Raw genomic sequence first — 121,896 nt, forward strand, 5'->3', positions numbered from 1 at the left:
TTAAAAAAGATTTCATTATAGATATTGTTTCGGCTTTACAGTAATGTTTTTTTTTCGTAAATATTTCTGTTCCGATGTAATGAAAAATAAAATTTCGTATCACATTTATTCCAACTCAAACTCTATATTTTATTTTGTCAATTTTATTTTTTACATTAAATACCATTTAATGAATTACCAAATTTTTTGACACATTATTAATTTGTTTTAAAAGTCACAAATTCAAAAAAATAAAATAAAAAAACATATCATCATAAAAAGCAGGTTACATTTTAAACACTTTCCATATTTAAAATTATTATTTACTCTACCAAAAATAAATTCATAAGTATTAAAATTGTATACGAATATAATACCAGCGGTGAATTTTTTCGAGATTGAATTTGAAATTACTGGGATAAGAGTTTATTTTGTATTTCATAAACTTTTCTTTATAAGTTCCTTCGCAGTAATAAACATTAATTTATTTGTATTATTTACTTATATTATTTGAGTTTTGTGAATTTGCCCTAGACATTAATAATTGTTTTTATAACATTCTAAGTTGAGGTCAATCTACGTTAGCTGGTAACACAAAATATCAATTTATTCCCAATTTCTAGTGAAGTAGATTAAACAATTTTTTGTCTATATTGTGGTTTTGGCTCATACATTACGTTGTAAAACGTTAAGTATAGTTTGTTTTAATTTAAATATTTAATATTTGTATCGTGGTATGTTGTGTAATACTGGTGGTAGAGCTTTGTGCAAGCTCGTCTGGGTATGTACCACCCACTCATCAGATATTCTACCGCAAAACGGCAGTACTTAATATTGTTGTGTTGCGGTTTGAAGGGTGAGTGAGTCAGTGTAATTACAGGTACAAGGGACATAAAATCTTAGTTCCCAAGGTTGGTGGCGCATTGGATATGTAAGCGATGGTTGACATTTCTTACAATGCCAATGTCTAAGAGCGTTGGTGACCACTTACCATCAGGTGGCCTATATGCTCGTCCGCCTTCCTATTCTATAAAAAAAAAAAAATCTATCAAATAGATCAATATACTAAAATTATTAAGCATGAACAAAAATATTTTTGTATAAAATAATTCATTTATTATACGTAAGGACGAAATGACTACAAAGAATTTTTTATTTTATCAAAAATCATTTAAACATTATCTTTAAAATGTAATTTCTTTTTTAGACTAATTTAATTGTATGCTCAGTTAGACATAGAACACTTTTATATAAAGTCTTATAAGCTATTCATTTCAATTTAACTATTGCATCAGCTGTGATAAGTCAGATAATGAAATACGCTAGCAATGGTAACATATATCAGCTTTTAACGATTTTCCTTAAAAAAACGATAAGCCAAACTAAAAGTTTTTAACTTATTCCCTATAAAATAAAATTTCGTCGTTGACAGGCGCCATAAGTTGATAGCGGTATGTAAAATTTATTGATTAAGTAACCGAGCACGAGCCTCATTAGATTAACAAAGGCATTAATCAGTTGCTTTCACGCGAGATTAACGTGAAACAAATTGTAGATCGGCACGTGGGCGGCCTACAAGACATGTTTACGACCCTGGAATCGTTCTATCGTCGAAACTTTGTTCTTCAATTAACAGTTGAAGCAGCCAGTATTCATCATGCGCGTGCGCAGCGTTGCATCCCACATGAGTCTCGTCACGAATCTCATTGATTTCGTTGAAGATTAAACGTTATCGTTTATTTATTCATATTACGTCAGCGAGCACGCTACGTTGTCTTATTTATTGTTTTGTCATCTTAAACTTAAAAGTAGTAAATTATCACCATCGTCATATTATGGAATCGATCACTCTTGCTGTTAAGTTATCGTTAATATACGACAGCGGCGTTTCGAATATGGAATGAAAAGATTACGACTTAGTTATATGTCATACATTATTAAGTTTTAAATTATAATTTTACGTTTCTTAAGTAAGCAAATAAACGTAACTTTATTTATTTTTATTAGTAATAATTTGTAAAATAATTTCGAAAATAATAATTAAAAAAAATTGTTGATGTTTAGAAATACATTAATTTACTTTCGTTATATTTCTTGCGTCGCTATAGTTTTATTTTTATGTTATAGGTTAGCGGACGGCCAAATGGTAGCCCATTTGGCCGTCCGCTAATGTTATGTGGTCACCACCACCCATATACATTGAAGATATAAGATATATTAACCATTAATTTACATCGCCAATCCGCTACCAACCTTGGGAATGAAGATATTATTACCCTTGTTGTAGTTACACTGGCTCATTCATCCTTCAAACCGGAACGCGTAGCGGAAGAATATTTGATGAGTGGGTGGTACCTACCCTGCACTAGGCGGTGGGCTTGCAGAAAGCCCTACTACCTAGTGTCCTGTCTTTTGATTTAGTATATAAGAAGTGATAATATGCGAATTAATATATTTTATGATGAATTATATTTGAGTATATCCTGGAGGCAACAGTATCTAGCAGCGTCCCAGTTCGTGCGGTGAATTTTAACGACAGAACGCGTCGTCCACACAACATAATTTATTAGTTATATCTGATCCAGTAGCAAAGATCATTGGACTTGTTTTCGACACTTTACAGCATTACTAATGATTTTGGATGTTCTATTTTAAGTTTTATATCTATGTAAATAATTTTTTGTCATACATATGTTTTCGTGTACATTTGTCTTAAAGGTTTAGTCAGATTCTATATGAAAATATTGAAAAAATATGTATTTGCTTGTTAAACCTGTTTTAAGACGAAAACGACTCAATTAATTGCAACGAATTTTGACCTAGTAATGACGTGTATTCTGGAATGAAGTAAAATGTATTACATTTTGTTTAAATAAGGAAAACTTATAAGAACGTAGCGATGATGACGTCAAATGAATGAAGTAACGCATGCAGCTTGTTGCTGATCTGAGAGTACTACACTTTTCTATGCCAAGAATGTTCAAAGCGTACTTTGAAATAACGAAAAATAAACTACGAGATATATATAAAAATATTAACAAACATAACAGAATAGGAACATAATTGTGACATTTTGTATTAAATCGTACTACTTTCCATTTTTGATGGATATAATTTATTGCAGTTTTCGTTTCAAATAAAATGACCTTTGTTAGTGCTTATCGTAGTTAATCAAGTTACAGAAATTATACATAAGTTGAAAGAAGTAGGAGAAATAGAGAAAGGGTTCATTCACAACGCGTTTGTTATTTATTTTGTGTCCTTTGAATCACTTAATTAAACACATGTATTAATGCTATAAATGGATTCATCTAAATAAATAATTTTCTAAGATGCCAGCGTAGAAGCGATTAAATTGATAGCGTATCAAGTTCGACCATTAAAAGATAATCTCTTAGATATGTTTTGATATTATAATGGAAATATTTTATATCTATGGAGTTTTAAAAATACTTTGTATGCAAGTCGTTTAACCTCACACTTGGGCGTAGGTGTCTATATGACGTAAATGATTCTCAGTCATTATAACTAATGGCTTGATAAGCGTGCAAGACAATAGATTGCATCTATCGTGGGTGGTAGGTACAAGTTAACGGTGACCTGTGTCATGAACGAATTTATCCTTTATTACAGTTATCTATTAAGAAAAAAAATGATTTGTTATTAAAATTAGAATATATAAAGATATTAGAAACTGAACCACTTTATAGTTGTATAGTAACTTATGAGAAGGTTCTAGATGTATGGGTTATTTTTATATATAATCTCTAAAATAATATAAAGTCTGTATTTATCTCGGGGCATACATTGTCGCACTACTTGACAGCAGCTTGAGGCCCTCCCGGGCGGCATCCTTCTCAAGGCCGCCAGTAGCAGGACAAGCGAGGCCACCACCTTAGGCGTCTATATTATATATAGACTAATATGAATTATTATTATTAATTACTATTTATGATCGAAGTATCTTTGAAGAATAATATCAGAAATGAAATAAGTAGAAAATGAATCGGAGTTGCAGAGCCTGCAAACTTAAGTGCCAGTGGATTGGAAATGTATGTCGAAGGCCTATGGATGTTGGAGTAGACGATTCCTAAAGTGGAACTACGGAACGGCAAACCTGAAGAAGGTAGCGGGACCTGACTGGAAGGTATAGAACTTTTTATATAATAGGTAGGCGGACAGTCGTGATCTTTAGTTTAAATTCACGTGTTTTTTCAACTGAGCCCTCTCGGCCGTTAGTCATTAAACTTAAGTAATTTGATTATATTACTTTAGTTTAGAGAATGTATCCCTCTAGCGCAGTGTTTATTTGCAAGTAAAACGCAATGTTTATTTTTGATTGTGCTATACTTGCAACTTTAATGATATTATACCAATTATAAAATAATTAAAAAAAAAGTTTTACTGGTACATAATTGACACAGAAGTGAAACTAGCGGTTGCCACATGTCCTTATTTTTTATCTATTTTTATTTATGGCAACACACAGCGTATGCAATAAACAAGAAGTTATGAATAATTAATATCTATTTTTTTTAATTAAATGAAGTATATAGTATTTAGGTTTTAAAATTAGTAGGAGAACCGTACGTAAAACTTGCTAGGGGGATTTAGGCCTAGGAACATTAAGTTGAATGGAAGAAGGGCAAGATGTTAATAAACGCTTCTTAAAGGATTGTAGATGTTAATTTACAGTCGCTGTTTTAATAGCTGTTGACATGTTATGTCTTATTAAATGTAGATTGAAATAAAAGAAACAGATTACCTTTTGAGAACATTTAAGTTTTTTTTTTATTGAATGCCTACCGATTCAATAAAAAAAAAACTTGGACGAGCATGTGGGCCACCTGATGGTAAGTGGGCACCAACGCCCATTGACATTAGCATTGTAATAAATGTTAACCATCGCTTACATCGCCAATGCGCCACCAACCTTGGGAATTAAGATGTTATGTCCCTTTTGCCTGTAATTACACTGGCTCACTCACCCTTCAAACCGTAACACAACAATACCAAGTACTACTGCTTTGCGGTAGAATATCTGATGAGTGAGTACCTGCCCAGACGAGCTTGCACAAAGCCCTACCACCGGTAAGTTTTTTTATATTCTAAATATTTTTCTTATAAATATTTGTTAATTTTTTTAGTTAGAAAACTACAAATATAATTTATTTAATAAATAACACGAGCGGTTTGTAAAATATTCGAGATGCACCAAAATTATAAGTAAAGATAAAAATATTTTACAAGAGCCACAGCCGTTTATAGTTTATACTTTAATAACAATCAATCATTCGAATCAAGAAATTATCGATTAAAATCACCATCGCTCTTGTACCGGTCGTTACAAATAATGACGTAGGTGTACATCGTCTTAAATATTGAATGTAGTTGATACCTTTGATAAGAAACCTTTTTAGATTACGAAATAAACATTTTCTTGCGATAGTTATCTCTGTTGTTAGAAGCATTTATGTTTTACCAAACATTGTAATGTTGATGTAGGCGTTAGCTTGTTTTTTGTTGAGATTTATGTAATGGCACTTAAATGGCGTAATATTGAGGCGATAAAACCTTAGGTCCTCATTATAAAACGTTTACTGATTTAATAATTATGTACAAAAGTGATTAAATGTTAAGAGTAACTAATTTGAATATTGTAATGTGGGTAATTACTGTAACAATGTGTGGGTGTGTTCGTTACTTCTATAGTGAAAGTATTGACGCCATAAAAGTAGTAGCAACCTGCTATTGTAATACTTCTTTGCTCAACTGACTGGACTGGACTTCTTTCTTGTTATTGTTTTGTTGTGTGATGTTTTTCTGCTTCGTTTAGTGCACATGATAAATAATTCATATAAAACAGACATTGAGTACCTACGTACCAAAATTGAAATGTTTTTTTTTTAAATTCAGATTTCTATTGGTACCAAAGTGAATTTAATAATTGCAGAAAACCCAAGTAGTTACTACTTGTTAAGAAAATAAGATTAGAAGATAAAAATTTGATAAGGTTACCAATAATACAATAACTACTCTCAATAAAAACATATTGGTATTACAACAAAAAAATATGTTTATAAACTACAATAAAAGCTACATCATTTTTTAAAAATATTTTAACATCAAAATAAAAATTAAAAAATATAATTAACCTGTAAATATTTCAAATGATATTTATGTACAAAAAATATTCTTACACATCGTACAACTTGAACATTTAAAACAGTCATTGTAATTTGAATCGAAATATTTATTATTCAATAAATTCATATTTAACACATACATATGTCATTGATAGTGATCTTCGAAACAAATGAATTTGCCCTTCTTACAGTATTACTGTACTAAGGTCTCATACACGGTGTAGTAAAATATTGAAATATTTTACATCTAATTTTCGTCCCCTTACAAATAACTATGATACTAAATAACATGAGCGATTTGTTAAATATTATTCGTATTGGTAATATTGGTAGCGCTTTGTGCAAGCTCGTCTGGGAAGGTACCACCCACTCATCAGATATTCTACCGCAAAGCAGCAGTACTTGGTATTTTTGTGTTTCGGTTTGAAGGATGAGTGAAGCACAAGGGACATAAAATCTAAGGTCCCAAGGTTGGTGGCGCATTGGCTATGTAAGCGATGGTTGACATTTCTTACAATAAAAATGTCTAAGGGCGTTGGTGACCACTTACCATCAGGTGGCCCATATGCTAGTCCGGCTTCTTATGCTGTAAAAAAAATTAGACCATAATACTGTTATTGAAAGAAATGTTAAATATTTCTTATATCGCCATTGCACCGCGTGTTGTGCCTATGCTTGCAGTAATTGTCGATGTATCTGGAAATGGCTTCATTTGACTCATTGATTACTTTTTTCTTGGTATTCGGTACTAGAAAAACTTAGTATATATATTAACGATAATACTATTGTATGGCGGCACTTATTGATGCGATTCAGCATTCCTAATTAGTATTTTTTTATAAGAATCAAAACAAAATTGATTCTACACAGTTAAAGTCACAAAACAAATAATTATTTATTTCACGTTGCTAATATAATCCATTCATCAATTTGATATATTAAAATTGTTTCTCGGCTGTCATTTAAATAAATTCACACTGTTTAATTTGAATCGTTGTTTGTTTAAATGTTTTTTTGCCAAAATGGTTGATAGAATTTCGATATAAAATATTATTTAAAACAATATAAATCACACTGTTTCAATTTGCTTTAGAGGGGTCGTATGTGGCAACACTTAATTAATTGGTTTCACGCTGATAAATCACTATTGTTATAAAATGTTCAACAGCGTATACATATGAAGTTTACAGATACATAACTTTTATCATAATAAGCTGTAGTATCTCCATTCGTTTTTTTTTATTCAACATATGAAAATAGTATACTTTATATATTAGCATAACAATAAAGCATATATGATCATGTAAGTTACTTAGTAAAGAATAAGGTTTTATACAAGTGTAAAAAATACTGGCACATTAAAACTTTTTGATGGAATGACCGATTCCCTTTTTGCGAGAGAAAAAAAACGAGAAACAGAAATCCGGGAAATATTTTTTTACTACAGATATAGTGACTATGTGAACTAGACTTTAGAAGCTACACGTGCTAGTAAAAGTAAATTAATTGTTTGGCTGTTAAATACTTTTGTTTTAAAAGGATCAATCATATATATAGATGTACAGTATCGTGTTACTAGGTACAATATTATACTCGTACACAATTATTTTGAACAGTTGTTATTGTTGATTCTCTGATTGTACAATAACAAGTCTCGTATTTAAAATAATTACTGTGATAATTGAAACTGTTTTGTTTTAATATCTGTGCTCAATATCTTCACTTTGTTATCTATATTTAAATATTGGTACAGACAAAACAGTTCAATACCTTTATGTCAATTAATTTTCTTTATTTATTTTATTGTTTCGTATTTGTTAACTTTGCTTTTATAAAAAAAAGAGTAGAAATATAATGTTCGAGACATGCAAATTCATGTTTTCCTTAACTTTTTAATCAGTATTTTGGTCGAATTTGTAGCATCGCACGAACATTACTTATTATTAAAACTTGAGAGTAATATTATAATTATAACATTATTAAAAATTTAGTTTGGAAACAAGACAAAGTTTTGCGTTGTTTACTTTGAACATTATACTGCAGAGCAGATTATAGCTTTGAGTTTTATGAGGAAAAGTTTCGAGCTATAAATTAATTTTCATGTAAAAAGGCATTTGTGAAACGTAATGCTTTTTAATTTAAAATAACGACTATTGCCGTTTGCGAGTTTACGAGTGCCCCTCGAGTTGTTAACCTTTAGAGTTATAAGGCGCTGCGATGAATATCCTTTCTTCCAACGCTAAACCGTCTAAGTGGTCGAATCCTTGCATAACTCTAAAGATTTACTAATACATTTATTTCTTTGTAGCTTTTAATGTTTACCTATAAATATCTAAATAATTATTTACAATAATCGTATTTATTTTAATTATATTTTTATAAATTTATTTAGTTAAGGAAAACGAATAATCCACTTTATTATTATAGTTACAGTAGCACTGTTAAAAATTTACTACTTCTTAAACCATTAATTCTTCACCAAAAATTGTATGTAGTCGCACGTGCCCGTCAATCATTAATACTAGTTCATTTACTTTTGAAACTGAAACACAGCAATACAAAGTACTTATTACTGTTGCGTGGTAGAATAATGGTGGCAACCACCCATCCAGACCCGTTCAAGCCCTTCCACCAGCATATGCATTTATCAAATAATATTACAAGTCTTTAGTATAAATTAAATAATAATACTCTTATATAATATAGTAGATGATATTTTTAATATCGTATAATGTCAACAGTTTATAAATTAAATTTTATATAAGCTTTCATGCCGCCGATTGTCTGTGGTTTAAATAAACGCCCTGCTATTTGAGATAATGATTTTGCATCAATTTCGTATTCAATTTTAGAGATAAACTGTTTAAATGTTAAACAATAAATATATTTCGATATTCGGATTTGTGATTTACACAATATTTCAGTGAATTATTCACTGTATTATTCAAATAGGTTAAATCAGAATTCATTAATTGAATTAAGAAACGTGAATTATTAAATGAAAAAGTTAAAATCTTTTATAAGCTATAAATTTTATTTTCGTTCGAAACGTCGTTTATAATAATAATAATGTTTGTTTTCGTTCGTACACCTTCACGCATCGCAAATTGAGTCGAAACTTATGATAGTTGTTTTTAGTACTTGTGTGGAGGCACTGGCATAATGCCAGTATGGCAAACTACAAAAGGTGGCGTGAGAGTAGTAAAGGATAATTGTTCGTGTTTTTTTACACAATATTTAAACAATATAACATGTAACATTAGTTATCAGGAACACGTAGAAAGGTGGTAAGAATGCGAGCAGTATTTCGCCGTTTCGATCTTATGAGCCTAAATTTACATATCCTCCTGTGACTCTCTCTTGTCATCAGAAGCCGGACGCCCGGTTTGACTGGCCGGTTGGCGTGGTTGGTGGATACTTGCCTTTCACGCCAAAGGTTGTGGGTTCGATTCCCACCCAGGACAGACATTTGTGTGCATGAACATGTCTGTTTGTCCTGAGTTTGGGCTTAATTATCTATATAAGTATGTATTTACAAAAGAAACGTAGTTTATGTAGCATATTAGTGTCTAGTTACCATAGTACAAGCTCTACCGTGTGTGAATAATGTCCCAGGATATTATTATTATTATTATTATCAGCGGAGGAAAAAAGATGAAATCTCATGTTTTTTTTTGTATCGGAGTAATCTTCCAGACCTAAGACTAAAACCTAAGAGTTTCAAGTGTAAACGAAATAATTTGGAAAATGAGACGGATATTTGTATCGTATAAGTATAATTATTATGCAAATAAATATGAGGCGTTATTCAAATAGATGCAAATAACGTACCTTACTTAATGCGACTAGCTTTTTCATGTTAATAGTCATAACTCATGGTTCGTATGCAATATTTAATGGGTTAAAAGTCATTTAATTGTAAACTAAAAGCTTTTTCTATCAAATTATTCAATTTTATTTGAAATGATAATTAAATATTTATGGCCCGTTTTCTAGTAATTTGTTGGTTAATAACTTATTTAAATATATTATTACCATTATGAAATAAAAAAAATCGTTACGCTTCCGTAAATTCTAAAGTATAAGTACTTTAAAGTGCATTGTTCCATTAACATAACAATTTAAAAAACTTAACGTGTCTCTGTAAGAACAAACTTGACACTCACGGCAAAAACACGATCGATCAATTTAAAAAAGTAATATGTGACATTGACTATAATAAAATGATGATGTCCTCTTGACCGATTTTAGGGCACGGCCAACTGCGCAGGATATATTATAGTACACAAATGTGTTCGCAAACACATGTGCACTCTCTATTTCCTCTCATAACCGATGGGGCAGCAATCCGACACGACCGGAAAGCAAAATTGGTTCTGCCATGCAGTGTTCCTTTCCGAAGAACGGGAGTACACAAAAAAATCCAAAAACTTTTTACTGGGCCAACTTAGGCTTTGAACCCAGGACCTCAGGATTTGAGCCCTTTTATCTAGCCACTAGGCCAACGAGTCAGTCAATAATAAAATTACACAATATTTAAAAAAAAAAACGATACGCGTAGCATCAAATAGCATGTCACGTAGCTGGGTTTTCAACAGGTCATGGGCGAGTTCTTACAGAATAGCACTGCACTGACGTTACTTTATGTTTTTCCAATTTTGTTGTTAAGATTTTTACCAACTGAAATAGTTTGTAAGCTGTGACGGATTTTCAAATAGGATAGCTGGACTGTAGTCAATGGCGGTGATGTTTCCGATGTCAGATTTTATCCACGGCCACTGATTTATAAATACATATATTACAGAAATATTTGTTGCATTTTTTGTAATTCTAATAAACATTAGTATGACTTTCGTATTCCTTTTTATTATGTAATATTTTGAGTTTTTTAATAACGCCTAATGGGGCTACATTTGTAAATGTACCTTTACTGTAAAGCGAATTATTTTATACATTTATATATTATATAAAACATTATAAATATTTGATTCTTCGATAATTACTAAAATTAACAAAGTGAAGTCTATTGAACGTCTTCTTATAAAATATTTTTGGACCAATATTCGTGAGTCGTAAAATATTTCTAACCCCAGGCATAAATTCTACCATCTGGAAGTTAGGAGAAACTTTATTGGCGATTCACCGAATTATCTCCTACTAGAAACTTACAATATTTAAGGAGTTATCGGTGAATTTATATACTGGCAAAATTGTAGTTTATATGCCTTATTTATAATTTAAAATCATTTTGTCGTGTTTATTTTACCTGATTCGTGAATCAAACTCCAATAATAGAATTAGAGAAAGATCGGATCAGTAATTAGTGATTACTCCGGTATAAACCGGACAGCTGATAGATATGAGCTGTGATGAGTAACGGAAAATTAAAATCATCGTGTAAAACGTAGTTGAAGAAGAAGAAATAAAGGCATATAAAACAAAAAGTTGATTACAAAACACTTACATAAATTTCATTATACGTGGAGGACTTATTATTTGAAACAATTTCATAACATACATAAAGTTCTCTGGGTCATATAAAGGAGTGAGAATAAGAGCGCAATATCGTACATTATAGTTAACACTACTTGCGGACGTTTAATATTTATATGTGATTTAAATAAGTATGGATATGCACATCAAAATTAAAAGCAGCTGTACTTTAAAGTGCATTGTAAGCTGTACAAGCTGTACAAACTGACCGAATGGATAAGTGCAAGAAAGTTATCAGAATTTTCTTGTTCAATCACAATTCCGATTCTTTCGACAAAAAATCAGCCAGCCCTTTCAACAATAGTGGAGAAAATAGGATTAAATTTAAAAGTAGTCACTACACAAATCGTGAAAGCGTGAAATGGCGACAAGAATACATTTCCTCGTTAAATCCCAACTTTAATTCTCTCTAATATAATGAACCAGCTCTTCTGTCACCTTTGGAAGCCATTAATTTTATTAATCTATACTAATATTATAAAGAAGTAAAGTTCGTGAGGTTGTAGGGGCTCTGGATCTACTGAACCGATTTTGAAAATTCTTTTACCGATAGAAAGCCACATTATTTGTGAGTGTCATAGGATTTGCAAAATAAGTCGTAAAAGTTGCATAGTTTAAGAGATAATATCAAATACGCGAGACTATTTTATTAATGTTCGGCCATCGCGACTTTTGACAGTCAGGAAATAAATCATAGCACTCAGTTCCAACCGAACCACACTCATAATTTCATCACAAGTAACAATGTTTACCGTCTAACGAAGTGGGCACGGGTCAGCTAGTCAAATATATTTTTATATCAACTAAAGTAGATAATGATTTGTATCCTGAAATAATTGAAACCAGATGTTGTATTTGCTAAACAATACTTATCATTAAGCCAAAACAACTGGTTACATTTACATTTTAAATTATAATACCTATTTAATTTCGCTCAGTTTCATAATGTTTTTGACTGATTTAGTAGGTGCAAATTGACGCTAATAAATAGAGACTTTGATTGTAAATCTATCTCGAAACCAGTTATGCGAGATAAGTAAGTGTCAGTTGGTCTATAATCATCATTAAGATTGTGTAACATTATTACAAGAATTGTTTTTTTTTTGTATTAAACGATAATTAAAAACTATCTACCTTTTGAAATGTCTTCTAATACAAAAAAGATCCTTATAAATGTCATATATATCAAATACGTTTTATCTTTACACAAACATGACTGGCCTTAGTGACATCTCAGCGTCAAGAATGGAATAATATATCGGTACTCGCTACTATTTTACATTCCTCAAGTAAAGACTTATTATGTTTAAAGCTCATATATTATTAGAGTTTATTAAATACAATAGATTTTGTTTAATATACATTCTTAACACATATTTTTCTAATAAATTATTGTCGATAGGACGTTTAATACATATTTTTATAAACCTTTATATTTTATTTGGGTTATTGTTTTATCGGTATTTTTTACTAAATTAGTATTTTACTCTCAAAGTTGTGACCTCAATGTGGTACCTATTTGTAATGACCATTATCATCATCATCGTTAATCTATTTTATTTAAAGCCTTTGAATCTTGGGTCTTTATAAATACTTTATGGAAAAAATATGTTTTGTTTCGTCTTGTTATTTACATTTGTATATTACTATCATTAGGCCAGGAATACAATTGACGGTATTTGTTGGTATAATAATCGTGTTTGCTGTTGGTTGGCAATAACGACAGTAGCAATCAGTTACTGATGGCTTTCTGTAGACCTGCTTTGGTAGGTCGCACCCACTCGCTAAATATTGTACAAGCAAATAAGTTCTTTCTTGTCGGTGATCGGTGACTTGTTGTTATTGATTTTACAATCATAAGTCTCTGGTGCAACACTCAAGATAATAATATAATTAAACTTGTTATCAAAGTAGATATGTTAAATATAAATACCTAAATACCTATAAACCTATATTAATGAGATTTATGGGTTGAAGATTCCGTCAGATCATGGTCATAAAGACTCATACATTTGTATGACTTCTTACTTTTTTTGAAAAATATAATATTGTTTGCGATTATCTGTGGATAATATGCCTGCCAGCATACGCCTCGTAGCTGTCACGTACTTCTTTTGTTTTTTATTATACTTTTACGCGCGTTGACCGTGGTTTTTGTAATCTGTCAGTGTAAGATATCGATATGATCTTTTAGTTATTTTTATCGCATAATTAGATAATTTGAATTGTTACTTTCGTGTCTTATAAAATGTCGTCAAATTCGTAATTTTTTGATTAATTACTTCTTTTTAATTTATATTTCACCTCTGTCCTAAGAATAAGAAACGCCAGTTTTTAATCAGTTTATACTAACTTAACTTTAATTATCTTAAATATATATCATACACTACTGTGTCTTCTTCTTTCGAATGTCAATTAAATTTTGACAGAAAGAGAGAAATCAGTGTTTAACTAAATTGTAACGTCATGCCACATAACGCCAAGCTACATATCGCCACGCCACATGCCGAGACGAGACGAGACAAGTCAAGCCATGCCAAGCCACGACAGTTAAAGCCGGAACTGTTCGCAAAGCCCGCCTGTAACCATTATTGGCGTCACATTCGAGTGACAACAGAACTTAATACTCGATCGGCTCATTTCGGAACGTTATTCGTTTTTCTACAAAAATGTTGCTATGGAAATCAAAATAACGGATGAGATGATGCGTTTATGACAACAAAAATAATAGTTGGGAAATTGGAAAAAGTATTAAGACATAGATATACATTCGATTATTCATATATTGTTATTATTATTACCTTCCTGTTTCAAAATAGTTGCTAAGCAACGTTTATAAGTAAGACAGCATATTACTAAATCCGTTAACTCGTAGTTTAACGTTTATTATTAACAAAGTTGTGCGCACCATTACTATACAATTTGAGCTGCGCTTGCAACATCGTTAGCGTGGTTTGTGGTAATGCAGATACAGTTTTTAACAGTCCTCAGGGATCCTGGAATAAGCAGCAACGACGATACTGATATTTTGTTCATTATTTTTGGTCATCTTTTAAGCCAGTGCTGGTTTTTATTTTAACTTGATACTACTAGCTAAGCACAATGGCAGGCATTGTAGTTTGTATGTATATGTATTTCTGTGTATGTAAATACGTTATATAATATAATCATCAATTTAATATAACTCAATATAGTTTTGTATAATAGTTACATGTTCATATATTTTGTTTGTTATTAAATTAAGTAAAGTTTTCAATAGGATAGGAATTTTTTTTAATATGATTTGATGTATTCAGCATTATCCTTTATGCTGTTTTGTTAGGATTACACTCAATGATTAAATATAAACAACATTATCATTATATACTGATATTATAAATGCAATAGTAACTCTGTTTATCTGTTAGGCTTTCGCGGCTAATCCACTAAACCGAATTTGATGAAATTTATTATGACACAAGCCTGAATCTCAAGAAAGGACATTGGCACATCCTATCTTACCAAATACTTGCCTCCTTCCTCTAACACGCGGACTAAGCCGCGGGCGAAAACTAGTTACTTATAAATCTTTTAAATTCTCGTCACAAGATACATTACATCTTAGTTGACAAGGATGGTAGCGCGTTGGCGATGTAATTAATGGTTAAAATTTATTTTGGCACCAATGCCTGTGGAAGCTCAGTTGTTGTCACCCTCAAAATTGTATAAAAAAATCCTAACCGAAATCGTATATGGTTTCTATTTTCAATGAAGTATCTATATAGCAACGTTAAGTTATAGAGATGTGTCTCATGGGACCTGGGATGTGATCAGGAGCATGTCCAACGCGTGATTTCTGAGGCACGGTAATGTATCACTGCCAACGTCTAAACTGTAGCTACTTCGGATATTGTTTTGACCGAAAAACTACATAACTTTTATTAACCCGACCCGCATTTCAAACCAACCAGCTAGGCCACTAGACCTAGAATAGAATAGAATGAGACAGTGAAATAATTATAATGTGAGGTAACATTCGAGGTGTGTCAAAATATTGTATGTATTTATTTCACTGTTGAACATATGTAAAGATTGGAGGATGTCATATGTCGATCTGTATCAAAAATCATGACATAAGAACGCGTATACATGATTCTGCAGAAGATAATTTTAACGTAGGTATATATAAAATGGATGATCGATCATTTCTGAATAAAATATATGTATTTTATTTTAGTATAAAATAAAATATTAGTTAGTTTTATTAGAGGTAAAACATGAGTATCTTACTTAAACTTTACTAACACTTTTTCATTAATTAAGATTGTTTCTTTTAATTATTGTTATAAGAGATTTCTTCTTATATTTGTTTGGACCACATTTTTTTATGCTAAATATTTTTGAGAACATTGGTGCTCGTGTTGGTTATTTAACATCTGTTAGAAGGTTGCGTGAAGTTATTTTTAAAAATTTATGATATAACATTTTTTTACATTTATTTATCTCTTTTTATTATAGGCACATATAATTAAATAATAATTTATATATTTAAACCTGAACCTTTAAATTTTATTAATGAGATGTTCGTAAGTTCGCATATTAGAAGTGATTTTTATACTTCGATTATCCCCTTTGATTTTTAACAAAAAATCATTTCATACACTTTAAATATATAAGCAGAGTCATCTTTTTCAAACATGTTTTTTTTGTTTGTAAATTATTATCCTATATGAATTTCGTTAAAATATTCCGAGAGCTTAAATGTGTACCAATTGTCAAGGCGATCGCTTGAACGTTATAGAAATTGATGCAATTCCGCGGCAAAATACAACAAAGTGAATAGCATAAAAAACCTTCTGCTTGAAAATATAAATAATAATAATGTCCTCCAGACCGATTTCGGCCACGGCGGCCAATCTCAAGAGAGATTAGTCAACTACGCAGGAGATATTATAGAGCACAAGTGTGTGCGCAAACACAGGTGCACTCTCTATTTCCTAACTCTCATAATCCGATGGGACGGCAATCCGACACGACCGGAAAGAGTTCAGGCGCAGGACCAACGGCTTTACGTGCTTTCCGAGGCACGAGAGTGTAACACACTTCCAACTTCCACACTCCAGGCTGCTACTGAGAATTTTCTGACAGAAAAACCCAATAACTTTTTATTGGCCCGACTTGGGAATGGAACCCAGGACCTCCGGGTCTGCGGCCTTATATCAAGCCACTAGACCAACGAGGCAGTTGCTTGAAAATATATTTATATATGAACCAACTTTTGTGGTAATGGATTCAAAGTGCTGAAGTTTGGTAATCTCGTACTGATATAACAACATCAATATTTCATGATCGATAAATTAAAAGAAACAAAAATTTTGTGATGGATATGAATCTACATATATTATTAAGCTTTTCAAATAAGAACTTGAGCAACAGATATGATCATATTTATCTACATTTAGATGTTTATTTTATAATTAGTTATCTATCTATTTTTATCATTTATGTCTGTATGTAGCCTACTTTCTGTGGAAAAAATTCGTAAGTCACGAAGGTGACACGACTCGACACGGCGACCCTACTACAAGAGAATCCAGTTCACATCCCGACTTATTGAATTGTAATAACAAAAGATACTTGTCATAATCACTAATTTAAAAGCAAGAATATTGCGAGAACTTACCTAACTTGGTTATATATGTCATTACGGCTTTAATTACATATTTTTGCAAAATTAACAATAATCGCCGATAATCCGACACCTCATTAATTACATCAATATTTATTGTATATTCAACGTTTAGAATGGTTTGTATAAATTAAATGCTAATTAATATAATCAACAAATTAGTTATCGATTAATGTATACATTGCTTACGCTATGTGGAAACAATCTTATAGTCACGAAAGCAACACGACTCGACACGGTGACCCTACTAGACTTTAATTTGTATAGAATAAACCTGATATATTGAAATCCAATGCAATAAACTACTAAATTGTTGATAAAAGTTATGCATTTAATTACAAACTTCGAAGCTAAGGTTAGTATTGTTTACGCGATGTTAATTTTTTTGTATATTATTCTACAACTGTTGTTCTAGTGGCTACATATAAGGCCGCAGATTCCGAGGTCTTGGATTCAAGCCCTAGGCCAGACCAATAAAAAGTTATTTGGTTTTTATGTCAAAAAATCTCAGTAGCAAGGCATAGTCTATGAGTAGGAGATGTATAAACTCCCGTGACTTGTAAAGCACGTAAAGCTCTTGGCCTTGCGTCAGAAATCTTTCCGGTAGTATCGGATTACCGGATCGGATTATGAGAGTGAGGGAATAGATAGTGCATCTGTGTTTGCGCACCCAATAGTGCACTATAATATGTCCAGGCCAGGCAGTTGGCGTTGTTAATTTTATTGATTTTAATCATTGCTTTTTATATTGTTCAAGTTTATTTGCAATAACTGACTGAATGACCCTGACTGAGTCTTAGCCATTGCAGCCAAACAAAAAATAGCCGTCTGTGCGGGAGTTATTATAGTGCATATCTTTATGTGTGCATAACGAATTTGCAACAGAAAAAGCTTTCCTTTCTTACTCAAAGTCCTATGTGTGTCAGCAAACTGATATGACCTGAGAGAGTTGACGCAGGACCAGAAATGCAGCGATTGCTATTACCTTCCTAAGGGGGCTGCTGAGAATACTTTGACAAATATATCATACAATAACTCATTATTTGTTCGACCTCGGATTCGATCTCAGAACCTCTGGCATCTGTAGCTTAGTAGCTTGTCGTTAAATCAAAGAAGCAGTTGGTCTTGCATATATTTTATTATTAGTAAAATTGTCATACGCGTAGTGTGTATTTGTAGAGGAATTTATTTTGTTTGTGAGATGGTACTATATTTTGATTAATAGATTTATTAATTGTGTTTAAGAGAATGCGACAAATAAACAAACTACTTTGTTACTTTAACAATAATTAGAGATACGAAAAGTCATTATCTCTACCTACATTTAGTTGTCCCTTGAGTTATAGTTAGTGCGGAGTTAAAGCACTCACAGTTGAAAATATCATTTATTTTAATAAAAGCAGTTATTCGAGTAGTTAGTTTGCAAACAAAAGTCATCAAGAAGTCCACTGTTATTTCGTCCAATGCCGATCGATTCAACTTCAGATATCAAAGTTTGCAAGCTGGAGAAACCTAAATAAATTATTTGCTTTCAAGTATATTTACAAGTTCAAGTGAAATAGCTTTAACCTTTTATAAATATCCAACGAGTCTCTTGACTTTACTTTTATTATATTAATATCGTTTTGAGCAGCATTATATATTTAAAACGTGTACATATATAAATATAAAAACGTTTTCTTAATATTAAAATTAAATTTCTTATTATCATAAAATTAATGATTTTACTACACAATGAAATACGGTTTCCAAAATGAGTATGAGCATTTTTTTAATTAATCGCTTTATTTCTATATTTTAGTTTACCCTGTTTCTGTATATATTTACGATATTTAAACTTCTCTCTTATTTAATTCAAGGGACGTACCCTAATAGTATTGACAGCGTTCGCAATACGCTTGGAGTGATATTGATCACCAATCATACTTATATTATGTACCGGCTGTATAATATATATTACATGTTTCATGAAGTATATATAATACAGCTAGTTTATAATATGTCAAATATATTAAATAAAGTTTTAAGCGTGTTGAAAAGAGTAAGATACTTTATTTTTTACGTTATTCATTCCAACAAAAGTAATTATATTTATTTTAATCTTGGCACCCGTAAGGCTTGTCAATTTGTTTAGGTGCTGAAATATAATCAATTGTAATAGTTCTGCTTGAACAATGTAAGAAATGTAAAAATTATACCGTAATTTTCATTAAAGGAATTTATCTTATTATCTAATTTTATTAACAAAGCATTAAGCAAAGTACGGTGGGATTCATGTAAGCAATTGTACAAATTGAAGCGATTGTGCCCAGACAAAGCCAATAGCGCGTGTAATGGACGCCTGATATGGTCCCGACTTACTTGTAGAGCACTCCTTAACTCGATTGCAGACCCATTCACAGTGAGAAGAAAAATTACAATAGAGAATTTAGGTTTTATTTATTATAATGACTTTTATTGCGTTGTCTTTTCCCCTTTAGTATTTTTTTATATTATGTAAAAAATTCTACATTTGGGTTTTTATAAATATAATTATTAAATTTCGTGATTAAGAAAAACTTCGTGAGGATACTTGCGTGTCGGATACAATTGCTCTATATATGTATTTATCCGACAGCACACAGTGAAGCGTGGTTAAATAAGCTCCAAACGGATTAGATATAATGAGATTATAAATATACATAATAAAAATGGTGACAGGATGCCTTGCGGAATACCAACGATCAAGTGGCACCAAGAGAAAACTTAGCATTCATGTGAATAAAATAAGAAAATCATGATGATAGTCAATCACCTGTATTAAAAGCTTTGGAATAATTCCACGATTGAGGAATCGCGTAGATTGGGAAACCTTAAGCGTAGTTGTTCGTGGCAAGTTTCATACCGGACTGACTTTACCTTAAAATTATAATTACTTGCGTGCAGTTGCTTAAACTTTTAGATTGAAGCATGAAAATTGGTCGAAAGAGATTAGGAAAAAGTAGGAACAATTTGAGCAAGAGGAATAATGCAAAATTTGCGCAATGCTATTGAAATAGTTTGAATAAGGAAGAAGTATTCTAAATAGCTTATGTATATATATAAACTTGCCTGCCAAAGAAATATACATACAAAAAGGAATACGTAATTATTTATCTTGTTCTTACTATTATTTGTTGGTAATTACGAGAATTTTTTGTTACTTACGTATAAGATGTCTCTGAGATGTCTTTAATTATTTTTACAGTTAACTACCAAGATAATATCATTGAGGATATAACGTCAAAAGTATAAATGGAATATAACTATCATTATAACAGATGTTATACGACTTCATTAACCCCCTGGAGGTTCAACGGTAAAACGTTGTTTGCTGATTAAAAATGCTTGCCACGCTTACATTTTTATAATAATATTGAGTATTATTTAAAATATTATAATCAAGATTTTGTAAGCAACGTTGATTTTGGTTAGTTAACGAAAATACTTAGTTTATATTTACTATTTATAAACGTTTCGAGTTAGTAAAATAAGTTATTAATGTTGTATATAGACTAGATGTAAATAAGTAAACAATGGTGTAACAAAACTGAGTAAAGTGTGACTGGCTGGAATGTTGTTGGATTGGCTGGTGTGACTGACTGGATTGACAGATGTTACATGACTTAAATAGATGTAGCGATAGCAACGAGTCCAACGCCAAGATAAGAATACGTGAGTCTTAACTAAAGATTGCGAGTTCAATTAGCTTCGCAAAAACCTCTGAATTTTCATTTGTTTATAATTCATCTCGTGTTTGATGGTGAAGAAGAAGTGCATGTGTCGGATGAAAATTTGCCACATATGTATCCATCAATCTGCAATCGAGCAGCGTGGTTGAATAAGCTTCAAACCTTCTCCTTAACAGATGAGAAGGTTAGCTCAGCAGTAGGAAATTTACATTCTTACTTTTTATAGTTACTACTGTAAACACTTAGTATTGTTGCGTTCCGGTTTGAAGGATGAGTGAGCTAGTGGAACTACAGGCACAAGGGGCATGATATCTTCATTCCCAAGGTTGGTGGCGCATGGGCCATGTAAGGGATGGTTAATATTTCTTAAACCGCCAATGTCTATGGGCGGGGTTGACCACTTAACATCAGATGGTCTATTTGCCCGTCCGCCTGAGGTGTAGAGTGAGAGATACACGTTTTGGTGGAGTGTGTCTGTAACGAATCCTTCCGCAATAATAGACGTTAAATATTCTTAAAATTATCAGCAAACTGTAATATTATATCAACCAATCCCCACTCAAATCTAAGCAGTCTACTGATCAAACATTAAATGTAAATTAATCGCGTAAAACGACGAATCAAAAGAACTCGTAAGAACCTACTTGAATAAAGTACCTATAATTCGAATTTGATTTCAATTACCTCTGATTAATCTAGTTAACATTTATTACGGTTTTATTTATGCGCTTGCTTTTATTTAAAAAATATTTGTAGATCTATAATTTACATGAATATAATATGTTACAATAAGTATATACGGTCTGATAAGTTGAACAACGCTGTGTCTTCTTCTTCTGAATGTCAAATCGAGTGTTAAGAGCGAAATCAGTGTTTAACTAAACAGCCACAAGCAACGTTTATGTGAGGCCGTGTATCTTACTTGAAATATATAAAAAAAATTCAAACTAAACCCTTAAATATAACCGATCTACAGTAGGATTCTACCGATTAATACACTAGGATTTTAATTCAAATATCTCTCTTAAATTATATGATCAAATGTATTCTATGATGATCAAATATGTTTAATTTATTTAATCGTCTACGTAAGTACCACATATTCATTCTAGCGCCAAATTGCAACTATTTGTATTGCTTAGTTCCGGTAAGAAGAGTGTGAGCCTGGATCCACGCTCACAGAGACCAGACTTACAAAGTCTTAGATCCTATTGTGCAGGTACAATGATGGTGCAGGTTATATTTTAAATAAACGACAGTATCTATGGACCAAGGCGATAATTTTAAGTTAAATAACCATATTGTAATACTAATGCTAAAATTCTAGAAACAACCGCAATAAAATAATATTTCTTAAAGTTTATTTCTTCAAAATGAATAACGTTGAATGTTAAAAAAAATGAAAGACATTCAATGTTTGAAAAGTTTATTTAGTTCAACATAATTTTGTAGAGTAAAACATTAACATAATATTTTTACATTAAAAGAAAAGAGAGTTCATTCAAATCGTATGAATAATATATCCTGAAAGGAGGTCGCGCACCTTTGTCATCTTTTTATAAAGCATATGATCCGAAACAAAAGGTAATGCAAAATATTTTCCCAAATGAATGTTAAAAAGAGTAAGAAAATTTGATTACTGGGTTTTTCTTTGACAATTAAATTATTTAAAAAAATGTGTTATATTCGTAATTAATGAATCTGCATATTGTAATAAACTGCGTTCACTTTTCTATTTGGAAAAATAAAAAAAAATAATGTTTGAAATAAAACCAATAATGTATGTATAGTACAGAGTTTATTTTCGTAATATAAATACACTATCTGACCAATATAATATTTACAAAAATCAGGGATCCATTTCGTGTTGACTTACCACGGGTAAAACTATTTGAATAAATATATATTTAAACGATAAAGCAATATATGTTCTAAATAGAGGAGATAAGGTGTTATTTTATTTGACTATAATTAATGTACAATTCATCAAGCGGTTTATTGGTAAGGGTAACATCGAAATGTAAACGATTCCTTGCATGGTCCTCACGCATCTTCAACAATTTTAAAATTTACAACGCATTCGAAATATATCTCTCAGATCACCATTAAATGACGATCTTAAAGCCCAATCAATATTATTAGGAATTTTATATTTTTTACGTATTTTTTATTGCAATAAGTCGACTTTTTTTTTTATTAAATAAAAAACCATTCTTGCGAAGTGGATACAAATTGATATAGAACTATAACAAAAAGTCATCACGTGATATGATTTCATAATTTTTTTAGTAACTGTACATGTAGTACACTTATTAAAAATGAATTTTACGAATATATCGGTTTTTTTTCTATGACTATTGTAGTGAATGAAAAATATAAATGTAAGCCTATTCTTTTCTATTTTAATTATGATACAAGTTTACACACGCAATGACTTTTATGTAATTATTATATATATATAACAAAGCAGTTACAATAGTATATAAAGTCGGACTTAACATGCTAATAATATGAATTACTTGAAGCTTGCAATTTAAAAAGTTACATCTAACAAACTAATTTAATATGCAACGTTCTATTGTTCGTAATTTAAAATATGAAAAATCAATTTTTTTTTCGAAGTAGGCCATTTTAATTTACCAAAAATCTACATCTACGTTATTTCCAGTTTCCGATTCACGTTTTTATAATTCAGTTTGCACATATTACTTCCGAAATTATATAAATAATGAAGTATATTTCGCATCAATTTAATTCTAATAAATCTTTATCACATAATATTACATTAATTTATGACTTAATAATAATTATAAATAATAATATACGTAACTTTAATATGGCAACAAAACATGTTACTAGCTAAGCGTCTAAACCAGTAGGGTTTATGTATTTACATGTCTGTACAATTGATTTTCTATATCTTTTTTATCACTCTTGTCTAATCGTTATAATTTTCTAATATATTTATTGCCAATCAGCTAGTTTTAACAATGGTTAGAGATTCTTTAATTATATTATAGTGTTTAATGTCACACATTATAATATAGTGCAAGAAAAAATAATTCGCGAAATATCAAAGCATATTCATTGTTAAGGACGTAATATTTATTTTTTTCTATTTTAAGGTTCATCGATTTTTCAAGGACATCAAAACATTTTGTTCCTAGTAGATATGTATAGTCATATTTTCTTACATCTATTATTATGACTTCTCTTATCTGTGAAATGAAATGTGAAGAATCTCATCAAATTTCTCTCATCGATGAAATTAAAAGTTATTATTACGTAGAAGAAAATCCCGTTATATGATTATAATATAATTTAAAATACACCGGAATATATTTACAAAACGAGTAAACATTTTGATATGCTCTGTACAATACATTTTAAAATGATATATTTTAAATGCGTATTATTTCAATAAACTCTTCAACGTAATACCTATACTATAATTTGTAGTTAATTTGGAAGCTTGCATTAACCACTAGTTTCAGACTAGCTACGCAGGACACTTACAATTATCTAAACAATAATTTATTTATTTTTCTTTAAATAATACCAATTATTCGTAATAATTAATTGTCTTTTCAAGTAAATATATAATACGCTATTCTTTTGTTGGAAAATCAAATGAACAGCTCATTAAAATAGCTACTATACAGTAGCACACCAGAGATTCGTCTCAGATAATGATTTGTAACACTAATTACATATATATGATATATGTGGCAATCAGGAAGAGTACGTTAAAATTGTAGTACGACGCTGTCAAGGCTCAATTACCTTTCATTTTCGCAATATCTCTGATTAGGGACATATTATCAACTAATAAATTAGTTAAATTCTTAATTTTCTACAAAAACCAGACTACTCTGATAGTCTAAATTAATAATGCTTATTCCTTAAGCATTACAGAAACAATATGAATTCCAGCAACTCAAACTACGAACATATCGCGTATGTCTCAATAACAGGTCCCTAATTGCAAAGGACAATAAAACTCTCTGTATAAGTATACCGTACTACGAATCATGTAATATCTACACTAATTTGTAGTTCGAGTCTACTCGCAGTCCGCACATATCACACATCACTGCACATAAATGATATGGGTACTCTTAGGTAGTTCATTCACTTGACTCTGTGGCCGTTTTTCTTGTTTTGGACTAGTTTAGGTGTAACGGCTACTGATGCTGATCACCGCAAGGCTGACAATGAAAGGTAGGAATGGTCTAAAAGCTGTAGCCGAAGCCGTTCTCGGCGGTGAAGAATATGTAGTCTCCTCATACGTTCTACTTCCTGTTAAAAAATGTTTAGGTATTAATGTGATTGTATAAAATAGAGTTTTAAAGAAGTGTTTTAAATAATAAGCCTTCATTATCTTACCTATGCCTTCAGCACCAGAACCTTCTTCACCAGAACCCTCAGCGTCATACGCTGCATCATCGTCAGTGTAACTTCTACCCGATCCTGACCCTTCATCGCCTGCCTCGTCTCCTTGCATGAAAGCCTCCGCTGCAGGAGCGGATCCGCCCCAAGAGTGGGATACTAGCAACTGTTAGAAAATAATTCAAGTGTAAATATAAATCTTAAACATAAACATGCTTAAATATAGCTTAAATATAAAGCTTAAAGATTTAGCTATGTAACTAAATGAACTTATGTCATAAACATAATCCTCTGATGTTTCTCTATTTTTAAATTAGCAGTATTATGTAATCACTAATACGTTTTATTATAGGTAGATCTCACTTTTTTGTATACGCTTATTGCTCGCTGTGTATAGAAAAAAGGGTAAATTTAATGGTAAAATCTAAATCTGGATAAGTCACTCACCTGTCTAGCTTGTCGCAACCTGTCGCCTAGAGCCGCTACTCTCGAGTCTTGAACAGAGGTCGCCGTTATCTCTGGATTATATTTTTGGTCACTTAACGACGCAGAAGCCACGAGAGCCTTTGTGTATCTACATGAAATTTGAATTGCATAATGAAATTTTCATTTACAATAAACGATTATATGATTTTTATATTCGATCATTTTACTAAGTCTTTTAGCTTTACAAATTTTTATTATTTAATGGGTAATTTTAATGAAGATGTATAGTTTTATTGTCAAAGAGTATTTATATCCAAATACTTACTCTCCAATCGTTTCTCCGTTCCAGCACTGTTCATTTCCTTCATTCGAGAAATCTGGTTCATCACATAGTCGGTCAGAGAGACCAGCGAATAGCTTCTTGCTAGCTGCGAGGGTTGCAGCGAATTGGAGCAGCTCTGTATCTGGTGGAGGAGCACGGAGAGCATCTCGTCTCGATGCGCCAGGAGTGGGCCGAGGTGAGGTCAGATTAGGAATGTCCAGTGTGGAAGGCGGACCACATTCTTGTCGTACCTAATAAATAAAATAAAAACCTGTTGTATTTATTTCATGTTTTTGATTTATATTATGCATTAAATTAATATTTGGTGTTTTAGATAAATCGAAACATGGCACTTCTTGTGCAGTAATATATGTAACTATGACATAGTTACATATATTACTTCGGTACTAAAATTCACTAAATATATTGGATATATTGCCGTCTCATCTTGTTTACTCTTTCTCTCATCCTGTTTCTATTATACTTATAGATAGTTAGCTTCAAAGAAAAAGAGATTGTAGTTACTTAAATAAGGATCATATATATATATAATTTAATAGTTATTATTTATCACACGCAATTATTTTACATAATTACATAATTGAAAGTTGTTTATTTTAAACTGTAGCAATTATTTTCTAAACAGTTTTATATCGTAAGAAGTAATATAATGTTTATTGTTAAGTTTTTACGGCTGAAATAATAAAATAGTTTGCAGTAAATTGGCACAAAAACAATGTTGTAGTACGCCTATAATTAAATGTACACACAAGAAATAATCTCGGAGTTTTTGTGTTAATTTTAGTTACAATGTACATTCGTTATTTGAGTTAAAAAATACGTGCCAGTGTTGTAAAAAGCTATTTATATCTAATTAAGAGCATCATAAATATATCTAATTACTTTTGCAAGGAGGTAAAGGCTTGCATTTCTAATTAAAGGGATCGAAATGACACCGACTGGGTTGTGAATTATGTTTTATATTTTCGAAATAATTAAGATGAACATTATGACGAAAATTTACTTAAATTTTGTTTGTGCGATTGTAATAAAATAGCAGTAGTTTCAAACGTCGCTTAAATTTGTGCGATGAAATTTGAAATTTTATTTTATGGTAGAATTTCTAATCGCTCCTTGTATTCGAATGTGTTTACTTAAGATATGATTCTACTACTTCTTGCAGTTTTTTTAAAAACCTTGGAGCATAATATCCTATAAAGTTTGTATCTTATGTAGCATTTTTAGTTGAACAAAATAGTTATATTTTCTTCAAAACTAGTTTTTTCCTTTGTATACTTACTCTTATCACGATCAATATACAAGAATATTTACGTACACACACAGTGTCGCAGCGCAGATGTGCTATTCTGAAAGAACTCATTTCGTTTCTCACGCAAGCAGACTTAAATTATATGCTATTTTGATGCATATAGGATACATATTAAATGTTATAATTATAATAGAAAAATGTCGCATACCGCTTTCTAACATTTGACGATCGTGTTCCGCGTTTAGTTTCGAGATTTGTCTAGCAATAGTTCTACTGTTCATATACAAATATTGTCATTCGTCATGAGCATAAAATTTTTAAACTAACGCAATAATTTACATGATCTCATTCAAATGAGCATAAAGACGAATTACTCGTATCGATATTCATATCATTTGTCAACTCTCAATGCGAATATCTCCGACGGCACTCGTGCGGAAATAGACATCGTGTGAACGCCCTTACCGACGCGCGACACACGCAAATAAACCACAACGCACCTCCGCACCGCAAATAGTAACATAGCTACTATAATTTGTTTATTGCAATCTTAAAACTGCACAAAATTATGCGTAATGAACCCGTATGCGGTTAAGAATGGCACGATTCTGCGGACTCCGAGTAGAGGATGACGATCGTATTCCGATGTCACGTTCTAAGTTGTATAATGTTGTGACCGACATCGCAAACACACATAAATACAATATGAATAGTAAAATACGTTTTAAATATAAACAAATATTCTTTTTTTATATATATAGATGTACGGAAATATATTTAAGTAATTAAATTCCGTCAACATTTATGTTACTAATGTAAAACTGGTCACAAAGTAATCTAAGTTCAGACTTTATTACTCTTAAAATATTTGAAAACATACTTTTATTCAAATATTTTATGTATAGTCGATAAACTTTATCTTTTTAAGCTAGTTGGTAGATATATTGATCGTTAAAACTTATCTATAATTTCGTATTATAAAGTAGTCCGCATTTCGAAATTGCTTAATTTATTTTAATTAAGTTACAGAGCGGAACACATTTATCTGCAAAAAAATACTAGTATTATTTGTAACAAATGAAGGTCGAAAAGTCTTGATCGAATTTTAATATTCATCGGAGCTTTTATTTTAGACGATAATACATTTGTAATAACAGTTTTTTTAACGCATAATTAAGTCTTTTTTAAATTCCATTGAAAAACAAGAAATCTTTTATTTTAATTTGTAATGTTTCCAGTAATATTTATTTAATTTTTCACATCCGTCGTTTGAGTGCCGGAATAACTATTTTAGTATTTTAATTTACTTGTTTTTGTAAGTCTCCTTTTTTACAAAAAAAATACTCTAAATATTGTAATTTATTTAATTATAATAACTATAGCTTATACATTATAACACGTGTGAGTTGTAGAAAACTTGCTTTTTAGAATACTTATTTATAAAGAGTAAATATAATAGATAGCATTATTATGAATAAAAACATGTTAATTGTTATTGAAGCAGGAACTGATTTAACTGGTTAAAGTTTTGGAGTTTATTCCAACACACTCCATTGCGGAATGTTACTATGAGTCTGAATGTCAGATGATGTTTGCAATTTCGCTGCGATGTTTTTCGTCGCCAGCGCTAGACGAATTATAAGCACGAATTAGGCACATAGGAACAGTTTTGCATGCCCCGATTTTAACACGCAATATTAGGATGAGATTCGCATGTTCTTTCACTGAGCTTTTTATGTCTCTATAGATCTATAGCTGACCGACTTGTATTATTTTATATTTTAAAGCAAATTGTCATACAATTTGTACCCATTACTGTACATAATTATTCCTTATCTCCTGCCTCGTTGGTCTAGTGACTAGATGTAAGGCTGCAAACTCGGCCCTGGTTTCAAATACCATTGCAAATAAAAAGTTATTGGGGTTTAATAGTAGCAACCGGAGTCTGGAAGTCGGAAGTGTGTACAGTGAGTACGTGTTTTCTGAGGCACCTCCCGTGCCTCAGAAAACACGTCAAGTCTTTCGTCCTGTACCTGAACTCTTTCCGGTTGTGTCATCGGATTATCATAGTTAGGAAATAGAGAGTGCACCTGTGTTTGCGCACACACTTGTGCAATATCAATCAATGTCTTTCATAGTTGGCTAATATCTCTTGAGATTGGCCGCCGTGGCCGAAAGTGGTTCGACGATTATTAAAAAAATAATTATTAATAATATTAAGTTAAAAAAAAAACAATAAAATACAAAAAAAAACAAATAAAGAAGAGTATTTGGTATATCCTCTAAAAATAATTTAGGTCGTCATGTGTCACGTCATACCAGTTTTCTAAACTCAGTGTTATAACCTCAGCTTTATGTTGCAGTAAATGTGTATTATACTGCAACGCTGATTTGAAGGTGGCGTCTGTTAATGTGGCAATGAGATGAACAGAATATGTCACAATCCGCAAGTCTCTTACGTAATCACGTCACAGATTTATCTGATCAAAAGTTTACCGGATGTTACCAGTCTGCTTGTATTTATTCTATTTTATATATTTACTTTTCTCTTGCCCATTTCGAACACGAAAATATTATCTTTGAATTATTATTCTGTAATATAGCGATGACGGAAAGATTAGTTGATTGCTCAACAAGACTACCTACTTGTTAACACGTAAGGATATTACATTTGTACAATAATCAGACGTAGAGTGTTATTGTATTGCCCTTGGCGTATAGTAAAGGTTAAATGGCAATTTCTGTGCGTAAAGTATATGATCTATCAATTTAAACTCCTATTTAAATAAAATTACTTGTAAGTAATTTCTTATTTAAAAGTGTCAAGTAACAAGCTATTTTGTTTGTAGATCTTATCGTATAATTTCGTCGGATTTAATTTTATATAATTACTAGTTTTCGCCCACAGCTTTGCCCGCTTGTTAGGAGGAGGACAGGAGTTAAGTTTAAAAATAGCCAATGTCCTTCCTTGGGTTGTATCTTGCTTCATACGAAATTTTAATAAAATTGGTTTGATGGTTTAGCTGTGAAAGCGTAACAGACAGATAGAGTTACTATCGAATTTATATATTGTATTGTATACACTCAATCCTTACTTACTAAACAATGTTATGTAACCACTAGTTTTTTACTCGCACCTTCGTTCCCGGGCTTTTTTAGTCTTTTTTTTTAATTTAATGTATATAAGCGATTAAACAAATAGGCACGAGATGGTTAAACATCACAATACTCCATAGACATTAACACCAGGGGACAACCATGGGAACTAACACAGTACCTGTGCCTTTGTGCCTGTAATTACACTGCTGAAAACCTTTTATATTTGGCGTTAGAATAAACGAGTAGTTGGTACTCAAGTTAGCACCAAATAAAAGTATGTCAGGTCCATAAAATGTCTCTATACAAAAAAACACAGCGATCGATAAATCCTTTGTTACATTAAAAAGGATAAATCAGTTTCACATTTTTTGTATTTATAATCTTAGTCAATATTTTGATTGTGACGAAGAAAAAATATCATAATCTAGAATATTCCATCTAATATTCGTTTTAAGCAATAGGCCAACAATTCATTCAATATTATGTATTCGAGTCCCGTTCGTTGCATTATGTTGCGTAATATTTAATTATTTTTATGCCTAAGATCCCTATTCGTAGTAATACCGATTCAATGAGATATTCTTTCAAAGTAATCGTGACTAACCTCATTGTTCCAATGTTTAATTATAATAATTGTAACACCAATCGTCTTTGTTCATCTCTGTACTGACTCATGCGTCCATTATTAAAACAATTCTTGAATGGAACGTGCCGAATCAATACAATTTGAAAAACTATTATTTAAAAATAAATATTGATATGCAAATAAGAATGTTGTTGATGGTAATGTCGTCCTCCTGACCAATTTCGGCTACTGCAGCCATTCTCAATTCCTACACTCTCTATTCCCTCACTCTCATAATCACATGAGAAGGCAAATCCAGCACAACCGGAAAGAGCGACATACGCAGGGTCATACTGCACGAGTTTTTCCAAACACAGGAGTGTTCGTGTTGAAACCACTATGGACTTCCAGATGCTATTGAGAATTTATCGACCGAAAAATCTAATAACTTTATTATAACCCGACCGTTTGAACTTAGGACCTCGGGTTGTGAGACCTTATAAACTAGCCACTAAATCAAGGACGCAGTCGTAAGGCGGTAATGTATACACTCCACTTAAAAAATTAGTAATATAAAGACTTGCAAAACAGCATACGTTGTGCTGTCCGTGTGTATACATATGTGTGTACCAATGTGTATACCAATTGTCATGACGATCGGTTGAACGATACAGAAGTTCATGATATACAGCGCCGTCTTGCTGTTAATTATACTCATACTACACAGCGGATAGTATAAATAAACGATCTACAGTAAAAAATTAATATATTTGCAAAGTTTCATGGTGATCAAGGTGTCGAACCCATTTTTATATATAACTACACATTATAAAATAATGCCTTCCCGCCGCTTCTGTCTGTCTGTTTATTTTCATTAATAGACGGAATGATTTATGAGGAAGGTTTAGGTATATAATACATTATGGTTTTGTGTAAATTCACTGAAATATGACGATCATTGTTGAATACGTCGGAAAAATATACCGAGGAGCTTTACTGGCGCCCGCCGCGTAATCCAATATACAGTAAACCAATAGTCTTGTACCTATGTCGCCAAAAAAGTATAAAACCTTGCTACCCGTGCAAAGCCGGGATGTATAGTTGGTAACATTAATAAGAGTTGGAAAGTTACGTGACCCGATCGATCGTTAATGTGATGGGATGATTTTTAAGTAGCTTATCGATATTTAAATTTTTTAATAGATATTACTCAGTAGCCGAAGGCAGGGCTTTTAAAAGGTAATGAGATGTCATATATTAATGGTCTAATTTTATTCATAATTTTATTGCTTAAGTGATAACAATGTCATATTCAGTTATTGCTAAAACTTTCTACATAGAAAATGTTTAGTTATCTTACATAAGATAAAATATAATCTGATATTTTTTTATTAGGGTGACTTTATTGAACCCTAGACACAACTTACGAATACAAAAAGGGGTTTATTTTTATTTATCTTTCGTCTAGCGTTGATAACTAGAAATAGATAAAGACTTTAAGTTATTTTTCTATATTTATTTTAAGTATTATATTTTGTTATATTTTAGACAGAATTACGAAATAATTGAACATCTATAAAATATCGTCAGTAGATTGCAGGAACGATTTCAAATAAATATTGGTGTGTGGGCGTTTGATGTATAATTAAAATATAAAAACTAGCGTCCGGCGTTGCGTCAGATCGATCGCTCCATGTGACAAAAAATTAAATCGAACTTATTAATCGAATCTCGGTTATTTCTTTTTTTATAGATGTCATGTTCTTTAATTTTATACTTTTTAATGATTACCTACATTGTTGCAAGTATTCTGTTTAGAAACCTTTTTATACTTATTTTAATATAGTTTATATTAGTTTTATGATTAAAATTATTTCGTTGAAAGATAATGTTGAAATCAGCTACGTTGAAATATGTACATCAACCTTTAGTTATTTATAGATATGGTTAGGTTTGGTTAGGTTGGAGTGCAGGTCAACCATCTCGTCGTGGTGCACCCTGGACATGGTCGGTAGGTACTCTACAGTGTTGTGTTGTACCTGGTACTTCTCTGAGTGGACAGTCCCTTGAGGATGTAGGTAGGTGAGACTGTCAAAGACTGGAAGAAGACGATACAGACGGGTGACTGCTCAGCTAAGACGTTTCCACGTCTCAAGTTCTTTGGAATTTAGACTGCGCTAAGGGGAGGTTGGGAATGAGGCGAACTCGGATTGAGTTACGCCGATAGCATTTTCATTCCGCATCCGCTTAGAGTGCAGTGGTTTAAGTTAATACGGATCCCGCAGAAGCAGTATTCACTCCAGGGATCAAGGCTACTTTCAAAAGTTGTATCCAGATTACAACCCCGTAGCCCGTGCGTAAAGGTTATTTTCTTTCATTTCAAACAATTAGCATATTCTGGGTAGTAATGATAAAATTTTACTACGTTTTAAGTTAATAAAATCGTCTAGCGGAACTATTCGACAATCTATTGGAAACGATAATTCCTAGACTGCGATGAAGGCTAGCATTAATGAGAGATATTTATATTTTATAATACTAAAGGCCAGAGCTTAAAAGTCGTTGCGTTTTTAAAATGTGAAGCATTTAAAAAACAGTTAAAAACGCAAAGTTAAAAATATATTAACTATAAATCGACTTAAATAAGCCAAGTTACTCTACGATTGGCGAATTCGCTTATAGAAAACACCAATATATCGAAATGACTTGTATGTTACGTGTCATTCGATCAAAAATGTACAAAAAAAGACGATGGGAATCGCTTCGTCTCGAAACAAATGCTTTTATCTAAGCCCGCTGCAATCTTGTCAACAAACATATTCGGTATGACATTCATATTTAAATAAAATCGATTTTGATTTTAAGTGTCGCAAATATGATAGATTTTTTTATTTTTAGGTCGAATGTCAGTACATTTAAGCCTTTGTGTGTAAATTGAAAGCATAAAATACTACCGCAATATATATTTATTAACTTATTGGTATGAACAGAATTCAAATAAAAAAGTAATAATGAATAACGAGCTGTGATGTCGGATGATCGGCTTATACGTTTTCTAGCACATTCAATTTATTACGGCTAATACCGCCAATAAACGCGCATCCGCTGTGAAACAGCAAATATATTAGTTTAAGCCAGATTCGTGAATCACAATATTATTGGTGGCATTATCAATTAGTCTATCGGCTGGTTATGTGTAAATTAAAATCAAATAATAATATCTCGATACAAATCGGAACGTTAATCGATATTTATGACTGAATTTTGAATTTATATTTAAAACTAGCTTATAGTCGCATCTCACAAATTCAATTTAAACAGCTGCAGTTTGTCTTGAAAATTAAAAACAAGTGACAACAAAACCAAAGTCATGTTTATTATTTGTAAATATATTTTTCAGCAACATATATACGGTTTTATTTTTTTCAATTTTAATTAAAAGACTAATCAGTCTATTTATCTGACATAGTTTATTTGAAAATGTCATATAACGTTATTTAATATATTAAAAATATCAACATGTTTAAAAAAATGATTTGATAATATTTCTAAAGGTCGAGAGTAACAATGCCCTAATTCAAATAACAAAGACAATGTCGTATTAGCGCCCGTGCAGACAAAACACAGACATCCGTTGACTCACGTCACAATCGTTATGTCATTCAATCACCAAGGACACTAATTCCGGGGCACCATTTTTTAGTCACACAGAGATCCACGAACGATACAAGTATGTTACAAATAATTTAAATTAGAAAACACATGCAATTTTACGTAAAGTTAAATCACTTGTGTGTTTTCTTTTAAGCTAAATACTATGGACAAAAAAAAATATTTTGGTCATATTTATTTATAAGATTAAGATTTTCTCCATTGGGCTATGAGAGTAAGGAAATAAGCAGGTGATCTGTGTATACGTTAGTTGATAATATCCGTAATTGGTTGACTTCGTTAGAAAAGACTGCGGTAACCAAGTTGCTCGAAAAATTCATATATATATATATATATATATATATATATCATTTATTTGGCGGAAAAAAGTAGAGAAATCGGAAAAGCAAGAAAACAGAGCCCGCACTTTTCCTAACATCCAATTTTTTAAGATATATTTGTGATTTGGGGATTAATTTCAATGGAAGAAATAGAAATTGAATCATAAGTTGACTTAGAGCAGCTCAATAACAGATTAGTCTCGTCCTGATTTTGTGTATGAAATGCAGATTTGAAATATTTATTAAATAAAGAACCGATTTCTTCCTAATTAGATGCCGATTTACTCCCGAGAAACATTGTATCAGGAAATTCATTGGATTATTTTTTGATTTCACAAAGGTCCAAAAACTTATATGGTGTAAAATTCTATTTTCAGAATCAAATATAAAGTGATCATAACACTGAAGATGAATTTTTTTCTGTCTATCTCTGCAAATACTAAATGTATTTATAATCATAAATCTACCATCGCCTTTTGACAGCCAGAATTATATTATCTAATAACTATTATTTGTTTTCACATTTATAGTTCGGGTAGGATTTTGTTTGAAGTATTCATTGAATAATTTTCAAAATACTTACAACTTTTATATGTTTGATAGAAATCAATCAATACAATAACGAACATCGACATCAGAACTGTAACTAAAATACCGTCTATTAGGATGAAACGGTGTTTCATTTCCATGTAATTAAATGGCTCTTAAATTTATAATAATAATCAATACTACGTGATTTAAACCAGAGTTGTATAAAAGAGGTTTATACCACAAAGCAGTTTTACGAGCTCGGAAAAGCTTTTATTATAAAAGGTTCGAAGTCGCTCGGTGAAATGTTGACTTTCAATTTTCATGGTAATAGCGTTGGTTCAGGTTCCACTCCCTGTGGATTCAGCTGTTTTCATTTTATATTTTATTTATTTTAAAGTTTTGATATATATTTTATAGTGTTTCTTTATATGAATTTACGAGCTTTTGTATGCTGCACTGCTCGTGTGGAATACAAATCAAAATACATACGTAGGCATCAACAAAGAACTTTTAAAATGTTATTTTTGTTCTATTTTACGTTAGTAATAGTTCGAATTTAAAATATATCGAAATGATATAAATTATTTGTCTTAACATATTTAACAATTAAGTTTAAATATTCTATATGAAGATTAATGTACTGTACGTGACACGCTTTTTATTTCGTTGAGCCTCATGAATAAGAGTTGATTTCGGTTTGTTAGTTTGTTTTTTAATTTTTTTTAATTGAGCAACAAATATTTGACAATAATTCAATCGAATGTGAATTAATAAAATAAAGAAAACATCTTAAAAATCAGAACAAACTATATTCTTAATATTTATAACACTACAATGTACATACTGCGAGTTTTTTTACGTATACGATGGCGTTGACGTTAACTGCGATTGTATGGGATGCCGATTATTTTCACTAGACGGCGCTATTTTCATTCCACAATTTATTGAATGACATACTGAATTCTACTATTATATAGCAATAATACAATCATACAAAGCAATTATCCAATGGTATGTTTCTTTAAAGGAAGAATCATAATAAAGCTTATGTCATCATAGACTATAATAACTTGCTAATTTATTATTAATAGAATATAATTACGTGTCCACCATTTTATCTGTATTTAATATATGTCGCTATGAATCATCCTTGTCAAGTCTCACTCATATGAAATGAAATGAATTCTAGCGTAACATCGATTTGAATTTGAAACCTTAACCACCGATTATCGCTTCTTGTTATAAAATTACTTACTTACTATTTTTTATAACTTGTGCAAATACAGTTGATTCTAATAACAATTTTTCAATGTCATGATTTTTTTAAGTTTTTTGTATATTATTTATTTAACTTTATAATTCGTAAAACAGATAATTAATATGAATATTCAAATGTCCATAATATTTAATGTATTGAAATTTGTTAATTGAAATTCATATTTCTCATTGCGATGAATATCTGTCTGTCTGTCCTTACTTTTTATTACGTAGATATTTAATCGTATTAATAAGTATGACAACGCAACTATATAAAGATTCAACATAACACAAATCTAATCTATATACATGTACGAATAGTATTTACTTGTGGTTAATATTTATCCCGTTTTATTAGCAATTTGGTATAGTCACCAATAAATAACCATCAAACAAAAATATTATTGTTACCTAATATGTTTAATTTGGTGGTAGATGCAAGCCCATCTGGGTAGGTACCATCCACAAGTCACATATTCTACAATTAATTAGCAATGCTCAGTATTATTGTGCTTCGGTTGGAAGGATGAGTGAGCCAGTGAAATTTCAGGCACATCCCTTGTGCATAACATTTTTGTTCTCAAGATTAGTGGCAGATTGGCGATGTAAATAATGGTTATTATTTTTAACGGTGCCAATGGGCGGAAGTGACCACTTACCATCAGGTGGTCTATTTTCCCGTAAGCCGTAACACAGGGAATATTATAAAAAAATGTCACTAATAATACATATGTTTTGTTAATAAAAATCGAACAGAGGTCATAAGGCAATAATATATGATAAATCTTTAAATCACATTAAAAAATAAACATATCAGATGATTATAGCGAGAAAATATGCTAAATTATGTAAAAATATATTAAAAAGTCGTTGACACGGGCGATGCGACTACACTAGTTAAAAGGCAATCTCTTCGGTCCGGCAAGGTGGCGTCAGGTGAGGTAGTAGCGCCACGGCCCGCCCACGCGCTCGCTTTCACGACTGAATACCGCAATCGAGAAATAAGCGATTATTTTATCGAAACAACCGTTTAAGTATTTAACTTAAGACATTTTACATAAAATATGTTATTCATATACCTAATCTGTCCATTTTTTTGCCTTTTTTAAGATTCTTATTTAATAAAATTTAAGTTGCAAATTAATTTTTTACAATATTTATAATTCAAATGTTTGGATGGTATTATATTTGACAAAGGTTGTAAGTAAGATTTAATGAATTATTAAAACGTTTGGTACGGTCGTTTTAACCTAAGATTTAGCTATCAAGTTCAAGTATCAATTTATTTACCTAAATCATGACTTTTTTCAAAATTATTTTGTAAAAGTTATTTTTAAACCTATAATATCAGATAATCGTGAGTTATTTGAAATTTTTATAGCAAAAAAGCTCGTAGCTTGGGTCATGACATGCGTAGGCGCCACTCTTTACGAAACCGACACGCAATTTATTGATGTACCGTCGGATCACACTCATTTATTGACCTTCAATAGTTTCTTTATGGCTATGATAAATTCGGCCCACTACTGAGTTTGAAATCGACCGGTTTTGATAGATAGCTCGGATCAAAGGTGAAAGTTAGCGGATGTCGGGAATTACATCGGTATGTTTAATACTTATCATAGCGATTACTAGATCCTTGAAATTATGTTAAGGAGAGAACAAGAATGTTTGGATTCAATTCATATCAAATAAATACAAGTCCTATCTATTATACTGTATGGTAAAATATTATAAATATAAATGGCGTAAGAACTAAACAGTAACGTTAGTAGCAAAATTAAATTAAAATTTTTATAATAACAAAATAAAATTATTATAATACTGAACAAAAAATTTTATGGTAACGCTATGATGAACCATCAAGTGGTATTTGGTTCTAGACCAATAAGAAAATAATTAATGTATTTTATAACTTTAATTATAATACATTTACAGCTTTACTTATCGTTGTTTAGTATGTGAGTTTAATTAAACAACGCTGTGTCTTCTTCTTTTGAATGTCAAATCAATAATGAGAGAAAGAGCGAAATAGTGTTTAAATAAACTGTCGCTTAGCAACGTTTATAAGTGAGGTCGTTAAAATTTTAATGTACTAAAGCCAATGATTGGTTTTACTTGCAATGCTTCTTTGAAAATTTTTGCTGTTATCGGATCAGACTGCCGTGCCACGTTTTGTAGAATGTTTCTGACATATTATTATATGCCAGAAACATTCTTGCATCATTAATAACCGTACTGTAGAAACTGTACTCTGGTACAAAGTTTCAACGCAGTTTGTTAAATTGTTTGATAACACAAATGCATAAACAGTTATTTCTATATAACACTATGTAATGCCTGATATATGTTGCAATGGTGCGTTTGTGAATTAATTATTATCCGTATAACAAACATCCAATCATACAAAACTTTAAATTTATAATATGTTTTTTTTTAATGAATCATCGATGTATTTAATCTTTTTTTATATATTTTTTGTTGATTTTCCGATATAATAAATATTAATGAAAGACTGTTGTGAATAGGTAATGTATTTTATCAATGATATGCTTGTATAAAGTATTTGTTGAGTTCTATGTAAGGCGACAGACTGGCTGTGTTATAACGATATGAATGAACGACTAAAGGAACAATGACTAAGAAACATTATCAGAGGTCGTTTGAGTTTGAGACAACATGTCGCTGGCGGTCCATTGCCTTTGTGGAGACGAAAGGATAACTATTATTTCCTTTTGAAGTAATTTATTGTTTTAGTTATATTTATATCATAACATTATTTTATGCGACTTTGCACGACGCTACATATTCTGTTCTGAGATAAGTAGTTATGATACTGATAAACTTAGTTACTTGTATAGTTGTAAATGCCGGTCCGAGCAAATATGTTGTTTAAAGTAAACAACAAAAATGGCGGTCTTATAAAAAGCAAAATTAAAGCTAAAATTTTATTTGTATTTAAATAACTAACTACTTAAATTAAATACAATTACGAAACTATTAAAATCGGGTCAAATTCGGTCGCCAAATTTTTGTTTGCATTCTTTGTTTTTTTTTTTCTATACAACAATAGGCCAAGGGGTCAGGATTAAAACCTGCGATTATTATATTATATGCTATTAAGTTTTTGAGATAAACGTGTTAATATTACATTAGATAAGAAATTTTTAAAACAAAAACTTTTGTTGGAACTAAGAATTTGAAGGTTTAATGTTAACGATAAAGCATTGACTTCTATTTTTAAATGTCAATCGATCGATAGTAGTTCGATCTGGTCTCAACAATAGGACAACGAATAATGTTGTTACTACGGGGATTATAACCTTCTTGTAGAATCTTTAAGTATTGCAGTATATGGGCTCGGTCGACCCGCGCCCACGTCTGACCTGCCTCGCCTACGACGGCTCATTCCACCATCTTTATGGTCTCATAACATCGCGTAAACTTAATCTAAAGAAAGATTCTAAGCTTTACGAGCGCACGATGAACTGTTCTGGCTTTTGAAATGGTATTTCTGTTCCAATGCGCTTTATTGTATAACAAAACAATTGATTACAATCGGGACAAAGACCGAAGGAATGTGACGAAAATGTTCGATTTATGTTTGGTTAAGTCGTAAAATGTTTTAGTAGTATGATAAAATTATTTCATAATCAATGTAATAGTATGTATCCGAAAGGTTTAAAGTCTTATAATTACGATTACGCATTGTGAATGGATTCCAAGTGATAACATTAAAATAATTGAAACGTTCCGTTCAACGGTATTCTCTCTCTACATGGCGTCCTGCCAAGCTTCGCGACGGCAACGGTGTGAAACGTTTGATAACTTTACTGCAGACATTACAGAGGCCGATGAAGCTACAATTTTGGAGAATGACTACTACGCGTTCGCGTAACAAGCTCTACAACTCATATCTCAGCAGTTATTGTAACAATTTCACGTTAAAATAGCGTGCAAAATATGACACTACTGTAAGAGTCCGGTGGAGCGGTAAATCAGGGGAAATTATATCGAGAATGATATTATGTAGAAAATTATCTAGTTCAACACGAACGAAAGATACATTGAAACATTTCTATAACGATTTCCGAAAGTTTGTTCTCATAGTTGCAACGTAATTAACAACCGCAAATTAATTTAGTTGAGAACTTAATTCGATAAGTTGATATTGGAGTTCGCTACGTTGCATACGGGTCATAAATTCAAGGAACGACGTTTAATTATTAGGTATTATCTGTTTTCATTTGCTTTTAATTAACTTTAATAACGAAAATAATGTATAACAAAGATCGATTACGTAATATACTTCTCCTCAAAAAAAAGGGAGAGGAGGCCTTAGCCCAGCAGTGGGACATTTAAAGGCTGTTACTGTTACTGTACTGTACTGTACTTTTATTTTATAAAATATTGATGAAACAAAACTTTCAAAAAACTCTAGAGAACAAGGCGTTAGTACAATTATATAAATGGCAACAAATGTTTTAATTACGAACAGAATTGATATAAAGATGTGAGTTATGTAACACTTGGCAACATGTCGAGCATTCGAAAATGTATGTGCAGAGTGGTGCATAAATTAAAACTTGGAAGTTGTTTCAAGATCCCAAGCTGACTCTGACTACACTCCAAACGTGTTTCGCGTCTCAACGAGACATTCTGGGAAAAGTTTTGACGACAATTAGCCACAGTTTCCAGAACAATCGTTTAACAAGTAATTGTCTTGAATTTCTACATAACATTGGTTTTTTAAAACAGATATTCAATGTCGGTATTTCGATTGTTAACAACAAACTTTTCGCGACATTGTAACGTTTTATTAATATTGCTATTGATTGAGTTACTTTCCTAGGATCATAAGATAAAAAAACACGTTCGAACTATTTTATACCAAAATTTAACTGAAATTTCTGAATTAATCTACTGACCTTCTTCTCCAATATCACGTGGTTCTCAAGCGCGTGCATGATCGCCTCTGAAACCTTTGATTCAAGGCCTCTTAATGCAGTGTCAGCATCAGCTCTAGCTAACCGTTCTACGCCTTCGACGTACCCAGCCCACGGAGCGTCCAGTTCAACCACCAATGAGCCTATACATCTATAAACAAAAATACACCCTTAGTAAGAACCACACGTAGAAAAATAGCAAAGTGACGTAACAGCCTGTAAATGTCCCACAGCTGGGCTAAAGGCTCTTCTCCTTTTAGAGGTTTATTGCTTACTCCACCGCACTGAACTAATGCGAGTTGAATTTTCACAAACCACATGCAGGTATACTCATGATGCTTTCCTTTAGCGCCGAATACGAGATAAATTATACACAAATTAAGCACATGTAAGTTTAGTGATACTTGACGGGTTTGAACTTGTAATCATAGGTTGAGAGTCTCGTCTTATAACCACTGAGCCATTATGGCTCTTAGTCAAATAGTAATAATAGAATTAAAAAAGTCAACTGAATACAAAACAATCTAAATATTATACAAGAAACTATATTGTGTGAGAAAATACTCGTAGACAGAAAAAAGTCTGTGTTCTCAAATAAATTTGCATTTTACAATTAAGAAACAGTTTTATTGCATGTATATATTTGTAAGCCAGACTACTATGTAATAAAACATATGCTATGTTATAAACACAGATATAAAAATAAAATACGTTACAGTATGAATATAGTTGAATAGTATAATTAATATAGCCTTTTTATCGCTAAGAAAGCAATCGCTTCCAGACAACATATTTTAATACAATGTGCATATTTTCCTTTAGAGCATATTAAACATAATAAGTAGTAACGATTTTATTGTTTTTATGATAAAAATGTTAATAAAGTATATATATTAAATTATTCCTTTAATTAATATAAATTTAAATAAACGGAATTTGAGAATCGTATTCATCTGTATTTTAAAATTATTTTATAAAACATAAATATAAAGAATATTGTAGATGTCGCTACTTTCTTGCGAAATAATGGAAATTTATTAAAATAAACTGTTCCAAAATTGAATTATACAATATTAATATTCTTAAAACGGACTTGTCCTCAGCTAACAAAAGTTTCAGAGTTTAATTATAAATAAGATTGGTAGATAAATTCTTAATGAAACTCGCTATCCGGACAAGATGTAGGTTCCCGGGGTTTAATTTTATTTGACCAACATTCAATAACACCTATGTAAATAATAAAAACCTATGTAAATGAAGATAACCTTTTATTGCTTCATTTAATTGAAAATCTGCCCGGTCCGGCTAAAAAGCCGTTTAAATCTGCGATCATGAATGTTATGAAACGTACATATATATATTTTTAAATTAATCTTAGAATAGATTATATATAGATTATATATAGAAGAGATAACTTGAATCTTTCTAAAATTTATCGTATAAATATATATTACTAATATTATAAGACCGAAATAATAATAATAATAATATTATTATTATTCTGGGACATTATTCACGCACGGCCATCTGATCCCAAATTAAGCAGAGCTTGTACTATGGAAACCAGATAACTGATATACTACATATACTACTTTTCTTTTTGTAAAAACATACATATATAGATAATTACACCCAGACTCAGGACAAACAGACATGTTCATGCACACAAATGTCTGTCCTGGGTGGGAATCGAACCCACAACCTTCGGCGTGAAAGGCAAGTATCTACCAACCACGCCAACGGCCCGTCAAATTAACTCTGTCTATCTGTTACGCTTTAACGGCTATATAACTGAATCAATTTAGATGAAATTTGGTATGAAGCAAGCAGGACTTTTACTGGTGGTAGGGCTTTGTGCAAGCCCGTCTGGGTAGGTACCACCCACTCATCAGATATTCTACCGCAAAACAGCAATACTTGATATTGTTGTGTTCCGGTTTGAAGGGTGAGTGAGCCAGTGTAATTACAGGCACAAGGGACATAAAATCTTAGTTCCCAAGGTTGGTGGCGCATTGGCTATAAGCGATGGTTGACATTTCTTACAATGCCAATGTCTAAGGGCGTTTGGTGACCACTTACCATCAGGTGGCCCATATGCTCGTCCACCTTCCTATTCTATAAAAAAAAAAAAGGAAAAAAAAAAAAAAGGAACCACAAAAAAGGACATACAATTTTTTACCTAATACGGCAAGTATTTGCTAAAATCCCTTCTAGGTAGTAAACTAGTAGATAAATAAAAATAAAGTTACGTTCATACTATTTATTTTATAATTTCGAAATATACACGATTTTCTTGAACTTACATTCAAATTACTTCGTTCAAAATTTCTTTGAGATCTCGCGAATAGTTCAGCGCATACATGTACTTACATTAATATATATATATATATATATATATATATGCGCTAAGAGCAATATTGGAAGTATCGAAGCGCATTTCTATCTCATTGGAAAATAAATACTACACGAGTATATTCTTGTTTATAAAAATCTACTAACATAGTGCAATTTAAGAAAATACATATATATGTTAAGTAAGCTTAATGGGATTTGATCATGTCCTCAATAAGCTATTAGAACTTTATGTCACCATTAATCTATGATTTCTGATTTTAATATATAAAATTATTATGCTTTGATAAGTAAACCTGGCAGACGTTTTCCTACCTGTGTACAAGAATACTTGCCCATAGTAATAGGAATCAGTTGAACAGAATAGAAGTTGATTTCCTGCAGCGCCATCTAGCGGTTTCTTACGGTAAAGTGAATAGTAAAAATCCTGCTCCATGAAATATACGTAATTCCTATTTATCCTGAATTTCATGGTGATCGGACAAACAGTGTCGATTAAAATAAAATGGATAGATTGATAAATAGATATATACATAGATACATCGTACATCAATTTTTTTATGTTAAAATCATAAATTCATTAAATGGTATCAACGAAATATTTTTAAGTTAATTACAAGACATAACTATTTGGTATTAAATAAAATCAACAAATTAGAAACTTCATAAGCATCTAAAAGCCTTTTCGAGTTTCTAGTTTACCATTCTGTTAACTAAGAAACAACACATATTTTACGTCAAAACTTAGTTTACTTGTTTTGGAAGTTAACGTCCAGTAATACAATAATATATTATACTTGTATTTTGTGTGGGCGAAATCTTTGAATTTAATTCAACCAATTACGACATAATTATAATCTACGTAACATTGCCAACATATTTTTTAAACGTAGATTTTTTTTTATCTATGTATAACGGTAGTTTATTTTTTCACCTTTTGCGATAACTAAAGAAACTAAAATATTTTGTTTATTAATAAATATATTAAAGATTAATTGGCAATGTTAAAAACATTTTAACGTTAAGTTTTTAATTAAAAAAAGGATAAGTTCTCTTATCATTAAAACTCTAAAATCTGAATTAATTAACGTTATGACACTGTAAAATATTCGGTAGATGGGCTTATATTCAAAAAAATGCTTATAAACCAAGTTATATTATATTATATCTTACGTCACGTAGTTTGATTTCATTTGTAAATTGAAGATCCATCCAACCACGCATAATATTCTCTAGTGAAATTGTAAGCCTGAATATATAGTAGGCTAACCCTTTTCAATAAAGTTTAATATATATTGTTACATTAAAACGTATATTAAAAAAGGACTACAGTCAAAAGCACACTTATTCGCTGGCTAAGAGCGCGCTACCCTTAAGAATTACAATACCATACTGCTTTGATCTAGAATTATTCACTTTACATAAAACTCCACTAGGATTTCTAATCTGTATTTTTATAATCTATTGTTAATTGTAGTATCAAGTATGAACTTACCCTCTAGCAACGTTTAGACAATAGTTCCTGCACGGGCTGACATCGTGTCCCTTGCAACGAGAACAGCCACCCATTCGTAGCAGTTTGGAGGTACACTCGTCGTTAGAATTTGAGAGCACTTGTTCGCTAGCAGCGAGCGCGCCGGCCCCCACTGCGAGCACTTGAAGCAGTGCACGTGCCGCTTCCAGTGACCGTGACAATGATGCTCCTAGCTGTTCGAATGAAAGGATGTTTTTATTAAATACTGCTACAAAAATATATTTTTATTTTAAATATAAAAACGAACTATAATTATTCTAGATAATGTTAAATGTTGAAGTCTTCAATCATTTTAATAATTAATAAATCTTACTTGTTGAGGAACTTCCCCGAAAGGCTGGACAGCGTCATAGGCGTCTTTTAAACAGGCTTCATATTCTGAAGTAAATTGCTTTGTATCTAATCGAAGCACGTTTTGGTAAGCTACAGGAAATACGTCACGAAAGAACTTCTTCGTGCCTGTTGCCATGTCTTTTGGGGGTATGGTGCTTAAATCTTCTCCGTCTATGTCATCTTCAATGCCTGGTTTTAGCAGAATTCTGATGTCATCATACAGAGCACCGAGAGGTGTATGAGTTCGCGAAGCATGATTCCGATATAATTGGGAAAATAAAACGGCTGTTTTGTTCTGAGACTGGTAAGACAGCGCCGTCAAATGTTCTGAGGACAAAAATGCACACTTTTATAAAACGAAAAATCAAATCACATATGTTTTATTATATTTGGATATTTAAGAAAATGCGCCCAAAACGACAAAAAATGAGTATAATCTTTAAAACAATAAAGGCTATTTAAACAATGTATTAAAATGTTAACAATTTAATGCTTCGAACTTGGTTCTAACAAACTTAAAGAGAATTCAAACTGAGCCTGTTTCTACAGAAATGTGGTGTTAAATAAACCTTATGTAAATAGTCGTTAGGGAATATCTCTTTGGTATTTGATTATACGACACCAGGTGTCCTAGCTTGATAATGTGTTATCTTTTTGGAATGTAGAAGCGGGACTGAGGGATCAACGCCTCTCCACATTCCTGCGTCGAGATATAAATTCATTTTAAACACTTAAAGGAACCTTATTCAGCCCACCGACGAATAGAAACCTACCTAATCAACTACATCGACTTGTTCTATTTAATTAAATAGCGTCATTTTATCTTTTGATATAATGCAAAACAAATTAAGATTGCGTGAGCGTAGAGGTATTTGAAAACATTTAGAGGGTTAAAACGCTTTGAAGCCTGTCTCTCCTGAGTCGTTTAAGAGGGTGCATTTACGGCCGCTTCAGAGTAAACTTCTGAAGGCGTAACATCAGACTTATAAAAAGTTATGATTCATGTCAATGAACGCCACGCCACGTCTTTGATAAAATAATTCATTACGATTACGATCATAATTATTTACGATTAATATTTTTTTTAATAATAATGATATAATTATTATTAAATATCAAATGATAAAACGCCTTCATTTTAGTTCGTATTTTTGTATAAAATAACTTTGTCACGCTCTTATAAGGCAGAACCTGAATAAAATTATTTGAAATACTGTATCTATTTATATTGTAACCGTGTTTCTTTTGCTTACTTTTTATAGAACACAGAATGTCCACGTATTTTCGCTGTTACAAGAATAAAACTTCAACATTTTGTTTTACGGCGGGCGGTTCGATAAATAACAAGTGTCATTCGTCTTTTCATGCGAGACCTCCAGACGCCCTTCGCCGAACGAATTTCGTATCTACGTAAGGGTTTGGTACTTCAAACGAATTTTTTAGATAATATATTGAATGAGATAATGTTTGGACTCTGAAAGTAATTACAGGAAAATATAATCTATCTATATTAATATTTGAGGACATTTATTTATATGCTTAACTGAACAAGCTATAAAACGACTAAACATAAAACCTATACCATATATATAGTAGATACAGCACGTTTCGGAGAAGATTTTAGTATACAATATAATTATATAAGTAATTGGGCTTCGTCACAGTGCCACCCGCTTTAACATGACTGTTGACTTGACAAGCGTGAATTTCATGTTCTTGTATTAAATAACGTTACAAATGAAACCGAGATGGCCCAGTGGTTAGAACGCGTGAATCTTAACCGGGTTCAAACTCGGGCCCGCACCACCGAATTTTCATTTAACTAATTTATGTTTCTAATTCATCTCGTTCTTGACGGTGAAGGAAAAAAATCGTGAGGAACCTGCATGTGTCTAATTACACTGAAATTCTGCTTAATGTGTATCCACCAACCCGCATTGGAGCAGCGTGATAGAATAAACTCCAAACCAAACCAGCCTGTGAATGTTAACTTTAGAGTTACTGCAAATATGTCAACATTACTACATATTTGACATTTTAATCGACTCTTTGAATTGAAACATGAAGTCGAACATTTTTCATATAAAATAAATGGTGTAAACAACACATAAACATATTATTAAAATGTACAATGTACTGCCAATAAATTCAGATATTTAGAACTTTTTTTTAATTAACATTAAACTCTAATAGTACTGCGGAAATCAATCTTTTTTTTTAAAATAATGCTTGTCTGTGTCTACACCCTAATTCACAAAACAGGCGTCATGTAACAAGAGCCGAGATTGCCCGGTAGACAGAACAACAATTTTAACCGAAGGTCGCAGGTTTAAAATCCGTCGACTAGGATGAATGTTTATGAGCTCAATTAGTGTTTACAATTTTATTTATCATCAGTGGTACCTTCATAGACACACTGCACTGAAATACTGTCATATGATATTCCGCCACATGTGCATTATATTTGCCCAGCTATTATTTCTGAACGCGTAATTAATAAAATAAACCACCAAGAACAACCAAGAAGCTACTTCTTCTTCTTCAATGCTATCTATGAGTCTTGTCTTTAATAAATAAATAATTTTACATAAAATCGTCTCCGCTTACATCACAATCATTTATGTCTTCTCATATCAGAATATTGAGGCTGGGTTAGATTATACTACAGAGAGCTTTTACGACGTATGGGACCACTTTTATGATCACGTTAAAATTATCAAAAGATTTTCTCAATATTAAACTTGTGTACTGTTTCTAAACAGAACAAAATAAAAAAGAACAATAATTGTGGATTATTCAAAAATATGTCAAAGATTATTTGGTATAATTATACCAATTTTTTTATTTGTTTGGGTAGCTTCTGAATAGTATATGTATACATAATGTATATAATGTTTTAATATATTTAACGATTTTGCTCAAATTTTGTATTCGGCTAGGTTTTGCTTTTTTAAGTTATATGTCTATATAGATATCTATTACGCAATATTTTACAAGAGTAACAATAAAACGCCGCGCGAAGCTCCGTCGTCGGTTTTTTCTTATTCTGTATTTTCCGGATCGTTCATTCGATTGAGTTGAAATTTTTTACTGTTGTTGTATCGTTTAATTAAATTTTTGCGAAAAAATCCATGACCGGGCGTTACTATTTAATATATAGATTAGTTTTTTTACTTATCATTCTTATATAATTTTATAAAACGAAGTACCGATACAAGTCGTTATTTTAATTTTACACTAATCGTAAAATTTTCCTATATTCAATTTTAATATATATTAATTATGATTCTTAAGACATTTTAATTGTCTGGTTTTATGAGTACGTGAAGTCTTTGATGAATAGTCGCATAAAGAGCTGTGTTTTACTATAACATGTCAACCGCAACACAAAGGTGAAATTACTCTTGTATCGTAATGAGGGACTGGTGGTGGGCTCGGCTCGTAACCCCGCTCACAATAGAATATCCCGCCATAACTTGTTCATTATTTTTATATTTCAACCAACATAATAAATCGATACGCTTATAATGTACTCATCTTATCTTCTCTTATTATATTAAATGAGCAATTCTTGTATATGTTTAAATTTATTTCCTGTTTCTGTATCGATTCGACTTAAATTTTGTATTTAGATAGGGTTTTTCTTTGTATCAATATAGGTGCTTTTCGTAAAAAAACTCATTTTATACCTTATTATTAGAACGAAAAATGAAAATGAAAATGAAAAAATAGTTTATTCTTTATCAAGTTGTACATAGCAAATAAAGGTTGGGACCCTCTAGTGAGTATAATATAATACTCGTGACAGAAGGACCCGCTCTTCCATAACATACAATTCTGTCCATGTTCTTAAAAAGAATAAACAATATCTTACTATATACTAAAACTCACAATCAGTAGGTAAACTAACATTATATCAAAATGAATTTTACTTGTGTGTTTGTGTGTGTGTGTGAGTGTGTGTGTGTGTGTGTGTGTGTGTGTGTGTGTGTGTGTTTGTGTGTGTGTGTGTGTGTGTAGGTGGGTGTATGTGTAGATTACAGTAGATTAGATTATGTTTTATGAAACAGAATTAATTCGGTGTCATCGTATGTTTTTGTTTTTAACCATTCAAATAATTCAAAAAAAGTAACATATAAAATGTTTTTTTATAACTAATTAATTATATTATTATAGCTGAGTGAAGCTCGTTCGCCCAGGTACTGCTATTAATACGAAAACATTATACACAAATATTATTATTATTTTGTAAATTATATTTAGTTTTGTTTAATTTTCCAAATTCAGTAGATTAATTTTGAACAATATAATATGAAAGGCACCGTCGTCCTTAGAAAATAGAAAAAGATAATAAAATTAGAAGAATTATTAAATTAATCTTTAATCTCTATAAATGCTTCTTGATATTTATAATACACTTATCTGCCTACGAACTCTTAACAAGTTTGAATTAATAACTCGAAAAAATAACTCGTAATTAAAAACACATATTTACCTTATGTCTTAACGTTTTTAAAATAACGTGCACATGTGTGAATCGTAAACAATCAAACCTCTACAATTAAAAAGCGTAAACAATAGTAGAAGCGTTTTATCTACAACTTGAACACTATCGAGCTGATTTATCGGTTAGCGCGAAACAGCGCAAGTGGTGTGTGGGTTTGAAAGGGCTCACCACTTATTTCCTTACTCTAACCGAGGGTGAGCACGTATTGTTCCATACCTGCTCATTACAGAGGTCGTTGCACTCGCTATGTATAGCTGAATATATAGGCGATGTTCGGTTGAAAATTCATCTACTTTTTAATTTAATTAAAAAAAATAATTAAATTAATTATTAATTAACGGTTCAAAAAAATGTAAAAATATTTTGTTTATATAATTTAAATGATTCTTTGTTTTTACTTTAAAAAAAACGTAGAAACATTGTATTCTCTTTTGAGGTACACTAACTATTTTATATTATATAATATATTTCTACGTAAGTAAAAAATACAATAAATATTTTCAAAAATATGTTTTGTATTTTAAAACTATAAAAACGATATTCTATGTAGTTCAGTTTTATTTTACCCAATTAATATTAAAATTAACCAAATCATAAATTGCTACTTAATTATTATTTTGTAAAATTTTACAATGGTATTAATATTTTATGGTGTTCTTAATCATATCGTTGTATTCAATAACAAATTTATCCGTACCAATAAAAGTCTTTGTAAAACACTAGAACAAACGACGAGAGAGGCGCTTGATAGCTTAACGACACTGAACTAAGTCGTTGGGGAGTTAATAGCTTTGGTCATTAAATTTTATGGTATGTATAAAGATACGTAAATAAAACTGATTTGTTGTGGGCGGTGAAGTTTCTTCTGCTACAATATTCAATAAGATGGCAATAAATTTCATTTATGCGAAATCGTTTACGTTTTTCCGCATTGTGCCAAGTGTTATAACTTACATGTAAGGGAATATAAATTGAACATATATAAAACCTTATGTATGCGACTTCACTTTTACATATTAACTTTAAAGAGACGAAACAATATTGAAAATAAATCCTTTTTGCTTATACTGAAATGTGACCTGGATATTTTTATTCAAATTGCACCCAAATAAGTTTCTCCCACCGTTAACCAATTATAATTATATTAATTTTAAAATACACACTTTGAAGACAATATGACTATATACATATGCTAATATATTTTTGTAATGACTGACTGATAAAACTACTTAACCAATATACATAAGAATTAGTACTGATGATACATGAATATGCAGAGCAATTTGGAATAAATTTTAGTGTATAATATTTTTATATTTTTTATTCGCAGTTAGAGTCGCACCCGTTATAAATTTAGACAATTGATTTAGAGTGAATTTCATGTTTTTGTTTAAAATAAATTAATAACCTATTAAATGTATTTGTTACATTTCATTTGTATCATAAAAACCTTGGGTAGTATAAACTTATATAGATATATTATATATCGTATTATTCATTATAATTTAAATCACAAAATTACAACTTTTATTCTTATATTAATTTAATCACAAAACGATTGGCATGATTCTTTCATAATCACACACACACTCATTTACACGTGCGCACTCACGTACTCACTCATAAGCATGGATATCATATTTGTTCCGTTTTATATTTTTTATTATTTCTTACTTCTCACTTTATACATTTATTTTTCTTTTTTGTTCATATAAACGGGAGTGGAGGCCTGGTGTCTTTTAGAACAGTTTATCTATTGCAAGCACCAGTCTTCACATTATTTAGCTGATATTTAAATGTTATATGTTAATTTGTAAGCTTTTTGTGAAGAAATAAATAAAATATTATTATTATTAATTTTATTACCTGCCTAAATTTTATTTTGTAATGGACATAATTTTGTAAAGGACGTAATTGGCTTCACAACTACTTTGTATGTATTGATATAAAATAAAGTAAAACAAATTATCAATTTTGAAAATATTAAGCTCCAGTATTGAATAAAAATCATGATAGGAAACAACTACAGAAAAATAGAATGGAATTCTTATCTTATAATATTTAATTAGCAATTCTTGTATTTATATACATACATATATCTTGTGTATATCGGAAAATACTCTAACGATTTGATTGCATTTGATTTGAAATTTATCTGTATATGTAATTTTACTAAAAAAAAAACACAATTTTTAACTAAATAATTATTAGAACCAATTGTTTAATTTCAAACAATTTATGTAGATTAAAAAATTAACATGATATTGTTCTATATGGTTTTATTGTTTTATATGATATCAAGTCGGTATTACACACGTGTAAAGTCAATCACTTAGTTAGCTAAGTTATAAGCTGTTAAGTTGTAAGTTATTCGTCGAACATAATACTATCGACTATTAATGTTAAATCACTAACAGTTTTAACATTAACGAGCGTATTTAATGCTGTTTGTGTGTTTAATAAACAAATCGCATAATATATTTTCACCAATAGATGTCTGTGTAAAGGCGAGCAGAATAATTATAGCATGTACGTTGGCTCCCGTAGTCTAATATTTACAATGGTAGGACTGTGTCACTGCGCACACAGCGCCCAATTTGCCGTCGTTCCAAGTGTTTGGTAAACAAGTATCGTAACGTCCACCCCGACCCGAGTATTTATTGTTCTTTCGTTTCTCATAACTCCGTGAAATTGTACACGGAAAAACAGCCACTATTACGTACATGGAAGCCTTATACTGGCATTAATATGTTTTGTCATCATTTATCTACGTCACGGAGTACGTATAGCGTATTGCGGTAGGGTTGGTTTGATCCGGAACATTTGGTTATTGTTTGTTGCTGCGATCGCTTGTTACTAAAAAACAAACAGTCTGCGGCTTAATTGAAAAATATCGTATCTCAAAAAGTTGTATTTATTTTTATATCATTATCAGCCCACGTGCTTAAGTTGTCTGTCAACGCGTTTTGAAGTAATTTAAAAAAGGAAAATACCGGTTTTAATATCTTAGACGATATTCTATACATACATATAATTTCATGATTGAAGTCAAAATATAATTATATTTTATTCAAATTGGCTTTTAATTTTGAATCGACGCTTTACAAGATTATATTAAATGTAAAGTTACCACCAGTTTGTAACGTAGATTCTGCCGCGAAGTACTTCAATAATTCAGTAAGTACTCTCTTATGTAATAAGAGTAATATAAATTTATATATAATATAAAAACAAATACTTTAAACGCGTTTTCAGTATCTAAATACATTTTCATAATAGTCTCGTTTCTTACAGAATTTTAGTTGATATTGTATTAATTATTGCGTCGCGACAGGATTTAAACCTGGTATTTAAATTAATTGACAACCATGCTGTCGTATTTAAAATGCTTGAATAGCGTTTTATTAAATACAAATTCACAATAATTAATAAAATAAACGTAACTAATACTAACTGAACTACAAATTGATCGCAATATTTATTTATTTATTTATTTATTAAGGATATCCATCACAGGAGATTACTTACGAGTACATTACATCGTGGAATAATGTTTAAAAATATGTGTGCTCCTTCAATTAAAGGAGACCACGACTAAACAGAAAATAAAAAAATATAAAAAGATTTTTTTTTGCCTAGAGAAGCAAAAAGGCCAGTGGGCAGACCACCCGCCCGATGGTTAAACTATTTTAGAAAAATGGCGGGTGCTCAATAGATGCGATTGGCACAGGACCGGGAGAAATGGCGCGCCTGTGAGGAGGCCTATGTCCAGCAGTGGATTAATGTGGACTGAATATGATGATGATGATGAAAAAGAAATTTTACAGTGGTACTCAATAAATAATCACAGGAACTATAAAAAAAAAAGATTAAGCTAAGACTAAGTTGTGCAAATAAAACAAATATAATAAAATATAAACTGTAATTAAAAAGTAATAAAAAAAAAACTTTAAAAAAACAAAACGTTATATATCTTTAAGGTTTCCAAGTTTAAAATGATTATACAGTGAAATAATAACGTGCGATCTTTCAAATTATAAGATTTTATCATAAGAATAACTAAATTTTCATATATTTTTTTACGTAATTCCTTTTTCATACATCAAAAACGGCTATTGTAAAAATATTTGCTTCACCCGAATTTCATTAAACTGCTAAGCTTGCGCTACGGCTATATTTTAACAATTTATTTCGATATTCTGAAATGTTAGCATATCATATTAAAATGAAGGATGACCTATTTTTATACAAATAAAAATATTTAAAGAAAATACGTGAAATTGTAATCATCAACGCATTACAGTTGAAACTTTCATTTTAGAGAACAAACATTTTCCGAAAAATAAGCAAATATATTCATTTATAAACTGGATAAATTAGATAAAAGTGGGAATAAAAGTAACAATTTTTTAATAATAAACAAAATAAAATAAACAATATTTCTTAATACTTCTCAGAATCTAAGTATTTCCATTCCCTAGACTTTTAAAGTCAATATGCTTCTATTATAAATGTACATTATAAATAATTTACATTTATACAATCAAGTCAAGGGAAATAAATAATAATAAAGTATTCAGTGTATATAAAGTACTAGCTGACCCGTGCCCACTTCGTTGGGCGGTAAACATTTTTACTTGTGATGAAATTATGATTGTGGTTCGGTTAGTACTGAGTGCTATGATTTATTTTTGGCTGAAAATTGTGTCGCGTACTTGATATTTCGTGAGAAACCTGCATGTGTCTAATTTCACTGAAATTCAACCACATATGTATTCCACCAACCCGAATTGGAACAGCGTGGTGAAATAAGCTCCAAAATCTTCTCCTCAAAAAGGGAGAGGAGGCCTAAGCCCAGCAGTGGGACATTCACAGGCTGTTACTGGAAAAGGGTTTTGTTTCAAAACCCTTGAGACGATAAGAGACCAATATACACGACCTACCGATTTAATTATTTTTTTTTCATAAAAAATAAAATTCGACTACCACAAAAAAATCTTTTAATTTTTCGGGTTAATATATAGCTTATGACACTCACAAATGATGTGGTTTTCTATTGGTAAAAGAATTTTCAAAATCGGTTCAATAGACCCAAAGATTACCTACAACCTCACAAACTTTACCTCTATATAATATTAGTATAGATTCAATATTTGTGTTGCAAGAGTACTTGTTAACAGGTGAATTAAAATACGAGTCTGTAAGGAAACATTTAACCGAATTCAGAACTTTCTTTTGAATAGTCGGTTAAAAGAGTTGAAAAAAAAAAATTAACCGAATTATGTCAATTCTAGATACGTACACAAATACAAACTTAGTTTTTGTTTCAATGCTATCTATGAAGTATATACATACATACTAAATTTACATAGGAGTCCCATGATACGTAGAGCTTAAAAATTTTTCAAAGATAATGTTCTCAGTAATGGCTACTGTCATAATATCGTACGACAGAAAATACCTAAGTTTGTATAAGAAAAGTTATGATTAAATTCTGATCCCTCTGTACAGAACGTCCTCTTTCCCAACCATATTGATCTTTATAATTTGTGGGACGAACAAAGTTTGGACATTTCTCCACATCCTTACTACTTTATTACAACTCATAAAACAAGTACAATGTTATATATTATATAGTAGAAGTATCAAGTTAATTTAATTCTCGTTTTTCAGTTATATTTTATGACAAGATATTTATAAAAAAGTGTATTTGTATTTTTAAATCTAAATACTCCTAAGTTGTTAGTGACACTACCAACAGATTGAAACGAAAACAAAATGTCAACGGCTTTCATTCGTGTATGATTGTTTTTGACGCTGTGTATCAAACGCTTCCGTGGTTCATGCTAACATTTAGCAACTATTAATATTAAAATTTATTTTTAAAACAAATTAATGCATTGTTCATTTATTCTAAAGTTTATGACAACTCAAAAGTGTAAGACACAATAGATTGAACTAATAATATGCATCTATAAACCATCTTTTACCTTACTAATATTATTCCTGTTAAGAATATTATAAAAAAAGAAAGTTACCTTGAAGCGTCCTCTTTGTAGCTAACAGCAACTCTGTGATAGGCCTCGTTGTGCTGGCCACGCGCTGCACTGCAGTTTGTCGAAGAACTTGATGCATATTTGTTTCTCGACCCCTTCCACAGCATTGCCCACCACAAACTGAACCTAGAAAGAAAAATATTTATTAGTGAATATATTGAAAAAACCGTTACAAGAAAGTTCGTAGAATTCTTATAGTAACAAAAGAACCACTATGAATTTCAAAAATAAATTAGATAAATTTGAATGGTCTGCACACATTCTACTTCTAAGGCAATTTATAGATTCGAGTAAAAGAACATAAGTCTGAGATATTAATGACTCGAAGTCTAATTCCAGCGTGATCTACTCTATATTTATCGTTGAGTTTTTGTAAATTCTCCAAAATTTATAGAAGCAGTTCCACACCTAACCCAAAATTTGGTCGTAAGGTCCCAAGTCCTGATTGCTTCATCTAAGAAAGCTATAAAAGATTAGAAATGAGGGTTACTTTAATAAGTATAATAACAGTAAGAGTGAGCGTGAATACAGCCAAAGTGGGTCGTATAGGTTCGGTGACAGGTGCTGCTGACGAGGGTCAACGAGGACCTTCAAGAAAACTGCCCTTAATCACTTTTACACTTGATTTTAGATGATACTGCGATTGAATTTAAACACATTGACATATTTTATGTAACGATATATCCTAACACACAGATTTTAAAATATAAAATAAACTAAGATTATGTTACAATAGTAACATTTTCTTATTCAACTATATGTTCAATGTTTCATTTATCAAGGATTCCGTAATTCCGTAATTTATAGCATTTTTATGTTTTTTTTCTGTATCTATTTTCATGAATCATAAACGAAAAGACATTTTGTAATGCCATTGTATAAAAACGTTGAATTTCACAAATACACTACGAAGTATGAGGTGGCCGAGCATTATTTATTTGAAAGTTTTGGATTCCGGCCAAGTGTAATCAGTGTTGAAAGACAAGTGATTTTTATCCGAACAAGCCACAAACTTGGAAACAACGGTTGTCGGGCAAAGCAATCAGTAAGCGATAAAATTATTTTAAGATAACTATAATCATGCATCAAATTTTATATCTAAGCATACATTATAGGACCGGGAGCTTTGACGCACCTTGACCACCTATGTTCAGCAGTGGACTACAAATGGCTATTGATTGAAGCATACATTTTAAACATTATTTAAAAAAAGGGTAGTCATAGGGACTGCCGATAGAAGTGAAAACTTGAAACTGTTAAATACATTTGGCCAATTTCTACATCTATTGGCACTCCAAGTAATAATTCTATCCCTTTTTATTATCTTAACTTTTTATTCATCAAAATACACAGTATGTCGCATACTCGGTAAAAATTTTAAATACAGCGTAATTTAAACAAATAATAGTTAAAATATACTTATATGTATATCCTGTCATTATTTACATAAATTTCAATCATTATTATACTCATTAATTTTCACAATACTTAAATTATTTGAACTTTCAACGATTTCATTATATTAGCATGTCGCTGATGCGAAGCCACGACTCTATCTCCTACGATAAACCAGCGCAACGCGCCTAAAGAAGTTTTCACTTTAAAAAATTACTCATCGTTAAGTATTTCATATAAAAAGTATTTTATTTTATAATTAAAATTCGTTCGTTAGAATATCGACGTAAAATAATTAGCTTAAATCGCTTCCGATGTTAGTCACATCAAATTAAGGTAATAAAATATATTACACGAAATATCAATAAAAACGAAACGTACATTTATATCGATATAATAATATTACTAATATACACTTGAATGTTTTGTAATTTGGCACATTGTCACCGCTGTGAATGCCCGGCCTGGTTCAAGGCTGTGTGTTTGTTATATAAATCACATCAATTACATTATTTTTATTTCAATTCTCAACTTTAAGGCTTTGAAATAAAGACCAAACCGACCTCCTTAAATCAACTTGATGTGTATCTTTAGACTTTAGTCTGCAGTATACAGCTTTGAGTTCATACAAAAAAATCTAAATGTATTATTTCGAGTCAATTAACATTCCGTATAATGAAGTGTTCGGAACGAGAAATATTATTCCCATTGGCAAAAGGTATTTCGGACATATTTTTTTCAACCATATAATGTCGTATTCGATTAAACTTTTTTATTTTTTAGAAACCATGAACTTACGACATTTCATGGTAAGTTGACGCCCATAGACGCTGGCAATACAAGAATTCAATTACTTCTTACTGTGATCTGGAGTATGACTAAGATATTATGTTTTTTAAGCCTATATTGACACTGTAATTACACTCAGTCGCTCACCATTTGAGTGAAACACAAAATCAAAATATGTGATACCCACCTAGACGGGCGCGCACAAAATGCTACCACCGGTAGAAAGTTTGTTCTCTCTATATGAACTACATATGCTTCATTATCTCGATACATAACATACTCGGAAAGCACGTAAAGCAGTTGGTCCTGCGCCTGAACTCTTTCCGGTCGTGTTGGATTGCTGTCCCGTCGGATTATGAGAGAGTACAGAGAGTGCACCTGTGTTTGCGCGCACGTTTGTGCACTCTAATATGTCCTGAGATTGGCCGCCGTGGCCGAAATCGGTCTGGAGGACCTTATTATTATTACATAACATAAACATTGTTTTAGCATAGACATAGTTACATATTTTTATATGTATGATATTATTTATTATATGATATATTTAGATATTATTATACATTAAACATGTATGATAATGTTTATTTCCATTCAATTATTTTACCGTTGCCAGTTATAACTGATTCTGATAATTGAATGCCATGCTGTTAAATTTAAAGGAAGAATAGTTGGGTTTCATTTATAAAATTATTTATTTCTGAACGTTCATAGCCACACAACTTTGTACATATAAACGCTTGGTATAAACTTTGGTACTCAAACTAACTATAAGAAAAAGGCAGCTTCTATTTAACTTTGTGTATCCACCCTTTTTCATTTATCGTACGTAGCCTTAGAACGTTTTATAAACATCTATAGCGTAATAGGTGTTGTCTGTGTCGGCAACCGGCGCCAAGGTCATGATCGCAGACTGATCGGTGCCCGTTCGATACTTGAATTGTCTATATAAAGCAGGAAATACAAAGAAATTTCTTGTAAAGACCCCATTCATCCAGGCTTTCTTTAAGAAAACTTACGAGTACTTTATTAGTGGACACGCTTTATGCAACCTCTTATCGGTAGGTGTCACTCACTCATCATAATTCTAACAGTTTATATTGATATATTTTGTTTGGGAGGTTTAAGTATTTTTTAGTTTTCAAGGCTTATGGGTGCCAAAAAATAAAAATAAATGTTAATACTTTTGTTGGAATGAGTAAAATAAAATAAAATAAATAAATAAATATTGAACCAATTATAGGCACAATGGATTTAATATATTATTAAATTAATATATTATTAATATATTATTTAATATATTATTTATAGTTCTTAACGTTGACGGTAACCGTATTTAGCCGTTAGTATTTCTTAGCTCGTTTGCTTTCCCATAATACATTTATATAGAATAGCGAAGTATTCGTTATAATGAGAAAATCTAAAAGAATCGTGACAAGATCCTCAGTGGGAGAATCTACTTAGACCACAAATCCAACTCGTTGAAATTAGTTTTTTCAATGGAGTTTTTGCTTGAAGATTTGTAATTTGAATACTTTCTTGTTGAATATTTTAACAGCTTTATTTATAAAGAAAAATATTTCAAAAAGTTGCGAAGTGCTTTTACCGTTATATAAAATTCTTAAGCTGGAATAATTAATGAGTTAAATGCCCAAGTACTGAAAAGCTAACGTTCATTTTGCGGTTTACGATTCCAACCAAATTCAATCCGAAATCTTCTAAGCACGTCTACGTAGAAATGAATTTTTAAAGTATGACCAGTATATGCAGTTAAATAAAATAAATTTGGTAAAACTTAATTTAAAAAATTCGATTTTTATACAGCTTTCAGGTTGTCTTATGTAATCGATCTTAAGATAATAAATCTTGGCACAAGCTTGCGTCAGATAGATCGACAGTAAAGTACTTTAACTTCTATATACGTTGGCGGTCCGTGAAACTGAGTCTAAATTGAGACTAACGCTTTCCATTGGTGTAGGAATTTTGTTATTTTAGAGAAAAAAATATGAATTTTAACAAAATTGTAAAAATAAAGTCTGTTATACTTAACACGGTAATAATAGAAACAGTTTAGTATAAATATAACAAACACGTCATCCACACATAGACTCAACTCACAAATAACTTAAACATCTTAAAATATTTGCTTATTCACAAAACCACTATCGCAGGACTGCGATCTCACTGAGCGGAACAACTATGCTCGGTCAACGCAAACATTCCTCATTGGACTCCTTTGAGGTGTAACCAAAATCTACCATGTGGACTTACATACATACAACATAGCTAGGCGGACGGGCAAAAGATCCTCCTGACGGTAAGTGGTCACCACCCCCCATAGACATTGGTGCCGTATGATATGTGGACCATTCGTTACATCGACAATCTTGGGAACCACTAACCTTGGGAACTAGGATATTTCGTTCCTTGTGGCTGCAGTTTCATTGGGTCACTCATCCAACCAGAACATCACAATACTGAGTATTGCTATTTGGAGTAGAATATTATGATATATGTCTGGATGATACTGGTACCAACCCAGAAGGGTTAGCACAAAGCCCTATCACCAAGTACACACTAATCTTTTTATGTTATATAATATAGTTGTCCAAAAGAAAGAAATATAATCAAATCGTTAAGAAACAGATAATGCAAATACCCGAACTGGCTACGTCAAATGAAGGGCCGTAGTAAAAATAGATTGAACAATATATTTAGTATCATTTAAAAGACTCAAAATTCAGTTGAGTTCATAGTAATAAAGTTTTATTCAGAAATGTGATTTATTTCAAATGTCATCAAGACAAATGCTCGAGCTTGCTTATTTACGCCAACGCGGTGATTAAAATAATTTACTGTGTTCAGAAAGCGCGATCTCCGATTCGAACCGGTAAAGTGGGAGTCTCACTAGGACTGTTCCTTACGTTGTTTATCTATAATTGTCCCTTCATGTTGATAAATTGAATCGTTACAGAGAAAATACGCCATTACTGTCGACTAAGCCGCAATGAAAATTTCACGTTTGAATATTTATAACTCTTGGGAAAATTATGAATATTTAAGGTCTAAGTAATATATCATTTACCTTGTAATTTTGCATATTATTTTTATTGCTGCTTGCCTGTTAATCGTAATAGACATTATATGCAAAATAAATTTTAAATATTTTTTTTTAACTAAGTAAATTCTTCAGTGAACTCTAATTTTTGTGTTGAGTGTAGGTAGTTTGTAATTTTTGAATATTTTAGCGATTATCTTACAACAGCAATAAGATCGAAATGGACTATCAACAGAGCACTAATAGCTTTACGATTATTAAACGACGAAAACAGCGCGTGGCGCGCGCTATTTCATTCATTTATGTGAAAGTTTCTATAAAACTGTGGTTATCGTGTACATTTTATTGTTTTAATATATTACTACTTAAAGCATTAAAAACTCATTATAAAAACTTTAAACTTTGTTCATATTTTAATTTTATTTTGATTTTATATATAAAATAACAATTTCATATCTATAACTGTTTTAAAGTATTTTATTTTATAAAAAGTGATCGTACACAAGAGCCAAAAAAATCAACTCAAAAATTTATGGTTTTGAATTGAAATTCACCTTCCAAAACCTAACAGATGTCATTAAATGTGATCAATAAAATGCAAAGTAAACTAATATCGGTTGATCAAATTGGTGAATAACCAATAGGCAATATTCTAGCTGCCTATTTTTAACAGATTCGAAATACAAACTCGTTAACTGACGGCCAATATATAAGTGTTATTTTGATAGTTTATTTATACAAGATACAAAAATGTTTTTAAATATTCTAATGTACTTGCTATGTTCAAAACTATCTTGGAAATGCAAATACTCTTCTAAGATTGCACCTTTTTTATTCGACACAAGTGCACTTAAGCACTTAGGACCTATTAAAAGGTCATTAAAAGTTTTCTCGATAAAAGCTATGCCGCGGTATTTCTAACTTGTTTATTTAAGAAATAGGATAATTACGACTATTTTTTATACTCGATTAAGGCAATGACGACGATACTGCATTAATCCTATTCCACATTTTAACATTTAAACAAAATGTATCATTAGATTTTTAATGCTGAAGGCGTCTCCTCAAATATTGCGTGCCATTTTGTTGGATTCAATACTTGTCAATTTTTTTTAATTTAGATTTCATTACTTTATATATACCATATTGACTAAATGATAAATATTTATATGTTTTTCTTATTTCCACGCGATCTTAGTAGCGCACCAGAAGTATCATTATTAGATTTTTTTATATTTTGTTTATTAGTCCCCATAACAAAATGATAATAAAAAAATGCAATATTACAATTGATTTTGGCAAACTTGCATCTAACCACAACAACGAAGAACTAAGTTTACTAAATATTTTAAAAGTTATATAATGTAAATTTAAATAAAGTATTTTTTTATTTTTTCGTAATAGCAACAGAGCTTATAGTAAAAATATCATATTGGAAACGTATACTATTATACGAACACATACGGTATAAAAGCGAGTATAGAAATAGTAAGCAGGTTGGATTATATCGAATAACTGTGCGTTTATAAGCGCAGTGCATGTTTAGTCTCTGCTACATTTAGTTGTAAACTACGAATGAACCTTAACACTTTATTTGCCTGTTACTGCATTTTATTTAATTCACTATTCAACTGTTTACTGTAACTGTACTATTTAGTCTGCGATTTAAATAGTCTGATTACTTCGCATGTAAATTAAACATTTTGTTTCATTACTTTTTTTTACAAGTTTCTTTATAACTTCTCCTGTTAAGTTGTGTAGTTAAAATTTGACAATTGAATTTTAAACTAATTTCACTAAATACAAATTTTTTTAATCATAGTAAGACAAAAAGATCAAGTCTGACAAAAATATCAACTATTTATGGGTTAATGCAATTTTTTTTGTATAATAATAAATAAATAAAACATTTACGGTTTTCGCGATAACTCTTTCTTGTTGAATTTAGATGTTTACTGAATTTTGGTAGCGTATACGTAGTGTAATTTCTAAAAGCAATTAAACCCATGGAAGCGCGAATCCTACACGATTAGCAATACCAAATAATTATCGCGCAGGTTTAAATCATTGGCACGAATGCGGAATGCGAATATGTGTGAAATATCAATGCGGATTTCCACACCGACCCCAATTTCACTTCAACGGCTATCTGCAGCCATTCTGCATAGAAATATTTCGCTTTCATGTTTTATCTCTAGCAGCGTTGTGTAAAGGTACAATAAAACCACTTTTGGCTCAGAAACTAGCGTCATACATACGTAAGCGTGCTCGGTACATATACTTATCTTTATAGGAAAATTGCTAAACAATTATTATCAATTTAAACGTTCACAATATATATGCATTTTATTTGAATCTTTTGACCGAACATTCTGAAGTTTAATCTACCATGGACACGAATTGACTAAACCTAGGCAAGTATAATAGTTATTATCTTATTTAAAAAATATTATTCATAGTTTTAATATTTCATATCACATACAATTTTCTTATTTTATTATCTCTACATATCTTGTGCGAAGTTTTCAAATATTATTTTTTTAAATAATAACAAGGCTATGGACACCGATGAGATAAATCGTTACATAGTGTTCTCGGAGAAGGAAGTCGTTAATATGAATATATATGTAAATCATTAATTTATGACAAGTACATGACACTTAATTATGTACAAGATATATCTACTGTCAAAGTAGCCCCGAGACATATCGTAGTGAAACTATTTAGCAGAATATTTTCCGGTAAACCAGCGTAGACACACGTCTAAAGATAAAGAAAAAAAATTGAAGATGTCTTTTTTATTATAAATGGGTAAATGTGTTTGTTTGTTTCGTTTTCACGTCTTAACTACTTATGATCATTAAATTTTACATACATGTTGTCAGGACGCGCTTCACACGCGGACGGAGCCGTGGTTGGAAACTAGTAATTTATAAATATAATAAAAGAGATTATTACAAAGCAACAAGAAAAGGTACAGTTTAATTTAGTTAATTTGTTAAGTAAAATAAGTCCATAAAAAACCGTCATTTTTACATTATTCGCAGATAAAAAAAACCTCTTTGAAGATTATAATTTAGACAAGTCGTTTGAGATATTATAAAATATATTTGTAAATCGGCTTAAGTAAAATGGCGCTCGACACGGTGGCATGAAGTTGACAGATGATAGCTTCTAGGTGATTGATAACAACTATATTTTGAATAATTATTTCATTAAAATATATATCGGGGTCCTCCTTAAAATTGTGTAAATACTGCTATTATCGATATAACTGGGTAGCCAACTATAACCACAAGAGGAGAAAAGACAAAGAAACAACAACGCAATATTTTGAAATTGGTCGAGATTTTGAAAACGTCATCCAAGGGGCGCTGAAATACAATCTTGCTCTACCCAGGGTCCAGGGTCGGCGCTGACATTTTCTGACCCTGATCGTTGGGATCTGCAGCTTTATAAGTTAGCTACTGAACTGAATAAGAAAAAAAAATCATTTTAAAGAAAAAAACACTATTGATTAACACATCTCTTTTATAAAAATAAAAAAAAAATCTTTAAACATTACACAAAATTGCTTTTTACGTTTATTCTTCGTAACGTCGACCTTTTTTCAATCAGAGCCCGTTTTTGTTACCTTAATAGTACTCGTAAATATTTTGCCGCTATATGTATTTACAACATATAAAATGTCGAGCGTCGGACGAGGGTAAATAGCACAGTACGAGTATATCTGAGCACGTCTCCGTCTGATTACGGATCTAGAGACCCACTCGACTCGTTGAATAAGATGAGACCTGGATAAACTCGAATGAAATCATATTTCTATTATGTATTATTTACAACAATTTATAAGACATATTAACTATGAGAAATCTTTAGTTAATACGGATTTTAAAAATATATGTACTGTGCAGCTTTAAATAATTTTATTTTTAACAAAAATATAGTGTACCATGTTTTTATTTTTATTTTCTCGCATTTTCATAAGCCGAGATGGCCCATCGTAAGAAAGCGAAAGAAAAATCTAAACCGATGATCGTGGGTTCAAACCCGAGCAAGCACCACTGAATTTTCATGTGCTTAATTTGTGGTTATAATTCATCTCCTGCTTGACGGTGAAGGAAAATATCGTGAGGAAACCTGCATGTGTCTAATTTCACTGAAATTCTGCCACATGTGTATTCCACCAACCCGCATTGGAGCAGCGTGGTGGAATAAGCTCCAAACCTTCTCCTCAAAAAGGGAGTGGAGATCTTAGCCCAGCAATGGGACATTCACAGGCTGTTACTGTTACTGTATTTTCATTTAATCCTGAGTGCTATTCAAATTTTAAAGTCAAACTCTTAGTAAAAACCAAGCAACCACTATCACAGATATTGACATAAGATAAATAAATTAAACAAACTATCAGTATAATATTACTTACATTAATATAATTTTCATTATTCTATTTTTTATTAATTGAAAGTTACGTTAAAGTTTTAATTCCTTACGTATCATCTTGTTAAGTAATCGTTTAAGGTAAACATTTCAAAATGTTGTAGAGTGCAGGCGGAGCGATGCGCTCACGTTGCGCTTGTGTTGACACGGTGATAATGTATTTATTGTTAAGTGTTAGCTGCTAGTTACTGCACCGCGCAAATTGCACCTTCATTTGCTTAACTACTATTGTCATCTATACTATATGATAATAGTATAGTTATCATCTACCCTTACTCAATGCAGAATTAAATACTAAGGTATTTTCTTCGACTTATTTTCTTAAAATAAGTGTATGAACACATTCGAAAAAAAGATCCATTTAAAAGTACAAACCAACCCACACATAAATATAGGTAATTATACCCATGTTTTTTTTTATATTGATAAATATAAGAATATTTAAATTAAAATATAAATGCAAAAATATCTTTTAAGATATTTAAAACTATTATCAATTCCAAATTTAAATGTAAATACGGCTTCTTTAATTACAGACAATTTTCTTCTTTTTAATGTCATTAACGAAGTACATAAGTATAAATTTGAATGTATGATGCAGAATGCGACTGCTGTGACACATATCATTCATTAATTACCTTGTCCTAGTATTAATTACAACAACATATGCAAACTTCCAGTTAATAATTGTAGCGCATGATAGGTATATAATTATACAATTAAACGTAATAGATAGTATACGTAAGCTTAAATATAGGTTTCGTTTATAAATTGATCCAGTGACGGACGGGTTTATTATATAATACGAGGATTCCTTCGTTCTTGGAGGTTTTATATAATTTCTTGATAAATAAGTATCGTTTATTGTTTGTTGTACTATTCTGTAATATGTGATATTTGTTGAATTTCCATTACCATGTATTGTATAATTATATGAAAATGGTAATTGCCATTAAATTAAAAAAAATAAGGTTACATAAAATAAATACAGCTTTAAAATATATTTTGTTTATTTACATCATTCTTATTAGGATATATTTCTATCAGTTGAATTAAACTAAAGCTATAACTGTCGCGAAAAAGATATTGTTGGAATAAGTTTGACTGTAAGTCAACCTCCTATGAGGTAAATGTTTTTTGTGTAAATAAACTTTAATTTCATAATTTTATTAAATTATGCAACGAGAGCTTGATAAGTCTATAATCTAACATGTTTTTATATTAGTTTGGATATATGTATTTGCAGATAAACGGCTAAACACACAAGGCAAGGTCGAGGCCTCGGCTGTGCATTCCGTCCTTGAGACCCAAAGTTCAAATGTCAGTCGTGCCTACATCACTGCTAAGCGCTGCTGAGGGACTGTTACAATAGGCCGATGAATAAAGTGGACGCTTCTATCTATAAAATAATCATTGTTCAGCAATATATTCCCTTAGCTGTTTAAATATTGGTAATATTTTGTCGACTAAATAAATATTTGCGTCACTCTCTCCTTCTTTCCATAGGAATTCCGTAGTTGCTCGGAAAATACAACCAAAATCAACACGAGCCATATCATCTTTACCCTGAAATGAGCGAATTGAATCATATCTGTGTTAATTTAGTAGTATGTATGTAGTATGTGTACTACGCTAGCCATAAATAACTTAATGATCAGTCTATGTACAGCCTTACTTAAAAACGTTTAGTGGGTGATTTGTTAATGCTGCGTCTTCTTCTATCGAATGTCAAACTAATGATAGCAGAAAGAACGAAATCAGCGTTTAACTAAGTAAGGCCGTATTTGGCATTCACAATGTTGATTTCAATACTCAGACCCTTTAAATTATTCAGAATTGTTTGAATCAATACACTCCTTGTATAGTAGATTTGAGCCCACCATGGGTTCAAGCCCGGTCAGGATGGACAGCCTTATAAACTCGCCACGAAAACAACGAGACAGTTTATAAAGGTACATGATTAACAAGAACAAGCGAATAATTTATTTCTGTAAATGATAATTGCATAAAAAATATATCCGTGTATAAATTATGCGTACAAATTATATATATTTAATTATAGTAGATATGAAACTTGTATTTCCTTTCAAGAAATAAAATGTTCCATAATTACGAATGACGTCACGAGAATTCCTCGTTAAAATAAAGCAAATGATTTAGTTATTGTGTGCTTCAAAAAATATTACGAAATATATATTAAATAATTATTATCATTTCATAGAATCAATACTTTCAAAATGACTGCGTACGATGTATTTATAAATCATAAACTAGTAATTAAATGATTATGATATACAAACACCAAAGTTACAATAACTTTAAACTATAGTGCAATAGTATTAGCTCGAAAGGAGAGGAGATCAGCCCATTATTGGGAGTGCATTTGATATATGTCATATCTTTTGTTAAAAAAAAAGCTTTTTTTTGCATGAAAAAGAATGAAAATGCAATGAAAAAAATTTTTTTTTATTTTTATTAAGTAATAAAGTTTTACGATGAACGCTTCGTTATCGCATGACCTACGTCGTTTAAAGAGCTCGTGTGCGAAATTAATTAGTACTTTGAACTATACTTTAGGCATCTAATCACTTAATTTTTACTGAGCGAGTACTCGTGCGAGCATACCGTTAAATTCGTAGAACAAATACTGTTATGAAAATTTTTAGATATTTTTTTAATATAGAATTTTATACAGATAAAATGACATTTTAACGGTGGTCAGTAGTTTTTATTTGATTCGTCAGTCGTGAATAAATATGACAATACATCTAAAAAGATAGCACGTTTTAATACGATATTCCAGCGCACCGATACAAATTACAGAGGAAGCTTAAAATACTGCCTAACAAACACGCTCTTCACGCCTCTACAGTATTTAGGTTCACGTACTCGTATATGTACTTTGTAACCCAGCGCCTAAAATAGGCACAAATTACAGCCGGCTTGTACAAGTACGTCGCAACCGTACATTACACCGTTGCCAATAGGGCGAGGAAAACGCAACCTTCACACATAAGAAGAATTTAAATACGTCTGTTTATTCTTATCTTGAATTCAGAGATTCATTTTTGTAATAACTCTTACAACTTATAATGCGGATTTGAACTTATTTTTTTATATCTTTGTCTGTCTTCGTGAACAATAAAAAAAAAAAATATTAGAATATTAATATAAAACGATTATATTATATTGTATGAGTATAAATATTTTTCTGAGCTCAAAATGACTGAAGCTCAACGACAAAAACTTATAGGTAATCTGAAAAAACAAAACAATGAGATTACGAATTGGAACATGGGATATTATTTCACAAACAAACGCCTTAACAATCGTTTAAAAATATGCACGTATGCTCATATCGCAATAACTAAGGCGTTGTTAATAAGGTTAAGTAAATATTTAAGCTTACTTACATAACAAAATATACATTACTCACACATTTGTGCTATATATAGTCTATAATAGTGGGTAACTCAACACAAATTCACTAAGTTAATTAGAAAATTAAAACAATTACACATGGCTTAGGATCTTCTAATAAAAAATGTTAAAAATCTTATAATAAATTAGTTATTCGTTTATTGATAATACACATACAGAAATAATACATAGTTATTTTTTAATTTCTTTGACAACGCTAAAGCGTGACTAACTTTTTAAATTATACTGCTTAATTGTTTATGACCATAATTTGCAGATTATGTTTATATATTTATATTTATCAAAATACATTATATGGAAATGCTATTGAAATATGTAACTTAGTCGATATAAAAAGTCTAACAGTTTCATTAGGAAATATATAATATACTAGCTACCCATACCGGTTTCGCACGGGTATAATAAAGGTTCATAAAATGTCTACATATACACGCCAGTAAAGCTCCCAGTCGGCATTATTTTTTCCGACATCTTCAACAATCATTGTCAAATTTCAGCAAATTTACTCAAAACCTTTATGCATACTAATATGCAACTACTATATATATAAACCTTCCTACCGAACTCTCCGTCCATTGGAGAAAGCCGTATGAAAATCCGTTTTGTACTTTTGCGTTCTAACAAAGAGACAAACGCGGCGGCGAGACTTTGTTTTCGTTTCAAATAAATTAAATATATAATAGAATATTTTGTGTAAAGTACTATACGGTAATTAAATGTAATCACAGCTTAATATTCCGTTGTTAGTAGCTATGCTTCATTCAAAGTCATTGTCCATAAACAGAGTGTCCACATACCAGCAGTGGTGGTCTGCCTACCATTAAGTACCTACCATAATAATATATATAAAATAATGTAATATTGGTAGCCCTAAGAAATTTTACGAAGTAGCACCTAACTAAATGTATGCTAAACGCGTCATTTGGAGGCAACATTAACGCTTAGTTCGGGATAAAGGCTCGTTCTAGCCTCGTAACCATTCATTAGCAACGCAAATGTTATTCTGTGGCTTAAAAACAAATTTTAGAATAAAAAACAACAAAGCGACCGCGGTGATCTATTACATTTACACAATTTAATATATTTTACGCTGATAATAAAACGTTAACTGTTATTTTATTAAGTTTTCGTACATATAACATAGGATTTTAGCAAAACCTAACATAGAAGAATGAATAACATTTCGATATTAATCTCCAAATAGTTAAAATCGATAATACAGCATATGGTCTCAAATTCTACGACTGCGTAAATTTAAAATATGTAGGCAGATTGGCAAATGGGCCACCTGATGGTAAGTAGTAACCCAAATACATTGGCACTGTAAGAAATATTATCCATCATATTATATCATTTCATATCTCAGATCGCCTATGCGCCACAAACTTGGAACTAAGATGTTATGTCCCTTGTGCCTGTAGTGGCTTTCTCTACCTTCAATCCGGATAACAGCAATATAGCGTTTGGGGGTGGAACATATGATCAGAAGATGGTACCTATCCAGGCTTGCACAAGGCCTTACCACCAAGTAAGTAAATGTTACTTTTAATATTTCTTTATTATACGAAAACTCATTTATTTTTAAATGATCCGACACAAACTTCGCATAATTCACATTAAAATAATAATTAAAACTTCATAACGTTAGGCATAAGCTTAATCCATGCGGGCGATATAAATAATGCGGAGATATTCATATCAAGGATAATGAAGCCCTCAGCGGCGACGGGTTAAAAAGAGTTATTATGGAAGTATCGTATGATCCTTTGACGACGCATTATGTGTGTACGTAACCGGAGCTGCGTCCTCGGGGCGTTGCATGTCAAAGTACGACTAAAATGCAAGTCAATGCAAATATTTCGTGAGCGCGAACGCGAGCGTGCGGGTATTTTATGTCACTATGTATTTAATTAACACATGCAATTTATTTCCAAACTTCTTTATAAAGCGTTGTTTATTCTTTTAGTATCTATTTGATTTTTTTGAGTTCCATGCATAATAAAATGAAACACATATGGGATCACTCGTGTCTGTCTGCCCATTTCATAGCCTATTTCCTCCGTATCTAGAGAAAACATTATGGTGCTCATGCATAGTCGGGTAACAACAACACGTCAAGCTAGTGTTGAAGGTTCATCTTGGGGGTAAAGAATATTTTATAATTAAGGAATTCAAATAACCTTCTTTAAGAGAAACATAAACATAGATTTTTATAATATATATGAGTAATTTAAGAAAAGGTTTTAATATCACTGGAACTGGCTGTTTAAGATTTTCATTTTAATTGATGTAGTTTACAGATTCATTTGCACTTCAATTACTGATCAAATCAAGAATAAAAAACTATAACTTATCCTTATTAAATTCATAAATAACAATTGAGGTTTTAAATACAAAATATATTTTGTTTCTGATTCTCTCTTTAAATAAGTAAATATGACCGTAATTTAATTAAGACAAAACCTACCTATTGACTTTTTAGTTAGTGCAATAAATATTATGTATGTGGCGGTATTGACATAAAATAAAGTTAAGTATTCATTTAGAGTCAAGTAGACCCGGATAAAAATGAAACAAGATACATATATAAGATAGTTTGCAGTATCGAGTAAGAATTATTGAATATTTAGTACAAAATTTGAGTTTGCGGTTGTCTCATGCATAGCAGAAGTTTTTGTCCAACATTGGAACATTTAATTTACATCATATGCATGTAAAATGACACTGTTTTATAAATAAAACCTAAGTGGGCAGTTTAAAACATTATTATAGACTGTCACATGATATTCGAATGACTAGTTCATGTTTTTTTGCAACACGAGCTTAATTTCAGGGCAATGAACGAACAAATGCAAGTAAGCGTTATTTAAATCATGCACTATGTTTTTGTTCTTTGAAAATACAATTTGTATAAATGTATTGATCAATTTACTTGTACTTTAAATGGAAACAATATTTGCGTCTTGTTTTTATAATATTATAATTTAGCCTCAAATCACAGTAATATTCCATATACGATTTTGATATTCTTAATAAACATCTTTATGTATATATGAAAATTGTCTTTTTGTTTGAGCATTACACAAAAACTACTGGACCGCATTAAAATGATGTTTTTCGCATTTAAAAGCTTATTATTAAACTTGAACTGACATAATTGTATTTTACTCCATTGTACCGAAAAATTAATAATACCAAAAAAATCCCAAAAATCCAGGACCTCATATGTAGACCCTAGCTAAGGTCTAAATTTATAACAAATACATGTTAACATATTATTATCATTATAACTGACGTATACGTTATAACGTATACGTTACTATTACCAATCGAAGTTTTGTGAATTCAAACAAGTAACATACATAAAACCTATCGTCATAAGAAGCAATTACATTAATTAGTAGATTAGTAACTCATAAATATCGATATTTTGTGTATATATTTACATAGTTTACTTGGTGTGGCTTTGTTTAAGCCCATCTGGATACCCACTCATCAGATATTCTACCGCTAAACAGCAATACTTAAATGCTCAAGGAACATATCATCTTAGCTTCCAAGGTTGGTAACGTATTGGCGATGTAAGGATGGTTATATTTCTTACATGCGATCCATTTGTTCATAAAAAAGAAGTATTTCCTCGAACATTTGATGCCTTGTCCCTCTAATAAATATAAAGTAGGGTTTGTCACCACCCTACCCAAAAAGCAGGGTGAATCATCGTATTTCTGAAACAGTCACTCTCGTTCATCAATAATATTACCTGTGTCGAATATCGACAAGCTGTCACCTCATCAAGGCCATTATTTTGTAAGCCGATAGAACATTAACTGGATTTGAAATGTTTTACATACGATGAAATCTTACTTTTTTATTAAATTTTAAATACATTGCTAAATTAAATACATTCTTTATAAATTAGTTACTCGTTTAAAAATAGATCCTGTTAAAATAATTCTCATATTATAACACATTTACACCCTGAATGATATCCGATTATGGTAGTTACTGCATTTTCCACGCCATTAGTTCCAATTTGAAGGCTTGGGAAATTTTAAGGAAAAAGTCATTTATGTAACAATAGTAATCAACTTGGATTTAAGATAGCAGTAGAGTTCTAAATTACGATATATTTTATTTAAAAAATGACTAATTAAATCATAAACCAGATAGATATAGTAAGTATTTACATAAATGGGTGGATGTATGTTTGTTTGTGCGTTTGGAGTATTTCAAAAGTGACATAATATTAGTATATTTTTTATATTAAATTAATTTCCATTTAATAATCAAATATTTCATAAATACGTTATGGCTATGTTAAGTAATGAATACTATAAAAAGTAATAGGGATATTTAAAATAATTTAATATCGCTGTAACAAAATGAAGTCATTACACGGACATTTTTAATCAAGCCCGCTTGACACGGTATACATTAAAACTACGGGATCGAAACATGATATAATTACAATTTATTCAAATTATAATTTGATAGTAAATATTATAACGTATAAATTATAACGGAGAATACAGGAACTGCGATAAAATAAATAACGAAATTTTTATTGCTATTAACATGTCACAGCGGTTTGTCCGCCCACACCGAGATCTAAGCGTTCAATCGTATCCAATTCATACATTATCTATAGATTTTAATTGATGCCTTGACTTAAGGTTCAAAATTAAATATTAAAAAAAAATAACATACATAAATAAAGCGACAAACAATAGAAATATCTTAACGGTTTTTAAAATTTTAATGTCTCATCGGTTTTATTTATAATTTAGTATAACAGTTGACGAAATATGTTTTTTTATTTAAGGGTTCATCGACACCGATTATGAAACATAACAAATGATACTGCAATAGTAAAAAATAGCCGCTTTAACAGTTATTGATATTTTAGAACAAAAGTAATTAAAAAAAATATATGTCTCTTATGCCTGAAGTTATACTGGCTAACTCACCCTTCAAACCGAATGCACTATACTAAGTATTGCTGTAGGTAGTACCCGCCCAGACGGGCCTGCACAAAGCCCCACCACCAGGTAAAAAGACTTAATTTGAAAAATTAATAGCTTTAAACCACCACGTATCCGTTGAAAATTTGGAACATATGTTTCCACATTGGAGCAACATGGTGGAGCAAAATCCTTAAACATAATAAAAGAGAATTTAATCCAGCAGCGTGATATTTACAATTTTTTTTATCGAATCTGATTACATGTTTCACGTGTATTTTCTTTATCTACCTATTTTTCCCGATTATTCAAAATGTCTTGAGCGAATTGGATGATTCAAACTTCATTCTATTGATACCTCTTTATTGTTACACCCCCCCCCCAGGTTCACATGTTTTTCGACCGTAAAAAATAGATTAACAATAAGCCTGTTTTAAGAAAGATTTTTTCAATAAAATGAATTTATTTCAACCTTTTTTTTTAATGAGTCCGAAGCGACACTATAAAACATTTTATTTTTTATTACTTTAATAGAATTTTGTTAGTTCGTTTTATCTTAATTGGCGAGTTAATGAGGTTAGTGAACGATAACCCTTTAATATTAAATAAAATATAATAGCGAAATATTCGTCTGTGATTTCAAATAAATTTTATTATTTACAAATAATAATACATTTTAATATTCCCCGTATAATGCACCATATAATCGTAACTGTTCTAAATTTATTATGTTAAATGTTCTTATAATAATTCCGAAGTTAAAACTTTCTGCTTTAAAGTATTTATTGAATTATTTCGTTCATATAATTACTCTTGAACGTGAACCGAAACTCCTCACAATTTTCGCAGAAGTCAACGAAACCCTCACGCAACAATGATCAAGCTATCATTACGGTTTAACGCCGAACAAACAAACAATTTCAAAAAACAGATAAATTGTTTACGTTCTTATAATGATTTAAATATTATATTATATTATACTTGCACTTCGAAATAATTTATAAAACTTTATGATTTTTTTATACCTTATTGTTATTAATTTGTTGAACGTTATTTTGATCACGCTGAGGCTGTAACTTTGTCTCGCAGCTGCGGTTCAAGCATACAGGATATCAGGTTAGGTCATCTTTTATATACATGTACAACACCCTTCAATTAAGTGTAAAGTTTGTGTTACGAGTGAAGACGACGAAATTAGGAACGAACCTGCAACTTTTACATCGACAGGTCCCGTCAATCATTGCGCTATTGGCTTTAACAATAATAATAATAGTCCTCCAGACCAATTTCTTTTAAATTAACCAAAGAGGTTAGGAAGGTTTTTGTAAAAAATGTACCAAATTGTTTTAACAATAATTCTTTATATACCAATACACATCTCTGTATATATCTCTAAATCTTCTCCTCAATAGGAGAGGAGACTTTTGTGCAGCAGTTGGATATTAAAAGCCTTTTACCGACATATATAAATAATTTGTTAAATAATTTACAGTAAGTAAATAGTAAGTTAGATGCATCAATACAATACATTCAAAGTAGGTTTACATCTAATATATACAGCATTGCAAATAGATCTCACTAAAGTTAAATTGCGATAGAATTTCTCAAATGAGAATTAATGTTAAACTGTTTTGTAGAGGCGGAATCGATCGGGCAGCGCCACGGGCGCTTCCAACCCATTATTCATACAAGCCCGGGGTAAGGGAACAGCCACGCTGCCTTTATACAGTAATAAATCATTTCAGCTTTTAACACGACCTCCTTTATCCATTTAGATTTTGAGCATTCTTTAATCGTCCAAGAAATTTTGGACTATGAATCATATATACTGCAGGCCGGACATGGCAACATCTGATGGAAGTAGTCTTCTACAGGACAATATACTACTATAAATGTATGTACTGATATAAATGTATATGTATATATATATATATATATATATATATATATATATATATATATAAGATAAGATGTCATGTATATTGTGCCAGTGACACTGGCTTAATTGTGACCCGTTGTCTGGAGGTAAAATGGCTTATGAGTAAATGATACCTTATCCGACAAACAACCACACAAACTTAAAAAAATATATATTTTCTGATATGTTATATTAATAATTACACCTATTACGTATATATATTTCCAACTAAAGAATTTTAGATATTTTTTGATTTGAAATCATAAATTGTTAACATACAATGTATTTACGCAGTATGTATGAATATATATTGAAGGGTCGAATGAAGTACCGCTAGAATATTTATGCCATTGCGACTTCAGTACATCTATAATAAATATGTAACGAGCTTATTTCTATGTTTTTTATAGCGTTTGGTCGATAAGAGTAATTTTATTTTAAAATGCATCGTTTGTATATGTAATACATGAATAAAATGTTTCTGATGCAATACTTTTCATTCCACTTGCGCGTATAGATTTAAACGTACTTTTTTATATACAATAGGAAGGCAGACGAGCATATGGGCCACTTGATGGTAAGTCGTCACCAAGAGCCCTTAGACATTGGCATTGTAAGAAATGTCAACCATCGCTTACATAGCCAATGCGCCATCAACCTTGGGACCTAAGATTTTATGTTCCTTGTGCCTGTAATTACACTGGTTAACCCCTTAAAGCCACCCTTTAAGCCGGATCACAACACTCTCAAGTACTGCTGTTTTGCGGTAGAATATCTGATGAATAGGTGGTACCTACCCAGATGAGCTTGCACAAAGCCCTACCTAAAATAATAAGTAAATTTACATTTTTTATTACATTTTGAAAAAAGAATGTATATGTTGTAGATTCGAATCATGCACATACATATATGTTTTCCTTAAATTTTCAATGATGATTATTGTCGAATTTCGACCACTGAGCGAAATAAAGTATTTTTAAATGAGCAATTAATGATCACTTCACAACATTCGCTTCACTATTTCAATGTAAGATTACAACCAGCTTGAAATACTCATTAAACAGCGATAAAAGTTTTTATTTATCTGTAATGCTAATTAAACGTATATCGAGTTGGTAATTATTTAAAACAAGTGCGAAAAACTCAGCAGGTGCTGTACTAAAACGGCACTTACCATGTACAGCACACAGAATGACAGCTACACGAAAGACCCCCACAGAGAGGAGCACATTTTTGCAATACAAATGTGACTTTATTACATCTTACTTGACTTTACTTAGCTTAAAGCAAATATAAAAAGTGCTTTAAAATAAGTACAGACAGCTTTAAAAATATTTGTATTTACTTTGATTCCTACGACGTTAAGTTAATACGAATTAAATATACTTTGTCAGCCGATATGGCTCTGCGACTAGAACGCATGAATACTAATTGAAAATAACTTCAAACTCAGATAAGCTCACTGAACTTTCATGTGCTTAATTTAACTCGTGCTCGGAATCATGAAGGAAAACATCGTGATGAAACCTGCATGTGTTTGATGAAAATCTGCCTCGTGTGTTCACTAACATGAATTTTATCATCGTGGTGGAATAAGCTCCAAACCCTTTCACCGAGAAGGAAAGCAGGCCTTATCCTATCAATGGGACATTTGAAATCTTTAATTTTTTATTTAAAGTTGTTTGTTAAGTAGACGGTATTTCGGCTATTAGTCTATACGTTTTTGTGGGGCTGACTGTAGTATCGTACATTGTATGGATCGCATGATGACAAAAACGACTATCATTGTTATTACAATTTAAAATTTTCAAAAAAGGAAACATAATGACGCTAAATATATGATCAATATTTTATAAGAAATATTATATTATTTTACTATTTTTCTTTACAATTTTTTTTTATTCCGATTTATTATCACGTGTAAGATATATTCACGTTTTTAAATTCTTAAATAAAAATGATTACATTAAATGACTTACAATAAGTTAAAGAGGAGAGGTGTATCAGACGCAGTTATATTCATAAAAAAAAATACTTAGCATATAATCAAAAAAATTAGTTTCAAGTAATTTGCTTGAAACTTATAACGTGACAAACTACGAGTATATGGACTTTTTAGATCTTACCTTATAAAAAACAAGTAACGAAGTTTTTCATGTAAATCGCCTTTTTTATTATTTTAATACCTGAAATCAAAAGGATTTACACATTTTTATTACTTGTAATAAATTTATATGTTTATAATTATATGAAAAATAAAACTGTAATAACATAATCGAATTAATATTATAGATAATAAATATGCAAGTCCTACACCACCAGAAACCCGGTTAACGGATTCTTTTTTAAAATCACTTTTCCGATTGGGTTGTCTGAGAGAAATGGCTAATTAGCCATAAGACCGTCTCTTGTACTACGTATTAATTAGTTCTAAGCATTTTCTATACTATTTTCTCCTGGTATACAATAAAGAATGAATAAATAATATAAAGAGAGCCTCGAGATAATCGAGTTAGACAGGTTACTCCAAATTGAATAGTTTTCACAAGTGGTTTTCACAAGATTACTAGTGGGAGTTCTTTCTGCAAGCTCGTCTGGGTAGGTACCACCCACTCATCAGATATTCTACCGCAAAACAGCAGTACTTGGTATTCTTGTGTTCCTGTTTGAAAGATGAGTAAGCCAGTATAATTAGAAGGACAAGGGACATAACGTCTTGGTTCCCAAGGTTCTTGGCGCATTGGCGATGTAAGCGATGGTTAACATATCTTACAATGCCTATGTCTATGCTCGCCCACCTACCTATACTATAAAAAAAGTGTATCTCGACCGCCATATAACTAATTATAATACAATCTATACATTTGTTTATATACCTGACAAATATGCCTTATGGTAAGTAGTCACACCGCCCATTGGCGATAACTTTGGCGATGTAAGAAATATTATCCAATACAACCGTACATCGCCAATGCGCCACCAATCTTCGGAACTAAAAAGTTATATTCTTTTGCTCGTTCACACTTCAAAGCGGAACACAATAATAGAAAATATTGCTATTTGGCGGTAGAATACTACCTACCTACCACCTAGTGTAGATTAATATTCGTAACAAGAAGTAAAAAAACCAATCTCAATTACAATGTACGTCTTAGTCGTTAAAGAATATTAGTCTTTTGCAATTTTTACAAAGAAACATTACTAGATAACTATTGGACAAAATTAAAAATAATAAAAAACAAATCACGACCGCGTGGAATTGTGAGAAGAATGCTGACAACATGTATGTATTTAAATGTCAACGCCGCAACACGTGGAACGATCATTTATTACTTGAAAATATCTGCATCACAGATATATATCTGCATAATATATATATGTAGAATTATGAGTCACAGGCATACAGTTGAGACTGCGTGTCGAACGCGGGCCATAAGGCCATCCATTCATCCAATGCATAGCTCACCACATGCCGTTCAGGCATTTCAGTATTGCTATTTATTTTCCATCCCGCTCGCACATCCGCTTAACATCGTTAAAATGAAAAAGACAGCATTAAGCGCGGCAACGTGTGAAAAAGAGATGTATAAAAAATCATTCGTTACGTGTACAGTAGACCATCAGTCTAATTCTAATTCTGTCTCCTGGGCGCGCACATTCGCAACACCCTCGTGTCGTTACCCCGCGACTTATTTCGAGAACATTACACTTGTATGTAACACCGCAAAAAATGACTTACTACAGAGTTTTCGGAAAAAATAATTTCGCTAAATATTTGCAATCATAATAGTCAATATAATGAAAAAAAAATTAATGATTATATAAATAGATTTGTCGTTGCTTGTTTCAAAAATAAGGTTTTTTTCTAAATGTACTTTATTTATATACCTTATCCTATCCTATCATATCGTTATACATCATCGGAGTAGACTGTTCTACAAAGAATATTTATTTTAAAAGTAGATATTTTGTACACAATTATTTTTCTATTTAGAGTAATGAATAATTAAAAGCTTAACATATTTAAGAGACAACCATTGTCTATAAAATCTACATATGTACTCGGTGGTAGGGCTTTAAGCCCGTCTGGGTTGGTACCATCCACTCATCAGATATTCTACCGCTAAACAGCAATACTTAATATTGTTGCTTCCGGTTTGAAGGATGAACCATTGTAACTACAGGCATAAGGGACATAACATCTTCCTTACCAAGGTTGGTGGCACATGGGCAGTGGTGACCACATAACATCAGTGGAGTAATAGTGCCAAAAACTATAAAAGTTATAACAACCCGACTTATTGCTTTCGCTGGTGATAGGACTGGTTCAATTATCGCCAAGAGGATCGGAATTGCGATTCAAAGCGAAAACGTATTTTATATACTTTTAAATCCTCAATTTATAATAATGCTTATGTGAATAAATATATCGTGCCAATGAATAAATTGTGCTTGTATTAAAATAATAATTAATATTTTTTGATAACCCGATGTTATATAATATTACTAATTTCCGATTATTTAAATACTTCGGCATATTTTTAAATGTCATAATTTATCACATCAATAAATTCATCATAATTTGATCATCTCCTTCAGTTATATCAAAGACAACATGTAGACCAAATAAGCTCAATGCAACAATAGAAATCGCTATTTATTACAGATTGATTTGCATATAACATGAACTTAATACAAATGCATCTAGAGATTTATATCGTTCTTTAATTTTGTAATTCTAAAACCAACGTAGATTTTATTTACAGCTGTTGTTTGAGATTTGCAATTTTTATGTATAAAGTTTTAGTTTATTTTCACAATTAAAACGAAAATGATATTATGTTCAATTGTATATCATATGAAAGTTATATTCCAATTAGATTACAATCTCTGCCACGACTTTATTGAAAAAAATAATAATTATAAATTATTTAGTTAAATATAATAATTAGATAATCAAGTACAGAAACTAACAAGTGAATAGAATTATTGCTACGATACATCCGTTACTTATTTATCAACGTTAAAAAGACAAAAGGATTTCAATTCTCTTTTTATGAATTACCGAACAACCGGACCGAGACTGGACACCGGCACCGACTCATTCGATACAAGTCGGCGGCCTCTTTCGATGATCGAACTTTGTGCAAAAAGTCCGTGAAGCGACACAAAGGCATTAGCAAAGGAACAATAAAAGAGCGGACGAGCAGCCAGGGAACGGGTTCCGTGCGTGAGAATGCACGTTAATGTATGCGCCATAAGACAATGCATCTACCGCCGCGCCCGCAGCGCCACCGCCTCTAGTGACTTATGAGTCTTTACACAAGTCACATCGCGATTTATAAGCTCATATACTTTGCTATTCCTATTCAACTTCGCAATCATTCAAATATCGAACACTTTAATAATATGTCTACACAAGTAAAACAATAGACCACTTAAAATTGAACGACAGCTGCGCGTTGAGTCGTGTGTAACGAGACCTCGCTTCGTTAGAGTTGCAGATTTAAAATAAAACTCTTCGCAGTGAAAACAAAAAAAGAAACCCTTCTACGGTACAGAGTACGCTTGACCTGCAAATTGAAAGGCCATGACTGCAATATGCAACTTCGCCAAAATGCGCGCTCTGTCGCAGCTGGAGGTATCCATTTAGCATACGACGGGACTCTATTTTGCATCTTTTCCTCCTCTCAGCTGCACTAATGTTTTATTTCAATTGTCTCTGCGGGTGGATTGCCCTATTTCGAGAGCACACTTGCGAATAATATTTACACAATCGAATCCACAGCATAATATGATATATATTTTAAATTTACGCGTTATGAACATACAGTACGAAATAAATAACTTTTAATTAAAACATTTAAACTTATCAATTGTATAAAGTATGCTACGTATATGTACGACGTAAATTCACTTAACCATCAAAGAAGTCGTCACCGTCGGAATTGAATTGAATATTCTATGGTTATTTTAGTTCCTATCTTTATATAAAACTTATATTCTAGTATTATATATAGAATAAATTCTTGCTTGTTTTCTATGTGCTTCAGTTTTTGTTGGCAGTTGTTTTCTGAAATAGTTAGAAACATTTTATAATAGGCAGCGCGTGTGTCGGATCGTATACTTTTTTACAAAGATGTTTAAAAAGATATTCCAACGAAAGTCGGACATTAGTAAGTAATGCACTTTCTCAAGCAAGCATTACTTGGTTCCTATCATGTCCATTGATCAAAGTCACTGGTTATTACAACTTAAGATTAGCAGTATACAATGTTCACAATTTCATTTTGACTGAGCTCTGCATCGTATTTCCATTTACAATATTTTAGCGAACGTAATGAATGACAATCGTACAAGCACGGACGGTCGTTGATTGTATGAAATAAGTTTTATTATGTATCAAGTTTCTCGGAGGCTTGCGATTGATGTCCATTGCTGTTGGGCAAAACAGCTGAAAGAATAATCATTTTACAAGCTTTTATTTATGTTGGGCCCATGACTCAATCATTGCAATTTTTAAAACATCATTTTTTTTAAGCAGAATAAAACTATATAAAAGACAGGTATTGTTTCTATGGGCGTTAAATGAGAAGTGATCAGAGAAGTGTACAGATCAAATCGCGAATTGAACCTTTTCATCAATAAGAATTTATCATTAATATTATCATATGTGGTGAAATACCCCTTTGGGCCCCTGTAGGCGCAGTACTCTGCAAAGGATAATAGCTTAATTTCCCACATTTGAAAAAAAAATAATAAAATAATGTCATTAATGTATTTATGACATATATATTTATTTTTTTAAATATAATACTTTTTACTGCATGCCTGTTTTAAATTAATAACTAATATTTCCGTTATCCCATCCAGTTTAATGTATTTTAGGAGTGGAGGACAATAGCTCAAGATCAGAATCGAATTTGAGACTTTCACTTGGCTAGGCTGCGCGTTATCGCTGAGTGATTCGACCTTCAACTATTAGTCCTACAAGAGGCAGAATTAAGAAGATATTTATAATATCAACATCTCTAGCCAAAAGCCATTTAAACTTGAATAGAGACCCTTATAAAATTATACAAATAACTTCAAATCAGTACATTTAAATGAGCTCACGCCCGAGCGAATTGTTTCCACAAAGCAGTGTAATTAAAAACAAACAGCTCAAAATGAACGACGAATTTATTTCAGTACTTAATTAGCTATGCTAATAGCTTATCGACAGGTTCCATGGCTTTTATATTTTATTTAAATAAGGCTATTGAGCATTATCTATAAATAAGTTGAAGTTGAGTGCTTTGCGATATAAGATAATGCAACAAAAATTAATCCACGAATTAATTACATTGAAGTTTTTTATTTACGATTACGATTATACGTTATCTGTATTAATAAAATCATATTCGTATTCTCATCACATAAATTACTAGAATTAAGATTAAAAAAAATTTGGTGAATTTTAATAAAACAATCTAACTAATCTAACTGCACTGTGAGCAATGGAAGGTAATGGAAGTTTACCTTAATAAACAGTAAATATGTTTCATTCTCGGAAGTGTTAGGCAGACATTGTCGTTTATTAGCTTTTAGTGTATTTCTTTTACACAATAAACTTTAAAAGAATATGCAAATAATGTTACCTTTAATAATGGATACAATATTACATTTATAGTTTACTTGAGATCATTAAAGTTTCACTTGTAAAATTCTTTCAATTTATTTCTGTTGCAAGCTCAAAACAAAAATGCAAATTGTTTGCATAGCACCGTTAACGAACCGCTTATTTCAACTTGAATAATACGAATGCCTTTCATGTCTCGGGATATCAAACCCCAGGACTTGCATGCAATATTGTTCTTAGTGCCTCAAGTTTAAGGATCAAAATAGCTTACACGTGATGAATTTATTGAAAGACATTCGATTCTTGAATAGAACCTGAACTAATCATGCAATGACTTCAAGCAAGAGATCGTTCGGTCGCACCCAGACACATATTTGCAGTCAGTCGTTATTATGTACTAAATTATAAGGACTCGCTTGCGAGGAATGTGTATAACTCGTTTTATAAAAAAAGTAACTTACATCCGTCTCTATATCTCAAACTGTCTGTACACTAAATATCTCGACTCACTTTCACATTTATTACTTCGGTGTTTATTTAGTAAAAGGACGCTTTATAGCGCCAAAATATGTATGTATGTAATATATACTACTTATAAAATATGACATATTTCTTCATTTATAAATTTATAAATCGCATGAAAAACTAAGGCACTAGAATTATGCGTGGTCTTCTGACATAAGTATTAATAATAACAGCCTATAAATGTTCCACAACAGCAAACACTTCCTATACTTTTGAGGAAAGATTTAGAGCTTATGCCGCCACGCTGCTCCATTGCGGATGATACACATGGGACACATGTAGGCTTACTCACAATGTTCACCGTCCAGCAAGAAATAAATTTAAATATTAATTAAGCACATGAAATATTGATTTTTACACGGATTTGAACCCGCAGTCTTGGGCCCGCTTGGGTCAATTCAGCTTGCATATTAAAATATTACAACAAATATATATAATTTCTGGTATATAAGAAAAAGTTACCTCATAAAGTGAAGGTTTTATGCGCTCGGAAGACAGCAGATGGTAGCCATCGATTTGTAATTAGGGACAGCCTTACATCCATTATTTCACTTTTCATTAAAAAATTCACATTTTTCTTTTGTTAAAAATATTATCTTTCTATTTATATTATTTATTTGAGGTGATTAAGAATTTAATGGTAACTAAATCTTACTTTAATCAGTAACAGTTGTAAGCGCGTTCAGTAACTTTAAAAGTACACTAAAAGATATTCACATTTATAAGCACACTAGCCACGTGTTTTTAAAACTGAACACGAACAATTATAATAACAAATAAGGCACATGAAAATTAAAAATGTTTTAACGGGGTTTGAACCCCGAATCTTCGGTTAACATTCACGTGTTCTAACTAGTAACAGCCTGTTAATGTCCCACTGCTGAGCTAAGGCCTCCTCGCCCTTTAAAGAAGAAGGTTTGGAGCTTATTCCACCACGCTGCTATAATGCGGGTTGGTAGAATACACATGTGGCATAATTTCAATGAAATTAGACACAAGCAGGTTTCCTCACGATGTTTTCCTTCACCGTCAAGCACGAGATGAATTATAATCACAAATTAAGCACATGAAAATACCACTGTATTTTCATGTGCTTAATTTTCAAACACCACTGTGTTTGCCCGGGTTTGAACCCACTATCGTTGGTTAAGATTCATGCGTTCTAACCACTATGCACATCTTGGATAACCTAGCCTAACTAGTAGGTCATTTCACAATGCATATGTATAATAATAATATAAGTAATAGTTTAAATGTTAACGTTATTTTTATAATTTTATTTGACATAGATATGTACTATATCGTCATATTATAAAACACGTGGAAGTTACAAATACATGACATCTAGTCGCGGCTTTCTTAATTTTACCGTAACTTCTTCGGAGCTTCTAGGTTATTTGAAATGTCTAGGTGGTTGTCGTAAAGGTATATTAAATCTTTACGACTGCTAGCATAATGCCGTTGCCGCAGAGCAATAACATCGCCGTTATGGCATTAGCAGTATTACTGCTGGTGAGATTACTTACCAATTCATAGACTCTAATAAGAAAGATTCCGTAAAATCTGTTTTATATTTATATAAATTATATATATATATATATATATATATATATATATATAAGTTAATTGCGAATTCGCTATTCTTGAGAATCGTATCTCGTATCTTGAATATCGTGTTACCTACCTATATAATAAGTATAACGATTAACGCTTGTTTTTGTTTAATTAATCATTCGTCCGATTTAGTTGAAAATTTGTAGTATAAGTTAATATTGACACGTGCGTAAATGTGTGTTGGCTTTTCGTAATTGACCTAAACCAATCTCTGCCTAATATAGACCTTAAGCCTGTGACCTGAATTTAAAGTTTTACGTTGTACAGTAGTTGTCTTATCAGTATGTGTCGATTATCAGCTGTGAACTTTGTTATTCTATATCTTCGTTAATAATCGCCATACCAGTGCAGGTCTCCGGTGACAAAATGAGCTTACGAGCAAAGTTTTCTGACTTAAAACCATTCATTTACGCTTTTATAGATAACGCTTAGTCACCATCTATAAAAGCGTTCAAGCCAAAACATTAGTCCAATATTTGAAGGAAAAAAGTAGTTGTCTGTCTGTTTGTTACTCCATCATGGCTAACGAAATAACCGAGATGGCCTAGTGGCTAGAACGCGTGAATCTTAACCGATGATCGTGGGTTCAAACCCGGTCAAGCACCACTGAATATTCATGTGCTTAATTTATGTTTATAATTCATCTCGTGCTTGGCGGTGAAGGAAAACATCGTGATTAAACCTGCATGTGCTGCTGCTGGGCAGTGGGACATTAACAGGCTGTTACTGTATGGCTAACGATAAGCCACTTAGCCGATCATAATGAAATGGAACTTAAATGTAGTACCCAAACTCCTAGATGTACATAAGACGAAGGAGCAACAACATAATGATATATAAGAATTGCCTGTAGTGTCCTTGTCACTCCCATTATTTTATTATTGCCTTTTACGTAACTATTATAAATACGTTCTACAGGTAATATGGAATACTGATTTTGCTCCACGTTAAAATGAGGCGAGTAACATTCATCGCGTATGAATTATTTATCACCATTTGCGAAAACGGCGTCTGCTTAAACGTGTAATTTCGAAGGCTAGATTATTCGTAAATAGATTTATGGTATACCTTTTATATTGTGTTTATATTCACTTTCTTAGTAACTTCTTCTTATATGAAATAATTTTCATATTTTGTAAGTTATATACATATATATATATACATATATAAGTTGTGATTATATCATATATCACTGCCTCGAAGATCTAGTATAGCTAACTTATAAGGCTAGAGGTCCTAGGTCCTAGGTTTAGGCTCCAGATCGTGCCAATAAAAAAAAATGATTTTTTATGACAAGAGCAAAATAGTAGCAGTCCGAAATTTGGAAACTGACAGTGTTTACTCGTGCCTCGCAAAACAAGTAAAGCCGTTGGTTCTGCACCTCAACTCTTTCGGGTAGTGTTGGTTTACCGTCCCATCGGACTACGAGAGTGAGGGTAATAGTAAAGTGCAGTTGAGCACTATAATGCCTCATGCTCAAATAGCGAATACCTCCTGAACCGATATCGGCTTGAAGAACATCAATGTTCGTACGTAGTATATTCTTAAGCATCTTGAAGTAAGATCGCAGTATCTGATACGTTTACACTACAAATGATTACAAGTAGCGATGACCACAAACGTAATATCATCTGATATAATACCACAGAAGTAAACATTTAATTCCTAACCACCATCAACCGTTCCTAAGTTTAGTGTTTCTTAAATAACACGATAAATAACACAAACGTACAACGCAAAACTTAAAGAAACATGAGCAATATTTTTGCTTAAAGCGGTATTTAATTTTACTACTCGACTCTCGAGTCGAAAATTTATTTACGTCAGCTCCAGACAATGGCACATTACGTAAAATGCATTTGGATATTATTTATGTTAGGAAATACGTTAATTTTTTCGAAAGTTTCACCGGAAAGTTGACGTCAATTTTATTTTTGTTTAAATTACCTAACACTAGAAAATATATATAGTTCGATACTTCATAACTTAGTTAAATATTTTATACGATAAATGTTCAATATACTATGTGACACTAAAAGAAATATAAGCTAATAAAGAATCGGTTCTTTAACAGACTCGATAATGTATGCTTTTCTGATTTGATCCCGCCACGTTTGGTAGGGTTAAAAACAGCACTATTTCGATTATAACGTTTCGACTATCTTTCTGTCATTATTGATTTGGCATACGAAAAATAAGATACAGCATTGTTTAACTAATCGACCGATAATACCCGTTTGTAAGTTATTATATGTTTAATATATGGTACAATATTTAAAATATGTATGATTTAAACTTTATCTCATTATTATAGTGTAGGCAGCGACTCATTAGAATGCGGCGCGTATATTCAACTATGCGATGCAGCGATCAGTACTTTGTGCCAAGGAAATTGTGCATGAAGTGGCATTTCAAAAGATCGCAATCAACGATAAATTGTATGCACGATGCGGAGAAACAAGGCGAGTGTATGTATTTATGTCAAATATTTATATAAAATGTACAAATATATAGTTTTAATTTTAAACGAGTATTGTAAGCACGTACGACTTATTACAACGATAACTAACAGGTTCATAGAATATTTTTTTGTCCTTCGCCTTTGATATAGTGATTTAATACTCAAATATAACAATTCTGTCGGTAAACGCATCACATAAAAACAACGTAAATCACGTAGTAAAAGATTGCCTAAATAGAGAACAAAAAAAAACCGCGTAGTTGTTGTTCTTAATTACAAATTAAATTTATATTTATATTTGACGTAACGTTAAAAATGTAAGGGAGATCTTTAAAATCATTCATATTTAAATATTTACGAAACGAATTTAAAATTGTCTTGCATTAAAGGTAAAGAAATTTTATGTTTTATATATTAAATGTGAATATACTAGGATATCTCAGTCAGTCAAAATGATAACATAAATCATTTTAAAATCATTAATTCTCTTTCACAGTATGCAGAATCTAATTTTTATTATCTGCCGGCAGCTAATTAAGTAAGACCAATTTACTGTAGCCAATTTTATAACAATTACTTGAGAAGAAGCGAGAACACACAAACTCACTTTAACATAATTATTATTAATTTAATTTAATTACATTTTCAAAACAATGTGTTTCCACGTATCCGAATGATCGATCAAATTAGAATTTTGGCGCCCATCAAATATTGCCGCCCTAGGCCTCACAGATGTTTTACGCCATTGGCTGCGATTTACGATTTTTACGATACCGTACATACAAATATACTCACTAGTATATTACGACGAAATCATACAATCTATTATATAAAATTATTTATTTTAATTTTTTTTTATAGTATAGGAAGGCGGACGAGCATATGGGCCACCTGATGATAAGTGGTCACCAAACGCCCTTAGACATTGGCATTGTAAGAAATGTCAACCATCGCTTACATAGCCAATGCGCCACCAACCTTGGGAACTAAGATTTTATGTCCCTTGTGCCTGTAATTACACTGGCTCACTCACCCTTCAAACCGGAACACAACAATATCAAGTATTGCTGTTTTGCGGTAGAATATCTAATGAGTGGGTGGTACCTACCAAGACGAGCTTGCACAAAGCCCTACCACCAGTGAAATTAAGTTCAATCCACGTAACAGAAGTGAAATCATTTACATCGGAAATGATACATATCAACCGTTTCACATAAATTCAATCTTGTAATTGATCTCTCATTGCTCTCAAAAAAAAAATCATTCTATTCAAAAATAGTGAAAGTTATGACACGTAAGAGGAGTTTCGTGAATAACTGAATTATCACGTGCGTCCATTCATAATAATCTTTGAACGTCCGACCCGCCCACAGATATCTATTTCAAACAATGCTCATTACATCAGTCGCATTTTTACTTTGATTTTTTTAATACCCCAAACTCACCGACCAAAAAACGATCAGAAAATAAACAAAATAATTTAAAATTTTACTACACTTTTAAAACCCTAAGTAATTAAAAACCAACGACTAATAAAATAGTATAAAAATACAACATAGTAAAAATGGTCAAAAAAAAATAAAGCTATAATGACCATCATCAGTAATATAAGCTTCCTTAACTCTGAAAGTTAGAAAATTGGTTTTTGTAAGTAACATATTCATAAAAACAAATTTTTATTGCTACATAGCACAGTACAATACTTCTAGCACAATATTTCCTTTTGTATGCACCTACAGCGGAGAACAAATTAAACTCCTCTTGTTTAACAATATAAAACACCACCCTCTCGCGTTATAAGCTCTTCAGCCATATACTTAGCTAATTTCGTCCTTAAGCCTGCTACCCTCAACCCATACTACCCTCAAAAAACAGTCAACACTCGGAACATGAAGTAATTACATTTTTAAGTTTTATAAAAAAATGTTTTTACGACTAAGAAAGAATATGAATAAGAATTAAAAATTGAAATCAAGCCTATTTAACTTTGTATTGAAATAAATAAAAAATATTAACCCAGTTTATATAGTAACCAAACTGTTAAGAGGAAGTGATTTAAGAGTTCGTTTAAATATTTGGCCGACACACTCTAACAGGTGACGCAAAATGACGCAAAAACAAATATTCTCATGTCATATTTCTCGTCCAGTAGCTGCGAACGCTTTGTTCATATTTCACGTTTTTCCAAAAGATCATCACATACCATATACCATTGACCTGTGTCTGGGACATAAATATGAAGGTGACAATGATGATGACACATAATAAAAACATACATCTTATAACTAACGTCAATTGAAGATACACTTTGCTATCAGTACACAAAGCTATCTCCTCAGTCCGGAGTTTCTAAACCAAAACACTTAGTCCTAGAACCCTCGTTACGAAGTTACAAGCAAAATGTGTCAAGGGCCAAGCTCAAAGGGTTCATGAAATCGCTCTCACATTCAGAAGTGAAGTCGCGCCATTCAGCTTTGTGAGAGCCATCAAAGAATTGAGCACTGTATAATGAAGGAGGAGTTATAAGGTACATCTTAAATTTAATCTACAATCTACATCTAAAATACAAATTTGTCATTAAATGAATTTTTACTTACAAATATTACAAAGGCCTCCCCTCCTCTTAAGGAGAAAGCTTAGAATTTATTCCACCAAACTGCTCAAATGCGAATTAGTGGAAAACACTTATGGCAGATTTTTATCCGTAACTTTACTGACAATGTTTTGCTTTACTGCCGAGCAAGAAATAACTAAGAAACACCAGAAGTGCTTGCTTGGACCCGTAATCTTCGGTTAACATTCGCATGTTTTAACCACTAGATCCCTTCGGCTCTACTACATCATTCATTAATTTTAATGTTAAAGCTGTTGAAATAAGTCAACATTGAATTTATATTCACGAATACTTTATAATTAAATCGGTATCACAACGGAACACAATGATACTAACTTTAACCAAACAAATGATTCTGAGCTGGTTGTTAGGCAATGCCAAGTAATAATTGAATATTAATTGAACACTCAACTATATAATTGATACGTTGTCGTGACAGATGAATGATCGCATCCTGTGTCACTTACATAGAGCTGCTTAAGTTAAAGTTTTAAACTATTTTTGATGTATTGTCTGAATATTCATTACAATAAATGTATAATTATTCAGATTTATCGATGTATAAACATGCACGGGCTGTTGGGCCTGCGCTTATTGATACTATATTTATTATTCATTTTATAATCGATGTCTTAATTTTTATAAAATTTTGTTATATGTGTTTTGTAAAATGTTTGTTTTTTAGTAAATAATTTACCCATTCGATTCATTTTCTGGCTCTAATTCTGGCTAACACCACGTAGCTATGAATGAGGTTTCGAGCTTATTAAATTATGTGCTTTAGCATCTTGTGACCCAAAAAAAAGCACTGTGAGAATAAAGGAGAACAAGCGTTTGTTTGCGTTAAGAAAGAGTTACATAAGTATGTAACTCTTTCTACTCACTATACAATAACTCACTCGATTTTAAATCTGTCTTTTAATAAAGAAAAGTATGAAAGTAATAATTAATGTCAAATTTATAAATAAGATATGTAAATAACTGTACACAATTTTATAAAACTGATAAAACGCGTTAAATATAATAATATTATTCTAACATTATTGGTTTGCATTTTCATTTTGAATTAAATGTATATAATATTTTAAATAATTAACGATACGCATTAGTAAACGTAGTATTCTCGTTGGTTGTTCTATATATGTTTGTTCGATATGATCTACATTCAGATGCCGCTAATTGCATTTCATTTGTAAACTGTCTAATTGAATAAATTGTATTTTGATTTTTATTTAAGATCCATGTGAAAAAAACTTGTTATTTGTAATTGAATACATCAAATACGATACGTAAAACAAAATACCACTCGCTTTTATATAAAAAGTATGAATGACTCATACTTTTTAAAATTGTATACGTTTTCACACTTAAATATAACAGGTTCTCGCGTTACCATCTTTATATATAAAAGTGTAAGAAATAAGGGAAGGCCGCCGTGTCCGCATACACTTATTATTTTCTTCAAAGAGAGAAATGCTCACGGTTTGCTCACGACACTTGACATGCAGCGAAAAGCTGAAAACGCCTCTTAGAAAAGGACCCAGGAAAGTCTGTCTCACAATAAAATAATAAAAAGCAATCCTTTGCGCACTGGGCACGTTCTTTCTAAAGTAAAATGTTCTTTCTGTTGTAAGTAATAAGTAATAGTATCCCACGGCTGGGCAAAGTGTAAACCCACAACACTTATCTACTGTTACTACTGTAATGCAATCTTCATGATTTTTATTCACTCCATAATATGAATATTTGTTTTAACACTATATTACTAAAATGTTTGTCCAAATTAAACCAACAGCCATTTTTCCCAAAAAGCACCTGTTAAACTATCATTATATTGTCTATAGCCTGCGTTGTATTAATTATTAGTAAGAACTTTTTTCAAATACTTTAGCACAATTAATTTTAACTAAAAATCAATTCAAGGTATATTTAAAAAGAAATTGATATTAAATTTTAGAAGTAAATTATGTATTTACCGTTCTAAAGTAACTATTATTGTACATAATTAAATTTAAAAAAAAACAAGAAAAGTTTCCATCGCACCCGCCCTAATTGGCAATCAAGGACTCTCGGGTTAGAATAACAAGGAGTAATTAATTACACTTCTAGACGAGACCTATCTTTACCCTCCACCATTTTAATGGCCATCGAGTAAAGCAGTACAATGTACATTAATATTAATCGAAATTAGTCAAATATAAGGTACATATCCAGATGTTCTCAAGTTGGTATATTAATATACATTGCAACGTAGTGTGATAGCCGGCGCAGGCGCATCGACTGCGCCAACGACGGCCTTAGCATAAATTCTCTCGTCAGTTATACGTCTGTCATTCATCGCATTGCATATTAAATAGTTTCTTTGAAACATCTCTCGTTCTCGCAACCTTCTTCTAGAGACCATGAGGCGACTGAGACATACGATGTGCTTCCCGTGTAAAACGTATTTGGATTTTTAAAAAGGCTCTTCTTGTAATTTTTGTTCTTTGTTTCTCTGTGAATGTCAGATTTTATTTTTGCAAATAAACGAATAAAATTTTGATATTAAATATATAGTAATTCATATATTTTTTTATATTTTTATTATTCTTAATAACTTTTTATATAAAATAAAATAAAAAGTTATTAAGAATAATAAAATCTCGTGCTTGAAAGTAAAGAAAAACATCGTGAGGAAATCCGCATGTGTCTAATTTCACTGAAATTATATTCTGTGAACATATACACTGAAATGTGTATTCCACCAACTCAACATCATCTAACAAAAACCAAAACCTTTAATAATTCGTCATCTCTATTCTCTATGGTCTATATATTATGGCCGTATTCCATGACGTCACTGTGATAATTAAGAATTCTGCGAAACGAGATCGCCATCTCTGTTATGATCGCCAGTTTTTCCTGTCACGCTCTGCATAGACTACATAGACTGCATAGCCTCTCGTGTGAATAACTACCCAAGTGTGTCCCCTAATGATAAATGAGAATATTGATATCCGGAACAAAAAAGTAAAACGAATAACTCATTTAGAAATATTCACACAAGTATTTATTACATCAACCGAATATAAAATAAAAAAAATATATATAAACGTCCAGATTGAAATAAAATTGAATTAAAAAAAAACAACGGTGGCAATTGATTTATTAAAACCTTATTTTCCCACTAAGCGTGTTTAAATCTCATCACTAAAAAAACATCCTTAATATCGTATCTTGTTTTAATTAATTAAGAGAACGATTGATAACATTTTACCATACCTAATCTCTAAATCACATGTAATTTTAGGCGCCAGAGTCGCACCCTCACGAAATCCGCTGCCATTAGTTGCACTTACTCACTCGGGACTGTGAGGAATGCCAAACAATACAGAAAAAGGGCCATAAAAAAGCCAATTTACATAAAATTCCTCGAGCAACGTCGTTAGAAGGCAAGGTATATGCGATTCTGCAAGCGTCGGCGGCGGGAGATATCAGATTATACTGGTGCATTATATGAGGTATGCTCAGATGACGAGGGTCCTTTTATTTAATTCAAAGGCTAAGCCGCCGAGAATAAGAAAATAAATCGTTCGCAGATAATGACGAGTGATAATTCACGCCCGAACCGGACCGGAGCGGATCGGAGCGGATCGGCGCGCTCACCGAACATGTCTCACCTTATAAAGTAATCATTATTACGCCGGGGGCATCGAGACTGTTATGTACATGTTTTCTCAATATTAAAATTAATAACACATGCGATAACAGATAACTGAGCTTAATGTAATAATTCTATTAGAATTATAATTCAGAGGAAACTTTTGAGCCAATTTAGACCAATTTATTTTTTCATAATTATTACTCGTGCAAACGTTATAATGGCATATAATCTTTTTTGACCTAAAAACAAAAAGACGCGAAAAAATTCGAAAAGTAGACTATTTTATGGTATGGATTTTAACAGCGTATTTATGGTTATTATGGTTTAGGTTTTCATGGAGTATAAATTGAATTTGATTAAGTTCAGTTTTAGTTATTGTCATACCCACTTCTTAACCCTTGATTGAAGCAAAATAGGAATACTTGAAATAGTTTCGTTGCTAACATTTTATTTAAATGTTTATTTAAAGGTAAATCTAAACATTCGTTTCCTTATGGAAACGACAATTACAATTTCACAATTTAAAAAAAGACTTCCATCACAATGTCCGATTTCAGTCACGAGTGAGATGTCGATGGAGACTAAACAACTGCACAGAATATATTATAAGTACACAACTGTATGTGCTAAAGACTCCCTACTCCTTACTCCCTCAGTCTGATAGTCAAAGTCTTATAAGAAAGACACCAGACCAACAAGGTCTACGTCTATGATTTTCACTATTTCAGTCTATCTCCATTTGATCCTAACAAGTTCAAATTATGTCTCGACTAAGAACTAGAACTAGTTGCAAAACCAACTATCTCAACTAAATAAGCAAAGCCGACAGTGCAGTGTGGTTATAAACATCGCCACAGATTAAAAAGGTTAATTAGGGTTTCGGCTGATGAAGCCCGAGTCCCTGCGATGATTAAGTCGATAATGTCAGTGGGGTCGTTGCACTCGTGTGGGCGGAACTAAGCCACTATCTAATGATGGGCTACCTAATGAAGGTATAAAGGTAAGTTATGAAGTTTTACTTGACCTATTTAAAAATATATAAGCGGTTTATTTGTCTGCGTGTGGGCTCTTTGGACAAAGGGTATTGTCTGGCGACTGGCACACGCTTTAGAGTTCTGCAAAGTTGCTCCTCTAATAACGCTTGTATTGTCGTTAAGCTAAATAACACAACATTCTATGGTGTGCCACATAAAACATACGTAAAATAGTTTATATTTATACTTTGTGTGCAATTTATTTTAATATTATTTTAATAGTTGTGGTACCGCCTTCATATGTTTCTGATTAGCCTAAAGGTTGACTAGTAGAGAATGCCTTCAGGCATTAAGTCCGCCTTTTGTACTAACAACAATAATTGAATAAATAATAATTTTCAATAAATATAATTCAATTACATGTCACTTACAAAAGTAATGATACTATACTTATAATATATCTTTCATGAAAACATCTAGAAAATAAACTGCTGAGAGCATCGTTAGAATGAATTTTATATGAGCTCATGTACCCGCTAAACCACAGTCGTGCCATGTGGCTACGCAGAAACCTATTACTTCTTGTTATAAGTGAAAAGACTGTAAGCACCCGTTTTATGCCTTAAGTATTACCTCAACTTTTCTAGAAAACTGTTGATTTATGTTTATTATAATTGAACTCTTTTTAACAGTTTCTAATGGAATAAATATTTTTATATAACTGCAATCAATAAATGCCGATCAAAGTCACTTATGTGAAACAAATATTTACAGTTTGAGTTTAAAAAAAAATCTTATATATATAGAAGAATTAATCAGATATATCAAAATTACTTATGTTATAAAATTGTAAATGTGTATTCATTATCATTTTATAATTTAATTTAAAAAATTATACAAAATTAAAAAAAAAACACTAATCAAAAATCACTTTTTGAATAGGCATTTTGCAAGATTAAATCGAATTTTAGTAAAGTTACTAATGGTTCAGAATGTAAAATCTACTGAGACGAATCGGCTAAAAACTGGGTAATGATCACTCTTTTTCAGCACTTCAATTAGGTACATACATATTTTAATAGAATACAATTAAATTATTATTTATCCTGTATGAAAATCAAAAAATGCTTTACTCTACAACTTTTTATAATCTTTATGAACTTTAATTGAGTTATAAATTAAGCTTATTTATAAATGTTTTTATAACATGATATTTAGACTTAATTGGCAAAAATAAAAGTACTCGTGGAATTTTATTGCAGGCGTGAACACGGATGAATTGACATTGCGGAGACGGAAACTTTGCTTTACAAGTTTTTCTTGCCGTGTTTTTACAATTTTTGTGACTTTTTCTATTATAACACCGAATTTGATCAATCAAAAAGCGTTATAACTAAAATGAATCATTACTATTGGTCCACAATTGTGATATAACAAAATTTGAGGTATTATTCTTTGCATCCTGTTTTATATACATTTGTACTTAGTATTATAACACAAAGTGTAGGGACCTGCCACCTACGTCATGTCTAAACTAGGTCTAGTTATTGCAGTAAATAGGACGTGATCACTAACACGAGACCATTCATTGAAGTAATGCTAGACAACGATGTGATCAAACAGATGAATATCTTGTTTCATCGATATAACGATGTATGCTATCTTACAACTAAATGTATAATTTGCTTATTTAATTATAAAGAAACAATCGCATAGCTGAAAACTTCTGTGACTCAGAGTTATACAGAGTTGGCTTTCTTTGCTACACATTATATGTTTAAATTGTCGTTGTTTATTTACTTCTTAGTGTCTGGCAATGAAAAGAGGTTCTATCTTAAAGGTTATTTTACATAACATCTGACTTTTATTTTATAAAATAGGTAGAAGGACGGATACAAGCCAACCGAAAGTTACTGGTCACCGCCGCTCATAGACTAAGGCGCCTTAAAAAAAATTAACCATTCCATATATCGCTACGTCTTGCCCTTCACAGACACATGTGTTTTCTTATTTTCCTCTTTACTGGGGTCGGGCTGTCTCATAGTCGACGGCAATTCAGAATGACTTCTGTAAGAGATCAATCGGGTAGAGAACTAAACAATAATTGTTACCAACAATATTGTTCTATTGCAGGCCCATAAAAAGTAACAAAAATGTTATCTTATGCAAGTACTTATTACTTTTATTTTTTATTAGGTATAAACCTACAGCCTATTTAACCTATCCATTGCCTCCAAGCACCACACACTGTACGAGGGACTTCTGAATACCGAGGCTTATGCCTCACTTGCTTTTCGAGACATTTTTAGAAGACCAACAAATCCTTCATACAATTTTCTTTGGAGTGAAAGTGCCAAAACTTTAATAAAAATATATCGCCGTCTTATTCGCCAGTCGCTTCAACTGAAGGGCTGGTTTATTTTTCGCCCAGTACATCGGAATTGCAATTCAAATCTTGATGTCCATAGTATATCTATAGCACAGTTTTGTATGTGATATTTCGTCATAAATTAATATATGCGTATATTTTATAATTTTTTCATCATTCTCATTTAGAATGTAGGTATATGGATTATTGCGTCATAATGAGTTAGAAGGAAATGATGTTTCAGTCAGAAATATATTTTATTTACATATAATATTTATACAATACGAATACACTGGTATTAAAATAATAAATTAGTATTTTTTATTTTTTCTTGATATTAAAATTTATATATAAATAATAATTATGACTAAGATCGCATAATAAAATAGTCCTTGCCAATACTTTTGTTAAAAAAAATTTTAGGACAAATGTTTAATGAAAGTCAAATTTCAGTTTGCATTTACAAAAACATTTTATTTTTCTGTAAAAAGTTTGCAAGACTGCAATATAGAAGACCTTTACTCTCTATAGTTTATAATAGCCTACTATTTAGTAATAGGTTTATAAAATTCAAAACAGGTGAAGTGTTCAATATGCCTTCTCAACAAGACATAATATGTCTATACAAAATATAATGATTTTATTTATATTTAGAGAACATGTGTATTTGTATTGTTTATCATAACCAAAATATTTAAACTAGATTTAAGATACAATTAGTCAGATAGTTTTTTTTTATATAATTAATTTAAAAAAGTAATGACAGTTTGAATTTAAATTGTAGGCTAAAAAGTAGTCTTTATATTTTCCACCTTTTTAAGATTTTTATTTAAAGCTAGCGCTCTTGTAAGACTTGAATGCCTGCGGCTAACAAAAAAAAGCAGAGCCATACCCGAGTACTTAACTACGTACCATGAAGAGATATAAACATAGAATCCATTTCAAAGCAAGTGAATATGTAGCAGCATAAAAATGTCATTTTAATGTGACAATATTTTTTTTTAGATTTACGACAAACTGTAAATTATTAGAAATTAAAATAAAATAATGCTTTATTATATGGACCTTCAACTCTTCGTTAACTAAGTACTTATTATATAAATTTTATATTTATTAAGTATCATAAGATAGTCAAAACTCCACGGTTGTTTCTTGAAAGTCTTTGTTCGAATATTCCAGTAGGCATCTATGGAATAGGCGACGCACTAACCTAAATTCAGTTTTCAAACAGATGCTTTTATGTCAGGCCATGCGGATAAACGAACATTATTATAGTTTCCGTGATAAACGTGAATTATTACTAGTTATTACGGCTACAGCTCGATCTCAACACAAAAGCGCGGAGCTATTATGTATAGCGCGTTTTTGTCGCTGCAGAAAAAAATCTGATGTTTTATTAGCCTAAAATGTTTATTCAGAAAATGAATCGCGAATGAATTTAAGACGGTTTTTATAACAATTTTGGCATCGATTATAAACTTGTATAATAAATTATATATTTTTATTTTACAATATAACAAATAGTTTTAGCAGTGTGATGGACAGGACTATGAGCCATCTTTTTCGTATACTACCCTCTAATCACTTATTCGACCACAAAACGTCAAAACTTTTGATTTCCGTTTGGAAAAATAAGTGAGTCAGTCGCAAGGACTAAAATATTATTAATTCCCGGTTGGTAGCGCATTGATGAAATAAGGAACGGTTAATATTTGTAATACGCCGTGAAGTGGAGTAAGGAACATGAAGTAAATTATTAACATAAATAAAACGCGTGAAAACATCAGCTTGTTTAAGTTGAATCCGGAACCTTCAGTTAAAATTCTCGTTGTCTAAAGCACTGGACCACTTCGGCACCTCGCAAATTATGATGTTATAAGTTAATTCTATGACACGTTACAATATCACGCTAGATACGTTATCAATGCAAATTAATACGTAGAATCAATGTATGTCCCAGCATAATGAGCGCGATGTTCAAACGAAAACAGATTACAATATAATGTTAACGCATTGTGAACGCCATTGTTCTACGGCTTATGTTTGCTAACGAACTCGATGAATATTAACATTTATGTAAGTCGACCTTATATTATAATTTAAATAGAGCTAAATGCATGTCGTTTCAGAGCGACCGAACAATCAAAAATGTATAGACTATATACCTAATACCCGGTGGTAGTTTGGTCTGGGTGGGTACCACCCGCTTATCATATTCTACCTTTAAATAGCAATACTTAGTATTATTGTGATCCAGATTAAGAGCCAGTGTAACGAAAGGCACAAGGGACAATCACCTTAATTCCCAAAGTTGGTGATATTGCAAGATAAGGTTAAAATTTCTTACAGTGTCAATGTCTATGGGCAGTGATGTCTGGCTGGCTACTTTATGTACTAAAAAAACAAATTAAGTTTAATTGTGTTCATTTTCCTCCTTCTTTGCTTCTAATATTTTTGTATTGCTAGAAACTATTTCCTGATAAATATATTAACTGTAAGAAAATGCTCTGTAACTCTAGCAAAATCTAAGTTAAACTATCCGCCCGTGTATTTTCATTCTAAATGTTCCATTGCTAGGATGCCAGTGGTGGATACAATTGGCCAGGTTCCATAATTACGAGCAATTCTAACGAAAGGTCAGCGTCTCGTGTCAATAGTTAATACGAGTAGGTTGAGGAGATAGGGAACTGTGACATGCATAATAATATGTTTTATACATTTCTTTTACCAAAAGTAATACATAGATTATATTTTTATGATATATAAAATAAGACAAAATGTGATTTAGTAACTTTGTACAAATGGTAAGCATTTAAAAATATTTAATCGGCATACTGTTTGAATGATTTCGGGTAAGATTTGAAAACTCCTTAACATTCGTAGACAAACAAAGTGGTCACAGGAAAACGCATTTTAAGTACGAAACCCTAAAAGCTATTATTCTTTGTCGCATATTAGATCCCTATACTATAATCATGTTTACTTATGTCACTTCAAATGACATGCCCTAATTGAAAAAAAAAGTTCTCACAGCAACTTGTTTGCTCGACAACGAAATCGAGGTCGAACTAAGTAATCTATCCATATAAAGGCAAGGTGCGTAGGCGCATGAGCGATGTGGGAGCTCGAATTGCAGCAATTCCGTATAACCCCCTGACAATCATGAAATTAATAAATATTATACATGTGAAGTAAAAACTTTACGTATATAAATTTTATTCAAATGTAATCTAAATCGAAGATTGATTATACAATTGTATTTTTAATAGAAACATTTAAAAGTTTAGTTATGAGTCATGCAATTTTCGACTCAATCTCAATCAAGCGATAAAGAACTAGTTATACCAGATCATAAATCGTATTGCAAAAAAATATGTATAAGAAATTGAATAGTCTAATTTAATATTATAATACAATAATATTTGCAAATGTAATAGTAACGCTGTCTGTCTCTTTGGCTTCATTTGGCTTTCTTAGCCACTTAAACGAATTTGATGAAATTTTTGATTTGGTGTAAAGCAAGACTGAACCCAAAAAAGGACATACTCTACCTTTTTTATATTTAGCATCTGGAATTGGAAATAAAGGCAAAAATTATTTAATACATGAATATTCATATATGATTACCTCAAACTTTTAATAAAAAATTGTCGTTAAATTTCGACTACTGGGCGAACAGTAGTCTTACTAATACCTCCTACGCGTTTAGAGGTAATATTTGCTCGTTAATTGAAGCAAATCTATTAATAAAACTACACGTTGAATTACAAACTCAACACTCGCTATCAAGTTCGAACTGAAAGCAATCTCGATTGTAACATCAAAATACTGCAATGGCAATCAACCTTTAACTAAGTATCTATCATAATAAATTTTGTTTGTTATTGCATTTATATGTGGAAATTAGCCTACCGGAGTGAAACTAGTGTAAAATTTATGTTTAAGAGTATATGGTACAGCCTACTGACAACAGACCTGGCTTATCAAAGTTTTAATGACAAAGTTTCTCAACACGAACTTCGATTGTTAAAACTTGAAGACTGCTGTTTGAACTTTCGTGAAGACGTGAAGATCCATAATGCACTCTTGATTAAGTTTCTAATTGACGTATTTTTAAAATATTTAATATGTCATTTAAAATTACAAAAAAAATATATTTTGTTTTAATAGCTTAATAAAGTCAAATAGTATGTAAGTGTCCCACTGGTCACAAATGTTGGGTTTAAGCATACTGTTTGAGGATAAGGTTTTTTTGGAGCATACTCCACCATGGTACTCCGACCTGCATTGGAATTGCATGGTGGAATACAGTTGTGATGAATACAAATGTGGCAGACTTTATTCGACACATACAAATTTCACGATGCTTTCCTTCACCGAGCACGAGATGAATTATAAAAATAAATTAAGCACTTGAAAATTCACCAATGCTTGCCCAGATTTCAACCTACAATCTTCGGTAAGATTTATGCTTTCTAAACACTGTGTCATCACGGATTATTACTTACTAAAGCTTTATAATCAACAAGATTATTATTATTATATTAGATACAGTTAATCAAACAATTCGATAAATCGATGAGAGAGAATATTCTAAAGTACACATCCGCAATGAGTAACTAAGAACATTATACGTATTTAAGGATGAGGTCACCAACATTGAATGGCAGTAATCTACCAATCAAATGTAACAGTTGCTATCTACAGTCTCATCTGGTGGACATTCAACCGCGAAGATCAGTTTTTTGTGCCCCACAAAAATATTTATTACTTTTAATCTTTATACAAACGAACTTGTTAAAAAAAAACAACAGGAACAAATATATTTTAACTTTATATAAGACTTTATAAGGACCCTCAAGTTACTGATAGTTTCATTAGATGCGGTTTTTTTAATGTTTTTTATCGTTACTTAGACTAATGATATAATGATGTTTGTCTGATCGATTTCAGTCTCCAACAGTGGCTAACTGCTCAGGACATATTATGCACTATAATATGTCCTGAGCAGTTAGCAATGCCAATATGTACAGAAATACATATATCTTTAATAGTTCGATTAGACATGATCGGAAAACCTAATCATCAATGATCCTAATCATAAATCTATCATGAAATTCAGCCGTACAAGTCAGCCAGTGGACCAATGGGGCAAATTATATTTGAACAATGGCCAAAAATACAACTGCTTCATATACCAATTGATATTAAAAGTATTTTTAGTGTTATATATAAGCATATAAGCGTCAAGACAATTCCATCATTCCAGAATGCGCTGTCATTTCATATTTGACACATTGATTAACTTTTTCCTTGAAGGGTTATAATATAATAATTAACACCCTAACTAATCTTCAATAAACATATTATGAGTAACAAACGAATAACAATAATAACTTCTATTTAATCAATTTATTTAAAAAAAATACCTTTGAACTTGTTTGAATTACAAATTACATGCAATTATTATTTACAATATATTACTACAATACAGTTATTATAATGAAAGTTATTTTAAATAAAAAATAGTTTAGTAATATGACACAAGCCAAAAAATATGTATCAGTGTAAGATGTAGCGTGTGTGGGTGTGCCGTGTGAGTATATTTGTTATATACGCGTTAATTTACTTCCATTTCCATTAAAGAAATAATTATTAAATTATTTGAAATTGTTTAAGTCATAAGGAATATGTACTAACAAACAACTGAAAACCACACATATTTTTTTTACCGCAACCTCCAAGTATTTTTTACATATATGTCAAACGAGACGTTAAAAAGAAATCTTGACATATGAAATTTCCACACTGTAGCCTGAGGCAGACGACCGATCACACACGTCTAGAATTTGAATATATGAGCGTTTTCACATACTGTTCATACAAATAAGAATTTATTATGTCATAAAGACTGCTATGTATTTATGTATATATCAGACGTGGTAGGAATGTTATCACAAATTACAAGAGCAAATAGTTGGATGTGTAGATGTTTATTTATTATACAGTAAATTTTGAAACGTTGAGTAAGATCTGATACAGAGATAGGTCTGCTCTCCATTAACACGTTACACTTGACAATGAACTATATCGAGCAATTATTTTTATACCAATATAGTTCATATCTCAAAAAAAATAATATAAAAACAACTGGTTTTGATCATATCTCCTGGGAGGACCATGTCTTCATTTACGTCTAAGTTTCAACAGCCGTGCTACAATTGTTAGTCTCGTATAAATATATATAAATAATAATTTAATGGCTAAAATTAGTAATAAAATATATTGTTAAGTTTAAAAGTCAAGAAGTTCTATATTCGCATTTTTCTTTTACACATATAATTATCCCATCATAGGAACGATACTAAATGAATTTAAGGAATAAACAGAAGGCACAAAATTGCCGCTGCCGCTAGCCAGTATTATAGTCCCAGACTGCACCCGAGACGTGTCAGGAATGCGATAGCTATGTCGCAATATATACCCAGGGCTGGATCGCCCACGCTAACTAACATGAACTAAAATACAAAATTCGATTCATTTGCATAACTAAAATTAAAAAAAAAACTAGAAGTGCTCAAATACGCATACGTTATAAAGACAATTATTTTAATGCTTAATTTAAAAAAAAAACGGCGTGATAATTTAAAAGACGACCATGTCACTTCGAGTTTGAGAGGTCTGTCCAAAATATTTACGTACGTATACGTATGTTTGTTAGTTTTATGCGCGCTATCTTTGCCTTATATCAATCCGTATTTAATCATTCAGCTATTTGTTTTGTTTTTCTAGATAGAATGACACATAAATTGGACTATCCGGCAAATTTGAAGACTTAGGTCCCCCTGAGTCTGCAACTTTGATACAAAGATAATAAAATTTTAGTACGTTTCTACATTATAAAACAAAGGTACTTACCAAATGTTAAACCTCTATCTATTATCATTTAAGCTGTCTGTCATATCAAGCATATCTCACGCTCAAATAATCGGCGCTGTTTTTTTTTAAATTATTATTTCAGTAACTTTTTGGTTCTCGTGTTAACGGAGTTATCATGAATATTATTTGATTTTACAAATTTATGTCCTTGTTTTATAATGTCAATATAATCTTGCAAACATTTCCTTTGATAGTAAAGATTTTCATAATTTGGAATTGAATTGTACGAATAGGTTTTTTTAACCTGGCTATTACATAGAACCAAAAGCAAAAGTCCAAAGTATCACGCCATAGGAAATCATTTTTTAGAAATAACTGAAATTTATCAGGCGAGCCACTGACTCACCAATGAATAGACTATGTTTTAAATGCTGCCGAGCGGAGTCAATTCGCCAATCCATTAATACGAGAGTCCATTATAGCTTAGTGTATAAACAGAAATAAATCAACATTCGCTTTTTTTGTTCACACAGATTTCATAATTTACGCATAAAATAATTGCAAAATCAAATTTCGAAAAAGAGAAAATCATGAATTTTTAAAGCGGAAATAATAATATTCAAAACAGAGTGCCGCCAAAACCTATATGAATAATATCTACATTTCAATGTACATTTTAGACGTAATTCACGCTACAAATTCTCTGACCCTTCGGATGACCGGACACGGCGCGCTCTAGTTTCGACCATATCACCATGTGTCAATTTTATAAATGAGTTTCGTCCCTAGCTTTGACGGGCGGCCGTGGGAGCGGTTGACCACGCAACTTTGTCCAGGCGTGGTATGTGAGATAACATTTAGCTTAAGTAAGTGTACATATTTATTACTACAGATTTTACCCGAGACTGATCTCATTGGAATTGGAATATCGAACTACAAGAAAGCTATAAGTAGGTATTGGTGAGACTTATTGACTTAATCAACTTTAAAGTAATATTAAATATATATAATATTAGTTACCATTATTTGTAAATGTAAATAATTTTATATGAAAATATACGCTCTCAAATTTATCTTTTTACAATAGCTTGTACTGTATTTACATGAATTGCTTAAAATCATCATCGAACTATACAAGAAAAATATTCTAGGCAAAATTACAGTATACACATACATATTATGGGTCCAATGTCGACCGCCGTCGCAAACAAGCTTAAACAAGATTGCATGACCGTCTTTGATTGATATTGATAGCGGAAGACTCCAACAACCGACTAAATGGAGCAGGCTCTGATCGAACCATACCAAGCGGGCCCGACTAAACCCAAATTTAATGCATGACATTATGCTACAGTTACTGCAAAATTTCGTTTAATAAAAGTTATTCAATTATCTTATTTTTAGAGAAGATTAGTTATATAAAATAGTTTTTCTATGCATTCAATATTAAATTCATAAGAAAACCTTTATATTAAAAGTAACGCTATGTGCTAAAGCAATTAAATGTTTATTTTATTGATACATATGTTCACATAGATGTAAAAAAAAAACTGGCAAATTATTTAAAGAATGAATTAGTTCAGTACAATATTTAATTTGTAATGCTTATAAGTCGTATTCACGTATAATAAATGTATTAACTTTCACGTCGCCTGATTACATATATAACAAGGAACTTCTGAGCAAAATGTCATGTTTATAGAGCCACAATTTTAGCAGTGCATTTTGTAACAATTAGTCAGTTTTAAAATGTTATTAAGTAGATCGAGCCATTTAAGGAGTCACAGAGAAAAAATATTTCAGTAAATTTGAAAGACTATTGTCCTCATAATGTACTTGTATCAATCTACACAACTCTATCAGATATGAACGATTGCCAAATATGGCTAATTTATATTTATAGCAGTGTATTCATGTATAACGAGAGCAACGGCTGCCAATATAATATTGCAAATGAATACCATATTTGGACCAATTGCTTAATCCTTAAACTTAAATTGTGATGCCGCATGGTAATAAACATGCAGGGACATTAAAATAAATAAAGATAAGATACACTACAGACACGGACAAAACATCAGTGGAAATATAAACACATATAAATATAGTATTAACATTTACAATACATGAAATGATATAAACAATATAAACAATTATAAGCCGGGCTAACTCAAGTAAACTACACAATTGCACATATAATTTTCTCATAAAACAAATAATAGAAATTGGAACTAGTTCGCTTTAACCATTTAAATTATTACCTGATATCAACTATAACTGTTTTAATAACCAGATTTTTGTTTTAATTCATCTTCTTCGTCTGTTCCACAATTATGATTTTTTAATATCAAACTATATACTTAAATTTATATACTAAACTTTTTATACAAAATTCTACTGCCATTTTTTTATTGCATCCTATAATTAATAAATATTCATTATTTTATAAATCAAATTATTTCATAATATTTATGCTTAATTTATAAAAAAAATGTTAATTTAATTTAAAAAAAACAACAAATGTGATCGACAATAAAGAATTATTAAAAATAACTTTTAACTAGCAAGAACGGACAGACTTTGTCCTGTCTGTTTATATAATAATTACTTGTATAACATGCAGATTTTCATGGCAATCTGTTGAACGGTATAAACGATGCTGTATCATCACCTAGCGGCAAGTTACAACATAGTACCAATGCCATATCATATGCCAACTTCCATGATAATCGGTCAAACGGAATCGGAGTCTATTAATCCCAAACAAATATACCAACATATATATATACATGGAAATATATAAGCAAGCTTATATTATAGTAAGTAAAAATACATCAAGAGAAATGTACACAAGAGGCGCAATTTCTAACATAAATAAGAAAAGTCGTGACTATAAGTTTGTTTGTTCGAATAACTGTCTGTAAAACAGATTCAGTTCATTAGCGTAGATAATGTTCAAGGGCCTGACAAAACTTCTGTGAATAATATAATAAAGAAATAATTCTAACAGAGAGGTATTGAGTCCGGTATATTGTGCTTTGCTTGGCTCATTCTAAAGAGAAAATATTGCGTTTTGAAGATGATAATTCACTCTATATAAGACAGTGAACTTACAAGGTTTTTTAAATATCGAATATCAAAATGATTATAAATCAGCCTAGATGGTTTGATAGCGTAGGGAGCCATAATGTCTGTAGCAGGCGAACTTTTATAAACGTTCAAAACGAGAAAAACGAACGCGTTCTCGACTTACACGAGCGTCCCGAAAAATGACACGTCCGCTAGGAAAACCGTCGGAACACTTTTAAAAAGCGTTTGAAACTTGGCGCGAAATTCTAATTAAAACTTTGACGGCTACGAACCGACAAGAGTCGATATTGCATTCTCTTTAAACATTTTATGCACGGCGCATCTCTCAACACGACACGATATATTGCTTGCAGTTATTTTGTATGCGACCAACGACTGTACCTTTATAATACCTACACGCTTCCTTTTAAATGATTATTATTTATATTATATACACTCAGAATATAGACATCCCGACCACTTAATGTTTATAAAGTACTTATTGAACTACTTATATCTTATATGTAAATAAAAGTATATAGAACGTCACAGACAATCTTTTCTATAAGTATAATGTTAGTTAAGAACAGACAACACGATTGAATTGAATTAATTATTCGGGCCGAGGGGCAAGCGAGCGGTATCCCAGAGCTTAATTAATCGCACGAGCACTCAATACGAATTGTTTAGCGCCTCGGATTCTAATCGATATAAACAAGCCGGCCTGAATCTACCGAAAATTCAGACGAAATACCTACTAATGGACTATTTAAATTGTAACAGTTAAACGTACTTAAAATATTTCATTTATCGTATTTTATATATGTATGTGAATATATTTTAAGAGTAAATGCTGAAAACTACCGAAAAATATACAGGGTATTTTTATCTTGTCGTATAAAAATTAAATCAGTAATAAAATTACGCAATAAAATCCTTACAAGTATGTGCCTCGATTGCACTCTAAAACAAAAATCTCTATTAAGACACCAGATAACATTCAGACAACACAATTTAGATTAGTGCAAAAAGCTTTGTTAAGACGGAGTGGCTCATTAAAGCTGGCAGGTAATTCAAGAGGCACTTCGCTCTACCGCGAACTCAAGTTCACTTTCAAGAATACCTATTGTTTTTACTCGATTGTGTTACAAGTTAAATAGGTAAAGTAATACGTCTAATGCGTCTTTACAATTAGTTCTTAAAAGATTATATCTCATTAATTCTAATGTATAACATCGCATCGTAGCACTTTTTATTATAGCTTATTATAGCTTTCGTTGTTTCGTACTGTAATTTCTAGTAAAATTCTTTGCTGGATTTACGGCAATATTGACTAATATCAAAGTGCGTTATTATAAGAAAAACATGAAATTTTCGTCAATTGTCTAAATCATCAAATTTATTAGTATGGACAGTTGATATGTGCAACGGAGTGTCATGAATGCTTTTCATTCATATTTTAAACAAATAATTGTAAACGATATTTATTATATGTAAAGGATAACAACTATTCATGTAGCGTAATGTGTATTAAATTATTTAAAAAAATAATTATACATATTTTAAACACATAACCATTTTTTTTACCGACAAATTCCATTTTTTAAGCAAATCAAAGGACTGTTCCTCTCTCCTTTATCTGAGCCTCGTTTTGTAGCTCTCGTATTACCGGGTCTCGCCCAGACGCGGGTCAAGGCCACGAACCCAAAGAAACGAGGCATCTATTAGCTTGATTGCCAAAATCTTATTATATTGTATATAGAATAAAAGAGAAGTATTTTTAAATACAACATAAGTAAAGCTAAATGTAATGGACAAATATATACAAGGAATTGGTGTTGAATCTTTCACATTTTATTTACGTAATAATAATTAATGGACACGTAATTGATACATATTAAAAAGTAAATACTTAACTGTCTTATTTGTGCTGGGAGCATAGTAGGATAGAGTAGATCAGAATTTCCTTTTTAAATGATAAACCTGATTGTTTTGTTGATCTAGTGGCTAGATTATAAAGTTACAGATCTTAAGCTCCGGGTCGGACCGATAAAAAGTTATTGGGGTTTTTCTAGTGAGAACTTCTTAGCTGAAAGCTATAGTTGAAAGATGGAGACGTAAGGCTCGTTCTGAGCTTGAACTGTGTCTGATCGTGTCAGGTGTTTGTCCCATTAGATTATAAAAGTGAGTGAAAATGTGTACCAGTTGCATCTCATCTTTCAATAATATCTCCTAAGCAGTTAGCTATTCTCTGTTTCAGCTTGCGTGATCGAAAACGACCAGGGCATCACAATCATGTTAAAACTAAATGAACTACTTATATTTAACTACAGAAATATAATAAATTTAGCTGTCGTAATAATAACAATTAAAATCTTCATATTAAATATTTACACCTCATACCGAATATACTGTGACGTAAGTCAAAAATGTTCTCAATAAGAATATCAAATCCGCATTTCGAATATTAGATCTGTCGTTTTCAGTCGATTTCTTGATGACAACAAGCGACGATGCCAGATTCGGAACCGGCAGGAAGAAGGCCATTTCACTGTCACGGATAAATTGATTTAATCTAATCAAGCGATAAATTGCCTCCGACTACGAGAACACGTCATATATCGCAGCCGCTTCGACATTCCAAGATGCTCTAAGTAATACTTCATTTATTTCTTTCGTTGGATTAGCAGGACCATTTTATATAATATTTGAATACAAAACGACTCTCCAGATAATAAGCTTCTCATTATGATACAGTTTGGTATTTCAAATTCACATCGCTTAAAATGAATAAATAAAAAACATATTATTTGTATTCAGTAATATAAATGTATAAATAGTACACATTTATAACAATTTCACCGAAAAATTAGTTTTATGTGTTAAAACATAAAGAAACAATGCGATTCTGTAATGAAAAAAAAATCAATAATAATATCCTGGGACCATTATTCACACACGGCCATTTGATCCCAAATTAAGCAGAGCTTGTACTATGGACCAAACAACTGATATACTATATATACCCGGTATCCATGGGTACGCAGATGATTGCACAGTTGTCTAGAGCTACAAGTCCAACGCGCGAGCTAGTGAGGCCAAAATCCAGGCTCAGAGAGAGGCCATGGTAGAGCGCCTGAGCGTGACCCTTAAAGCAGTGTCCGATTGGGGCGATGCCAATCTGGTCAAGTTCAATGGATCTAAGACGCAGGCGTGTTTGTTTTCCGCCAAAAAGAGGTAATTCCAGCTACCTCCCTCCTTCCGAAATGTATCCGTACCTATAACTAAACATCTTGACCTTCTTGGCATTACTCTCACGGCGACTCTAAATTTCGGCTCTTTTATTGAGTCCAAAGCCCAAATAGCCGCTCGAAAACTTGGTATTCTCTTCAAAGTGAGACGTTACTTTACTCCAAAACAACTGCTCAACTTATGTAAAGCACAAGTGAGGTCATGTATGGAGTACTGCTCTCACCTTTGGGATGGCTCTGCCAAGAACCACCTTCAGGCTCTAGAGTTGATTGAGAGGCGTGCCAGAAGGTTGATAGGAGACGACGCATTGGTCGACTCTAGGCTCCAAAGTCTTGAACATCGACGTGTGGTTGCATCTCTCTCAGTCTTCTATCGGATACATTTCGGAGAATGTGCTCAGGAATTACATAAACTGATTCCTCCAGCCCCTTTTTACTATCGAACGGCCAGGCAAACGCGACCAAAGCGCTATACACAGTGGAAATTCCCCGCCTACATACGAAGCGCTTTGAGTCTACATTCATCATTTGCACTACGAAACTTTGGAATGCTTTGCCTGAGTCCGTATTTCCCGATAGGTACAATGTTGGTGTCTTCAAATCCAGAGTAAACAGGTTTCTTATAGGCAAGCGTGCTACATCTTAGACCGTGTCGATGCTTAACATCAGGCAAGTCAACGTTTAAACGCTGGCCTATTAATTGTAAAAAAAAAAAATATACTACTTTTCTTTTGTAAATATATACTTATATAGATAATTACACCGAGACTCAGGTCAAACAGACATGTTCATTAACACAAATGGTTGTCCTGGGTGGGAATCGAACCCACAACCTTCAGCGTGAAGAGCAAGTATTTACCAACCACGCCAACCGGCTCGTCAATATATTACTATGTTGACCTACGGACCGAACAAATATATAATCCACTTATCATTTACATACAATAAATGATAAAAGTATAATAAAAAAATATGTTTTACACATATAATTTTTATAATACTTTAGTACGAAGTCCATACTCGCGTTTTCACAAGCGCGTCCCCGTTGAAGCCGACATTATTAGTTGCGCGGTGGGACCATAAAATATATTTAGCGCATCCTGTGACGTCACCGCCTACAAAAACCACATGTTAGCTAACGCTTTTATATTTCTTAATTTGGCTTTTAAGCGGAAAGAAGCAAAAGGAAAAGTCTCCAGAAAAACATTACGTCACGAATGTTTTATTTTTTTACTATATCACACAAACTAGACGAAAACCGAAGCAATACCAAGAGTTAATAAAATCGCACCGCAAACATGTATCAAAAGTATTATTATTTTGTTGATTTAAAGAATCCTATTTCACATACTGTGTCTACATATATTTTTGTTGATTTTTTTGGATGAGATTGGTTGGATTGGATCTGTGTATTTTATTAAACAAAATCTGCACCTTTATTAAAATACACATAAGTTATTTGTTACATAAGAAAGTTTTCGTAGGTTGTGCACAATTAACAGCTGATAAATATATTAGGAGAAGGTTCTTTATAATATATTAGGAGAACCTTCTCCTTAAAAAGGGAGAGGAGGCCTTAGCCCAGCAGTCACATTCACAGGTTGTTACGAAAAAAAATATTAGAAAATTATAGCTGATAAAATTATAAGAAAATTATTTCTTATTTTTATTTTCTTATTATTATTTATATTAATTCTTATAATAAAGCGATACATTATTTTTTCTTATAGATACCTATTATGAAAATTCTAGATATCATTCTAAAGCCTGTATGTGTACTGTTAAATTTATTACAAATACATTACATATTTGCCAAAATATATAACAAAAATGATTTATTTTTTATTTATCCTTCAAATACTAAGACTTACAGCACGCTTACTTAGACACATACATACAGAGTTAATATAGGCCGGTAGGTAATATCATGGATGCTTTGTTCCGATCCATTTCCCCTGACAATTGGTACCGGCGTATTGTGACCTCAGACCATATTACTTATATAAATTATTCACAATTTAAGCATTTTATACTTGTATTTCGAAATGTTTATATATTTATATAACTATGTATGTATCTACTTATGAAAATCTAAATGATATAAAGTTCAGTTGCTTTTGTTTTATTCTATATATTAAGTGTCACTTTCTACTTTAAACATAACATAACTAAACAAAAGTATTTAATAATATGTATTTGACAAACAAAAATATAAATATTGTAATTGTAAAAGTATGTAAGAACAACGTAGTGAAATTGGAATGATAAAATATTTATGACTTGGTCAAAGTGAAATCATCTCATGTCGTATATACGCTTTGACACGTATATACGACTTACCGAGGAGACCAGGACCCCCAAAGTCCTAGTCCTAGTCGCCGAGATGGTCCTGTGGTAAGAACGCGTGAATCTTAACCGATGATCGTGGGTTCAAACCTGGGCAAGCACCACTGAATTTTCATGTGCTTAATTTGTGATTATAATTCATCTCGTGCTTTACGGTGAAAGAAAACATCGTGAGGAAACCTGCATGTGTCTAATTTCACTGAAATTCTGCCACATGTGAATTCTACCAACCCGCATTGGAGCAGCGTGGTGGAATAAGCTCCAAACCTTCTCCTCAAAAAGAGGAGAGGAGGCCTTTAGCCCAGCAGTGGGACATTCACAGGCTGTTACGGTTACGGTTTACGGTAAAATATTTAATTTATAATAAATAAATAATTTCTTATTAGATAAAAAAATGAATACGGCTGAAACTATAAATTAATTTTTTTAAAACATAAATAAATAACCATAAATATAATTAGCGAGTTAAATATATAGCGAATATGATCGTTTATTTCCTGTTTTTTAAATAATTACAGAAAATATTCTAATTCAAATCTTAATAAAGATAAACATTAAAAAAAACACTTAAAAGTTCCTTTATTGAAGAACTTAAAATTTAATAATTTGCTGTGATACGGAACAGCACAGTCACAACGGCCGAAACATGAAAAGCCTTAAAAACTCGTAATCACATAAACCACGGACCGAGCCCTATTATCAATGAAGTCTGACACGATTGACTCGTGCCATGACTCACCTCCAGGGTAACTCGATCGGGAAGCCCGGCGGATGAAACTGATACGGTCACAACCACCTGTTCTGGCCAATGGGACGACCGCTAATGGCTGCGGTTGTGACGATGTTCAATACTATGTACTTGTATTTATCAACATTACAAATTGCTCGATTATACTATCGTCATATTTTATCTGTTCGGAATCTAAATAACTTAATATGTATGTATATTTACTTAAAAACGTTTTTAGCTTGTTTTTATTTAAACTCATTCCATTCTTTCTGTCAACGTTGATTTGATATTTGAAGAAGAAGACACAGTGTTATCTATATCCTCATAAGGAAAATTTGTCAGTAAGTTTGGTGTCCTATGACAATTACTTAAAAGGGCGATATTGTGTAAAACCAGCAAACTCAGATGTTCACAAATGTAACAAAGCGTAAAGATAAAACAAAAAAAAACGAGATAAAACTCAGTCAATGTCGCACGTCCTAATCCTTGCAAGTCGTAATAAGAAAATTTGATAAACGCCGAGTTCTGTGAATGTAATAATTTTTTTATTAACGTTGTCGCTGGCAGGTAGCGCGCCCTCTCCCCGTCCTCCTGGGGGCAAATCTAAATCTCCACTTCGTTATACACTACCTCGTGACCTGCTTTGCGAAGATAACTTTTTACCTATTGGAATAAATACATTAAAAGCGAGCAATAACTTTCAGCTTTAACCGTTATAAATTTACTTTCAAATATTACCTTGGTGGAAAAATTGATTGCAGGATAAACCAGCCATTGAGCCCGCAGAGTAACGATCCTATCTTTTTAAAATTGTCTTATAAGAACAATTATCAATGACAGTCTTTGATTATGATGTTAATAATTTAATTAATGATATCAGCCAAAACGATGATAAAATAGAAATTATTTAAGCAAGTTCTTTATTGAACAAAACGTGCCACGAGATAACTATCTTCTTGGCCCCTGCCCCAAACAGGGCAACACCGACTGACTACTCGGATAATTATATCATCGTCGCCTTATCTTAGCTAATTAATTCTGCACTAGGACGGTCAAGACTCACTTTATAATTGATGTCATTGTATACAAAATTGTCTATGTATTGGATTTTTTTTAATCATATTTAAGTGTATCTATTAGACGGCGTGTTTTTGCTTTAAATTTGTAATGTGTATTTTGTTCTTTTTATTTTAATTTTGTATTTTATAAAAATTTCTGTACATAAATATAAATAAATTATCATCTTAGGGTTACATATTTATTGTTAAATGTATGGAACGACAGGATAGTCTTTATTGATAAATCCATCGACTGAAAGCGATGTCACATTTAAAAGTTATCACTAAAAGCGCTTACGAGTAACAAAAGTTTTCAAAATAATAGCCATTTCTGAAATGTTCGAAGTGAAATGAGACTAAGGAATAATGGAAAGAAATTAGCTGAATTATCCCTTTTGTGAACATTTAATACTGAAAAGTGAAGCTGAACGGTGAACTCTGCAAAAGAACCCAAATAAGTAGCGCGATCTTTTATAAATGTTCTTTAAGCATATCTTTAACTCGTAAAGCGTATTAAAATGTTAAGTGACAAAAATATATTAATTAGGTAAAATATAAAATTAGGTAAAAGGAATTGACAGGAAACGCAAATATCAATGAACTTCCGCTAATGAAACATATAGATGAACATTAGGTACATTAATTTAACTATTACATAATCACTCAGGTGTAAACTTTTTGTTAATGAGCAATTAAAATGTATAATAAAATATCGTTAAAAATACTTCTTTTATATAACAAAGAAATTTAATGGCACATTATTGCTAGTTCATGACCCGTGAACCGAAATTAAAATATTTTTAATTCGAGTGGGGCTTAGTGGCCCAAATCTCCAAAATAACATCTTAATTGGTTTTGTAGTTTTTATTACATATCAAAAATACATTACATCTAATCGCATTAAAAATATGATAATTTCGAAGTCAATTAAAAAAGCTCATATGACTGTTCTGTGTATTGATATTTTAATAAATATCCTCTTCGTGTATTAGACAATCCATTCTTAAGATTTTTATGTTGCTAATTCTAATTCATTCCGATTGATATCATGTAATCAAATAATGAAAAAAGCATTGTATTAATAAATGTACCAAAACGTGAAAACTCCTTTAATGTTGTAAATATAAGGAATGAATAAGGATCGTTTTATTTTTTTAATCCTTTTTACTTTGTACTTTAAAAAACAGCAAAAATTGCTACAGCAAAAAATAAGTTTTAATTTAGTTTTATTTGAGGATTATAGAAAACCATTTGTAAAGGAATGCAAAAGTTGTCAACTTCAAAGCAAATTTCACAGTTTAAGTGGGGAGGTAATAATGCACAAATCTCGTGCCACCCGTATCGAAGATAAGACTTTGCAATTCCTAAGCATTTGTCAAAGTATATTTACAAAATTTCGGAACGTTGACGCGATACCTGCGCCAGCACGTCGCAGGTAAAACGGGCACAATGGCATTCCGAACATCCGAAATGATAATTTTGGTGTGATCTTGTATGAACTAATGATTATAATCCTTAAAAAACTATCGTCGATGAAATTTCATCGGTGGATTGATTATAGTATGTAAATCAATAACATTGCATTAGCATTGATTCTAAGAGTTTATAAGAGAATATCGTAATAATACTGTTAAATTCGTAATATAGTCAATCTGCCCTATAAAAATATTAATCGCATGAATCTCATCTATGAAGGCAAAGTAGGACCACTGCTGTTCCGCACAGCGTATTCAATGACAAGTCTTCCAATCCTAATAATATAAATAATAGTCAGTGATAAATTATGATAATTTCCTCTATTGTTGTTTTTAGGGGATGATTTCATTACGTCTGCAGGTGCAATTCGATTTTATGGTTAGCGTAGAATGACTCAGTAAGAACTTTGTTCTTTTTTTTAAGGAGTCGATAACATCGAGATTAGGTAGTCTGCATTTAATATCCTTAATAAGCCATGTCATGTTATTAATATTAATATTATAGATCATAATATATCGTTTACATAATTAAGTTCTCGTTCGAATGATTCTTTCACTCGAATTATAGAAAATGGCACATAATAAATGCAGACAAGCTCTGAACAAGCATTCTCCGGAGCTCAAATTTAATTTAATAATTTATTCCGAAACGATCCCGATTGAGGTTTTTATCGATATTTCCAATTGCCCTATTTTCCCTAAATGTCATTTACGGATACGGCGAACGTGTTTATTGAAGTGAGCCAACAAGTCCTCCCCACTTAAACAACTGGTTCCATTATTTGTACGTGGAGCGGCGACCTCCCGCGCCGACAGGAACAATGAAAGTGAGAGAGGGCTGGAATGTATGCGGGACGTCGAGCGGGGAGACAGGACGGGAGAGGCGCGGGGTGCAGGGAGGCGCCTGTTCCCGGTTCCCAGGCGAGGAATGCCAGCGCGAGCAACAAAGCCTACTCGCCGCCATTCACCCCGCACCCTCTCCCCGCTAGCGGTTCTACTTCGACTCGTAATTTTTCGTAACTTTCCTCGTTTACGATCGGAAACTAATTCAATGTTTGAATTGTGGCGTGTCATTTTCACATTATTGAATAAATCGCTTAAGTTTTATTTATAAACTAAACGGCGTTTCTGTATGAAATTATGCAGCGGTTGATATGTAGCGTATAAATGATGTACGCGATATATTGTATGTTTGATCCATTCATGTGGCCAAAGTTCAGGGTCGGGTGTCAAGTCACACCAGCTGACTTCACATATCACATTTTATTTACATTACACCATTTACCAAGTCTAATAATGGTACAATGACTCTGTTATTATACAATTAATCTTATCAAAATGTAGTTAAAAGCAAGGTATACTTGTATCTGAGACTTATAAACAGTAGATGATAAATGAAACAACGGACTGGACACGACGCATAGCGTGATATTATATTTCTGCATAATTTTATTATTCAACCAAACGTTTGTCTCTTTCGCTAATTAATTATTAATACTTGTAACTATAAATATAAAATACTTACCTAACATACTTTGTATATCAAAATAAAACTCTTAACTATTTAATATATTATAAACGCGAAAGTATGTTATTGATGTTTTGTTAGTTAACCATGAACTGGAAAGAATCTACTAGTCTATATTACCGTGGTCATAGGGTAATTACCAAATATGTATTATATATATACTCTACCTATAAAAGCGGGTGGATGGCAGATAGTAAATAATAATTAATTGATAAACATCATTATCATATTGGAATAGAGAATTAGCAAGCGCAATTCTTGTATCGAATGTTTTTGCATTACATGTTTAATCACTGAGCGCCACGCCGGCTGCGGCGCCGCCGTTACATCAAACTCACATTACGTCGTAATTGTAAGTTTTTTCTCTACATTATATTTTCTTACCAGTTAATGTGGTTTCAATTGTAATATAATATATATATATATATATATATATATATATATATATATATATATATATATATATATATATATATATAACACTGAAGCTCTTAAGCAAATTGACTTTCATATTCATTTAAGGAATAAATTAAAAAACAGCGATATTTTCACGATTACAGAAAAGTTTAAAACGAAATAATACAAATATTAATTCTAGAAATATTTATTTTATGTTCAAGTCTGTTATGATTAATATAAAAATTAACTAATTAATTATTTTAGAACATTCAAATTTATCTTATACTAGTGTTTGCCTGCGGCTTCGCCCGCTTGTTAGGGGGTGGGAGCTAATGTTTTACATAAAAAATAGCCATTGTCCTTTCTCGGGGTTCAAGCTTATTTCATACCGAATTTCATCAAATCGATTCAGTGGCTTAGTCATGAAAGACTAACAGACAGACAAAGTTATTTTCGCATTTATAATATTAGTCCCTATAGATTTTTTTTGCAACTTTTAAAGTGACATTAAATACAAAGCGAAATCTCATGTTTAATACATAAGGTGCCTTATGTATTAACACATCCGTAAACGATATAGCTCTTAATGTTCACGTTACATTATTAATTTTCATCACTTTAAAATATTTTTTAGTATAACAAGTAAAATAATAGACAAGGATGCGCTTCAAAGTATTGCAACGTTTTTAATTTACTTATTATTTAACGATATACATTATATGTATATTATATATTTAAAAAGAAGAACAATTTGTATATTTTATTTAAAAAGAGTAGCCTCTGACTTTCTTGGCAGATAAAATAATGTTTAGTATGGTAACCAGCGGGTATCATGAATGTGTCACAAATATCAACTCAATCAGTTAGATAGAGTTAGCTTAAAATTCAATTACATAAATAGAAACGGATGGAAGTTAATAAAAATGCCAATAAAAATAAATCACGGTGTTTAATTAGTCCGAATATTAGACCGAATCAATAATTAATGACATACTCTATTTCGAAAGATTAAACTGCATATACCTTTCTCAAATTTTTAATTCAGCGTCAATATTATTCCAGTAGTATATATAAAGCAGCTTAAATGTTAGCTAATTTATTTACATGTATAGCTATCTATCAATTTCAATTGTAAAGTCCACAACCCGAGGCAGTAGGCTTCGAAGACCCGCATGGCAGCAAATTCGTGCAAACACGCAAACTGGACACGATTGATTGGATATTACTGTCAAATACTAAAACCCTACGTGACAGTGTCGGACACTGTTGCGAAACAAATTATATAACACGGTTTATCGGTACCTAAAATCCAATCTAATAATACTGAACATTATAATTTTAAATAGTAGAGTAGTAAAGCAGTGCTTAACAAAAGATTCAATAGTTTGTTTTTATATTTATTATTCATGACTTTAAACGGTAATTAAAAAAATAATATTATATATTTTTATTCTAAAAATATTCGAAAATATATATATATATATATATTCAATTATGTTTGAAATACTGCAGCTGACTCAAGCGCGTGCGCTTGCGCCGGTCACCGGACACTATCGCTGTGTTATTCGACACCTGTGCATGTAAAATACACTGTCCTAATAATATAATCAATTAACCTTATAACATCAACAATATTTATCCTTACCGAAAGTATAGCTGAGATTTATTAAATTTAAACTTTATAAAAATCTTTGCCTGCACCATGTTCTATTTCGAATATTACTTAAAAGAGATGGACTTGTAAGTTGCGGAAAATTATAATTTAAGAAATAATGAAAATTTTATAGCTAAAGATATATAATGAATGCATTGTTATAATAAACTCGAGAGGCGTGAGGACATTTCCATAACTTCTAGTAAATGTCATTAGTTGATAAATGCTGTGATTTATTACGTCTGCTCAATTTATTTACTTGTAGTATTATTTAGAGCAAGTATTTTCTAAGCCAAGTAAACGATGGCATAAAAATAAAAAACAATACATAATAAGTAAAAACCAAAAATTTATAAATAATCAAAATATACCTTTATGCGAATTTCATGTAATATTATGTAAGCATTTAAAAACTCTACATAACTCCTAGTAAGTATATATATTTAATTGTTATTTTCAAATAAAAAAACAATGAAATTATAGTTTGCGAAAATCCGCACCTGGCTCATTGTGATCGTCAGCTGATATATTGTGCCTCGCGAAGAACTCTTCGGAGAGGGCACAAGAGGCAGCAGCGGCGGAGACGGTCGCCACACACGCCGCAACAGATAAAAACACCACTAAATACTTCATGGTCACTGGTAACACTAATAAAAAAAATAGTTTAATTTATCAAACGCGTTCGTTTTCAGTCGCAGATTTTACACACGCGATCGCGAAGTTATCTACGAACACACAGCGCACGTGTGACCACATCGGAGCGCCTTCCCCAACTGGGCACGGAGTAGACGAGCGGCCACTAACGCTAACTGCATCGTTATAAATTAGGAACAGAAATAAAATAACTCGAAGATGCTAAACTCAGCTAAAAAGTCAAAGTGATCGTTTCGTTGACTCTGTATATTTTTCTTTTTCTTGGCAAGTTTCAAAGGATCAGTTAATTGTCTAAGTATTTAATGAAAGTGATCGTTTTTAAAACAAATAATCACCAATAAAAGTTAGTAATTGTTTTTGTCAAATACAAATTTTTTGTTAGATCTTAATAGTTTTCTGTAATAAAACGAAATAATACGGTAGTTACCATCTATTGCAAGCAAATATCATATATGT

General features: G+C 31.4%; 1 protein-coding gene across 1 annotated transcript; it reads right to left on the bottom strand.

The window, feature by feature from the left end:
• Positions 1-22,409: 22,409 nt before the first annotated feature.
• Positions 22,410-121,572, bottom strand: LOC126773885 (division abnormally delayed protein). Its single transcript, XM_050495116.1, has 9 exons — positions 121,287-121,572; positions 56,558-56,701; positions 45,993-46,339; positions 45,641-45,852; positions 41,776-41,944; positions 26,137-26,384; positions 25,833-25,959; positions 25,383-25,551; positions 22,410-25,295 (listed from the first exon to the last, which is right to left on the bottom strand). The coding sequence occupies exons 1-9, from the start codon at positions 121,417-121,419 to the stop codon at positions 25,168-25,170; spliced, it is 1,677 nt and encodes a 558-aa protein (XP_050351073.1). The 5' UTR covers positions 121,420-121,572; the 3' UTR covers positions 22,410-25,167.
• Positions 121,573-121,896: the final 324 nt, after the last annotated feature.

This window comes from Nymphalis io, chromosome 2 (assembly GCF_905147045.1).
Source record: "Nymphalis io chromosome 2, ilAglIoxx1.1, whole genome shotgun sequence".
NCBI lineage: Eukaryota > Metazoa > Arthropoda > Insecta > Lepidoptera > Nymphalidae > Nymphalis > Nymphalis io.

Excerpts from the sequence above, each read along its gene's own strand:
- LOC126773885 (XM_050495116.1), bottom strand. The coding sequence starts at position 121,419 with ATGAAGTATTTAGTGGTGTTTTTATCTGTTGCGGCGTGTGTGGCGACC. Across the intron at positions 25,960-26,136 it reads AACGGAGAAACGATTGGAGA|ATACACAAAGGCTCTCGTGG; the intron begins GTAAGTATTTGG and ends AATTTCATGTAG. Across the intron at positions 25,552-25,832 it reads GGTTGCGACAAGCTAGACAG|TTGCTAGTATCCCACTCTTG; the intron begins GTGAGTGACTTA and ends ATTTTCTAACAG.